At 36.3% G+C, this 136290-nt stretch overlaps 1 protein-coding gene across 1 annotated transcript; it reads left to right on the top strand.

The window, feature by feature from the left end:
- The first annotated feature begins 27522 nt into the window (after positions 1 to 27522).
- Positions 27523 to 123272, top strand: brinp1 (bone morphogenetic protein/retinoic acid inducible neural-specific 1). Its single transcript, XM_043240766.1, has 7 exons — positions 27523 to 27787; positions 66229 to 66419; positions 73908 to 74077; positions 82805 to 82910; positions 103777 to 104013; positions 109952 to 110174; positions 120010 to 123272. Exons 1-7 carry the CDS (start codon positions 27570 to 27572, stop codon positions 121148 to 121150), a joined length of 2286 nt encoding a protein of 761 aa, XP_043096701.1. The 5' UTR covers positions 27523 to 27569; the 3' UTR covers positions 121151 to 123272.
- Positions 123273 to 136290: the final 13018 nt, after the last annotated feature.

The following is a 136290-nucleotide window of genomic DNA, read 5'->3' as shown; positions in this document are numbered from 1 at the left end:
AAGGCTGGGATGCATCCGTCAGATCAAACTGCTGTCTAGTATTTATGTTTATATGAGCTGAGGTCATGGGCAAGAGACTTAAATGTTGAAATTAAGATTTATTACTCGTAAATAAACATAGATTTATCATCCAAGTTGGGTGCATAGGACGCAGAAGAGGTCAGGCTAGTTGGTCTAACTTTGTTACATACGGTTTACATACTTGGAATCATTTCTACATATTGTCTTAAAAAAGTGTAATAATAATAATAATTCACACTTATCAAATGTGTCTTATTTAGAGACATGTTAGCAAAGTAAGATATACTAATATAAATTCAATTTCATAATAACTTGACACGCATTTTCTGAAAGTCATCATCCAACTATTGTAAAGTTAAATATATTAAAATTATTATTAATTATTATTATTGCTTTGAGAGAATTTACGCATGAATGATCAGTGTGATTTTTCTATCTTATACACATACACACACATAGTTGGCTGGCTACACACACACACACACAAAGGAACAGCGTGATAATGTTTTAAATGTTAACAACATGATTCATAGGAAGTGATGCTTTGGAATACTGGTTGTTACTATGTATCTATGTGAAAAAAATAGGTGATGATGAGTTCATAGATACCCAATAAATCACACAAATTAAGCATCACATAAAAAAATTGAGATTGCACTGAAGCTAGCATTGTCATTGTCCAGCAAAAAGCACAGTTAACACACTTTTGACTCTGATCACGGGGCATGTTGTCACACTATATAGGAGTCAGCCTGTTACGGAAATTCACCAAAAATGAAATGGCATCATTATATAATTCCCATAAAAGATATTATTGAAGAACATTTGTAAAGCCAAACGGATTTGCGGTACAATGCATCGTTCTAAAGGAACATTTTTGAAAACATCTTGTGTTCCACAGAAAAAAAAGTAAATCATAGATGTTTGGAACGATGCGTGAATGAGCGTGAACCATGCCTTCAATCGTTTATTTTAGAATTTAAAATCATAATTTAAGCAATCTAAATCTAAACACACTAAGATGCGAATATGTACATTAGCTTTATCATTATTACCTGAAGTCATGCTCTTTTTCTGCAAAGAATGTCCTGACTTCAGCCTCAGCGCGCACACGTCATTTACAGCATCACAGAGGCGACAAATGTCTCTGGTGTTCTGATTAATTCAAGACTTCATAGCAGATAATACCAGCACTTCTCTCTCTGGGATATGCGTAATTGGCGGGCTGTAAAGTCGATCTCTGGGTTTCAGCAGTCTGAGTAATTTCAGAACACCTTGTGTGTATAGAAATTAGCTAGCTTTGCTAAACATTCTTCGCTGATAATGGATCCTTCTATGCTAACATGAAATCGGCATGAGTGAATGAATATCGCTAGATCAATTGATCCAGCTCGCGGAAATCAGCCTCGCAGCGTTAATATAGACACCCAAATCAAACATTTGGCGGTCAAATATTACAGAGAGGTTCTCCAGCGACGCGAACCCGCATCGTTATCCGACGCCTTGGCAGGATTCTATACACCGCTGTAGAAGAACTCCATCGTTATGTTTCATCATTGACGTTTTGAATGGTTATTGCATGTACTGTAGTTACAGTACTTAAGCCTTTAATGTCATATGATCGAAGCTCAGCATAAATGCATGTCAAATTGATTGACTTCATGGGTATAAGAGTACTGTAGAGCTGCATTCAGAAATCCAGTGCAGTGCCTTGCTATCTAATGCCTTCACAGGGGAATTCAAAGAAACACAGCCTAATAACAACGGGCGCGAGCTGCAAACACATTTTATTTGGTGGCTATCTTGGGATTCCTGTCATTTCAGTTATGCGAGAGTAAAATCTCCATGGTAAATTAAACAAACACATGAGTCTTTTTTTTTTTTTTAAATAAAGAACAGGCATTAAACACGACTAGTGTTGTTTAATTCACTCAATCCACGTAAAATGCGCTTTTTATTTATACCCGCTTGCATGTGTATCTTTTAACATCATTTATACGCTTGAACAGCGCTGTCACATTTCTTAATATGAAAGTGAAAATCTAATATGCAGAATTATTCGAAAATACGGTTTTATTCTGTTCATAGCGCATTCCTGGTACAGTCATTAGATTGGGCATGGTTACGATTTTACATTAGAAATTTTGCATTCGTATTGTAATTATGTTTGCTTTTCACAATTCCAATTCCTTTTCAGCTAGCAGAAATGTTTACCTTTATTTATTTTTTTATAACCAAACCATTTTTACAATGCCCTCATAATTTCTTAGACAACACAGCGCATTCTCACTGGTAAGGTGTCCCACTGGCTGATTGCATTCGCTGTAAACGTTCCTCGTGACATTGTGAAGAATAATTTTATCTAAAATGTATCAGTTTATATTTCAACCTGGCTGTGAGAATTGTAATCTAGATTGTTCTGGGCATAGGGAGTTTTTGATTAGGCTATTAAGTATATTAGCTGTTATGAAAGTGCCCGATCCTCATCGTACTGACGCCCTCTGTCTTCTACTCCATATCATTTAATAAATGTCTGTGAAATGGCTCCCATCTGTGGCTGAAGGAAATATGTGTGCTGCTTCTTTGAAGAGATGATCTGATTTGCAAATTACGAGGCAAACAACAGTATAGGATAAAGTATAGACTACAGACTGAAAACTAGAGGCCAGTGTTATAAGAAAGTGAGGACAAAACAGCTGATAATGCAGATCACATGATACGTAAAAGTTTTTTCTTTGACATTTGAGAATGCCCACTAACATATCATTGTGGAGTTCTTATATACCAGGAGTTAGCATGGTGAGTTAACTCGGGTGAAGAAACTGTTACGTTGACATAAAAAAACATCTTTCCTCATTGACAGCCATTCAAAAATAGACAAAAGTGGCTTTTTCTTACATGCAGCGTATACACTCTACCGCTCAAATGTTAGAGTTCAGTACTTATTTTTAATAATTTAATACTTTTATTAATGAAGCATGGATTCAGTTGATCAGATCTGACAGACACGATGTTAAAAAACTTTCTACTTCAAATAAATGCTGTTATTTTGAACGTTCTATTCTTCTGTGAAACATGAAAACATATAAGAACATATTAGAATAATTCATGAAGAAATATGTGACACTAGAGAATGGGGAACCTTTTTATAAATGACATTTAGCTATTTTAAATTGTAATAACGATTTCACAATATTTCAAGTATTTTTTTAAATTAAACGCAGCCCTGTTGAGCAGAAAATATTTTTTTTTCCAAAAGTCTTAAAGGCTCTAAAGCTTTAAATGGTTGTAAATATATTGCAGCAGATATAACTCTGGGATGCCAGAAAGAAGCTGTAAACACGATACATTTAAATTAAAGATAGTTGGACGCCAACCACACTGTTATTTTAATTGAAATATCTATTCATGTGTGCTATATTGATCCGTTTTGGCTTCTCGTGGAACTGTTTTTGTTGCCAGAGCAAATGTCAACCAAATAGCTGGGTATATCGTATCTGAAAGGCAATTTGTCTTTTTAAACCATTATAAAATTCATGCTGTTCTGTTGAATATTAGCAAAGTTACTCTAGCCCGTGTTTTTATTACTGCAATATCTAGTAAATGCATATGGCATTTTAATCTTTTAGACTCGTATACATGTGTAGGTAACTTCAGGTTTTTTTCAGTATAACTAGGTATAAGCTAATCTAATTATTAAAGAGAAAATAAGTGATGAAATGTTTGTTTGGAGCATTTGTTTGCAAAGAGACATTTGTTAAAAGATACATGAGTCTGACAACATCTACATCGCAGTGGAAAAGTAATGGTAAGACTTTATTAAGCTTTTACTGGATGTGAGGTTGCAATGCATTGTGTGAATATCCATAACTAACTAATTTAAAATGCATTGATGTGTATTTCCAGAATTCTTGTTATATCTGTACTTGGTTGTTTGTCATGTGCTTTAATGCATTATACTTTCTAAAGGTGTAATAAATGAACGGATGAGTATCATGCTGTTTTATAACTGTGGTCAGATCATATATAATACATTATAAAGTGCATTACAAAAGCTACAATTATGTATTCAAAATGCTATTATAATGCATAAAGTCCATTAGCAACAATTATATAATGGATTATACTTTAAAAAATAACATAAAAACACTTACTCACGTTGGAAAAATATATATCAAATTCTCATATAATGACTAGACAGCCAAACGGTGGCTTTGAATACTTATAATGCGATTAAATGAGTATATCCTCAGAAACAATCTAATTTGCGCTGGATTTTAGAGCTAGGGTAGGAAATAACCATTCGTGTGACTATATGACTGTGTTTAATAACATTATAGGTTAACGTCCTCAAGGAAGATATTAAAAAGAATCCATGTCAAGACCCCTTTAAACGCTGATTACATGGTTCTGAGAAAGGAAATGCTTGGTCTTCATGGCCGACCGGGTGCCCGGCGACTGTTTTTGCCTGATCTTCATAAATTATTAAAAGCCGCGGTCATTTGCGGCGATTAACCTCCATAATTCATGGGCAATTATGTAATGAAAGGGCTTGAATGAAAGGTTGCGCTGCTGCCCCCGACTAGCTTAGGCAGTGGGGAAACACTCGTGACAGAGAAACCTCGCGCTCGAGCTCAACTGAGGCCCACCAGCTGCTTCCAACCTCGCCGCTGCCAACAGAGACCGCTGGGATTATTAATAAACAATGGCAACCTGTAGGGGAGTAAAGAGGTAGATGTGTTTTGTCAGCTGGCCAGACTTCACCTCGGCGTCAATGCATTTCCCCAACTGGAGTGGCGAACGGCCGCCAGCGAGCTGGAGAACGAAAGGGGCACGAGGAGACTTCGTGACGCATGTGTTTTTGCTACAGTATTTGCTCGTAGAATTAACGCATGATTAGCGAACGCGAGATGTTTGAACCGAGCTTAATCGCTAAGCCTTCCTCCATCTTTGGCGAGGCGAAACGTGAAGTTCTCTCGTCCTTGTTTCTCATCTGAAGGTTTAGAGCACGTGATCGATGCAGCTATCCAGAGGAAGAGAGAGATCTGATCACTTGTGCTAAAAACCTTTAGGATTGTATAGGCAAAATTATATATAGGCAAGAAAGGCAGAAACTGAATACAGAAAAGAGCAAACAATGGAATTACAAATGTGTTTTGTATTGTACAACTTCACCACACAAAAAAGCTGTTAAGAAATAAGAGATGACAAAATTTTACAGATAAGAAGTTTTGGTTGCACATATGATCTAATAATTAATTTAGACATGAGAATAGATATAAAACAAAAATGTTAATATTGAAAAAATGTTACCATATATATATATATATATATATATATATATATATATATATATATATATATATATATATATATATATATATAATTACTTTAACTTTTAAACATTGAACATTGATTTCATGTTATTTGCAATGAAGGAATTATAGATTTCTTTTGCTTTTGGAGTAGGACATCTTTATAATGTTAATTTCATGATTACTTGTTGTTTTGGAAATAATGTTCTAAATGCAAAATGTATGACAAATCGCTAAAATATACTTCAACGTAATTATTATTGAAATGCATTTAAATATATTTTAAATGACATACTGATGTTTTTCTCTAACATTGTCTTGTGTCCTATCTTGCAAACAGCGTGGAAATAATTGTCAGTTGTCCTATACTCAGGTGACCAGCACTCAAAAGTTTAACTCAATACCACTTTGATAGCTTGCAATCAGGAATCTCTACATCTAAATGTTAATCGCTTCTCTCGGCTCTATTATTTTCTCTCTGCCGAGCCGTGTTGGAGACGGTTTAATGTACCAGTGGGAGAACAGTCGTGACTCAGCATAATAAAGCAGCGCCAAGTATCCTCTCCAGAAAAAGTCCCAGATCCGCTTGTTACCTACAATTACTCTGTGACTGACAGGACCTTCTCGACGGAGATTTACATTTTGCTTTAAAGCGAAGCGAGACTTATAATTGAGTCTTAATGAGTAGCTGTTCTTAGACTGGCTGAGGTCACCGAGAGGCTTAACTGTTATCGGAAACCACTCAAGAAGAGAGAACAGATAAAAAATAATAAAGCGCTCATTGTGGGGTTTTGGCTCACACCAGCGCCAAGCAGTGTCCTCATGTTTTCTTCAATTTCTTTTAGAGAGAGATGCTTTAGAGATACTCACCCAAAGAACGAACACTGACATGTAATCTTTGTCACAGTCTTTAATTGATTGAATTCACTCAAAAATGATAATTCCATCACTATTTACTTAAGATGAAAGACAAAAGGGGATATTCAGCAGAGTGTGTGAAGGCACACAACAACATAGGCTTTTTAGAAATACGTTAGTCTGCCTAACATTATTTGCAGGACGGCACACTTTTTATACAAAATTATGATTGTAAGAAAGATTGTTGATTAATGAAACTTATTTTAATGCAGTTTATTGCACAAAGCTTAAAACACTTTTACCACAATGCATGATTTGTAAATAATACGTGCTCAATATGTACATTGTAATAATATTAATAATAATTATTATTATTATAATTATTAATGAAACATAGTTTTTCCAAAAATGTAAAAATACAAAAAAACACCAACTGTACATTTTACAGTATAAAACTTTAATTAATAACATTTAAATGTAAACCAGTAAATTCAGCAAACATACATTGCTAAAAATGCTTAAATAATGCTGTAAACATTCATTAAACAACAGAAGATGGAGAAACAACATTATTTCACTTTTGCTTTTGCTAACACTCTTGTTTAAGTTTTAGTGTATGGTTTAGGCCTGTGCATTCTGCTTTTCAAGCAATGATTTCACCACACATTTAATTTCTGAACTGCTGTATTATATACTGTAAACAAATCCAATGCAATACAATGCCATTCCCTGTTCATCTGTTTCAAATAAAACTGAACACTTTTTAGTGCCTCTTACTGGTTTCATAAAATATGCAAAAGCAGCATAATATCATTTATATAAAGTCATCAGAGGTTTCATTGCTATCGTATATAGTCTTGGCTGGCAAACACCATTGCAAATGCAAATCTCTCTGATTGGTTGTTTTAAAAATTACAAATTGTTTGACTTTTTCAGTAACACTTTAAAATAGGGAGGCATTTATTCTCTATTAACTATGACTTTTCCCTCAATAAATTCACTTAATGTGCTGCTTATTAATATTTAGCAAGGTAGTTGTTAGGTTTAGGTATTGGGTAGGATTAGGCAATGTAGCATGAGGTCTATGTAGAATAGTGCATTAATATATGTTTAATTACTGATAATAAATGGCTAATATTCTGGTAATATGCATGCTATAAACGATTAGATGAGAGGCCTTACAAGAACGTTGCAAGCACAATTTTTCTTTTCCACAACAAGCGGCTATCAGAGACAGGAAGTTCAACACTCTTATTTAATTATTTTACATTTGGCAGAATGATTTGAGGAATTCATACAGTCTAAAAATACGTTTCGATGCAATTCCTTATAAAATCACCAGCTTCTCATGTACTTTCTCATGAGATTAATATTGAAAGTTGCATAGCAGTGCTTCAACCATACCTACTGTGACTTTTCATATTCATTCAGCCTGGTTGATGGAAAATAAGCTAACATGCATTGTAAAAATCCGAACAGTTTGCATAATAAGATATCAATAATTGAAAAACCTACAATGCATGGCCTTTTCTGGAACATACCATATTACGGAATGCTTTAGTGTGATAGTCTGACCCTGGAATGGAAAACAGAAGCAGAAACAGAAGCCTAGAGTTTGTGAATGCGCATTTCTAGGTGATCTATTCCTCGACATGCCTCTAAGACATATCTGGAAATAATGAAGGGTCGCAAAAACTGTGGTTTTGTAAAGTTTCCTCATATAATATATTGCCTTGCCCTCAGGCTAGTTAATATTCTCTCTTCATCTGGCCTTTGGATGAGCTCCTCGATATCGCCTCCATTGTAGTTCGCCGCTTTTAGCTGTTCACAGACAAGCTTCAAAGTGGAGGAGGCCAAGCTTCAGAGAATGTTGTTAGTCTGTTTTTCTAAACTAAAGTGCAATATCAGCTCGGAAAGAGAGAACAGAGGCAGAGAGAGAAGTAAAAAGCTTTCGATTTGATCCTCTGGGACCAAGCGGTGACGCGAGCCCGGCTGAGCTGCGACTGCGGCAGTGTGCTTGATTTCCCCACAATTACCCGGAGTATTTTTGCCCTCTGTTTCTGCCCCTGCCTCCGTCCGAATAGAGCAGCTATTCTTTAATCTTGTCACTTCGCGACTATGGAAGTGGGCTTTGAAGTACCTTATTAGAGGAAGGAAATTGCACAGGGCTCTCCCTTTGGCCCTTCCGGATGGTTTGAGAAATGAAGAAAGAGAGGGTCATGGGAGAGAAGGAGTGCTGGACTAAAAGCGCGAGAGACTCAGAACGGCCTGAGGACGCCGTACGCCAAATGCATATTCGGAGAAGATTGGAGGCGATACGGTGAAAGGAAAGAGAGAGCAGCACAGATAAACACACAAAAAAAACGTAAAACAGATTTTTCTGTAAAAATTTGGTTTCAATCTAAACATCTTCAAAACATGATCCTTCAATTTAGAAATCAAACTGTGCAAGATAAGAAGACTTGTTAGAGAATATATAATTCATTTTCTTTCCCTTTGCAATTTCCATTCATTTATCTATTATCTATATTACATTTTATAAGACTTATGCTTAAAAAAATGCAATTCATATACTTTTCCAATGTAATTATCTTAGATTTACTGGAACAGAAGGGAAAATGCTGTTTACTGGCCTTAATAAAAATGTCAAAATACATGCATTCATTCATTTAGCAGTGGATATAGATTGTACATTAAATCAATGTAGAGTGCAAGTCAAAATGTATGATTTTTGTGTAAAAGTATTTAAAATGCATTATTTATTTAATTGTTTGTTTGCTTATTTATTTATTTATAGCAGTAAATGTAGAGTACATGTCAAAGTTCTGTCATGAAACTCTGGGTTTCCGATTTAAATTGTTGGTTTCTCTGAAACCCTTCACCTTCCCCAGCTCCACCTGTATAGATCTGTTACAGGTTACGCACTATTTGTGCAGCACCAGTGTGTCTTAAATACTCACAGCACTTTAGCAGCTTATGCAGTTCATGTACTTGCTTGCAGCCGCAGCAATAATCTACAGCTACAGCAATAATCAGCAACAGCATAGCAGATCTATTCCTCCAAGACCAAATACATTAGCATCGTCATATAGATTTTTTTTTTTGTATAGTGTGCTTCAAAACACTTTTTGTAGTAAATATAGAGTGTCAAAATCCTTTTTGAAAGAGAACAACAACAAAAACAACACGACCTGTTTAGAGACCACATGAATCAAGTGGACCTTTATATGAGGATAGAGTGTGAGTGATAATTTATGAGATAATATGGGACTTATAGACATGCTCACTTGACACTTTATATACGTTGTTGAGCCAAAGCCACTGTGCCAAGTCTTCAGTGCTTTACAAGCTGTGTATTAGCTAGTGAGCCAGCAGGAGCTTTATAGAGACACTATACTAGCTTTATTATGGGCATCTTAAAGACAACATGAAGCATATGTTGCTGCTGAAATTCCTACCACATTGAGGTGTACCTAGGAATTAAAAACAAAGATTATGACTTAATTTAAACTATTGTTTGCTTATTGGATTGTAAAGCATTGCTAAGCATTGCATATTGTTTAACTGTTTAATAAAAAAAAATATTAGTGCTAATTAAACACATATTAATGTCTACATACCTAACTTAGCAACTTAACAACTACCCTACTAACTATTAATAAGCAGCAAATTAATAATTTATTGAGGAAAGTCATAGTTAGTTAACAACTGTTAGTTAACAACTGTTACCTATTCTAAAGTTATACCCAGAATTAATATTTACATTAGTGGCAAACAGTTGTAAGTTTGCACTATGTTAGTAGTTGAGGTAGTGAAAGAGTCTAGACAAAGTGAAAATACCGCAATGGTCCTAAAAACAGGCTTAATTCATTATTTAGGCAAAATGTAATTTTTGCTTTGATTTTGGGAGGAATCTCATTCCTTTGAGATTCAACAAAGCAGGCAGTTATCAACAAATGACTCCAGAGTATGCTGTTAAAACGAGGAAAAAAAATCCTTTCATCATCTCTAATACTGAATTATGAAGTCATTACGAAGTTTTAATTCAATTTATATTTTTAAAACTGGGTTAGTGTGCTTGCTTTAGGGTTGGAAGTGTGAATTGGGTGGCTTTGCTGTGTGACAGTGTATCTGGGCACGAGGTCTGGCCTGTTTGTGCTTTGGCCCACTGTTGGCAAACATCAGCGTGCGGTTCACATACTTCACGCGATCCGACATTCAAGACAGGCGTGTTTCTGTGCCGTGTTTGATAAGCACGAGCCTGCTGATTCAGCTTCACATGTGCACACACACACACACACACACACACACACACAGATTGCTGCAGGCGGATCATAAACTATCACATCAGTGCGGTGTTTTTGTGCCGGTAATGATTCGGTGAGCTCAGCGGAGGGTAACACCGACTTTACCGCAGTCAACATGAAGCTAAAAAAATTTATTTCAGCCCACAGACCAGAACCAAAACCTGTTATTCAGCTTGAATTGTCGACCTTACAGGTTTTTTTATTTATTTATTTATTTATTTTTTTACATGCAAACAGCATAAGAACACTGAATCCTTTAACTGTAAATTGCCTGGAAATGCAAGTGTTGTGTAAATCTAGTTATGGCCCTTAAGCGCAAAACGGTTTAATTTTGAGATGCTTAGCATTATGTCAGAAACTCATTACCGCCTCTGGCCTCAAATTGATAATCTGTGTGTTTTCTAAGCAGTAATATTTAAGAATTCGGCTTTTAGTTTCACACCAGAAGTGTGTTAATTTAAATAAAGCTGTTGATCGCAACCCATTGGTTTAGGGGCAATGCATGAGCATTTGTTATAGCTGATAAATGCTTATATATTAAATGTGGCTCTTGTTGCATTTGCGTTGAGTTTACAATATCGCACTCCTGCAGTGTTTTAATATTGCAGCGCTTTTTCCTTTCGGTATCTATTAGACATCACGGGTGAACCTCCAGGCATTAAATGTGTCCTGAGATGAGCAGCGTTACTGATATCTCCGTCGCGAGGACTGATTGCACGGCTCTTTAAATTAGTGTGTCTTTGATTCTCTCTTCAGGGCTTTATGAAGATGATTAGGCTCCGGGGAGTGTGTGGAGACTCAGTGTTCAGCGGTGCAGGGGTCATGCGCTCTATTTTAGGCTGTAATGGAGCGAAACTTTAAAGTATGTCAATGCGAGCGGTGTGATTTGAATCAATGCCAGAGAAATCAAAACTGCAATCATAGTGCTCTCAGCTGTACCAAACGCAGGTAATGAGCTTTATGTATAAGTTTATATAATGTTTTTATGTAATGTTATGGTGACACTTTAGAATGAACTATGGTTTAGTTTTTTCCCTCAATAAATTCATAATTTACTGCTTATTAATAGTTAGTGAGGTAGTTGTTAAGTTTAGGTATTGTCTAGGATTAGGGATGTAGAATAAGCTCATGCATTAATATGTGTTTAATTGCAACTAATAAATGGCTAATGTTCTAGCAACACACATTTTATTAAACAACTAGTTAAAGGAACTAGTTAAAGTTTATTACTCTCAGTAAATGTTTCTGAGTAATAACAATTAACATAGTTATATGTTATTATTAGGATTAGGGTTTGGTTGCTTGTGACTATGCATAATTTTCTCTTGTTAATAAAGTGGTACATGCAAGAAAAGATAAAATAGAACTTTACATAATTTAAATTTAATACAAATAATTATAAATATACAATTAATCTATGTGTAAGCAAAACAAAATATATCTTTGTAGTTTTCTTATATTCATTCTATCAATATATTCATGTCTTTATTCAAACACTTGTAAACCTTTGTATTCTTTTGAGGCCAACAAAGCTAGTTTCAGGAATCTGAGCAGGAACTTACGACATAAATTCGCCGCAATGTGACTAAATGGTTGACTGGAAGTGTATCTGATTTTTCACCCAGAGAACAGATATTAAAATGACCCTTTACATCTTCCTTGTAATTGACTGGAGCCTCCTGTGACATGATTTAGATTGGATGCCGCTCACATGCTGTATATTGTTACACATGGCCACATGACACCCGATCTGAAAGATGCAGGCCTGATACATTTACAGTTGAGCAATCAGCATGTGGGATCTAGTGGTGTAAGTGTGGGCCGGTGGAGCATGAAATACTTACTTCATTTAGTAAATCCGCTTCTTCTGTCGAGTCTAGCGGAGTCAACCTTTATCACTCAGCTATTGACCTTGTCAAAGCTGAGAGGACTCTTTGCCGTTTCTGTTCCTTTTATTGGCGGTTAGTGTTTACATCTGCCATGAAGCCAAGCCGAGCTGTCTTCATAATCATATTTGTCCTCATTTGAAGAAGAGATGATTATTATTACCATGGGAGTTCTTGACACCAGGGTAATCGCTGCGCTGAACTGCTTCCAGCACTCTGAAACGCTTCCAGATGCTCCGGAAGAGTGAAAAAATGCAGGAATTACTGTAAGGTATTTAATTATGATGAACCTGGACAAACAACACAATCAATAACAGATAAATTCAATGAATTTATTGCTACCGGAGATTCCCGGGCTTGCAAAGAAACTGAATATTACGTTGCAACGTTCAAGATTCAAAGATCAGCTCTTTTCAATGCATTTATGGCGTAAACGATAATTACCAGAGAAAATTATTCTGAAACTGTTACAGTTTATGTCTATGGGCCAGAGTTTCAGAGGGGAGAAATGAGACGCTTGTATTGTTGTTAAAACACATTAATTAAAAGTCATTCCTAATTTCTAAACTGCCTTTTAGGGAAAGCGTGAATTTGTGGTTATATATCATTGATGTAATTCATTCGGCTGAATTTAACTCCATGTGAACAATCCTTTTCAGGAAATTACCAGCATTTTATGACAGGAGAGTTGACAGTATTATTCATCATTCATTTTAAGCACATAAAGAATAAGTGAGAATTTATTAAATTCTCTCAATAAAATGTGCTCTTTAAGACAATTAAAGCTGGCTTGTCTTTGTTTTAAAGTACATATAAGCGTATACTAATTAGATCATTCAATGATTCATACAAATCACCGCACACAAGTGGATCAGAGGGAATGCTTTTGTAAATGTTTCTATTTTCTTGCATTCTGGCGCAAATATTTTGCTATGTTCTTTTATTTTACTTTTTTACTCGTAAAAGACAATTAATGGTATTGGATTTTTAATGCTAAGGAATTATAAACGCTGTGCATTGTAAGCTCATATTATTTGAGACACTGCACTAAATATATGTACTTTTACAGTTCACTATTCAAAACACATGATCATTTAAAATAAACTAGGGTGCCACTTTATATTAGGTAGCCTTAACTACAATGTACAATGAATAATTGCAACAATGTACTTTATTGTGTACATACATGTACTTCTATTTTTAAAAATACCTATATGTAATTACAAGGATGTGCACAATAAGTGCATTGTATGAAATTATTCATTTAAAAGTAAGCACTTTTTAAAATAACTTTTTAATACATAAGAAAAAAAACAGCTGTCATACTAGACTCATCAAGATGTCAGGAGCACATAAAATCTTTGAGATTAAGGCTGACTGTAGTCTTCAAATTGAGCTGCTAATGCTTATATAACTCCAACATATGCTTTTTCCGTCACTTTCATGCAGATTTGGAAGTGCGAGCTAAATTAAATCAAACCACTGGCTTACTTCATGTATATTCATGAAATCTGCCAGCGCGTAGTGTGTGGCATATTTCACCTAAAGGTGTAGATCTACGGTGAGTGGCTTGAGCTTACGCTACCATCTGCCTGGTGTCCCAGAGGAGCTCTGATTTATGGAGCGCTGTTTCGCTTTCATCCGCTCGTTTCTCAAAATCATGCTTAAATAAGAACAATGGGCCGGCTGAGCGTATATTAAAGGTCCGGTTTAAGCGGGAGGGATTGAGCCACACGCGGGGCCGTCTGAGCTCGGGAGGAAGCGAAATGAAGGATAAACAGCATGCCGTGTGGAAATTAGGTCAGAAAAAGTCGGGCTGAAAATAAAGTAGCAGCCGGATCGAAGCTTCTCGTCATGACGCACAGAGGCCCCGTCCCGCGAGATCTACATCTGTTCACCGCCCGCCGCTAACAACAAACACGCTCACAGACAGCGCAAACTTCGGTCGTGGAAGGTCGAGGCCGCGCGGCGTCTCTTCGATGAGGAGTAAAAAGTGCTGGCCAAACATTTTCTCCAGTCAGTATTTTTGAGGCCACCGCCGTGATACACGGCAGAGCAGGACGGTCCACGAAACAAATGTCAGCTTGTGAAATTCCAGCGCGTTACACGGCGAGTGGAGATGACAGCGCTGCTCTTTCTGGCTTGAAAGCGGAGTTTTATAGGGCAGGAGTAAACGACTCATCCATCTCAGACTCTGATAAGCAGGGCAATTTCCAGCCAATATTTGCAGTGATAAACTATGCCCTGCTGGTTCAATTTAAAAGCCAGCGAGCGCACGACTGCCTGGTTACACTAACTAGTCTAGCAGGGCTACCCTGACCCTGCAGAGAGCAGTGCAATGCATAATGCGCCTTTGCTGGAGATGCTAAACGTGATGCTTTGATTTGAAATCACGCTGTTGAATAGTCTATTTCTTTTTGCATGCTGGGCTCCTGTTTAAAGGTTAAAGGTGAAGTTATTTTAGTTGCACCAAAATAAATTGAGTGCAAGCCTGTGGCTGGGAACTGTTTTTGTTCAAATGTGTAAAAGGGACCATCAAAACAAAGCGAAACCTTAGGGTGTTACTAGCTGTTGCTAGGCTGTGATATTGTATTTAGGGAATTGAAGTGGGTTGCTAGGGTGTTGTGAGTGTTTTCCGTTTGGTGTAAACTCACGTCTGCAGCACAGTACCTTGTGAAAGAAGTACAATTTAGCATACTCATTAAGGACACACATTACAGAAATAACAACCTGTGAAAGAATATACTTTAGTGTGAACTGAATTATGCGTAATGTAATATAATTAATGTAATTTAAATACAAAGATGTAATATCAAATAATATATTACAGATGTATATATATATATATATATATATATAATAGATGTGACATGTATGTTACATGTTTGTTAGTAAATTAATTAATTAATTTCTTTTAAGTTTTCTTAAGTGGCCTTTTATGTCACTAATATTATTTTATAAAAAATATCAATGTACATATTTAACACAGTTTAGCACGCTTCCCCTTTTCAAATGGGGTGTAATGATAACAGCTAGGGCTTAATAGTGAAACCCTCTGTAGACACTTAAGTAGACATGCTCAAGCAAACAGATAAAAATTATTTTTTTTTTTTTAAATGCATGCGCTTTTACATTCACACCAACACTAGTGCCTATATTTATGTGAGTAACCCGGCCTCGTGTCCGAACTGTCACAGATGTTCATGTTGACTTAACCTCCACATCTCCGCATCTCTGATCCAGTCAGAGGATCGGTTGGCGTCTTCTGACATTCACACGTGAACGGCCTCATCGGAGCTGCCTTATTTCCATCCTCGGTGATCTCTTGCTGTTTTTCAGGGTCCGGCTGGGCGAAGATCACACATGACGCGCAGCAGAAGCCAGCGTGTGTTCACTGCTGCAGCCTTTCAGCACACATCACGCCTCACAAACGCACTGCAGAAAAACCAACCGCTCTCCTGGAACAACACAAATAACAGATAACTGTAAACGTACATATATAACTGAAATCATAAAGCAGTCCGGTTCAATCCAGAACAGTCTGACACCGACTCTGCGCAATTTCTATTTGTGTTGTGACAGTCGTGGGTTTGAGTCCGAGTTGCGAGGTGTTCGGTCAAACCGGAGGAAACATGTAAAGTTGGTCACGTGTCTTTTGGTGCGGTAAACAGCCCGTGAGCTGCGTTTCGAGAAGCGCCTGATTCTCCTCCACAGGGCGAGTGGGTGGAATGTTAAGTGCCTCGTCCCAGTATGAGCTTACAAATGACCGCAGGAGTCGAGCGATTAGCATATCTGTTTAAACATGCTGACAAAAGAGACACACGGTGTTCACCATCGGCAAGGAATGGAGAAAATCCCTGTCCTTCCTCCATCAGCCATTTGTTTTCATGAAACTTCCATTTGCTTGATGAAAACGGAAAGGAAAACAAAGCAATTGCACAAACGCGGGTTCAGCCATCCATAAAACACAGCATCATTTACTGTCACATTTACCCAGAACGCTTTCACATAACCAGCCCTTCGACTGACGCCACAGTCTGCTAACTCCATTGCAGCTTGTGGTGGGAAATGCTGAAAGTTGAATGAAATATATATATTCAACTGAACAGTACTGTTGTATTTTCTACATGCAACTGTATATATGTATATAAAATCATTTCGCTGCATGTTTATGTTTTTTTGCAGACATGACAATCTGCTAAATCAGGATTTAAAGAAATTCCAAAGTTTCCCACTTCTACTAATTCTCACTAAAACTAATTTGCTGCTTAATAATAGTTAGTGGGTAGATATTAAGTTAAGGATTAAGGGATATAAAATATGGTCAAACAGAATAAGGCATTATTGTGTGCTTTACTTATTGTGCATTTTAAAGTTTTAAAGGAAGGTCTATTCAAAATATATGACATAATAATACATGAATTACAACCCCAACAACCACTTCCGGTAAAAACATATAACTTGTGAGAATCTGAAGAGTGATTACGGTTGAATTATCTTTGGTTTAATTGAATTCGCTACAAGCCTAGCATGGCTAATTTATCTGGAACAAACTCCCCAACACCTTGACCGGCCAAGCTGTCGGTCTGAGAGCGCATTACTTGGCTTTAAGACAGCGGCCGTCCCGCTCAGAAGCGCCGAGCCAAATGACCCGTTCCACAGGCAGCGGTTCCGCTCGCAGGCGCTTCTATCTCTCCATCGATCGCCCTGGTCTCCACCCCTCTCCGATCGCAGGCCCATAATTCACTGGCCAGGTAAATTGGAACAATAAGTCAGACCATTAGTGAATTAGTTTGTTTTGAAAATCGTGCATTGATCTGGACTCTGCTGATTGGGTTGAGGCAGGCGTGGGCATTTAATTATCCTGCCGAGAGTGCTGAGCTCAGATTCCTGAAGGTCAGGCTTCTGCGAGAGCCGCGTGAACGCGCTGCGAGGGCTGCGCGTCCGTTCTTTCGGCGGCCGACGGCTGTAATTGGCAGCGCGTTTGTGTGGCCGTCCGCAGAGGTGCGCGCAGCCTGGAGCGCTTTCATAATTGTGACGCCTCGTAATCTGAAAGCGACAAATTGCACTACACTCACTTTACCCTCCCCCGATTAGCTCTCCCCCGCAGTGAAATGTGCGACATGAATGCAAATGATATATAAAATCATATAAAACAAGAGCGCGGTCAGAGTCCTGTTGGTCAGCCGGCGGTTCCTCGAGGGGATTGAGTTTCGTGGCAGATCGCCCAGCATCTGGCAGCCCTGCCACGCTACAAAATCATTTTATAGTCCACCGTTTGCTCAAAATGCCAGAGAATCACAATTCCGGTCTTCATTATCCTGAATTCTGCATTCAAAATGTAGAAAATGTAGGCCTACAGTAATTCGACATTAAAATGAACAATAACTACATGAATTAAAAAGTGCTTTAAATGTAACATTTTGAAACATAATGGTGTTTTATTTCTTTATTTTTAACAGTCCATTGTTATTTTATGTATGCAACTAAATAGGCCTACTGCATGCGATGTAAAATACAGATGATATACACGATACATTACAGTAAATAATGTAGTAAAATAATGTATTGCTTAATTTCATATTTTGAAACACAAGTTTGATTTTTTTAAACAGAATTTTTGTCCATTGTTAGTTTATGTAACTTTATAATGCAACTAACTGATATATACTGTATATACACATAATATATATATATATATATATATATATATATATATATATATATATATATATATATATATATATATATATATATATATATAAAAGCAATAATTAAATAATAATCACATTTGTGTAATTTTAGTATTTTTTTAAGGTGGAAATATATCCCGAACTTAGCCCATTTTATGTCACCATAAAAAGCATATTTTTCCTACATTAGATTTCTTAAATGTGTCTTTTCTTATTACTTATCTTTTAACGTTTTATCTTGACAGGCGTAGCATGGTCCACTTTTATATTATGAACCTGCAGAATAATTAAACATTTGACAGAAAACATAGAAATCTACTACCGTTTTAGTCAAGACATCCATTTCATAAAACTCTGCTATAACGTTTTCTGTTGAAACATGTATAAAATAAAAAAGCTGTTCTACTTCATAGCTGTCATTATTCCACACATTTTAGTGTAATGTAGTATCTAGGACTGTAACTATAAAAGGGTAGTTGATGGATGAACGTGTACTATAGTGTGATGTAAAACTGTAAAAAAAAAAAAAGCTAATAATAAGAATAAATAAATAAATTAATTAAATGACCTCTAACATTGAAGGAAAGCCATTCTCATGCTATTAGTATAAGTAAGATACATTATTATTTTATTTTTTTCTTCATTTGTTACACCATAGTACTCCAATTTTTATTTGTCAACTATCCAAACGCAGATTAAGAGACTAGTAAGTACTAACAGTAAATCTTAATATTATTACATTAATCTGGATTTAACTCAAAAGCTGCTTTTTCAAAAGGACTGGTGTATGCACAGATAACACAGATCCAGGTTTAGATGGATGTTAGCTATGTACATCAGGTTTAGAGGTCTAGGCACTGGGGTTTTGAAAACACTCTGAAAGCAAATATCCAGCGCAGCGTTGACAGAGGCAGTATGTGGTCTACATCGAGTGGACAGGGACTCTAGAACAAACCCAAACCCTCCACTTCCTCTCAGAGGAGTTTGTAGGCGGAAACTGTTTGATACGTCCTCACAAAGCAGAATCTCTCTCGGTTCAATCCAGCAGCTCCTGGGACCTGGAATACAAATAGGGACAAGCCTCCATCCCTGTGAACTGTCAGGAACAAAGCGGAGCTCAGCCCCTATGAAGGGAAACAGCAATTGATTGAGTCCACACAAGACTTGCATTAGAAATGAGATTTCTGAATAAAGCACTGAAGACAGGAAGCTCTCTGAGTGAATGAGACCATTTACAGACTCAAAGAAAAAAAAAGGGGGTGGCGAGAGGAACACGAAGTAACCCAAAAGGCTGCAGGAGCAACAACAACAATTCAGCACAAGACCAGTTTTTGTTGTAATCTCATAATTATATTACAATTTTGTAATTATGAGTTGTGCTATGTCCTTGGTTGAGGACTCATTTTCTTTAAAAAAAAAAGGACTTGAAAGAACATGAATAGGAAAAAACAACTGCTTTTTTAACCAAAATATATATACAAATTCACTTAAATATACTGTCTTTATATGAGGATGCAGGGTCTTAAGAGGTTAATGCTAAAATGTTGGATACATGCTAGAAATGTGCTAGCATTGAAAAATACACATGTTAGAAATATGATGAAACATGCTAGGAACATGTTAGCAACATGCAAAATGATGTTATTAACATGATAAAACATGGCGGTAATATGCTAAAACATGTTAACAACAGCAAACAGCAGTCTAAATCATGTGAGAACTGTTCTAACACATTAGAGACATGCTAAATTAGGTTAGCGATCTGTTAAAACATGCTAGTATTATGGAAAGCATGGTAATATAAGGGCAAAAATATTAGCAATATGCTAGCAATTCCAGCTAGCAGTGAGTTAGAAAAGCTTACAACACGTTAAATACTAGAATCATGCTATCAACGTGTTAAAACATGCTGACAACAAGCTAGGTATAAACACATGAAGGACAAAGCTATGGCATAGTTTTTATGTGTGCATATGTCCTTTGATTCTTTTTGCACCAATTACTTCGTCCACAAGGTGGCAACACTGGCTCAGACCGGGGAAGACATTAAAAGGAAATCAGAAAACATGGCTGGAGTCCTGAGTGGCCTGACATGGCACAAGTGGTTTGGACAAATGGATGCATGCAAAATACTACAAACATTATAATTTGATGCATGGAGTCATAAGCGTATTTGTTTGGTCTCAAAACATCCATCAATATATTAATTCACACCGACAAAACCCAAGGTCCTTCAGGCAGTCGAGAGAAAATGGTGGGAGATTTGTAAACAGCATGTGTCTTTCTCAGAGGGAGACGACTAAAGCACAAGAGCGGATAATAGTATGAGTGTTTAATATGAAATATCTTGTCATACAGTGTATCAGCAGGGGAATATTCATCTCTGAGACCCTCTTCTGAAGACTTGAGAAAGCTGACTGAGGTTCATTGATTTTGTAGCGCAAAGAACTCATTGTAATAAATCCGTGATGTGGAAATCCAGTGCATTTACCCACTTAAGTTATTTAGCAAACACATTTTACTCTGGGTGATACAGGGACAGACACCCTGGGTGGTGCTTTGCATTCACAACCTATTTTACTTCCATAATGTGAAACAAGATATTCAACAAGAAAAAGACACGTATAGGCTGTAACTTGATGTTATCCATGGGGAATTGATTGATGGAGCAACGTGGGCGTTTCTTACCAGAATGGAATCAGAGTCAATGTGAGCTTGCAACGCCTAAATAGCTGTTTGACTGATTATCCCAAAAGGCCTGTAGATGATGTCAGCCGCAAGAGATGTGTAGGGTGCTTTTGATATATAGTATACACTCAAAATGAAGCAAAACTAGTTTGGTTCAAATGAGCTATTGAGAAGATTGTAAAGATCTGAAATAATCTGATCAACAGATCCGTTAATACAATGATTTATTCAGTTGGATTTATTGATACCATGCAAAGTGCTGTGATATATATGTTAAACCATGTTAAATTATGTTAGCATATGCAATACGGGTAACAAAATAATAACACATTTCAGCAAAATACATAGACCTTAACGGACAAAAATAGATGATATGACTGCTTGCTATTTGGTTACAAACCTGTTAAACCAGGAACGTGTTAATATGCTAGCAATGTGTAATACAAGGCAGCAAGATGCTAAATTAAAGATGCTAAATCGACAGATGCCCTGTTGGAAAAAAATCAGCATATGCTGGTTAGGTATGTTTTGATGCTGAGATCTGGGCAAAAGACCAGCATAAACCAGCAAAGGACCAGCATAAACCAGCTTCAAAACATACCTAAAACATAGAAACTCATGAGCGCTCTGAATATGATAAAACATAAGAGCACGCTAATTTTAATGTTATTACATATCAGGAACACGTTAAACATGCTAGTGTGAGTCTAAACTAATTCAGACAAAGTAGACAAAGCCTTGATGACTCTAGATATTTAGTTTGATTTCACTGAAAAGTCAGAAAACATGATTGAAAGTCCTCACTGACCCGACATGGACAAATGGATGCATGGAAAACACTGCAAATATTATAATTTTCCACACTGAGTCATAAGCACTTTTATTTGGTCTAAAAAGCTCTTCTGCCATAAATGTCAGCTATCATCAAGACTAAAATGCCAATTATACTAACAGAAGTTCCGTTATGTAGTCCAAGGTCTTCTCCTTATTCTGATGCTCTCGCATGTTCTGAAGTTTTGTTTAGAAGGCATGCAGTCCTTGTGTAACTAAATAAATGCAACTTTTAGGGTTCACATAAACAGAAAGTTTAGAATAGGTATTGTGACAGCCTTGTGTAAAGAGGCAGAACAAGTTATTACATCTTGAAACCTTTTTTTTATTTCTTTGGAATAACCTACACTGATGAATCATGCACAACAAGACCGAAGACATTTATTTAGAAAGCAAATTGGTCAGTTTTAGTTTTATGTGGACCTTAACCAGGTCTGGCAAGGTGGTTGTGTTCATTTTAAACAGCACAATAAACCATGGCATTGGAAGTATTCTGTTGCCCTGCTGTCCCTGCGATGTTTTCCGTAATGCACATGCAATTTTCCCGATTAGATAGTAAGAGGTACATTACTTAAAGTGAGAGGATGAATAAATGATGACCCTGTTGCCCCCACAGACAATGTGGCTGTCGTATGCAATAAATATAAATCATGGTGCAAATTGCATTATTTTGCAAGATATCTAAACAGTTCCCTGCTCATGTTGTCAGTGTAAGTCACAGTATTGCACTCAGTGCAGTATAAATGTGCACAGATTAATTATTATATGTTTGTGCATTTCCGTAAGCCTGCGGTGGGTTTGGCTCCGTGCCTCGGCCGCTTACTGAGCACCGCAAGAAATATCAATATCAGACGGCATTCGTCATGGTCAGTCCTTCAGATGCCGGCATCGCTTTCCGCTTGATGCATGTGCTTCTCTTCGGTTAAAAGACGATTTGCATCAATTCTCGTGCACTTTTAAACAACAACAGCAACAAACTATGCAGGCCCATATGTTTGTACACTTTAGCATACTTATGAAAAAAAAAAAAATAATAATGACAAATTAAAATGCTTAAGTGAACTGAGTATAGTGTTTTCAGACACCTGTTATTTACACTTAAATAAAAAGTGTTATAATTAAAATGTTATTGTTTGTGATTAAAATATATGTAATATACTCTTACTTATTGCTTAAAATACTAATTATAATGAAAATCAATAATCAATAAAGGATACGTTGGGAAGTGCGTATGCAGGTAAAGTGGTTGTAATCTTTGTAATCATTTAAAAGGTAACACATTATCCCCTTTCAACGATATATAAGTCCCCAGGATGTAACGGTGAAGTTTCAGCTCAAAATATCCCAAAGATCAATTATTATTTTATTTTTAAAATCCCTATTTTGAGTAAAAGCGTAAATGTGCTGTATTAGAGCACGTCTCTTTAAATGTAAATGAGCTGCTGCTCCCCGCCCCCTTTTTCAGAACAGAGCTAAAGCAGACAGGCTAAGTCAGTACTAAAGTTCATGTGAGTTCTCATTCACACAAGTTTACATTAAAAATCTTGTATAAGATACAAAAGCAGCTGGTTTAACAGGATTTTTTATTTTAGGGTGAACCATTTACACAACAACGTTTTCAGCCCAAAACAGGAAACTTTTTTATGCATTTTGCTTATTCGTTTACACGACATAAAGGTGTGTGGATTTACTTCACCGATATTACAACCAATATTGCATGTAAACATAGACTCAGGTGTTTTTGCTCATAGCAAATGGCATTACAACAAGTTCAGTTACACAGCAAGCATCCAATAACCAGCGATGAACTAAAAAAAACAATTGCACAAAAGATAATCAGTCTGCCATAAATCATTCTGGTGGTGTTCCTCAAACACTCCAGCTCTGGCGGACACCATGATGGCCATGTGTCAGAGAGCCAGTTGAGTGTTGGAGAGCTGTGGGATTGTATTGAGAATCTGAATGTCATTAGAATAACTGCCATTGATCAAATAACATCCAGCTGTTACTGCTAAGCTTCTTTAGAGGAGCCATGCCATTCAGATGTGATACTTACTCGTTACAGGAGCAGATTAGCCAAACGTGGGCATTTGGTGTAATAGAAAATACTCTAGTATTCCCTAAAGAGTACAAAACAACAACAACATGGGCATGAGAGTTTTTTTTTTTTTTTTTTCATTTGTGAAAATTGATTTAATATTTTCTGGAATGCTATTTTGAAACTTTGAATATATGATTTGAATATGTAATTTGTTATGCGTTTTGTTATTTTTCATTAGTGTATTTAATATGTGTCTGACATTTATTATTATTATTATTTAGTATTATTAGTTTTTTTAGTACAAGCTTAACTAAAATGAAAATCGGTGGCTGAAATTTTTTGTTATATTTTAACATAAATTTAGCCTAAAACCAAAATGTTATTTGCATATTGAACACCCTCTATATACGGATCGTTTTAGTTCTCTATAACACCATAATATCAAAAAAGCTAAAGCTAATTTCTCCCTATTTGCCTTATGAATTACATTAACTTTTCCGGTTCACCTTGAGTTTGTAAATACATTTATTATTAATTGTTTTCTCTCAGAGACCTTTGGAAAATCCATCCAGGTAAAGGCTACTGAACCTTTTCTTGTGAAGATTTAACAGGGTTAACGCGTCTTTCTCCATGTTTGCAATTTCAGTGAAATGATGCATTGTTACCTTCTGACAGGCAACCTCAAATTAGTCTGAACTAATTAGTTAAAGGAGCCCTCATTAGACGCTCAGCTGCATATTTGTCACTGCAGGTGACGCCAGTAGCAGAAGCCTGTGTGACTGCGAGATCTTCATTCATTAAAGACTGTAAACAGCCGTACAGAAAGAGGGAAGAAATTATTTCATTGACAATTAGATAATTGCATAGAAAAGAGAATATTAATTTGCATTCAGATGCCTGGAGCTCGTAGCATATACATCTCTTAATTATGTATATACTATGTGAAGACAACTATAAGATGAGAAGGTTATTTGTGGTAATATCCATAAATTAGCATCGACCATAGCCAGTTTTTGCATTGTCAGACACATTATTAATGCAATCTTTTGCCTGCAGAATGTTAATTATGGGAGTATGCATACATGATGTGTGCATGATATTACTCATTAATGATTCATAATCCTTTTTTGATTAAAGGGTGGGCAAGGTCATATTTCCATTAACAGTCAAAACACACGCATGTCATAATTAAATTCTCAAAGCACAAGCTATTTAACTCATAATTTACAGCCATGATTAAAATGTTTACAGCATATGTTAAAAAAAGTAGATACATTGAAGCTATGTGTGATGACTAAATCTGAATAAATGATCAGATATGTATTATTTCCAAGAAAATGTAGTTGTGTATTTGTTCTGAATTTGTCATTTTAAAATGTAGCACATCAAGTGGAGTTTTATGTCTACTAATATTAATTTGATTTAACAAAAGTAATAGAAATAAATAAATAAAAGCAAAACACTAAGTGTACACACAATAAAACTGCATACACCATTTATTTCAGCCAATCTCGATGCCAGTAGCTCTTTAAGTATGTCTTAGGTACAGACAGCAACAGAGTGTTTGATGACCTTAAAGGTCTATTGGTCTCATAATGGGAGAGAAGATCAGATAAGTAGTTTAGTGCCAGTAAGTAGCTAAAGTAGTCCATTCTAGATGAGATGAATTCATGGAAAATGCTGATTTGACCACTGGGTTAAAAATAACTTTCAAACTTCTTGCATAAGTACCTATAGTGTTAGTCAAGGACATTTAATTGAAATAAGTTATCTGCCATCCAACTTTTAACTTCACTCAAACAATCAAGTAATGTCTAGAGAGATGTATTCTCATTAGACGTAACTGGGAGATAAAGCTGTATGTTATCTGCATAAAAATGGTATGAAATCTGATGCTCACGGAAAATATTTGCTAATTAAAGGACAATGGAGAAAAAACTAAACAGAAGAAAACAAAATAGGGCCTAAAACAGATCCCTGTGGGACATCGCATGTAAAAGCAGCAGAGGAGGAAGTGAAGTTACAGAAAGCGTTCTGCCGTCAAGATCAATCTGTTTAAAGCTGCTCATCTAATGCTGATATATTGTTCAAGACGTTTCAGCAAAATAGAGTGATTAATGGTGTGAAAGTCTGCACTTAAATCCAAGTGAACCAAAACAACACATTTTCCACAATAAAGAGTCAACAGCACTTCTCTGTGCTGAACTCTGAGCATGGGCTGGAATCTAATATATCATTATTCTTTAAAAACTAAGAAAGGTGATGAAAAACAGTCTTCTCCAGTGCCTTTGAAAGGACAGAAAGCTTAGAAATAGGACAGTGATTAGTTAACCTAAAATAGCCTTTTAAAGCACAGGCTGTTCAAAACATGATTGGACATAGCCACTAGTAAGACTATTGTAGCTAGAAAGACTACTATTACACCTGTTATTAAAACTAAGATATATTATATCTGGATACACAGCCCAAAAGTGTTCAATACTTCCATTAAGGTAAAAAGGTAATAAGATCCAACAAACCAGAATATAGTATAGCATATAGGGAATATAGTGTTGAAGTTATGGTGTTAAGCAGTATTAGACTCAGTCACAGGTGCTGAGTCACATCACATGCTGTCTGATAGAGTATATGTCGTCTTTTAGTAGCTCAGGATTTGGGGTATAATGCTGGAAGGCAAGATCTGGAGCATCATTACAATTTAAAATGGCTCTTATCACAACATAAAAACATGTTGTCGGATAGACAGTCATGAAGAGCACTGCTGACATATTCTGTGATATGGAAATTCAGCTCATTTTAATAACATACACAGGCTGGCCGTGGAAAGCTCACATATCATTTTATTTAAGATTCTGCATGAGACACCGAGACTTGTTTTTTTGAAGTTTTACGTTACTTCCTTCAAAAGGATCTTGCAAAAACACAAAAATATCCCCCAGAAATTAAATTCAGTAAAACGCTTAAGGCGTAATATTAACCAAGCACCAAATATGAGTAAATATCAGCATTCGTGAGTTCATAAAATAGTGTCACTCATCAGTTGGTCTGTATAATTAATGAAAATTCAAAATGATCCAGCACAGTTAATAAATCACAAAGACAGTGTTGTAATTATATAATATGTAATCCGATGAACTGTGTTTTGGAACTGTGATCATTTTTAACAGTTCACAGTAAATGCTGCTCTTATTAATTAATTTTGAGCTGTTTAATTCATTTTTTTATTTCACTTAGTGTTTAATTTATTTTAGTGCATCAAGTTAAACTGTATTTATTATCAACTAACATTTACTTTATTTAAAGCCACATGATCAACTAGCATTTATTTTAGTTCAAGACACATTTTGTATTTACAGTCTATATATTTATTCATTACTTTTTGGTGAAAAACTGCATGTACAGTTTTAATGGCTGGTAAAACTGAATGAATTAATTTTAACAATGTTATTATTATTATTATTATTATCATTATACACAGGATATTAGCATGCACAGCTTAACTGCATAAATGAGGCTAATGCAATAAATTCATGTGCGGACTAGCGCCGCTGTTAATTAGCCAGTGGAGATGCACCGCCATCCTCCTCCACAAACCAACCCCATGTCACAACATATCATAAAGATGACACTCACCCCGTCTGAACTTATCATGCCACCAATTAGTCTGAATAAAGTGAAGGCTGTACTTCCTGTTTGTAATTCATTCTCATCGGTGAAAAGGCCAGTGAGTCATGTTAGCGCAGCGCTCCCAAACCAGCTGCTAATAAAATAAACTATCGGGGTGATGACAAGAGGATTCGATTTCTTTTGCACATTCTGTGGTGTCAGGGTTTAGAGACCGATGTTCAGATGTTGTCTTGTGCTTTTTGTATCCTGCAGGTCTCCACAGAATGGAGCGAGAATGAGCAGAGTGCGGTCGAGAGTGAAGCATGAACTGGAGGCTCATTGAAGTCACTTACTTCCTGTTTATATGGAACCATATAACAGTTCAGTCTTCCCGCCAAGAGCCCTCGGCCAACGAGCAGCATGTTACCAAGCAGTTTGACTGGCTCATCTCTGACCGTGGGCCTTTCCACCACTCGAAGGGGTACCTATCCTTCATGGAAAGATTTCGCCAAGGATTCACGACCCGGTATAAAATTTATAGGTGAGTGATCGACACCATGCTACGCACTGTGTATGGCCTTTGCTCATGGCCGTGTATGAGTTTCTGCTGAGTTCTCCTAAAAGTGGGCGAATTATGACGAACTGTCCCCGGTGTGAACCTGTTTTATCGTCTTATAGAAGTTCAAAGCATCCCAAGCATTCGTTTCCAGCCATTCAGAGAGGATATGCATGCAATCTGATCAGCGCCGCATTATTGTGCTTTCAGGGTTCCCACGCTCATGATAAAGCTGAAATTTTTAAAATAGTGCTTTCCAGGCTTGGAAGACATTATAAGCATTTATAATTTTTCTTTTCTTTTCTAGCTCTGAAATAATGCATTGGCAAGAAAATTGTGATAACACTTTATTTTCAGGACCAATTCTCACTATTACATAGCATGCATATTACCAGCATATTGACTGTTTATAAGTGCTTATTAAGTAAATATCAATACCTTACTCTTCACAAATATATTTTAGATCCTTTAATCCTTAAACTCCATATACCTAAGCTTAACAGCTACCTTACTACCTATTAATAAGCAATTAACTATATTAATAAATAAGCAGCAAAGTAGGAGTTTACTAGGACGGCCATTTTGCAGGCCATAACCCTTGCGGCCATTTTTGTGTACTTCTGAAATATTATCAAATTGCTCATTGAGACTGAGTGAAATCTCAGTAAAGTGATTTTTAAAACTCGCTATATAAAGTAATAGCGAACAAGTGGAAAAATCATTGAAATGCATTAGTTTTGAGGACTGCATTGTGTGCACAATTAAGTTGGCTGTTATTCTTCTGGAGCAGCTCTTTCACTTGTTCAGGTACTCTGAAAATATTTTTAAAAACATTAGGCAGCACTTTACATTAAATGAGGTCGCATTTGTTAAGATTAGTTAATGCATAGAGCTAACCTTTTTCCGCATTTCTTATTCTTTGCTAAGTAATAAAAAGGTTCATGAGGTTGCTCAGGTTCAAGTTCACAGTGCATTAAAATGTATTGCTAATAGCATCAAGATCAATGCATGCATTGCGAGTTTTGTTCATGTTTACTAATTAACAAATGCAACCTCATTGTAAAATGTTTCCAATAGAGACGTTTGATTGAGGTTCAGGATTATCGTTAATGCTTTAGGTGTCATGATCATTATTAGTTCACGTTGCCTAATTAGCAAATTGAAATGTACTGTAAATGCTGTGAGGTTGCTTTTTCATCATTCAGGAGACTCTGATTCTGACATCGTAGCGAATGTAGACATTTTTCGGGATGTTGTTGGCGAAACATCTGGAAAGCAAGAAGAGATTTCATTTATTTATTTTTCTCTTTAGGTTTAGATAAAGGATCTCCGGCTTCATTATTGGCCAATTATCAGCTTCAAGAGAATAGGAATCAGCGGCACATGTTTGAGCATGGGTCATTAAAATAACGATACGCGCCCTCCAGGAGAGTTTAACCCTCTTACGTGTTTTTATTCAGCAGAAGTCCTCAGATCTTTAAGATGCCATTATTATATCAGTCTATGAAGTAACCTTCCTTTTGATTTATTATTAAGTCACTTGAAATAATTACATATCCCTTCCTACATCAAAAACTCTTTTATTTATAAAATTCACTACTCGATGGTATAACAAGTCAATCCACGTTTGGTTCTTGAAGTGTTTTTCCCATTCATTTTCTCCATAGGGATTTCAAAAACGTCTTCAATACAGAGTTTTAACTCATCAACCAAAGCAACCTGTTCCCTGAAGAATACATCTTCAAACTTTGATTTGAGACCAAAACGTACATTAAATTTTGAAAAAAAAGTAGAAAACTGTGTACTTAACATCTTTTACTTATAATTTACTGTATATGTGCATCAGTGTTGACGTGTCTGTATTTTTCTCTTTTTTTTATGTCCATGGGTTGAAGTGTCTTTCAGCATCAATTTCTCTAAAAAATTAATAGGGAGTGAAAAAGACAATTAGAGAGATAAGGAAATGCATCAGTGTGTTTTTTTTCAGTGTCGTCCTATTTATAAAAACAACACGGCACTTTATAATAGCATCCAGCCCAGAGTTACTATGTATATAGTATGTGTTTATATCTACAAAAATGGCTAATCAAAAGAAGAAAACGCCTCACATCTTTTCAGTAGTCCATCAAAACCTGCAGCGCTCTCGTTGACATGGAATCCCTGTAGACATAGAGTAGACATACAAAGCTTTTTGAAGCTCTGAAAAAATTGCTCTGTTAAGTATTACAGTTTATTACAGTCCTGTTCACGCCATGGATAATATATAGTTCCAAAAACGTGTTTACAATATAAAAGAATAGCAGAGTACAGCTATAACAGTAAAGGCACAGATAAACAATATTACTGGGATCACTCCGATCAGACTGTTTTTTTTCCCAGCTGACGAACGACACAAACACTGACAGCCAATCAAACCTGAGCTTGACATTTTAAAGCGACAGGCGCATGCGTGCTTAGAATTAACAAACTATATCATAATTGTTGTGCATGCTAATATCGTTGTCTTTATAGTTATCCATCTTGGAGTTAATGGGGCTTTAGGATTGGAAACAAAGTGGTGTAAATGCAATGAAAATGCATCATGCAAAACATGTTGAAAATCAACTGCATTTTTTAAATGAATGTCTAATGTCTAAGGTCCTGTAAAATGCGTTCTTTATTAATTTGTAGTCCTTGTTTTGTATCATTAGTCAGGTTTTGGCAATTTAGGTCAATTAAAAGTATCCCTCTTCTATTTGTGTTACAGACCCATACGAGTATCAAAATTAATTGAATTAGTTAAAAATAAACTGGCCCAATATCAGTTAAAACCATTAGACACCTGTTACGGTAAAATGTTGAAAATATTTTGAAAGTGAGCTTCAAAATGGTATCGCGTAACAAAACCTTGCTTTCTGAAATCATGTGACTTGCAAAATGCTACGCAATCTCTAAACCGCCCGATTCGAAAAAAAAATTGCAGCAGATTCAAAGCTTCGTGAATTTGTGCTTCTAGTTTGCATCCCTGCCGCTGTGTTAAAATAAGCCCTGCTGAGAAATAATTACAGTATGAATTGGATCTATATGGTCAAGATGCTAATGGACATTGCATGTACTTCTACAAGCTCTCACAGCACAACTGCTGTTCTTTTCTCAAGAATGCTTCCATTTGGCGTGCAGTGACTTTTAAAATAAGCTTTCAAGATAATAAAAAGTCACTGCAGAGGACACATACAATAGGTCTCTATATCTTCAGTGCATTAAAGGATAAAGCCGCGTTCGGGCATGTGGTTGCTCTAATGGTCTTAAAATCTGCACTGGAGCGCGAGAGATGGTTGTGTTTTCACCTTGATGCACCGGTTCAACTCAGGCTTTGTGATCATGTAGCCTTCATCTCGCTCTCTGTGCCTTGAAATGCAGTTGTTTCACTATTTTAGATGTCATATATTAAAATGGCACATTCTAATCATTATTGCAGGGATGTAATTAAAAGCTGCTGTTATACACAGTGTGAAAAATGTCCTGCAGTGTTTGTCATCAAGAGATATTGCAAACAAGCAATGACAGTGCTGTAATGAGCCCTTAATACTGTAAGCATATTAGAGCTGTGTGAACAAAAAGTATGTTAATGGGCAAAAACAATTGTAAATTTGGAGGGATCACTAAACGGTTTTTGGTGCAAAAAAGAAGTAACACTTTTATGCACACTAATGCAAGGCTACAGTATGTTTTTAGAATACAGTCGACTATTTTTTTCATGTTATGACCCTTTAAATGTATTGTAAAGCGGAAAAGAGTCAGTCTAGGTGAATGGGAGGCGATAGATACGGAAGTGAGAATGAAACAGTCTGCAGTTTATAGTGTTTTTTGAGTTTGAGCTTGGATACAGAGAAAACGAAATACTGGCATTGGCATTTATTCTTTCCTGATATAATATCCTTCCGACGCCATGAAAACGTACCTGTCAGTATCAGTGACACTTACATAAATCACCCCACACTCTGAATGTGTTATGTTTGAGCGAGGATTTTACTTCTTAGAAGCTAAATGAACACTACTGCAGTGTTGTAGAGGTGAGGAACACTTAAAAAGTGCATTTGCTACTTGTTAAAATCTAGTTTTTATGATGTATGCAATAGTGTCTCTAGTGACTTAAATGTACCTTTTTGGCTCTGCTCTAAAACAAGCAGAAAGCTTCAGAAGTAGACAGCATTTTAAAACTTTATTATTATTATTAATTAATAACAATGCAAATGGCATCAAGTGCTTCTTGATGGAGTAGACAGTCCTGGAAAGCATTGGAATAAGATTGATCCTATGGTAAAAGATACTAACACCTGCCGTTTTAGTCTCTTTAAACAACTGATTTTTGTGGGGAGGCTCTATGGATGGGTATTTGTATATATGGGCTTTTTCTGATCTTTTTTTGTGAAATAAGGTCATGCATTATACTTATGAGCATAAATGAGACAACGGAAAGATTATATGGAGAGCAGCAGCTTTTGTTTCTGCTCTGATAGCTGCAAAGCTATGCAGAAGTCTTTGGGTTTGCATTGGAACACTGTTTTATTTTTTTATTTTTTTGCATTCAAACTAAATTTGCTATTTTAGACGTCAAGGTTTAAACTAAATCCAGCTTGCGCACTTCAATAACACGTCCCCTAAGAATTATATCAGTAGGCAGAAAGGAGCTTGTCTTTAGCGGCTTACACAATGAAAGTAATCTGGACGAATGAGGTGCTTGAAAGTGGACATACTCAAAACACTGCAGACCCATTTACGCCTCTATTTAACATTGTCCACTTATGATTGGACTTGCAAAACAAATGAAAAACATTTAATACCAGTTTGAGAACGAACTTTGGAATGAACCTTAAATATGGCGCCTTTGAACGTTCTCACTTCGAAGTGTTCTTCGTAGGTAGATTTATCCAAAAACAGAGTCCCCTGGTTTGTTTGTGAATACTTCAGCCATTTAAACTATTCTTTTCATTAAGACACCAAGTTTCAAATCATTTAATTGAAAATTATTTTATCTTATTGAATTATTTATGCATTATGCAATTGAAATTGCAATGTAAACTAAGAACACTAAATGTCAAGACGCTGCTTCTGTCATCTCTGTAAAAAAAAAAAAAGAAACAAATAAATACTAATACATTAGTCTCAAAAAGAACAATCTGCATATTGAAACATTTCCTAGGGTTTATGAAGAAAAATTGATGTGTGCTATTTGATCTGTCCTGCATTGGATTTTTATTATAATGGGATTCAAAGCTTGTCAGTAAGCGTCATCGAAATTAAAGTAAAAAAAAAATTGACACTGAAGCGTGCAGCATACACTACAAAAGTAAATTGCTTACAGCAGGACTTGCTTGTGTTGTTGTCGCAGCTGCTTCAAAAGGAATTGGACTCATGTGCTCTCACTCACGCACGCGCACACATACACACACATGCACATACACACAAGCAATGTTCACGCATGACCTCCTTATAAAATAATTTTCCTCTCAATTCCCAACCCATCAGCTGCCATTCCAAGCAAACTTTTAAGAGAGATGCTGGTGCAGAGTCAGCCAGCCGCCTCACGTCCATATGTCTGCACTCGCCGTCCTATTTTACGATTAATGTCAAGAAGTCTGCCGTTTGTGCATTTTCCCATTCCCGACACTGTCATCCAGTGGCTTTAACGTGTCTGGAAAGGCTCAGAACGAGCGTCCTAGAAGAGACAGACAGCTGAGATATGATCTGACGGAACACAATTCCTAATATTACTCCTATATCCTCCAGTCTCTTTGCATAGTAAAGCTCCACATATTTGACTGACACGCTACTGCAAATAAAGAACGCAGAAGTTGCGCTCTCAGCTTTCACAAGAGCACACTTTGATCCCTCCGTTTCCTGTGAGCGAAGAATTGTGCGATAGATTTCATCTGGGTCGCGTGTTTGATATTCTAATGGAAGATTTAGGCCGTTTTCCTTTGCTCTGTCTTTGCTTTCATTTCCACGTCTCTGCTGTTGTCTGTATTTGCTTTCTCTCGTCTCTTTTCCCCTCCGTCCTCCCCATCTCGTCCCGTTCAGCGTTCGACTCCTCTCTTCTTTTATCTTTCCTTCACCCTGTCTCCATGTTTTCTCTTCACTGTATCTCTTCCCTCTCATGTCAGATGTAGTTCACCCTCAACATCTCTCTCTCTCTCTCTCTGCGATTCCAGTAAGTTTTAGTGTTTTCGTGGACCCTAAGGGCTGGGAAAGTGAGGGTGTTTTTTGTACGTCACATACTGAAGGTGTCATCTTTTGTCGGAAGGCTTGACTGACTGTATTTGAGTTGTTTGGTGAGACAGTCGCTGCTCCCTTTTCTCCTGTGTGACCTATTTATGTGTGCTTACATTTTCAGTTCCTCAAACTACTACTTTAAGTCACAAGAAAATGGATTATAAGAAAAAATAAAACTAATCAAACGTCAGAAAAAAATATTCACAAGTTGAATGTGCATGAACATTACCACAAAGTCAAAATTATGAGTGGGAATGCTAAAATAATGAAATGATTGTATTATACCAAGTTATTAAGACTGTAATATTAATCATTGCATTATATATATATATATATATATATATATATATATATATATATATATATATATATATATATATATATATATATATATATATATATATATATATATATATATATATATATATATATATTATGTGTGCAAAAAAACACCCAATGCACATTCTTTGCTCATAATTTTGTGTATGAAAAAAAGTGCATTAAAATATTGTTGAATTAAAGGTTAAAAAAAGTTCATGGCCATTTTTATGCAACCAAAGTGATTTGGACTTCATTACATAACACCCATCATGTATATTCCAACTTTTCTGCAGGATTTGAATGCACCAAAATAAACATATACATTTATGGACATTATAGATCTTATTATGATTAATTAATTTAGAAAACACATAAATGTGTAGTTTCGTTAATGCAATTAAACTCAGCAGTGAAGCTAAGAATGGTCGTTCTACACTATATGCAAATTAAAACATGCAAAAAAAGTAAAAATTTAGTTACAAATTTAGTTTTTCAGTTTTGCCATTTAAACAATTGAAATGAATAATTTTGACTTGGGAATTAAGTTACATATAGTTAGACAGCTATGATGGATTTTCCTTTGTTGCCACTGGTTTACCATAAGTGTTTGCAAGCGGTGGCCTTATCCACCAGGGGTTCAGCCAGGATGCGCTTCAGGTGCATGCTCTCGACTCAAAGTGCGGAAAACGGAAATACATTATGCATTTGGCAGGGACATCGCCTCTGGCATGGCGACACGGTGGCGGCACGGAGAGATCGTGTCTCCCTGTGTTCCCCTGTCTCCTCCAACAGAAGGAAGCATCAAATTCAGCCGTCAATGCAGGATATCGGCTTGCTTGTGACAAGACAATTAAATCGTGCATCAATACTGAGTGGAATTCAGTGCGCTTCTCATTAAAAATTTAATCAAAAAATCTGCAATCACATCTGTCTGACATCTGCACTGCTGTCACATGAACTGGGAAGGCTCATCCATCAAACGTCGGTAATCTGAACAAAAGTTTCGTTTCTCCGTTTCTGGAGCGAATGTCAGAGCCGATGATGTGTGTCTTCGGGCCTTTCAGTCGCTCAGGCTGCCGCTTCCTCTTATGTGGTGAATTGGGTCATCGCGTCTAATTCTGGTCTCACTTCTAGCCAGCAGAAGTTACGTAATGCCAAATAAATGCTGTCTAGTCATGTTTTGTCCCACAATGCAGTGAGCTCTGATTGGGTCTAGCTGCTATTATACAACAATCAGAAGCAGCCCCCGAAGGGCCGTCTCCTCATGTTCAGCTTCACCTAGTGTTGATTTCATAAATACACTTCTTGCTCTGACTGGTAAAGTATGTAACAGTGGCTGACCCAGATGGACTTTTAGTGGCTGGTGATAAGCAGACCAATTTGACTGATGGAGGAAACCCATTTAATTATAGCAACTGAGAAGAAGCAAACTTAATGAATTGCATGGCGTATTATAAACAGAGTGCAAAGTGCAAATAGCCTGCCCTGTGAGATTTGAGATTTGCTAGTCAACATTATAAAAGACGGTCAACTGTTGTCAGCTCTCACGGTGCAGATTGTAAAACATTTTAAAAAACATTTTGAAGTGATCGACCCCGTCAGCTAAGATTAAAATTCACACTCAATAAGATATTAAAATCATTAAATTACATTAAATAAACTGAAACACCACAATTTATATAATTACTTTCCCCTAAAGATCAATATGTTGTAATTGCAAGTTGCCTGAGGTGTAATAATAATTTTAATAATAATCTGAATGTGAACGTCCATATCGATAAAAAAAGTATGACTCCTGATAACACTAAATTATTTTTAATTATCACTCTGATGTGAATGCACTTTCAAATAAATAACTAAATGCACAAAGAATTAGTATTCAGTGTAGTATTCCAACCATACAGTTAAAGGTTTCCATCTGTATGCAATTTACAGAGCGTGCCAAGTATTTCAGCCTCACTGAACCAGTTATCTTACATATGAACCTTCATTCATCTAAATCACTGATGAGTTCTGAATATTAGATTCACATCATCTCTTTGCTAATTCTACAGAAATTGTGTTCTAATACTGAGAAATTATTCATGCATTCATTATATCTTGTAATTGACCTGTACCTGATGAGCAAATTAAATCGAAATGGGCAAATTTTACTGGTGCATTGATTTTCCTTCGACTGAATGGTACGATTTAATGTTGTGTAAAGGCCACTGTACGGCAGTCGCTACCCAAACACAGGTTGCGGCGGACTTCTGAAAGCGATTGATTAATTGACTGATTGTAAATTCACGGTACATGTTCCTGGATTGCAATTTTTAATCGAACTGATTACGTGATGTGGCGATTAATTCGAAACAAATTTGGCTGAAAATGACTCCCAAAAGACCATTTAAAGTCGTTGCTGTGTAAAGTATCAAACAGACATTGCAAAATGTAGCTTCAGCAAGACACGTTTTGTTTGATTCAGCAAAAAATGTAATATATATGGTCTTTCACTCAACTATGCACTACTTCGTGAAACCAAGCAGCACAGACACTTTCATTGTTACTACAAGCAGTTGTTCATTTGGACACCTGTGTCACACAGCATAATGTTTATTTTTTTACAGTCAATTATTTTACATTCAGAATTTTCGAGAAGGCAACAGATGCCTCGATTCCTTGGAGAAAATGCTCCCGGCCAAGCACAAATGCCCTATAGCCTTGATTATTCAACAGCCCTTTTCTTAATAGTCATTTTGCTTGTTGCCTGGGAACACGCGCGGCTCAAATACGATGGTTTGTAGCGAGCGGAACGTAATAACAATAGACGTGTCCCTGGAGCTCCGTAGGGCGTGCTGTGTTCAGAATCAGATTGCTCTCCGAGTGAACCTCTCCCTGGGCGCGTCTTTATAAAGCCAGATTAAACGACATCTTAATGCTGGACAATGGCAGCCCCGATCAGCAACAAGCGAACCTCCGCTCCTCTAATGACCTGGACGCACCGCCTTAGCCTGCGATTTCACATGCTGCTGCCGTAGCGCTCGGCTCAGCCGGAAAGGTCACGATCACTTTGAGGAAGATGAAGAATCGCCGATCTACGATTACTGACCCGAAGGCGTGTTGCTGGAGAATAATTAAATGGCTTTCGATCAGTAATCTGTTGTGACACGTCATTGCTGACTGCTCACTTGCGTTAAACTCGTCCCGTGAGGAGCAGGAGTGTTCGGCGTGTTTGGCGGCGAGGAGAAAAAGAGAGTTTACAAACGCTGCGAAACCATCATAGATCATTATGCGAAGTTCAGACCACTTAGAAACTAGTTTATAAATGACCTGGTACCCTTTACCCGCCACTGACTGAATCTTTCGTCACCACTGACAGATTTTTCACTGATTTTTGACTGTTAGGAGGTGCTGTTCCACATCTTCAGAAAGAGCGATGAATATCTAGATCAAAACAAGGCGAAGAAACAAGCGGTTGCGTATGTAAGCGGATACACAATATCACCATCATCAAACATTAAACAGCATTAAAAAAAATCAAAGCTGCCTAACGTTAATAAATTAAATTTAAAGCGAAGGAGCGGTTTAGAACCCGGGAAGCTTGGGGGGTGTTGATGGAAATAATCAGCTCCATCTATGCTTTGATCATCAATCTGAATCCCAGTCGAGTTTTTGACAAAAAAAATTTCAGCATGTTGTTCCAAATGTTGTCTTTTTCATGAAACTTTCCCACATTCATACGTTGATTAAAATAAAAACGTATGAAGCTAGAATAAAACTTCTTGTTTAAAAAACTCCCCAAAAACTACAATAAAATGCTCTTTTAATTCCAATGTCATTTTTAATTAAAGTAATTTCAGTGTCGTTTTTTGTTTTTCTTTAGTATGTGGATCTTCTGAAATCATACTGCAGAATAATCATCAGGTTTTGTTCATGCAGCCTCACTGTAATATATTTAGCAGGTCAACATTTAAACGTTTTATGATGATCGTTGTACTGAAAATGTTAATTTGGTTCAACTAAAGAGCCAACATTAAAAGACATTCAGTTTGCATAATTTAAATGAGTCAACTGAACAACTGAACCGAGTTTTGACCTCCAAATTTTTTTTACAGTGCAGTTCTGCTGAGACGTTCCTGTCACTTAAATAGTTAGACTGATAATACAATTTGATTTAAATGCAAATAAAAATAATAAATAAATAATGAATAGAAGCATGGTCTCAGACTTTTGGACCCCACTGTGACTGTTTTCCAGTATTTGGCTGCAAGGCAGGATTTCAATAAACCAACTGTGATTCTGTTACTATTAATCTTCCTTTTCCAGGAATCACTCTCAACCTAACACTGCATGAGCTGGATTTACCAGAACACTTTATATTAAACTTTTTTGACAACAAGGAACATTAAAGGAATATTCTGCGTAAAAAAAAACAACAACAACAGCAAAAAAAAAAAGTTAAGCTCCGTTGAGCTCTGCAACATGCTGTGAGTCACCACAGAAAATCATTTGGATTTGTCCCTCAAACAAAAGCGAAAACATGTCTCCCTTGCAGTGGAAGTCAAATATGCAACCATTACCATGTTATGTCAGCATGAACAGAACAGCAGAGATTTGTTTAACAACATTTTCTGTACAAAATTATATCCAACCTTGCGGTGCACAACAGATTGAGAGTTTAATTGCATTGCTGTAAAGGTGTTTGTGTTTAATTTCTAAGGTTTAAAGGTTAATGACAGGGAACTTAACATTGGCCAGAACCTTAAACATGAACATTTATCTTGATGCAACTACGCTAGGAAGTCCAAAAAAATCGAAAACAATCATTATGAAATTCAGGAATTATATCCTATTACATGAGGATATAGCTGTGATGGAGCCAATGGTATTACAATCAAATGGGAGAAAGGGAGAACAACCCAATATGACGCCTCTAATTAAATAAGGCCTACCTTGCAAATGAAAGGAACGCTTAATACAAATTAAATGAAATGTTGTGAAAATGTAAAAGTTAATGTCGGTTTGAAACGCTGATTTTCTGTGACCTGTTTTGAATTGGTAATTATCTTTGGTTAATAAGCTAACTTTACATATGTTAATTATAATGACTCAGAGCAGCTGATTTACTTAAAGCCAGTTGCTTCATCCAATCATTTTTATATTTCTATCTACATGAACACAGGTTTATTCTTGACTTCGAATCAGTTCATCGGGGCATGCCGCTAACCATGGATGTCGCTAACCCTTTACCCTCCCCAGCACCACCTGCCAATTTGCTTGGGGGGGTTCATTTTACTATGATTTATTAATTTAAATTCAATTCAAAAAGTTGAACTCGAGACCCAGCCAGTTAAAAACAGACACTGCAAAAAGGACAGAATTTGAAGCTAACTGAAACATGGGATTTTAAAATGCATTCCCTTAACGGGAATGCTCCTTCCTCAAATTCCAGGTCCTCCGATGGTCCAGGGTTTGTGCAATCGGCCCGATCGGTCATCATTGTTCTCGGACTGCAGCTTGTGTCGATGGCAAATCCAATATAAATGCAAATCTCTCTATTAATGCACTTTTAAAGTCTAACGTAATCAAAGGAGCAATGACCATTTTTATGTGGAATTTAAATATTTATGAGCGTGGCATGTTGATCAGGTTATTGTGTAGCGTTATAAAAGGTGTGAGAGTGGCTTTGTTGGACTGTTGACATTGACTCGGGATTGAATGGAGTTTAATAAATGAGGTGATCATCCAGTGTTTACTGTATTTTACTTGTGTGGTATTGGCATATGAGAAAAGCTACTCATCTGATTTATGTTACGAAAAAATAATACATTTTGCAGAAATGTCAAAAAAAAAAATTTTGCTTATGCGGCAACATGACTTCTAAACTCGGGTAAAAATTGCAGCTTTCTCTTTTTTCTTCTTAACCTCGACACATAACAGATGTCAAGCTGTATTTCCACAAGTGCCAATTTTGCAGAAGTCCTTTTACCTACCTCGACAACTTTTGCTCTTGAAGATTAGCACTTTTCGGCAGAAGCTTCTATTTTAGGTTATTTGTCTTTGTCTGGAGCCGGCGACGAATCTTCAGTCTTCTCACAATTCAAATACACACAGATGTATTTACTTCACGGAGCAATAAAGGAGCTCTTCTTCAAATGAAATATCCATCTGTCATCCCCAGCTGAGCCCTATGTATACAATTACTGGAGCGCATGCTGCATTTATAGGAAAATGAATGGAACAAATGTTAAGGGTCAATACATTAGCTCGAAAGTTAATTTACCTTAGAATTCCCATTTTTATCATGCTATTTGAGCAAAATAATCTACATTTTTTCAGATTATTATAACAAAAACTTCAATTTTGAACCTGCTTTGACAGTTTTGACCATTGCATCTTATGCTGTTTGCTTGACCTTAAAAGATTGAAGTAGTGTCTCTTTACAAAAGTATTAAGTATATTTTATCTATCTATCTATCTATCTATGTATAAATTATATATATATATATATATATATATATATATATATATATATATATATATATATATATATATATTTAGTGTAACGATACATGAATATAAGTTGCGCACTTAAAAACCAAAGCCCACTAGGCAGTAACCATGTGCTGATTCTGAAAAAATTGTATACTTTAACGGCTTGCAAACTCAGCTGTTTGCAAAATTGAGCTTTGTGCTCATGTATCCTATCTCTCTCGTCACAAGTCCAAATATCCCATAATATTTCCATAACATATCTGAATACTGAACTAATATTTATTATGTAAATTAAGCTTTGCACTTCAGTCACTTTTCAATGGTGACGGAGGCAGGCGTGCTGATGTTTGGTTCACTGTAATTTATTTTGATGAAATACCGACTGTGCTGACAAGTTAGCAATGCTGTAATTGATATGTTTTGTGTGTGTGTGTGTGTGTGCGTGTGTGCCAACGCGTTCACTTTAACTGTTTCGTTATACTAGCAGAATCAACTTTAAACACTTTTTAGTAATGCATCACTATATAAATGTCTGCTTTTATTGGTGTATACATACAATGAAAGCAAAACATTGTGTATTTATAAAATGTAAAAATAAATAAAAAAATGGGACGTCGCTTTCTGCCATTTGAGTTAAATTTTTTAAACAAACTGTATTGTAAAATTGTAAAATCTAGTTGGAAAAAATATATATAATTTGTACTATTATCTGTTCAGCATTGTATATTTGTTTTTTCCTCGTTGCACCAAAATAATTTCCTTTTCTTTAACTTAAATTGAGACACTACTATTAAATTAAACTAAAGTGGCATCTAGTGGCAAACAATGAATTTGCATTCTCGTTTAGACCAATGCTAAAATCTGGCTCAACAAGTCGGCAGGCAATATACTAATGTTTGACCCTGTCCTCCAACAAAAAAACCCCAAAAAACGACTCTTTAGGTAATTTGTGCAATCACCTTATTATCACCTATATTTCTGTTTTAAAGTTAAACGCCCTTGAGCTGACATAAAATAATGACAGTGCTGTGTTGCGTCTGTTGTCATGAAATGATGTATGACATACATCATAACCAATCAAAATGCATGTTTGTTTAAATGTCATGTGTAGACTTTTTACACCGATCTCACCGCATATATTATATTACACGTAATTCATACGAAATATCACATCTAACCCATTCCTAAACCTACTCCTACAGAAACAGTGCAAAATCATGATTTCAACATTAAACACATTTAAACAGTGCATACAAATTTTACAAGCACAGGCATTCTCTGGGACTAAACCCATAATTGCATGAGCACATGTTATCATATAACGCAATGCACTACCAACTAAGCTACACGAAACCCAAAATATGAAAAGAAATAATGTAAAAGAGTAAAAAAACTTGTTGCAGATGGGACGCCATTGTAGTATACGTTCTGATGGGTCGCATTTCAGGGATTTAGATAAACAAGCTACAGTATATGGGCCTATTGGTTGGAGGACAGGTTGTAATGTTTCAATTTGACGTCAACATGAAACAGCTCTGGACTTGTTTTTAAAAACATCTCATTTCAATGATTCTGAGTCAACTCTTTCTTTTGACACATTACAATACATTAAAACTTTGCAGGGTGTTTTCATTCACTTAGAGCTGTGTTACACACCGAAAGGTCATTTTTAAATATCCATAATAGGGGCACTTTAAGGTCCCCTGAATCTTTTTTTTTTTTTTAGTGTTGGAAAGTTCAACTGTCAAATTATCAAGTCAACTTATGGTTGTTCTTGATAACATTAATTAGTACGCTGGGTAGACATACTGAGAAATCCGATGCCGAGAATTAATTGCAGGTTATCTACAATATCAACAGCAATGGGAAAGTAGAGTTAGTTAATTATTAAAATGGGTCTTTATGAGCGAGAGAGATCTCATGTTACCCACGTCCCCACTTGCCCTCTGAGAGGAAGTGGCATGGATCAGTATAAGATGTTCAGGTGCTGCTTCACCTTACTTTTCTGATGAAATAACTGCTTCCGAAAATAAACTTGAACCAAATGCACCCTGGTTAGAGGTGCAAGAGTGCTAATTTCCACCTGTCAAGCTGTCACTTGACTTGCTCCACCAGAGCAGCATATAATAACACGTTAACTAATTATTATGGTCATGGCATGTTTTTCATGCATAACTCACTGACGTGGAGTGGTTGACTTATGATCAGCATCTGCAAGTGCACTTTACAGTGATTTATCAATATCTTCATGCTAGCGAGTTTACAATGCCATTTTTTTTTTCACAAAAAACAGGTGAAAATAGGTGTCAATCAATTGACATATTTTTGACACTAATATGAATATATAAATGCATTGGTAATGTAAATATTTTAATACCTAATGGTACCAGATTTATTATTATTATTTCTTCATTTATTTATTTGGGGTGCAAAACTATATTAAATACACAATACTACTACTACTACTACTACTACTACTAATAATAATAATAATAATAATAATGATAATAATGTGTGCCTGAGGGTCTTAAAGCATTTAAATATATGTTGTTTCCTAACTACAATAAAAAAACTACAAAAAAAAGTTGATTATATTGAAGGCATTATGCACATTGAATTTATGAGAATTTTTAATCCAAAATCCTTTATTTATTATATTATGCTTCTGTGTTACACAGAACAAAAAAAAAAAAAAGCATGAGAGCAAATGATGAAAAAATTTTCATTTTTGGGTGAACCGTACCTTTAAATAAATAAGTTGGCCTACATTTTTAGCTGTTTTTGCTCTCAGTCCCCGTGTCGTGCGCTTGTGAAACCCAATATTCTGCAGGACTAAATGAAAACGTCCAGATATCGATCTTGTGCAGGACACAATGCCTTGGCGTGACAGGCCGAGTGGCCTCATATATTCAGAGTGTGTGTGAATGCCACGGTGGAGGGCGGCCCACTATCTCAGCCTTTTGTTTTAAGCCAGAGACAAATCCTTTGTCCAAGTCGGCCTGGCTGAATGAGTTTGCTTGATCCTGCAGTAATTAGATGGAGCAGAGGTGGCTGATTTAGATGCAGAACGCAGATACTCAGGAAGTGAGGGGAATGTGTAATGCATGGACACATTTTCAGACGAACGGGGTGAAAGGGAGTTAACAGGAAGAGAGAGAGAGACTAAAAGGTCACATTCAAGGTGAGAAATAATCAGAGACACTTGCTGTCCATCTAATACACAGAAAGCATGACAAGTGCCCTAATCAGTGTGTTGCCTATTACCAGTCTACCTTGCGGCCTTTTGCTTTTCATATGAAACATGTCAAGAATATGTCATGTTATGGAGCATTGTGATTTTTATTTTTTTTATTTTTGGTGCTTTACCTGATGGTTGAAACATTGCAATACAATTTTGGAGCAGTTATATCACGTGCTGGCATTTTGTGTTTTGCTTCAGTTTGTCCTTTTTGCACTGCACCTGAGCCCTATTTGGGTTTTTGGCATGTGTGGCCTTTTTTTTTTTTTTTTTAATTATTAATTTTTTCTAAGTCTGTTGCTGCAAATTTTTACATATAGTAATTAAAGCCTTATTCGTGTTGTTATATACAGCCTTCAAGCCACATGCATTGTAAAAAAAAAAAAAAAAAAAAACATTCTATGTATTAAAAATATATAAATTAGGCAATGCAATACAATTTACGTGAGTAGATATTTTTTCTCTTTGCATTTGTACCATTCTCATTAAGTGCGATCATTTTAAAACTACAATAACTGTAAAATAATGCAAGATTATTGAATATCATTTCGTTTATATTATCTTTAATTCCTTTATTTACAGACATTTTAGAGATAATAATCCTAGCAGTGGTATAATTTCATTTTTAATAGTTTATTCATTTATTTAAGCCAACATCTTATAAGACAGAACTCGTATGTGTGTATTGATTTGATAAAATTGAATGTTTTAATGTCATTACAAAATGTACACTTCACATTGACAGTTTTATTCGGATCTGTCTAATTCTAAAAGTAATAAAAAATGCTCACACACACACACACACACACACACACACACACGCTTGATTGATGTATTAATGTCACACCGCCACGTCAACTTACATTCACTCGTTGATCCTTGATTATTAAGTTTAAAGAGTGCAAATGACTTTTATCATTTTTCATTTGAATTGAAAACAGGTTTTTTCAAGTTGAAAGTGACAGATGTGCGAACTCATACTGAGGCCGTGGAAAGAGTTTATCAGAAGTCAAGCTGGAATACACAGAATTACTCGTCACACAATTTCTGAAAGCTGACACTTAAACACCAGAAGCACACACCAAATCCCCAAAACCAATACACTAGTTCTCGGCCTTTGACTCAAGTTTTCATAAAACTTTTTTTTTCAAAACACAACACACAATCTTCCGTAACACACACGCACTGCACATTATGTTACAGCAAAGGTGCTTTATTTTTCAAGAGACGAATGTAATTGGCATTTTGTGTATGCAAAAGTTTTGAAAATGTAGATTTGCTATTATTTTTATTCAGTATGAGCTGCTATGACTTGTGAAGTATGTCTTGCCATAAGTGCCTGTGATGAGTTTGATTCCTGTTTTGATGGAAGACGTCTTCAAACGAGTTACTGAAATAGCATCTGTTTGTCGGTAGATATATGGATTGTAAATATCACCGGATCAGAGAGTGTTCGGATAAGAGACATAAAACAATCAACTGCTTACTTCAGCCAAAAATATTAATTCTGTCATCGTTTGCTCACATTTTTGGAGTGACACGATGGCAAGACATTCTGTCTCGCAAAGAACATAAAAGAAGATATTTTGAATTCTGCGAATCAAACACCATCGGAGATGCTGCCAATATGTTGATAATGTATTTTTCCGGTCCTTGAAATACTTCCGTAATGAGAGAGACTTTTTTTTTTGCAGAAATGACTATTAAAACCATTTAAAACCCATTATTTTAAGCCGAAATAGGCTTCGTTTTCATTAAGCGGAATGTAATTTTTTATGTTTGCTCTGACCCGGACCTTCGCCCTGTTTCTAGCTCTCACGCTGCCGATAAAATGACTAACGTTAATGAGCGGAATGCAAGCGAACGTTTTGCGTAGCCGTTTTTTTCACGCAGCCCTAACCGCAGCCTCTCTGTGAAAATCAACAACATCTGAATTGGGGAGGATGATGTCGCATCGCTCTCGAACCCCAGATAATCATCCGCCACGATGGGATTAGTTAATTACCGGCAGGAAGAGCTGGCAATTAGCAGAGAAATGGAGCTGGAAGACATGTCAGGGTTAAGCACTGCCTAAACCATCGAGTGGGCTGAAAGCGTGTCTCCGGGGAGTTTATTCACACCACTCCGGGAAAGAAAGCGCGTTTCGATGCAAGGTTGCCGGCCATGTTTGTTCGAAACCATTTTAATCACTGAACGTGGAATGCTGGGTTTTCGGAATTAATGAAAAAAACACGGCGTTGAAGATATTACTCCCACGATACTTTCGTCACTACTAGTAGTGCTGTTTGTTAAGTCGAGCATCACTGTTAGGGATTTGAACAAACCCCTGAATGTCTTTTGTGCGCACTGACTTTAATATGTTTTGCACTGACCCACTTCCCTGCATGGAGTTTCTTCTCTAACTTCATGTCTCTGGTGACTGAACCATGCTCCTGTGAGAGTAAAGCCCCCCCTCCACCCCCTTTTGTATATATTAGGGTTATCAGCGTTAATTAAATCTACAAAAAAATGTAAAAATAATAATAAAATAAAAATAATAATAAAATAATGTCCTGAAATGCAATGCACCTGCAATAAAACCTGAAATGAAATGGAAAAAAAAAAAAAAAAAACATTTAAAAAATAAAGTTGAACTACGAATATATAATTAATGTTATTAATGTAATAGTCATCAATGTGTGTGTGTGTGTCTCAAAGTAAATTCCACCTACAGCATTTGACCTTAAAATCTTAAATTCAGTTGTTTCCATAATTTTTAATTTTAAGGTATGATCAAAGAAAAAAAGAAAATCAAACACTAACAAATAAATAAATGTTTTTCTGTGCATTACAGGATTTTTAAATGCTCTCTCTCACTCTCTCTCTCTCTCTAGATAGATAGATGAATGACACTGATGTACAAGCAACAAACACTGATTTTAAGCCTAAACTTCAGAAAAACTATAAAATGGTTCTTCAAATCTGATTGGTTAATCACAATGATCCAGGGTCAACAGAGATGTTGATCCAGGAGCATGTTGAACTCTGCCGGTATATGTTCTGCTGGTATATACAGAACAAATATCAACAAACTCAGACTTTTTTATAGAAAATGGAAGTGTAATTTTTACAGCTGGCAGTGCTGTACACATTGTATTTGGATCAGGAGGCAGAATCATAAATCAACTTTGCTAAAATTGATGTGGATCTATGAAGCACCTTCCATAAACTAGTTCATTTACTCTCACGCAGGCATTTTATGCAGATCAGCAGAATGTGCATATTTAGTTAAACATTGGGTTTGGCTGGCAATTATGTGTTTCAAGAGTCTAGGTATTGGTGTTACAGTGCTTGTCGTTCAACACCAAGTTCATCATTAGCTTTAGAGGAAACATCCCTAGTCACTAGCTGACGAATTGATGCCAGAATGAATGTAGAATGACATTAAGTCTCCATAATGCATAAAAGTAAGATGAACCGTTCATTTTGAATGCTTAATTATTTTAATAAAGCTTTGCTTTGAATTGATTTGTAGCTTTATTAATTTATTTATGTATTAAAGCAGCAGTGTGCATATAGAAATAAAAAAAATAATAATTGAAACTTGACAGAAACCCCTTTTCAGAAACCTTTTCAAACTGTATTTTTACTTAGAATATATTTAAGCTGCATTATAATTATTGTCTTTTCCAGACTTGTTGCATCTGCTTTCTCTCTCTCTCTCTCTCTCTCTCTCTCTCTCTCTCTGTGTGTGTGTGTGTGTGAGTGTGCATGAGTCAGTTATGCATTAACACACAAACAGCTCTTATAAAGCAGATCAGATAAGCCCTATTAGAGGCCTTATAACAGCTCATATGCAATTCATTAATGCAACTTTACCACTGCGGCTTATCTTCATATGTCCATCCTAACATCTCCAGCTGTCTTACAGCCGTTCTTTACAACCAGGGAGCCCAGGGCTCAAAAGTGACGTCGGGATAAAGCTATTTATATTTAGAAATTAGTACGACTATATTAAAACAAACTCATTTCCAAATAAAAATACATAAAATCTATTTAGTTGTTCTCTTTTAATAATTCCAATAGATACTGTTCTTAAAGAAAAAAAAAGGCTCAGTAGTTTTTATGCATAATTGCAGTAAAAAAAAAAAGAGAGAGAGAGAGAGAGAGAAAAAGACTATTTAGGCATGTTCCAAATTTGGTAACCTCATATAAAATAGATGATAGCTTTCACTGACCATAAGCTAAAAGGCACACATATATGGGTCATTCTATAATTTAAGGTATGTTTCATATTTTCTAAGCATTTTTGTCAGAAATGTCATATTTTATCCATAAGGGATATTTATACTGCATTTTGTGCCCCCTGTTTTTCAGTTTGCTTGCAATGGGGACTTGATATGTCCCTTAAACTATAATTTTAGCGAAGCCCGCTTGTTGAATTGATGAGCCTTGAATTCAAAATATCGAATAAAAAATGTTACCGTCCAAATGATCTATATCTACATGAAATGCATTAATTAGAGTTTAGCATATAATCAAGAACAATCAAGGCCTGCTATTGAATTTGTGAGTCCAAATGGTGAAATTGTCAATTATGTTACCTGTCAACCCATACATTTTTGGGTTTTTTTTTCATTACTTCGCTGACCAATGCACCATCATCAGGAAAAACTTATTTTTTTCTTTGTACCATCAAAGTGATGTTTAATGATCAAGTAGCCTAATCCTAATCCTAGCCAATACCTCTAGCTTGCTATATTAATAAGCAGCAAATTAAGAGTTTATTAAGGCAAAAGTTAGTAAATTAGTAAATGTTAGTAAGTTAGTTTTTTAATAGCAAGAATTGGACCAAAGTGTGATCAAATATGTCAACTGAGACAAATAGCTGCTTCGCTGAGAATCAGATGCTGCTGCATTTCATGCGACACTTTTCCCATGAATTATGATACAGATTGGTTTGCCGGTCCTTTGGGTCAGATTGCTTTCTAACCGCCAGCTAGCCACTTCACAGTGGGTTTTCAATCTTGTTCAGGTGATCTCTGACTGATTATTTTGGTGGTAAGTGATTAACGACCAAATTTTTATTTTGGAGTGGAGTAACTCTTTAAATGCTCTTGAACTGACAGACAAATCTGGACAACAACAACAAAAAAAAACCCTCAAAACCAGAGATGTGTTTCCTTCAGACTTGAGTGATAGAGGTATTATATTCACAGCTCCATTAGTTGTTACACATCTACTGTTTCATGCAGTTCGTCTCTCATCCCGTGAAAGGCAATACCCTTCAAATTCTCATCGCGTACATTTTCACTCTTTGCCAAAGTTTTACTTTCAACACACTCCTTCGGTCCAGAAAAGAGAGCAGATAAAGTTCCGCTAATAGAAAGCAAACTAGAGGATAATCGTGAGAAATAGCTGATAAAGTGAAAGTCTTGAGCTCATGTCTAACTTATTGTAACAAAAGGCTGGTGCTAGGGTGCCAGTGCACCTCGACTCCCGATTTACAGGGTTTTTACATCAGCAGAAAACTTTTCCATAAACGTCACACCTGTATTTATGTCAAACTTCACAGATGACTTGAGTAATCATTAGAGTCGCTGCTAGGCTTGTCATTCGGTGCAGGAAAGTGGAGCGTTTTGTGAATGTTCAAATCAGAGTCCGACAAGTAGCTGTTTCCTGTGAAAAGCTGTCAGGTCTGTTTTATTCTGTCTCCTGTCCTTCCAAATTAAGGCCGTGCAGGTGACAGCTAATGTCACTCCATAAAGCGAACCTTAGTCACGAACGTGACATCCCCTTTGCAATGGAAATGTACGATTTTCTTTCTTTCTGTCACTGAGTGAATGGCAGGCTCTGTGTGGACAGACGGACGCTGCGGGACAGTCACCCGCCGTCTGCTGTCACATATTGGCGAGTGTTGTGCTGTGAACGACACATACGGGTGAGGAAAGTAACTATTAATATTGAAAGGCCTGATTCCGCAGCTAAAAACGCAGAGGAGGGTTGGTGAGCAGACATTAAGTCGTATTTGCATCATTGCAAATTGCACGGGGACACGTGGAAAGAAACTACACATAATATTAGACTTTAAAAGAATATACTCTCTAAAAACTATTAAAAACCACGCAGCTTGGGTTATTTGGCAACCCAGTCCTGGGTGAATATCAGACAGAACACATGCTGGGTTATTTTGACCGAGCTGACTGGTTTAATTGTTTTTGCTGGGTTGTTTTATTTAAGTCAGATATTGTTTAAAAATGATCAGTTAAGTAACACTGATTTAGTCAATAAAATATATATATAAAATTTCACTGTTAATTCATTCCATCGATAAAAAACAACAACAAAGCAAAAAACAACTTTATTTATAGTCATGCTTTGTGGTTGTTAGTGCTTTAAGAACATTGCAATAGGTTACTATGGTGTTGCTAGGTGTATCTGGGGCTGGTTGCATAAATTCTTTAGACTAGTCTTAAAAAGTTAGTTATCTTTTCTCTCTCTCTCTCAAAATCAACTTTTAAAATTCAGTTATGAAAAGGTAGATTGGTCTTATTTCTATTACAAAAGTAAGTTACCCCTTGGCAACTGCTAGTCGGTTAAACTAGTTGTTAAGTCAGAGTCTTATTAAGTCTGAGTCTGTTCTAATTTTTTACCTGGGTGGTTAAATTTTGACCTGGGCGGTTACTAAGATTTGTCCTCCTTGTCTATGAGTAACACATTGACGTTTAAGGGTTTGCTTAAATCAGTAGCCCCAAAAGATTAACTTCAAGTACTGCTAATGAGCACTTACCAGCCCAGATGTGCTAAAGTACAAATTAACAGTGATCCAGACGAGAACATTGAGTTTCTCCAGCAAACAAACAGAGCATTGTGTTGGTCTCCATAGTGACCATCATTAGATGGGCTTGATTGCAAATGAGCCTGAACAGTGTTGCAGTGTGTGCTGAAGGAATTAAATATATATCAGGAAATAACAGCTTCAAAAGAACAGAGCAGAGGTTATTCTTTTCTTATTGTTCTGCTTTATGCTATATTACCTCATGAATGCTGAGTTAATGGAAGACACTTTAGAATGAAGAAACATCGAGTGCTGTCTTCTAAATTAGAATAAAAAAATATATATTTTTTAAATGCATGTTATGTTTCTCTTTTTTGGCATAATGTTTAATTATTATTATTCTTATTATTTTATTTTAATTTATTCAGTTTCATTACATTACATCGCATTACCCACCTTGTAATACTTCTGGAGTTAATAATAAAAAAAAAATTATTAGGCTATATTTTATTACTAATATCAGATCCAAGTAGACAAAAATATTTAATCCAAGATTTAACCATAATGTAGCGTTGATAGGAGATTTACAAAACATTTTAAAGATCAGTTAAGTAAAGGATTTTCAGCGTATCACAAGATTATTCAAAATGTGAAATTACATACTTCTCTCTGATAATTTATGCACTATTTCTCCCCCTAATCAATCAGATTAAGCCCCACCCCTTCAAGCTCTCATTCATTTGCATACACTTTTTATTGCCACACCCACATATCAACAGCCAATCAACAACTGATGCATAAAATAAATTCCCACCCTACACAAGGGTATTTTGTCTCTGTCAGATGTAATGGCAGCCAAGAACTGAAAAGAAAGACATTTAATTGCCTTTCTATCACACGTTCACCTTTATGTTGTGCCTGACATAGTTTATATGGATTTTAAAAGAGGCTGGTGTGGTTTCATTTCCATTAAGCCACTATAAAACAAACCCTGCGCACTTCGACTGCCTTTTTCACACTTTTCCAGGTTCCAGGCTGCATTTAACCATTGTGAGCGGAATGAAAATGAGGCCAGGCCGCATAAGGAACATGCAACGGAAATGAAATGCATTGATTTTCAAACCTACTTTCACAGGGCCTGTATATTTAAGGGCAGTGGATTGTATAGTCTGGTTGTATTTGTGCTGCGGTGATTTATGGGTTTGGTTTGACCAGGCTGACGATTATGAAAAGCTGCATTGTGCAGCTCTTCCAGCTTCCACTTTAAGACGAAGTTTTATGGGGAACTAAGAAAGAGACACAGACAAGGGACCTGTGAATGAACAAGAGATGTGTGAGACGGGAGACATCAGCGCCTTTCTCTGCTGATAATTGCTCATCAGTCACAAAATGATTGATTAGTAAAATGATGACTGTCATTTAAAACCTTTCATTATATTTTCATAGGACCTTTTATTTCATTGACAAGGCTTTTTTTTGCATCTGTAACTCAACCGTTTCTCAAAACTGGTTAAAGTCTTTTTAATGTGAAATAAGTACCATTGGCCAATCAGGTGGCTAAACAGGTAGTGATCTGTAAATATGGGCAATCGTAATTGGTAACACTAACCATCTGATTCATATTGCAAAAAAATGTCAAACAAAGATGATTCTTGTTTACATTGTAACGGGTTTGGAGAAAGAACTAGTCACTGGAATTGTGACAGAATTCCTAAACAGAATGTTCAAAACTAATTTGATAGGCCGATGAATCAGAAGTTGTTAATGTGATGTGGTTTTGATTTATTTCGAAGGTCTCTTTAACACATTCTGTTGTTATGTTACGCCTACATGTCTACCAAGGCTGATGGAACACTTGGCAACTTTTTGATCAATTTTGCCGGGAACTTTTTTTTATAGTAATGCTCGAGCACTTTTCGAATGAGAATGCATAACAAGCTCCTATCTGGATCATTAAGATAAGTCCTGGGCCCTGTGTCTCACCTAGTTGACTGTTCATGGCAACATTTCTCAAAAAGTGTATCATCAGCCTAACTCTCATTACAGTGTTAGTAAAGTATTCGTTGACTGGTAGGGTTATGGTTAGAATAAGCTGACATGTACTTGCAAAGTTACTTTAGTAATGAAAGAGCTGCAATAAAGGGCTAGCAGATATTAAGCAGACAGTCTAATGAGAGTCAACATAAAATCCAAAAGAGATCATCAAAATAAAGTGTTTCCTGTTTTATTAACTAATGCAAGTTACTGTATTTTTACATAATATATCGAGCCGTAAAATCTGATTTATAATATACTATTTTTCTAAGTATGAACTCATCCTTCAGTAATAACTGATTTATGAGCATATATTTTGTCTGCGTGAATCAGTCAGCGGCTGAACACAATTTTTGTCTTTTTAAACAATGGATACATGGAGGTGAACACCGATTGGATTCGCATCCATGTTTATCCGAACTTCCGTTGACAGAAACGTCGTTTCCAAGGCGCCGTTAGCGGTCATTCATTTGAAAAAACTCAGGAAAAATTGCTCCCTCGCGTCTTTTACGGACTGAAAGATGGTGCTGTCAGGAGCGTCCGTTCAGAGAAACCATTCCGCATGCTGGATTATCCTCACGTTCCCTCTTTTAATGTCAGCCATTTTTAGAGAAAAATGAATTTTCCTGTGAAATTGTTTTGTGGATGGGGTGGAGTACATGCAGCATGGATGTTTGTGCACTTTATCAGTGGACAGATTGTGATTAGATGCCGTTAGGAGTTTCCATACGCCGCTATACGGCTGATCCTTTGTAATCTGCAGAAAGGTCAAGAGTGCATTGTTCCCCAACTAACCTACAAAAGGTATTTCTAAATCCATGATATTATTAATTCGCATGCCTACCGCGATTCACGGCTTCTTAAAAATATCCATCTCATTTATTATAGCTCATTAGCATAAAAGAAGCAGCAATGTGACAAATATGCTGAGAAATTCGAGAACAAGGTCTTGCCTTGATCTAATTAGACATGCTCAGTTTATGCCACTGTTAGTGGATTTAACCAGCTGAACTCCCATGGAACGGCAAATTAAATCGCCCAATTAAAAATTCTCACTGGATCACTAATAGCTCTAGATCATTCTGCTAATATCCAGCAGGCTTTGTTTTAATGTCCAGATCATACATTAAATATTACATCCATTTTAAAGATGGTCATAGTAGAACACTTTTACTAGTTTAGGTGGATGCTCGTTATTTATTATTTATTTATTTTTACGTTTTCTTAAATTTTTTTTGTTTTGGAATATTGTTTTAATTTAGAATCAGTATTCTTACTCTTAGTCTTTTGTTAAACATTTTTAACTAACAAAAGGCAAGCAAAAAAAAAAAAAAAAACATAACAAAAAAAGTTAAAAAATCATCCAGAAAATGACATAATTTTGCATAAAAAACCCAAATTGGCACAAACATCAGTAAGTGATGGATCTGATGAATCTTGTCATGTTTTGCAGTTTTTGTAGTTTTGCGTGACTCTAAAACATTTCTGTTTGATCAAACCATGTAAAAAAAGTTTAATTTCAAAATATGAAAACTTCCAAATGACTGTAAAGATAACTGTCAGTCTCTCGCTGAGCGTTGCCTAATGTTAATTTAATCCAGTTCTGTAAATAATCAATTTTTAATCATGTTTAACAGCTTAAATATTAAAATGTGTGTCCTGTAATTTAAGGAATATGGAAGAAATTTGTTCTCAGGGTTGCCAGGTCCCAAAGAAACTTGAGACTTCTCGTTGTGAATGTTTATTACTTATTTATTCATTTTTACCATATCATGTTTTTACCATTCATCTTGAATGAAATGATATGTCGATAAAATAGTGGACAAATATAAACTGTCCATTCACTTTCCTGTGATTTTTTTGAATATGCATTTTTTACACTAACGAAGACCATCAATAGCAGACATTACTACATTGCATACTCTTGCTTTGTCTGCACAAAAGCGTAAATGCCAAAGACTCAATTAACCTGCCTTAAAATTCCAGATGCGGGTAACACTCGTGCGAATTCTAGTTTGTCATGAAATGCATGAAATGCTTCCTTCACAGCATCTCTCCTTCACTGGTTCTTTCAGCAGTCATTTGGATCGATGAACTTCAGTACACCGCGGTACAATATAAAAGAAAACCTCCTCCCACCCGTGACACTGTCTGCTCTGCTCAAACTTAGAGTTCAGATAGTACTGCATTATAAAAATGATCCAGCCAATGATTGCGCCCAGTACATTATGTCACATATTTAATCTCTGCCTTTCAAAGAAAGTGGATAAATGCCTTCAATGGTTAAATCAGTTTCTGTGAACTGCTAACTGTGGTACATATATATATGTGCTCAGCAGACACTTTCCTGCCAAAGTGAACAGAGTGTTGCAGGAATGAGTCTGAGAACACCACAAACGAGTGAGCATTTTTGCTAGATTTATGGTCCTAAAGTTACTGGAAAGGGTTTTTTATTCAAATGCTTGAAATAGGTTCTGCGGTGAAGCTCAAGATGTTGTCATTTTATATTCTATGGCATAAAATACATCAGCAATTTTCCCTTCTGAATTTTCACTTGTCTTGAAGCATAGCTGAAGTGGATTACAGAGGTTGTTGGGAACATCAACGAACCGGTTAACTCTAGTCTACTCTAGTCACAGCCTCACGTCGTTTGCAATTGTGCTTGTGTAAACTCTTCTAATTCGAAAGTTTAAGGAAAATGCTTTTAAATAAAGGCTGAGCTTTGGGAAGCTTGAGCATGGCATTGAAGTCACGCCAAGCTTCGGGCAATTTCACTCAGTCTTCATAATTCATAAACATGAATGTGTTTATTTATAACAGTTATGTTAATACAAAAATGTGTAAAAATCGTTAACTTTTGCTGGTCGCGGAGCTGATTTCCTGCAAACGTACTAACACCAAAGGAAAACTTTGCAATTTATTTTAAGGTAAAATGTTCGCTTTTAACAAACCATTAAAAATGTTTAAAAAAAATTCCTGATTAATAATTGGAGTTGTTAAGTTTAAGTATACGGATATGCAAAATATGTGCTGCTTAAAAACTAATTAGCAGCCAATATGTTGTATGCATGCTAATAAGCAGCTGATTAATAGTAAGAAACAGTATCGATTGTTACAGATTTTTTTTTTTATTAACACTTTCGAGTGGGTTAGGATTGGGCCAGGTGTAGATTATATTTCCAACCTGACAGAGCATTAACTTTTAGTGACACTCCTCGAATATTTGAATTATGAACCACCGCAATACTCACCTGAAGCAACGTGATAAAAACACAGCAATGCGCAGCTACATCAGCGTAACAAATACGAGCCAGGGAAACATATTGAACTCGAGTTTTAGTGCCACTCAGTAGATGTTTCACTTTGAAACTGCAGTAAGGTATCTAATAACAGTGTATCCAGAGGCAAGCGTTTCCAAGAAGCCTGAGCTGGTGATGCCGGAGCAACAGTTTAAAAGGATGCTTAAACCATTGACAGCTACCTCGATGATATCCCACTAGAAATGTGTTTGATAGAAATATGCAGGAAATGTGTTCACTCCCAGAAAGAGGTTTGCCAAAGTAACAGAAGAACGCATGTTAACATCAATATGAAATGGCGTCCGCAGCTAATTATGCTTTTACTTTATTGTGATGTATTCATGAGCGAGAAGGGATACTCAACACGAAAAACCTAAAGGGTCAGACATGATTTTAATCGTTAGGAATTAATTGGATTGTGAATAGTGTCTCTCTGTTATATCTAAGCTTTGCTGTGTTCGGGTCGTAAAATACGACTGGCTTGCTAGCCAAGCATCAGATGCGATCATTAGGCGAAGCAGAGCCTGGTGGGATTTGTCCTCTACTCAGATGAGCGATTGTCTTTGATTACGCTGCTGTCTGTCTGAACGCTCTGATGGGGCAAAACAGACGGGGTCCTGCTATAAATGTTCAGAGCCGTTCCCTCAGAAGAGCGCGCTGGGGAATTAGCTTGTGACAGGACGCCGTGAGTTCAGTGTGATTTGTGCAGGATATATTTACACAGAAACAAATATGTGTTGTGTTTTTGCTGTCTGTACTGAAGATCTCTCTGTAAAAGACGAGGTTTTCTGTGATGCGTTTTGTTGTGTGTCTGAGGAGCGAACCGATGCATGCCGAGGGCACATATAGACGTCAGAATATTGTTCAGTTGTCATATTTTACACAGATGTAGTTTTTGTCCTAGTTTTTTTAGGCAAGGCATGCTCAGATTTAGACTTAGTATATCGTCTGACTTAGACCGAATTCTCGGCCAGGCCTAAAAACCTGCAAAACGTATAGCAGAGAAATGCTGACTCTGTCACGTTGCTCGACATTGCTGTGTATTTCTATATATATACATATATGAACCGTGCACGAGAGGAAGAGACCCACGTGTGAGATGCAGTGAGTCAGCGGCTTCAATTTCAAAATCTCTCCAGCAAGGACAGAAGAACGCACGGGCAGTTTACATGAGAGTTGCCGGGGCTGGATTCACTCCAGATACTGTGAAATGAAAGCATTGTAATGCCTGTAATGTGTGTGTTTACAGTGGTAATAGTCAGGGAAACAACATAGCAACATAACGCCATTATTAGCTTCTCAAATCTGTGGAAAAATGCATCCGGTTTACGTCATAAGGTGCAATAAATCCATCCATCCATCCATCCATCCATCCAATTATTGTGATTTAATACGCATTTATCATCAAGATTGATAAACAAATAAAAATAATAAGTTTAATTTACAACATAACTGTAAATAAAAATATTTATTTAGTTATTATTTGAAAATATTTATTTATTTAGAGTGATAAAATATGGAGGAAAATATCTTGATATTACTTAAAAATAAAAGCTATTATTGTATTATATATTAATAATGTTTTATGTATTTTTAAATACATTTGAGTATAATAGTAATATATTTCTTCAGGGCAAACCAAACTAACAATGGGTTTCATTTAATCCAGCATTTTCAGAGTGTATATTTGAATCTCAGTGTATATTTAATTGCAGTTTTTCTCAAATTAAATGGAAAGATCCCATTTTCATTCATCAGATTATTGAGTGTATTATCGTTATCGACGTCAATTTTATCCCGGACTTGATACACAGTTTAATTCTCAACTCTAATTAAAAGTCATTCTTAAAAACTGGAAAAGTCATGTAAATAGTTTGGTGAGAGTGGGAAACTTGAAAAATATTCATAGCTTTAAACTTCTGAAATCCTGCGCTTTCATTTACAGAAGCTTTGAGTGCCAGGCTTTTAAATATTGATGTGAACAGTGGAGGTCTTGCAGTCAAAAAGCTTAAGATCCACTGCCTTAATACCTACAGCAATGAGTTTTGTGGACAAACACTCACAGTGTATTCAGAAAAAAGTACAGGTCTATTTCTGAGGCGTTTCCTTTGTTATACCGACTAGTCATTTAAGTGATATCTCAACTGATTAACGCTATTAACCAACTCTCCAAACACAGGTTTCCTCAGTCTTGAGCGACGAACCCGCAGTGGCTCATTCTAATGGCTTTGTCGTGTGATAATCACTCCTGTCCTGCGCGCTCAGCCTCTGCTGGCGTGGGCTATTTGTTATCACAGGAGTTCCTCAGAGAGGTCATTAAATCTGCCGTTGAGCTGAGAAATAATGCAGTGAATCATATCGCAACTCCCATCCAACAGCTTCTGCTAATCTGAGCGTATGGGCCTAAGTACATATGGCTCTCACATATGGCTCCTCGGTAATGGCCAAAGCCGAGAGGAGTTTAACTGATGTGTGATTGAGATTTTACACTTGATGCTGAACTGATAATCTCTGGCTATGCTCATTGGCTTTGGTTGCTTCCAGAATGCTGCTTCATTTCGTATCACAGCAGAGAGATGCAACGATAGCATGTACAGTATCAACAAATGTAAGACTGGTTATTTGTAAGAATTACAGCACATTATAATTGACTAATTGGCATGCTTGATAGTGTTTTTCTCCAAATTGTATTATTAGTAGCTTATGTACTGACTACCTAAAATTGAACAACTCTAAATTATAAATGTAGATTATAGCTTGGCAAGCGAGAGTTTAAAACATTTTGACACCTTGGGGTTGAACATTTTGCATAAATCTCACTTGCGTCCGCTCAAATAAATTAATGTAAAAATAAATAAAACCTAAATTCTTCAGTATATGTGAAAAAAATATGTATTAAGCACCCTGGTAATCGGATTGATGGCTCAGTTGGATTGAAACAGCTCATGCAAACAGCTCAATATAATTACATTTCAATTGAAAGGGGCAGTATATGGCTGAAATAATCTAATCAACAGGGGGTTGGGGGGTAAATACTTGAAAATGACTTATCACGGTCAAAAATAACATATGGTGTCATGCATTTATTTATGTCTACTGTGTTTGGAACTCATTGGTGGGGGTGACCAAATACTTACTAAATGTGTGCTAAAAAGATCTTCAGACATTAAAAATAAAATCTTCTTATCTTCTTTCCTTTTAATACGTCATTAAGAGTAGATCTGGAAGTTCCAATAAAATTATTGCACTGCTATACGCACTATGGTGCACTTTGTGATATATAAACTGTTTCACAAAACTATAAGTAAATAAATAAATAATAATAAGGGAGAAACAAGACTATTTTTTATGTAGTCTATATTCAATATTATTTGCATATTGAATGCTACACACGCAATTTGAAGAATAGGAAAGCATGATTAGTGATGCTATTTTGATGGAAACAGTTCAAATTCTAGCTACGAAATTACTTTTTATTTATCTAAATTCACACATCGCTTTCATTTGGACTTGTTTCTGCTACTCCATGAACTGAGGTATTTGCATAGATGCTATTTTTAAATAAACAGATTTTCTGTAAAGAGCTACCAATTTTTTCAAAAGATTTACTTTAGCACAAAGCCAAGCGTGTATGCACGTAGGGACACAAACGCATCCCACAAAACCTTTGCAGTCAGAAGATATAGCACCTTAAACTTTCTCTTGAGCAACAACGCACCAGCGATTCTTGAGCTTCGGCAGTGGATGACTTTACCGTTGATGTCTGTGAATTTGGACACAGTCCAGAGACGAGAGAGGGGAAAGAAAGCGCTCTGACCCTAATAGCCTGCGAACAAGCACAGGAGAACGGAGGCGCGCTGAAGCCATGCAGCTGGAGATTGAAACGCGCTGATCGGCTCGGAGAGAATTGGAGCTAAGTAATAGGTCAATTTGAAGGCCCACGGAGCCTTTCACGGTGAAATCACTGGAACGCACACTCGCAATTCAAGAAGTGGAAGGAAAAAACGTCAGAATATCCAGAGCTGTTGTTTTCGACATGTGTACAGCCTCCCCGTTTTTGTCGCTTCTGGTTTCTAAAATGAAAGCATAAAAAATTGCATAATCGCCAACCAACAGAGCACATGTTGGACATACTGTATGCTGGCGAGGTGCCTCCAAACTAGAAAACTACTTGACAAAATAATATGATATTCTATCAACCTTTTAAGAAACACTTATTATACAATAGTGTATTAATGTATTTACACTCATGTTCAAAGATATTCACCACGAAACAAAGTAGTGCAAAAATTAAGCATTAGGAATCAGCAATATTTATGGTGATAAAAAATAGCAATGTGCTGATATGAATTATTATATAAATAACTTGTGTGACTTAGGCTTTTTTTGGCCTCTATTTCTTTTCTATTTTTAAATGTTGTAAGTTTTTAGCCTTTAATTTTTTTTTGTCCATTCTCACAAAATTGTATTCATAACAATTATTATTATTGTTTAATTTAATTAAATTTTATTGTTGTTATTTAAACTGTCATATTTACTATTTTGCATTTCTTCATTGTTAGTGAAGAAATATTGTCATGTTTTTGCAACTCTGTATAATTCAGTTATTGGCTATTAAAGGGTTACTCCACCCCAAAATGAAAATTCATTAATCACTTGTCATTCAAAAACCTGTACAAAACTTCTTTGTTAAGTGGCAAGTAATAAACACTGGAAGACTACTCTGGACGAACAAACTTTTGGTTTGGAACAACTTGGGGGTAAGTGATTAATGATAAAATGTTCATTTTGGGATGGAGTAACCCTTTAATAAACCATTAAGTCATTCAAAAATACTCTTACAGCATGTGTACTTAAAAGTCATTTTTAACCAAAAATGTGCACACATTTCCTGATGTTCATTTAACTTCCTGTTAATCTTTTTTTCTACTTCACTTGAACTGTATCCATTTTTGTAGGAATATTCAGTCATAAAGTGCATACCATTAATTTCTGAACTTTCTACCATCTGGTACTGGAAATGTAATTACTAGTTAATATGTCCCTCAGTAAAATTTACTCACATCTGTGAACTGGATATTGCTCAGGACGCGCAGTGCATGTAAGTTTGGACTGAACCGGTTCCAGACTAAATCACTGGCACTTTCAGAGTGAATTCTGAAAACTCTAGCATTTCTGATTGGCCATTGTGTTGAAGAATACGATAAGTATGTGATTGGCTGCATTGCTCAATACAGAAGGAAAAAAAAAACTAATTGGATAGTTTACCAGATCTTTAATTGCTTAAGCAATTTCATTTGAGGGTATTTAGCTCTGCGTAGTACTAGGGATGGGGGAGGGGGTAGTATAAGTTAGGTTTAGGGGTAGATTCAGAGTTAGCAAATAGTTATTACCTAGTTATTATAGATTATGTAATATGTACATAGTATGTACACATGGATAACATGCACTGTATAATAACTGCAATTCCAATTTGGTAAAATGTTCTATATAACAAATAAGTTTTTTTTTTTATATTAGTAATCAGAATAAACAGTTCTTCCATCAACTAATAATTTCAGATCTGTGTGTTTACATTCGACACAGGTGCACATTTACTCTGACGCTATCAAAATTCTCAGTTGTAACTATTTATAAGAGTGCAGTGTTGATGGTGTAGTCTGGTCTGGCATTGAACTCATCAGTATTCCGGTCTCTAGTTGTGTTCTCATCTTCATTCTTCACTCTCCCGTCTCTCTTCCTCCCTTCTGTCGCTGCTTCCTATTCCTCAGCTTCCTCGTCTCGTTTTCTTCCCATCTACTCAAGCATCCGAACACGTGTGTGCGGCCGACACACCTTATATCCTCCTCCTGAGTGATTTCATGTGGAGTCTTAATACGCCTCATTATCTGCACTACTTTACCTTGAGATTTGTTGATGCAAAAGCAGACACAATGCAATTTGCATATATTTGTTCCCGTTCCCTTGAAGAGCAGTAATTACGAAGCTCTTAGAATGATTTCCAAAGGCGTAACGCTTCAACTTTCCTCAAGGAGAGGGGGGCTGCCCAAACCCAGCGTATAAGTGAATTATCATCATATTTTGCAGAGGACTCCTTATATTTTTATTCTCAAGACAGACCTGCTGATCGCAGTTTGTGAAGTGTCTGAATAAGAGGGTGTCAATCCAGAATTGTTATGGCACCCGCGGCGCAGCGAGGGTCGGCTTCACGCAGGTAGATTTAATTGTACGCGCTTGCCCAGAGCTCTTAGCCGCCTGGTGATATTTTTATTACAGTACCGACCCCAAAAGCCCTCCAAACCGCCAACATTTGTAGAACACAATCAGTTCCGCTCGATTCACAATTTGTCTTGGTAAAAAATTTCCAGACGAGGTGCACCGAAGAGTAGCTGTAGACCAAAGGTAGTCAAACTTGACTGCAGTACATCACCAAATAATGTCAGCCCACGACCCCCTTTCAACGCTATTTAATTATGATCTCTCATTTTTAAAATTGGATTTAGATATTTTTGTTTCTCACACATTGCATGCTCAACAGCGAATGTCCCAGACTTGGGAAAACCTCTGCTGTGGTTAATGAATACCAATTAGCATGTTACTGCGTCCGGGGTTCCTGGATTTGAAAAGTGCAAGAACACTTGCAGATAAGCCCGTATAGCTGTGTTAATTGACTTTTCATTTACAAATCTTGGAAAGGTGGATCAATATCTTTACAGGTTTAGTCTATTAACCATTTTCGAGGCCTCTTTATCGCACAACCTGTAAGGTCAGTGAAGTCGCCCAGCTTTCAGGATGTTGCTCCAATGGATTCCATTCAGCAGCTTTCTTCTGTCTGATCTCAAGACAGTAGCTAGCAACACAACGGGTAGCACAAAGATTTTTCCACTGACTCATTTCTGACATTTGAATATTTAGAGCCCTTTCACACTAGAGCTGTTTGTAGAGACACATGTTTGCTCGGTGTCAAAGCAGCTAAGTCGCACCTAATATCAGCGCTAGCTTTCTACATCAAAACTGCAGAACTAATATAGATGATGTTGAATTTGTTGGCATGTGCCCAATGATTAAATAATAATATATTTCTCCTACTGTGTTCTATACATATACCATGGCTGACAGAGGTGAAATCAAAATCTGCTTCGGCCCGAACAATTAAACCAAATTTGAAAACACTGTAAACATCTTTGTGTTCATTAAAGGCCTCAGTTAAATGGTACCATATTATAAAATCTGTGTATTAGTGTTCAGTTCAGTTAATTTGTATACTAATCGTTGCAAAGAAGCGTCACAAAAAAGAAAAAGAAAGTAGTTTTGTATTATGTTGTTTGAGGGTTGGCATTATCTGAGGTCCTCTGATGAGTTGGCATTATCTCTTCTCAAGTGTCCGGTGATCTCAGATCCTCTTAAAGGTTGGATCCAGAATGATGATCGTGTAATGCCCATCTGATGGCAGAAACAGAGAAGCAAATAGAGAAAAAATTGTGTAGCTCCAACCAGTTCCAATTAAGCAAAAAATTATACGTTCAACCCAAGCAAAGGAATGTTAATGTGCATTCGATCAGTCATAACTGAAGTGCAAGATAATAATGAGGTAAATAATGTGCATTCTTGGCTGAATAGATGTGTCTTTCATCTAGATTGAAACAAATAGCGTCTAACACAGGGGGGGCTAATTGTGCTCCTGGTGATCGACTGTACTCCAAAGTTCAGCTCCAGCTCTGAAGCAACTAATTAAGGTCAGATTGCTTGAAAACTAAAGGCAGGTGTGTTTGATTAGAGTTGGAGCTCAACTTTGCAGGACAGTCAATCTTCAAGAGAATGATTGGGAACCCCGGATCTAACGTAATCATCTCCCATCCATCCATCTGTCCGTTTGTCCATCCAGCTATCCATCAATCATCTGTCCATTCATCCATTGGTCATATGGATACTATATTAAGACTATCATCTATCTCTCCATTCATCTAGTTCATCTAGTTACAAAATTTACAAATAAGGACACATTTTGGACAAATAACTTGTCTGTAGCTGAATATTCTAAATAATAACAGTGTGGTTATTATTATATAAAAGCAAAATCAGTAAAGGTGTTGATCTGAAATTGTGCTCTGTGTGTTTTGGCTATATCCTGAGTTAAATGTGTTCATGTGATATTGCCCAACTTCTTTATAATTAATAAAGTCCCTTTGTTTCTATCTTGGGTTGCACTTTATGTTAAGTGGTCTTAAATACTGTGAAACTAATCAATTAATAGAATGCATTTAATATGTAAAAATAACTTTGCAAGTCAGCTTATTCTAAACCTAACTCATATTACATATTACATATTACACTTAATGGCACATAGTACATATTAAGGCTACCTAATGTAAAGTGGTACCCTATCTTCCATTTCCAAAACACCACAGTAAATGTGAACTCTACACAACAATCTATGAAGCAAATGTGAATGTCAGGGAGATAACCTGACAGAAGGTTCCTCCAGCTCCTGATCTGAACGTCCAGCCTCCTTCAAACAGAGTGGCAGGTGTTAGCAGGAGTTCAGCAGTGATTGCTGCTGTGGCGCTTTTCCAGTGTTAACACATTTAAGACTTTAGACAGGTGCTGAATGGACATTTCCAGTGTCCAACTCTAAACTCAGCATTTATGAAAATAGATGCTTTCTTTAAAAAGTAGTTTCGACTGTTGAGCCTCATCCTAATTGAAGAGCATTTCATTTGATTATTATCAAATCGTTGGGTGAATGCATTTCATGTCTCAAGGATTTTCAATTTTCACTTCATTACAGGAACTAGATGCATGCGATTCGCTGCCAAATGAGATGCTAATCGAACCAATTGTGAGATTAGTGAGACCAAAATCTGGCCAATGGCAAATCAGGACTGATGCTCGTGGCTTCGCTACGACAACAGCAGTCGCCATCTGCAGCTGGCAGTCATGCTGATTAGATAACATTGTGAAAGCCTTGATTTAAATGTAATATCAACATGTTTTTGCTTTTGTTTTTCCCTCTATCACACTGGGCAGAAGTGATTGCCACGTGATTGTTGGTGCTTGTTGAGCTTTTGCAGTTTGCCAATGCATTTGAAATTGTAGTTTGTAAAAAGCGCCAAAGAAAAAAAACGATTCTGATGGCACAAAAGAAACGTATTTTCTTTGACGGATTAATTCAATTGAATTATATTAATGGAATAGTTAAAAATAGCCCCAAATCTACCATTTTTATTGACCTTCATGTTATTACAATTTGTGTATTCATTCATTATTCACACACACACACAAACACACACACACAGTATTTGCTATTAACTATGACTTTTCCCTCAATAAATTTATTTTTAGGTATTGGGTAGGATTATGACTGTAGAATAAGGTAATGTAGAATAAGGCGTTGATATGTGCTTAATTACTGCTAATAGATGGATAATATTATAAGTAATCTGCATATTAATAGGTCATTAAATGGTAACACTAAAATAAAGTATTACCATATATTGCATTATATATTTTCATAAATGATTGTAGCCAAAGTCAAAATGCATTGCAATTATATGCATATAATTGCTCGTGCATTAGATTATAAAATGCATTTCAAGGCATAATATAATGTATTTTACAATGCATTATAAAGGTTTTAAGTAAAACATTTCCAAGGTGTTTTTTTTTGCACATATTAGCACAATCAGCCAAGCATCAATTCAATTAAAGTTTCTTGTATAATAAAACACTGTTTTGTAATTATGTATTTGTGATATGGTAATAAATTGATAATTACAATATTTATGTTTTGTCAATGTTCTGTCTAATAATGATGCTAATAAAAAGTACTTGAGCAGCCTCTGTTGCTATGGTTACATCCTCTAGAGAAAGCAATTTATGCATGCCATAGTGTGTGTTTACCAGAGAGAAAAAGCACACTATGACTGCTGTTTAAATAAATTTTTGTGGTTACTGTAAGTGTGTCTGAAAGAACTGCCGAAACTCGTGTGCATATGCAAGAACAAATAACCGACCCTCACAGTCTGCTCTGCTCTGCTTCGCTCCGCAGGGAGTTTGCACGTTGGAAGGTGAGGAACACGGCCATCGAGAGGCGGGATCTGATCCGGAATCCTCTGCCCTTGATGCCAGAGTTTCAGCGCAGCATGCGGATGCTCGGACGACGGCCGTCCACGCAACAGTTCATCGACACCATCATCAAGAAATATGGGACGCACATCTTGATCTCGGCCACGCTGGGAGGTGAGCGTCGCCGTCACATTATGCATTCATACTGAATGCAAATTCAACCTGATTCAGACCGAAGAGGAAAAATGACACATAGTAATAAGGCACATTCTATCCAAACAGTAAACCAACTTGCACCTTAATGCTACCTGGCTTTAAGGCACTACAGGTGAATATGGTAAAAACCTCTTGTTTAAATGTCCAACTGAGATTAGAGCTGTCTCATTAAATATGCATGCAAATGTGCATAATTTTACAGAAAATAAATCTTAAAATTGCATAAAGCTAGATGATATATAAAATACAAGATTATTAAAATTATTATTATTTTTACCCCTCAATTCCGAAAATGTCAACAGACAGAAAAAAAATGTTTTTGGGCAATAAAATATTGTACTGTAAAATAGTGCAAATTATTAATGCACAAATCCCGCTATAAAAACCTTCAGAATATCAATAGGCATGTAACTTTAGTTTTTGCATGTGTAAGTGTTACTAAATTCAAGAAAATATAAACAAACAAACAAATTAAGAAAGCAGCCATTAAAATATGTATTGTAAATTAATCTACAGACAGATGCACATAGTTAAAAAGCATTATAATACAGTTTAGTGAATCCCTCAGAATATAGATATGAATAGAAGTGTTGTTTGTTGTTGTTCATTAAAAATAATAATGTATTGTAATTGAAATCTAGAGATGCAAACGATAAAAAAAGATTTATTTTGAGTATTTTATTTCTATTCTTCTGAAATTTTTGGAAGCAAAAAAAGAAAAGAAAAGAAAAAGTCTTACACTTGAGCGGTGCATGAACAATCAATGTTTTCCTGTAATGTCTTGCCTTAAGAATTGATGTCTATTTTCCTATCCTATCTATGGTCAATTTTCCGGTTGCTAAAGCTGTTTTTGTGGTTCCTGACATTTACTGTTGTGAAACATTGAAGAACAAATCATTCTGTTAATGGATTGTGTCTGTGATGCCAATTCATAATCCCATTTTGTGTGTTCGCGCAGAACTGAACTGAGCCCGATACCCTTTTTGTCCTTTAAGATCTCAGTTTCATATAGATTCGCAGCTGTCAAGAGTAATTGCTCTGATATGCTGTCATTTGGCTTTCATGGGGAGTTTGTATTCAGGGATTGGAATATTATATCAGTTCTGGCTTAGTGGTTAAACTTGATGCTCTAATTATGGCATGGAGAAACCGGATAGCAGGAGGGAATATGATGCTGGAGTGTGAGAACAGTATAAAACCAGCTCATAGAGGTCCTTAGTCTTTCATGCTCTCTCATAGTTATGTGTGACTCTGTGTTATCTTAGTTTCATTCATATTTTCATATTCACATTTCATGTTTTATGTCTAATATATAATATATTTTGCTCATTTATTGTTGTTTTAATATATATATATATAAAGAGTGCTTTCGCTATCTATTAAAAAAGATTTTAAAAAATTCATATTTAATCAAAATCTATTAACATACAATCTATCTATCTATCTATCTATCTATCTATCTATCTATCTATCTGTTTGTCTGTCTGTCTGTCATTTATTGGTATTATTATTATTATTTGTTTTTAAAAGAAACGTATACTGCTCACAGCGAAGCACAGTAATATGAACTAATAAATTATGCGGCGTGACACAATGATATTTACTAGATAAATCTCTTTTTGCACTGACCTTCAGCCCTGCATCTCTCTCTTTTTATGTCGATGCTTTGGTCCTGAGGGAGATTTTAATGCACAGCTTTCTGAGAATGAGCCACGCAGCTCCATTCATGGTTTCTCTGTCTCTCATCATGATCATCATGTCTCAGTGTGTCAGTAGGCTGCGTTTGCTCTAGGGGTCATAAGACATGATAACAGGCCTGATGTCAGCGCTCTCAGTGTCAGTCGCGTGTTTTACAGTGTGTCATTATGTTGGCAGATAAACATGAGCGGAGAGCAGGCGCACACAAACACACACACACACACACACACTCTGAGAGGATGATGCTGTCTGATCCACATTAAAGCCAGCGTGTGTCAAGCATCTGTGGGCTTTTGTGAAAGTCTCCGAACGCTCTGTCAATCCCAACAGGACCAATGTCACAGAGTGCTAAAAATACATAAACACGTCATCAACTAGGGAAACAGTAGAGATTTAGAGAAAAAAAAACATTCATTTCATAATAATATTTACCCAATTTTAATTATTATCCAGTGAAAGGTTAGATTTTTGTGATTTAAAAATAAATAAATAAATAAATATCAAAAGGATTAATTTTTCACAGCCTTCTTTGATTGTATTTGCCAAGGGTGCTAATATTTTTGGCCATGACTGTGTGTACATACATAAAAGAAAGCTGTGCGTATTAATCTGCGTTTTTAATCCTTTCGATATTTTTTTTTTTTTTCATTCTCAAAAGGTCTTATAATAGCGAAACAACCAAAACTCGCAATGACACAAATAATTATAATAAATAAATATAATAATCAGTACGATAAATCATCACCATCTCGGGTGTGCATTATTTTTCTAATAATTCAAAAGGACCGTCGTTGATTATTCCTTACATAATTTTTCACAAAGCTACATTTATAAAATAGCATGAATAAATAACTAAAACAAATTAAACATGTATAATTAATCACTTTATCACTTATTTGCAGTTTCGCATGTATTAGCAGCAACAGTCAAAGAAGCTTTCGCTTTTCAACATTGATTTCACCTGAAGGATATATAATAATCTTTGAAATTACAAATGTATCGCCTTTAAGTGTTGAGCAGGTCAGCAGCTGTGCTGTTGGTCATTACAGCATTTATTGGTCATTATAACCGTATAGAGTTTATTGCAAAGCAAAGAAATATGAAATGGCAACTCGAATTTCATTACATTTCAGTCGCAGTGTTCGAGGGAATCCATGGACACGAAAGCCCTTACACTCCGTCACCTACACGATACGACCATAAAACCCAATGGAAAATCGATAGAAGCAATATGCCTGTTCCACTCCAGAGTACCACAATAAATCACAAAGCGCTGTATAATCCAGAGAAACGGGAGGCTAATACCTGAGCGCGCCTCATAATATGTGTGATTACAAACGGTACGAGACGCCGGGGTTCGGATATCAGCGCCGGAGGAAGCGGCCGCTTTATTGTGGACAGACGGAGAGCTTGTAATTATACCGCAGCTCAAGGTCAAATTAAGGTTCATTGTTCTTTGTCCGCTGTAGGCGTCCTTACATTGATTAATCGGTTGATTAACAGGAAATCTGATTTATTAATGCTGCCTTTAAAGGTTACTCACATTAGCGTCAGGGTTTTCCGTCCGCCCTTGTTGTAGCACGTTTCTCTCGGTTGAGATTGAACGGTATAGACACAGCCGAAAATAAAGGTCACGAGAATTGAAAGGTTGACGCTAGCAGGTTAATCGACAGTCACGGATGTGCACATAACATTAACATGCCTGCAGGAATATGAGGGCCAAACAGATAGAAGACATCGGCCGTGACTGTGGTCTAAGGTTTCCCGAACGTATGTGACACGTAATCCGTTACAAAACCTGGTGATTTGTCTTCATACGCAGCCCCTGCGGCTTCTGAAATGTGTGTGGCATGTTGCGTAACATAAAACCTCAGGTTACGGTCGATGAGTGTGGTCATGTGCACACGTGCGGTATGTTGATACGTACTGATTTCAGAAAGCAAGAACTCTCGAAAAACAAAAAGCAGCCAGAATGCCAGTAAATGCGTTTGAATTAAGGCACTAGTTGGTTTTCACTTTAACAATTTATGATGACACGTGACCTTTAGATGACCTTATATTGGGATATTAATCATAAGTAGAGACTAGAGGTGTCCTTGTATGGGGCAGAGAGAACTCAATGCATTGCAAGTGAAAAAAGAAAAAGAAAAAAAAGCTTGTTCTGAAAAGTGAGGTGTGCTCTGATTGGCCAAGCTATCAAGTGCGTTGTGATTGGTCAAATACCTCAAGAGTGTGAGGCAAATAGTTACGCCTTAGTTATTAAGCCGACGGAATACAAAGCTATTGTTACTGAAAAACAAAATTTCAATTTGCATTTTTTTTATTTGCATTTCAAATTATTATGCATTGTTTTGTTGTGCTTTAAAGAAGTGCACTCATTTAGTACATTTGAAATATATTATATGTTGAATAACACACTAAAGCACATGCAGAAGTATATGAAATGTGCAATTACAAATACATTTAAATACACTGCATTTATTTTAGTTTAGTTCATCATAATTGTTTGCACTACAGTCACCAGTTGGCTACTTTAAACATATTTCAAAAACATATTACATATAATGATGTACTTAAATCCTATTTAATAAATAAAGCACTGTAAAGTTAGAATTGCAATTAATACAAATGTAATATACATTTCCTATAAATATAAACTTAAATACAATATATACATTTAAACTATACTATATATAAACTATATATTTAAACTATTCCTGTTTTTATATGCTGGCCTTTCTCACAAATGAACCAAACTAGTCAATTTTTACACCAACAGTATTTTGTTCAGAGTTTCTTTTTCTGTTTTACTGTTGTTGAAGTAGCCCGAAGCTCACAGCTAGTGAAGCTCTTGCAACGATATGCTGATTCAACACTTCTATTTCTAGTCGTATACAGCATAAGACTGTGCAAAGCGAATGGATAGGCTCAACAGAATTCATTATTCAATATGTTACACATTTCAAATAGTTTTAAGCTACATTTTTGTGCTAAACTTTATTTAAGGTGCCTTTCGAATGGTGTAATTGTACAATGAAGCACTGAGTGATATTAATTAACAAGATGTACTAAATATAGGGTTGGGTTTAGAGTTAGCTTCTTCTAATTATGCATAATTATGTTCTTACTCTACTAAATACATGTAACAAGGACGCTGTACAGTGAAGTGTTACCCATTTTTGTCACGTGATCTCATTACTATGCCCAAGTATCATCTCAGAAATGCAAATTGTTCATTTGCATTTTTTTTTTACATTAAATCTCATTTTAAAAAGTACTGATGTTAAAAATAGAAGGTCAAGTCAATCACATTGTCTTGTAGAATACAGTATCACACAAACACACACACTGTGCTCTGGTTTACAGCGCAGTTTACCGGCTCTGATATATAGGTCATCCATGCATACTGTTTTGCATACTATCCACAGCATACACATGCCATACTGTGTGCTAGTTGTGCTGTTTCATAGCTTTGTGCCTTGCCTTTTGCATCCTCAATTTGCATTCACAGCTTCTTTATTATTGTTGACGGTTCATCCATTCCACAAAAGCTGCTTTAAAAAGCTTCTTTAGATTTCAGAATTAGGTTCTTCTGTTCACCTGACCTGCTGACATTATGGCTGACCAAACCATTTATGCTGAGAGCTTGTCATATTATCACAAATATTCATTGTTTTTGACCATATAATGGTTATTTTAGGTTTCATACCATTAAATACTAGCAATACGTGCATTTAACGTTGGTAAAATACCCACTTAATTCTATAGAAACTGCAATAATGATCCTTACTAATATAATCTGCCGACGTTTTATTATAGCATATACAGATTGTGTAGGTAACTACAAAGTTTACTCTGCTCTTCATACACTTCATACACTTCATACCCGGAGACTTACTTTAACATGTTTTAGAGAGAAGAGAATAAATTTATAAATCCCAGAGTTATGATTTAGCGTGACTAACATGGTGGCGCCCATCTCCGGACATAGACCAACTAACACAGTCATTATAAAAGTATTTAAATTACCAAATACATTTACTTATTTCAGAATCGCAATATAAAATAGTTCTAATAAAGTGAGTACGTTTGTGTAAATAAAAAACGAATCAAAAACAGTCCATGTTTTACCCAGCGCTATTGTGACCGCGGTGCATCAGATGACAACTATGACGCGTCGCCATGGAAACAATAAGGCTATACGTTCTAAAATAACAGACTTACGCTGGGGGCTCAGCTAGTATATTTTAAACTCACGTGTGGAAGGTATAATAGTACGAGTTTGTAGCTGTGGAGTGATTAGTTCTAAACATAGTATGAAAAGGGAAAGAGCTGATGCATAGAGGGAAAAATATAAAGAAAGTTTTGCTCCCTGTGTATGTCTGCGTCGACCCATAGCTGGTGGTTTTTTTTGCCAGCTGGATTTTACGGCTACTGTCTGAGCAGATATCCCTCTGGTGTCCCAGTGAATGAGTTATTTAGGAAAAGGTCAGCGGCGCTTTGCAAAAATCAATCATAGCTGCTTTTCCCGCTCGACTCCAGCGGAGAAGAAATCTTTGCCATCGAGTAGGGTGACTGAAAGCGAGAGAGACTCGGGTCATGTCAGTTTGACACTGTAAGCAAAATTTTCTCTGTGACAGTGTGTGAAGTGAGTCACCGATGCACGCTGAGTCTCCATCATGTCAGTGTGTTTGGCACTTCTTACACGCTAGGAAGTCCACGCTGAAGAAACATGTTGATAAAATGACATGTTGGCTGCATGAACCACAGCGCTCAAAATGATGCCCGTATGAATGCTGGCAAGCTCAATGGGACGACTTTATACACCATGACAACAAGTCTTGAAATGCGCTGTTGCTGTGGCATCTTAGTTTCGTTTCCTGTAAACCAATAGTGGAAATCATTTAGTCATCCTCATGTGATTCCAGACCTGAATGGCGACAGGACAACCTGGGGGCACTTTTTAGCGAGACACTAAATACATACCAACAAGCGCATATCAGTGCAGTTTCCAAAAAAAATGAACACTAGAGACGTTAAAACTCTAACGCCTTTTATTCCATTACACAAATGTACAGAGTTTTGAATAATTAAACATACTTTTGAACAATACTATACTTGCAGAAGATCCTATTATGACTTCAAAACTATATTAACATTCTGGGATATTTAGAAACTCGTTCTTTTGAATGTTAGCATTGCAGATATCCAGCTTCATATCCATGGGTTTTCAAGGATAGTAGGCATGTTTCAGTAGCTCAGGGAGTACAGAGATACATGTAAAAAAATAATATAAAAGCTGATGAAGTGGACAGACAAACAATGAAATTGAAATCTATGGACATAAATGGATAAAGTGCGATACTTAAAATATGAACAACCCCCTGAGTGAAACCCTTCAAAACATATATATGAAAAAAACAGATAATAGACTAGTTTCTGTTTACTAGTTTGATCGGATACACACTATGGAAGACTAAATTGCTAAATTGACCAGTGCATGAAAAAAGTAGGGTCTCGTCTTAAACCATTATTTGGAGAAAAACGTCCATAGGTTTTGCCAGTGGCAATTAGCTCAATTAGAATTTAAAGAGACGAAAGAGAGTCTGACAAGAGAGTGAGAAAATGACGGCAGCGTCATTCTTTAAAGTGAATGGACGTTTGAGAGTGTGATATTTTAACTCTTGGCATCTGAAAGACAGGAAGTGAAGTCTTGCGTTAACTGACCATATTGCTCTGTGCCATTAGGTGAGGAAGCTCTCACCATGTACATGGCCAAGAACAAGCTGGACCGGAAGATGGTCAACGCCACCCAAGGAGTCGAGGCACTGCACCAGCTCGCCTCCTCATACTTCATCGACCGAGATGGCACCATGCGCAAACTCCACGAAATACAGATCTCCAGCAACGCCATCAAGGTAAGAAAAAAAAAAAGAGACACAAAGGAATAAACTCAGAAAGAAAGAAACATCCTCTTCCTCCTCCGTTATCCACCCACCGTCCATCTGTCCGTGGAGCTTTTTCTTGTTGGAGTTGACAGGCCGCTGAAGAGCTCCTGGCAGACAGGGCTCGAGGTAGCAGGAAGTCAAGCATGACAAAATTAAACGGAATTGACAATAGCTGCTGAGTCAGGACGACAGTAAGCAGCAGACGCAGCACTTGTGCTGCACTTAAATACAGACACGGGGCCTAAGAAAGACTGACCTGACAAACTAGTGCAAGTCTCATGTGCGTTTACGCTCGCCGATATTTCTTCAGCGTGCTTTGTCTACGTTTATGTGTATCTATTAAAGTGGTATCCCTTGTGAAAAAAAAAAGAGTTACGTCATTGGTGTATATTTATAGCAATAGACAAAATTAATTTGTAAGTATATATAAAAATTAATTCTTTAACATTTTTTGGATTAGTAATATGCATTTCTAAGAACTTAAGAAAGTAATTTCATACCGTTTAGATTTTTTTTATTATTTTTTTTTTTTTCTCAGCCAAATATTGTCCTATCCTAAAAAAACCATACATCAATGGAAAGCTTATTTATTCAGATTTTAAATGATTAATACAGATGACTGTGGTCCAGGGACACAAAAATCATTTTAAAAAGTGCCCTTTAAAATTTACATTAAATATTAAATATTAAAAATTAAAACTTAACTTTAGTGTGTTATTTAAAGTTGATATTTTTTACATGTGCAATTAAAAATGTATATAAATCCATGAAAAACAAAATGAAACTGAGATTAAAGTAAGATAATATAATAGTAAGAGAAATAAGAAAAAAGTAAGATAAGATAATAGAATTATGACATCAATATAAGTCAATATATGACAATGCAATATAAGTCAAACCTAAAAAACAAATCAACTGCATTTAATATACATTTAAACATATGGTACATTTAGTACATTTTCTATTTCAGTTTGTACTTTCTTGTAAAGTTTATTATTTCCATATATAGTACCCTTTTTAAAAGTACGCTAAAGAGTAAACCATTTTTTAAAGGGACGCTACTGCTAAATTATGTGCAGTTTTAAAAAGAATGTGCATACTGAGGAATCCAGGGACATCGCAAAGAACAATGCATCTATTTATAGAAAACAATTCATATTATACATCAATATCGAAAACATGTATATTTATTATGAATGTGTGTGTATATGTAGCTGTATCCAAAACAATAGAAGTATGCGATATGTCCTCATTTAGATAAATGTGTGTCTTTCTCTCTGTGTGTGTGTGTGTGTGTGTGTGTGTGTGTGTGTGTGAGAATCACATTGCAGACAGGAAACCATTCCTGCATTCAGGAAGAGACAGAAGATGACACACACACACACCCACACACACAGTGAGAGAGACCTGTGCTAACAATATCGATTGAGTTTTGTACAGCCTTGGAAGCTGACGCACATACAGACAGAATGAAAGTGTTGATATGGCAGCATGTTTTCTCTGTGAATCGTACAGACCGGTGCTCAGTGTGTTATTGGCATACAGAAATATGTCTTAATATGTCTGTACTACACTACATGCTAATTAAAGCTGCGTAAATGAATGACATTTCAGTTGAGATTAAATGACAATAGAAGTAATTAAGAAATTACATACAGTTCAAGAAGTGTTAATATACAGTTATAGTTCACTAAAATTATAATGTAAAAAAATCCGTTAATTGAACTGGAATAAATGTTGTCATATATATGAATTAATAATTTATTATTAATAATTATTAATTCATATACATATATTACATACACACACAGAGAGATTATATTAAGCTTGTTTTAGCCAACAAATAAATAAATATTTTCCAATTACAATAAAAATAATGCATTTATTTTATTTACATGTTCTTTGTTTGTTTGCAAGCATTATGAAAATGTCATTGACCTACACGGAAAACAATAAATAAATATGTGATTTATTTTAGGAATTTATTATTATTTTATTCTATTATTATTATTATTATTATTATTATTTTATTCTATTATAGGAAACTATTTTATTTCATCTTTGACGACATCCCCCGAAGCCAGGTTTCTATCGGTTCTGAGGACACTTTGTGCCCAAATACCACTAAATAAAGCCACACGCTTTTCAAACACACACATTATGACAGCACGGCGTCAGGCTTCACTCTCTGGAGGCATGGAATGCATGACGTCTGTCAGCTAGCCTCTCTCTTACTCCGTCCTGCCGGGAGGGGACGTGCCCTAGACACTTCAGTATGTATTTAGGGGCTTGCAGCAGACAAATGAACAGTGAGAGGAGTAGAAAATGGCCTCCCAGCACCGCCTCTGCTATATTTATCAGTGTCTCCTGTAGTCTGAGCGCAGCTGAAAAGATCTGGAGCACTTAAATCACAGAGAAGACGCTCTGTCACTGCGTGTTTCAGACGGGCTGTGATATTTTAACTCTCTCCCCACTGGATGAACGTTCTTTGGAATGATGTCATTAACTTACCCCAACAAAGTTTCAAGTCCATGTATTTGTCATCTTTGGAATTCAAAATGAGAGATTTTGAAGAATGTCGCTGCTGCTCTTTTTCGTATAATGAAAGCAGACTGTGAGCGGGAACTTTCTTTTGCTTGAAAGCTACTAAAACACCAAAACAGCTTGTATGGCAAGCTGAATTAATCTCTTTCTGTTAACAACTACGATTAGAAGTCTTTCTATATCAGTCCTAGTAAACAGTAACAATTACAATTAGAGAACCCTGTATTTAAATTATTGTAATAATTATGATTAGACAGCTTTTTAATTCAGTTCACACTAGTATTTTCCCCATATTCTACTGAAATAAATACAGATGAATGTTTTAATTAAATTTTTATTTGTAATAGTTATAATAAGAGAGCTTTTTTTCAGTCATTACTTGTAACTATTTGCGTGAATTAGTTATTTCTTGTTTTTTTAAGTTCTTTTTTGCAGCTAGAGAGCTTTCTAATTCTTGTAATAATTTTGATTAGACAGCTTTACAATTCAAATCTATAATCATTATAGAGAGCTTAATTCTTACTTGAAATATCTACAGTGTTGAATCATCGTAACAATTGTAATAAGACAGCTTTTGAATTCAATTATTACTGTTAACCTTTAAATAAAATAGCTTTTAATTTTCAATTGCAATAATTACAATATAGTTTATATATATATATATATATATATATATATATATATATATATATATATATATATATATATGCGATTCTTGTAATTATTACAGAGCTTTCTAACTCTTCACCAACTGCTAATAATTACAATTAGATAGCTTTCTAATTAAGTTATTAAACTAACTACAATTAGGGAATTTCTAATTCCCGTTCTTGTAATAATTATACTTTTATCGTTTTTTGTTTTTTTTTTTATTCTTATTAATAACATTCTCCTAAACATCTGCTTGTGTGCTCCACGGAAAATAAGGCTGTGATTTGCAGACTGATTTTTTTTTTTTTTCTTTTAGAGAATTTTATTTGTAAAATTACATGCAAAACCAATTATAAAACGGGAACCTTACAGATGATCATACGGTTAATCCAGTATTCTTTTTATATATTGCCTATTAGAGCTGGAAAACAATACTGTCTGAAGTAAATGTTCTGTAGGTTTTTACTGAAAGAAACCAAACTCATTAAAGACACATAGCGGCACCGAAAAGCAGCAAACACAAAGAAATCACGTAGAGAGCAACACAAAGAGCTCATTAGATGCAATGACCCAAAGAGATCACCGGCAGAACAATCAAATCTCTGCTTCTTATATTTATATTTTTTTATGCATGTGCAGTTTTGTGTGTTTTATGCGATTCATTTCACTGAACTTGCATATTCATATACACATAAAATGAGAAGGAAGTGGGTAACACATTATTTTGATAGTCCACTTTGGTCACTCCATTAACAGTACTAACTTTGTATCTAAATGCCAACTACACTCAACACTTATTAAGTTCAAATTCATTCAAGTTTTATGTTTTTTTAATTGCATATACAATTTCCATCTGTTTTGATTACTTATTTTTTATCTAAATAAACTAATAAGCTTTATGTGGTGGAACATTATGTAAATGAAACACGATTTTTGTAATAGTACCAATGAATCCAATAAATCCAATTTGTTATGTGTATTATATCATTAGATAATAAACCCAATGTACTTAGAAATGCATCACACTTCCACATTTCTTTTCAATAAACCCAGCGTTTTTCATATTTTATCCTAAATAAAAAAACACACTTCAAACTTAAACACACATGAAGAACAGCATATCAGTTTAGTCAACATGTAGTTAACATTTACTTACTAAATCTCTATTTAGCAGAATGTCTGAAGTGCAATACCAAAATAAAGTGTAACCATGAAGTGGATGGGATTCGGTCACGTTTTTACAATCAGCTTCACATCCCACAGAGAAGCAGAATCATCCTGACAAATGTTTCACGTTTTTTCCCTGTTGGGAACTGTTTAAGAATAAAATTAAGATCTCGCCTAAGAGATCGCTTTAATAAAAGGCGCGCTTTTATGATTGGGGTGTTTTGGACTGACAAAGACTTAGACTGATGCCGTGAGAGAGAGAGAGAGAGCTGTGTGACAGTTGCCCCTCAAGGTCATGTCTTCCTCTCTCAAATGCTTTCAGCTGATTTAGTTTTAAACTCCGTATGCAAATTTATGATGATGCGGCGAGCGTTTCAGAGGACATCTATTTAAAAATCTATTGGCTGGCCGGGATCCAATTTTAGTCGCCGTCCAGCAGCGCATTCCCAAAACAGGTGCCGTTAAAATGGATTTTTTATAATTTTTTTTACCTGCACAAAGAGCATCAGCTGTGTGATTAAGCAGAAGAGCTGCGTGACGTCACTCATACGTGTGCAGTGTAACGTGTCTCTGACATGTTGCTGTAGCAGAGCAGTGAAAACAATGCAGAAAAGATGGTAATATAGTCGCATAACTTAAAGTTATGTAGATTTCCCTACATTGTACCTAAAGTAGCGAGACTATATTTATATTGCCTATTAATGCAAGGCGGTGGAGCAGCTCAACTGCCACGTGACAATAATAACATGACTGATTCTATACATTACGTATGCATATATGTATAATATTCACAAAGTGTATTCCTTTAATTACTGCGATTTTGGACACACCATGTGACTCCAAAAGTGCCTTAAACATTAGAGAAGGAAACATTTATAAATTAAATGTTAACATATTTTCACATAGAAAAGAGTTATTTCTTCACAGCATACTATTCCACGATATTACTATAATAATACGTTATTTTTAAGTAAATGCAGCATTAGCACTTATTTCAATCATTTCAATACAATGCTAAACAAACCGAACTCTATTTGTTTTATTTACAGGCGCTGCACTCTAAACCCACCGGAACATTTGAGAAAATATGAGTTATTTCGGCAGTAAGTCCCGAATAAATACTCTGCACGTGAACGGCATCGCATCTTGAGAATGACTCCAGTAAAGCCCAGTGAGCTCCTTGTCAGGCTTACGACAGCTGTGAGATCTCGGCTAAAGCTATGGCGTACCGCGAGACATCAGCTTTCTTTTATGTCAGATGCTGTGATATGCATCTTTGGCTTTTATTCACAATTGACGTTGATAACCGGCTGCTTTACGACATCAGCCGCGTCACATTCGGACGTTGCGGTAATGTTCGAGAAGCAAAGGCGCTCATTTTTCAGAGTGAATAGACAAGTAGTTTTTACTAAAAATCCGACTTATATCTTTAGTTTGCCCTGTGTGTGTTTGCCAGAAAGTAAAAACAGCGAATAATACAATGAAGACATCATTGGGCTCTGGTGGCTGAGGTTCACTTCCCTTTGCTATCGGAAGCTCAAAATAGAACTTCATTATAGGGCTGACAGGTGACAGATGTAATAAGAAACAGGCACAGTTGTCGTCCCATGATGCCCTGCCTCATCACAGATTTCTCTGGATACAGTTTGTTCTTTAACGCTACGAGAGCTTCTAATCTCCCCATAAGACGAAACAGTCCCGGCTTTGATAGGAGCTCGGAGCTGTCGCCGTCTTCACATGAATAAGTGATTAAAGCAGAAACGACATCAACACAAACGCATCCGGACAGACGGCCCTTTCCTAAACGCCCAACATGTGCGGCAGGTGGAATCAAAGCTCGGAGATTTACAGTCTTTTAAGTCAAATGTTTACATGCGTGTTATTGTGTTTATCTGTGTGAGCTTGAATGAGCATCAAGTCATGCAGCTTTTCAGCGTTTGTGCGTAATCCCACAAATCTCCGTCTTCATTAGATGAGGGCTTCGGTTTTGTTTTATACTCTGGCAATCTATGTCTTAATCCGCTGATTATTTGTGCGTGTGTTTGTGTGTGTGAGTGAGTCCTGAAGCTTTTAGACTCCAGAGATTATTCCCTTTTCATGCCAACTGAAGTGTTTTATGGAGCGTCATAAAGGGATTTTCAAGAAATACTTTTCTGAAACATGAAAAATCAATCATTTAGTCTGAATTATTAGTCGTTCTTTTCCATCCCGCAGTAAAGCAGATATTTTTCTGGATGGTCATGCTGCTCTGTTACATTCAGCCGAGCTCATATAATAACTTGTGAGAATCGGATCCATATTTAATTCAGCATGTGCAGAAAATCTTTATTGCAGCTCTCAAAGCATCGTGAAATACACTAGCATATTTCTGCAAAACCTAAGTAATGTTTTCAAACACTTAATTGCTTATTGACCACAATACAATTAAATTGCATTATAGAAGTTTGAATGTTGAGTGTTTTTGACCCACTTAAGTAGGACTGAAGTACATCTTTATATCTAATTTCATAACTAAAGCTTTACTTTAACATATACTTTTAAAAGAGCCTATGTATAATATTTCTCCTGCTAAAAAAGAACACTTTGATGCGTTGATTAAAATACTCGAGTGTGTTATGTTAAATATATTTATACTATACGATTATAATATTTCATTATTTATAAATGTGCAATTACAGATATATTTAAATACATGACATACAAATTTCAATAAAAATAACATTAAAGAACATACCCTGAATGTTTGTCAGTACTTTCAGAAGTAACACTTTAACCGTATTTCAAAGACAATATTAGTTATTTGACATTAGTGCAGCATGCTGAAAAATGTAAGTGACACTTTTAAGTGCACTAAAGAGGTTTTTTACTTCATTAATATTATATGATCTGTGTACAGTTTTCTTTTTTTCACTTACTTTAATGATTCAAAATGCATTACAAGCGCACGATCAATAAAATGAAGTGCACTCCTTTTTTTGCACGAAGGACGTTTTTAAAATATGTTCAAGAAGCTTTTGTATTCGTACAGCGTTACGAAATATATGGCTGTTGTCTTCCAAGTGAGGCAGATGATCGTATGACACAAGGATAACTCATTGAATTTTTACCTCAATTATTCTTAAAACAGAGTGATTTCTCGTTCTCAGTTGGCTGGTGTTTTGATAACAGGGACTGGCAAACAGCTCGTAGGTTTCAGGTGTGTTATTGTGATTCGCTCCGACGTGTCGCCTGTGTTCACCTGCCCACAGGCACTAAAGGTCAGACCCGTGCCGCAGTTCTGCTATTGTTGTCATTGCAATTAAAGTGACCCTGAGAGTGTTCAAAAGTAACACTATCTGCGGAACAAAAGACTGTATTTAGGTCAAAGGCTGCTGTAAATCAGACTCTGGAGGCTGCATTAAGATGACAGTGTAACGGTGAAGAAAGAACTAGTTCCGAGTTTAAAGTAGAATCCAAAAAAACCTGAGAAAAAAAAAAAAAAGAAAGAACTCATCAGCATACGAGTAATACAAGACTAGAGGAACGCAAGGTCTATAAATACACAGGGAGGTAAATGAACAAACACCTGGAAAAAATCAAGAAGACCTCGGAAAACAATGCTGCCTCGAATGCACCTGGGAAACTCAAACCTCTGAGTCAGGCGTTCGCTGTTTCACACACAAAACAATTTAAGATAATATAGCTAGATGCATTTACTGCACACCTTTTTAATTCACGTTGTACCTAACGACATTTCGTTTTCACATAGCAAGCCATGAAAGATAACCAATTGCGCGTTTTAAAGGATTCGTCCACCCGCAAATGAAAATGTGCTCAAGATGTAGATGCGTTTGTTTCTTGTACGTAGCTTTCTATCACTTGCTCACCGATGGATCATCTGCAGGGAATGGGTGCCGTCAGAACGAGTGTCCAAACAGCTGATAACATCACGGTAATCCACATGACTAAAGTCGCTAAAGTTTTTACTCGGGTTAATGTCACTATTTATCTCCAAAACTTAAGCACACGAGTCATCCCACTGGCTTTGTTCTACAGATAGACCGAGGATTGAGGAATGATTCTTTAAATAATGCAGAGAGGCGTGCTATTACTTTTCTAAGCAACAGGGCTTTACGATTTTCGCCCAGGGCCATTACAAGAACATATCAATTGAGTTTTCTTGGAGGCATGGTTGCGTGCACGCTTTATGATCTGACACGGCAAGGCAGCTGCATACTACATGAAGCAATAGCATCTCCAACATAGGCCGCAAACACAAACACAACGTGGGCTGCGAATAATATAGTGACAGTTAGAGTGAAAAAATAATAATCTCGCATCTTAATCTGTCTTCAGGTGACGGAGACGCGGACGGGTCCACTCGGCTGCAGCACGTACGATAATCTCGACTCTGTCAGTTCTGTTCTTCTTCAGAGCCCGGAGAGCAAACTCCATCTGCAAGGTATGTGACTCATGCATTTCACGGTGGTTTTATTTGGTTGTTTGCAACGCAGCCGGTTCAAAGTTTGCGTCGCCTGACTGTCTGCGCCGACGTTCTGCTACAAGCTCATTTGAGTTAGTAACACCAACAAATCAAACGAGGATTGAGAATCGCTAATGTGCCTACTAACGAACGATATAGTAAACTTGAACTGGCGCGATTCAGAATGAAATAAGCTTAGATGTCATCCGAAAAAAAACCACGGCGGCGCGTGCACGCGAACTGAGCTCACAGAATCGCAGACGTTTAAGGGCGCTGACAGCTGAGTTTATCACAGAGACTTAAAGGGAGTCTGAGATGAAAGACAGCCGACCGAAACCCCCCTAAACGGGGTCTAGCAACACCTAGGATTTGCATAAATGACTTTTTGAATCCATCATCAATCCAGCTGCTCGCGTGTCAAATTAAAAGCAGACAGAAAAAAAAAGTGCACACGTTTTCCTTTCAACATTTACATATGAAAAGCATCATTATGTCTTTATAGTTCTTGTCTATCAGAAAACTTTTTTTTTAGATTTTACTGTGTGCACATCTGCTGTATTGACACATGCTTTAGAAGAGAGAAACACAGTTGCACAGCTGCGACGAGATGCGCCTGCAGGGAAAATAAATGCCTATGAATCTGTCTGGCTGATAATACTAGAGGTTACACAAGATGTGCTCACTAGGGATGGAAACGGCAAGAAATGTAACCAGTTCTGTTCTTTACGATTTACAGTACTGCTAAGATGAAAACAATAGTGTTCTATTTATTTAGAATTAAATATTGAGTTGTTAAAAAAAGTATATTTTTTCTTAAAATGCTATAGTTTATTTTATTTTGTCATGCATTGCATTGTGCTCTGCATTTGAAAAAAAAAAAATGATTTGATTTTCAAATGTATAAATCTCAATAAATTGCATATTGCATCGCGTGAGTATATTTTGTCCGTTATATTATTATACTTGTTTTATTTAATTGTATTTATTCATTTATAATATTTAATATTAATTTAATTAATATTTCAGTAATTTATCATTTATTAATATTTTGTTGTATATTTAATATTCATGTAATTATTTCCCTAAAGTATGAATGGATTATGAATTAGACAGATCAGTTTGTCTTTGATTTATTAAATCCCACAAGAGTCATTTGTTCATGAATCATGCCATCGCAAGCAACCAGCAACGACACCGAAAATTTATTTTTAAAGTTGCATTATTTCATTCATTTCAGGATGCGAACTCATAACACATAAAGCATTTTTTTTTCTTTGCCGTGGCGTTGAAGATTCAGCAGTGGCTCTAGAAACGCTGTCACAGTGTTTTATTACAGATGGGTCTTCACCGGTGGATGAATTCACATGCAAAAAACCATCCTCCATTCACCGCCCTCACGCTCACAGTTAAGCGGATGTGGTGATCAGCTTTGAATCAATCGGTTCTAGTGCGAAGTTAGATATCTAACCAGATACAAGCGTCACACTCGTGTCTAATTGCGTGTGTCGTGATTCACGCTTTAACTCTGCTAATAGTCTAGTTAGCAGAAGCACTCTGCTGCCTTTCGTATCTTCTCTTTCGGTTAGCTAACATTTTTTTGTCATAATCTGAAATATGAATGCTTGTTAGAAGTATCTCTAACACATTCGGGGTGTGTAATGAAAGGAATCTGTCGGAGCCGCGAGCAGCTCAACTTTATCCATCTTTTATCTGGCCGTCTTATTTTGAATATTCTCTGTGAAAGCTCTCAGTAGGTAACGGGCTTTGATGTTGCACGTCATTACGCTGCATAAAACATCCCATCGCGATGACAGTATGTCAGGTCGTGGCGGAGAGCGGTCATCCGTGCCGTCTTGATCTGGATAAAAGTCTTGTGCCGTTGGTCTGCTATCTGGTTGTTGTCTTTGAGACGTTTGGACAAGATGGGTTTGATGGCTGTTGATGGAGATATCTTCTGATGAAACAGTCTCACGTACCGTTGTCGTAGGAAAATAGATTTCTGCTTATGCCATAAAACTAAAAAATATGCCTTTGTAGGCAATAATTATGAGATAAAGTCAAATTATGAGCTACAAAATCACGACTTTTTGTGATATTACTTGAAATACTAAGTCACAATTACGAGATAAAACGTAAAAACTGAGATACAAAAAAATATGACATACGCAACAGAAATATGAACTACTACGTCTTATTATGAAAAAAAAAACAAAATAGTAGATCAAAAGTATGAGCTAAAATGTAAAAACAGTGAGACTATGACAAACACATCATTAGAAATATGAAATGTTTTGATCAAATGTAAAAACTTTTATAATATGAAATAATAAGACAAAATTATGGGATAAAATGTAAAAACTATATAAAAAAAGTAAAAACTCATATCACACAAAGTTTAAAATAAGACACACAAAGTCAGATTATGAGAAAACTTGAATTTATGACCGTTATAATTATTAAAAAAAAAAAAAAAATCACAATATTATGTCATGATTATGAATTTTCATAATTATGGATTTTATATCGTTTTGTCTTTTTATCTTATCATTTCAGCTTTTGTGTCACAACTGTCAATTGTTTAACATTTAGTTTTCTTATTTATTTATCATCTCACAATTTTTCCAATCTTTTCAGTTTTGGCTTTTAATTGCACGAATATTAAACTGTATCATTATCATAAGCCTTTCAAAAAGGTGTATATGCACACTGTACGCCACAGTTTTAACACTTTATGCCAGTCAGAGCTGTCAAAACACAGAAGAAATCAGAGGAAAATACTTTATTTCCTTCCATCCATAGCAAAACTGCTAGATGATGCGGATTGAACGGTTTTATGTTTTTATTTTATTGCACGGCGTAATTTTAACGAGCTCTTGGTTCGATACACAATAAAACAGGGACACGTAACACATCGGTCTAAAACATCCGAACGATGATATACACCGCAGGCGGATGCAGAACAATCCGTGTGCTTCTCAGAATCATCTATTTCGTCATACACGACATTTATTTAGTCACTGTGCTGTAATGCAGGTTTAAATATAAATTACCCGCTCTACACATTTTTGGAAGGTCAGAACGAAACCGCAAGTTTTGTTTTCACTTCATTTTTTTTCTTTCCCCCACCAGAGACAAAACAGAGAACTTGAGAGAACAGCTGTAGAAACTGATTATGAAGCGTTTCTGAGAACGTTTCATTCTGCAAACTTTTAGTTTCTCAAAAGTGCAACGTCATTGCTCATTTCCGTTTCGGATGTGCGTTTCAGCACGACCCTTTGCCGACTGACGCTCCGTTTGTATTCAGAACTGTGTATTTATACAAGTTTTCACAATCATGCCGGAAATGGAAAAACAAGATGAGCGCATTGCATTGTGGGAAATAGAGTTACGCGTCCTGTATTGTATGCTACGTTACCTATGTCGGTAAATGCAACGGGTTATTATTCTTATACTGTTTACAGAAAACGTGCTAGTTGCTGAAGAAAGTGTAAGAGGATCATGACACTATTTTTATGTTTAGTATCTTTGTTTTGCTTTCCATCGAGTAGATTAAAAAGAAAAATAAAACTCGTTTTTTTGATCTTGAATTCATTTTGAGCATTTATCTTGCATTTATTTTTTTCTCACCTAGTTGTTGTTTTGTTTTTGTTTTTAAGCAAAACATCAAATATAATTGAGCAAGTTTTATGCAAATAGAGTAATAAAAATAAACAAGTCTTATCTTACGCAGTTTTGTTTTGCGAGTAAATGCATCTTGTTTTAATGACGCTTTTACTGCAGAATAAAACAACATTTATTTATTTATTCATTCATTCTAAATGACATACAACGACAGTAAACAAAAAAAAAAATCAAGTTGTTATCAAAAAGGTAGATTGGCTCTTTCATGTCAAGACGGAATATAAAAGAACGACACTGTCGTCGCTAAATACAGACGCTTGACGTCGTGTCTCTCCGTCGGGCTGAAGTGTGGAGTGAAGATACGGCACGTGATTGACACGGACTGAGATTTAACACACTTACACGAGCGATCATGGGACCACCGCGGCATCTGTCTCCTCCCATTAGAGCCGGCTCCCGCGTCTGCATCTCTTAATGAATTAGGAAAGGTCACTTTGAAGGAATTGTTGTTGCCATTAATAAAATTGCCTCGCGATACTCTCTGACTGCAGTCGATTGCAAGTAATAATCCTGATGGGAATATGGAAGGAGGGGAGGATCAGCTGTTAACAGAAATCTGTAAACAAGGTGGAGATGTAGTGCCTGGTCAATTGCCTAAATGACTTCATTTCACGAAGCGCCTTTAATGAGAAGCTGGTCATCGTTTACTTACCTTTACGTTTCACACAGTCTACATATGATGTATAAGATGAGTCATGTTTGTTCGTTAGATCTTTCTGAGTTTTATTTTATGGGCAATATATGTAATACACACACAATCATTTGGATTTCATAAAACACAAAGCTTGCTGCCGCTCACATAAAAGAGCAGCGCGGACATTCTGCTAGACATCTGCTTTTGTGCTCCACAGAACAAAGTAAGTCATAAGAGGTTGGAACGACAGGGTCATTAAAAGTTGACAGATTTTTCACGTTTGGCTGAACGAACCTTTTAAAGGGATGTTTTTGAAGGTCTGAAGATGAAGGTCTTTACAGGTCAGTGGAGTTTAGAGGACTCTCTGTCTCTCTCTGTACGTCCTGCTTCAGAATAATGAGCTGGTGGCTATTTTCAAAGTTCAGCATTACAGTGTTTCAGGAACTGCCTTTAAGGGTCGAGCTTGAAATTTGACATTTTCCGTTTTGACACGCAGGCCATCTGACATCTTTGTCACGATTGTAAAGCGAGCGATTTTGTCATTTTAATCCGTTGCCGTTGTTAATGTATTTGCTCAAACGTGTTTCTCTGTTTTTCGAGCGGATTTATGCGACTGCTCCTCTAATTGGATTGGATAAGCAGCGATCAGCACTGGAGCGTTTCACAGTTTGTGGTCTGTGTCCACTGCTGTTTTGGAACTATTTCTGTTGCAGCAGAAATCCTCAATATCTGGCCATATCTTGTTTGAAATGTCACTTACTCAATATTAGGCCTGGGTATCAGCAACTCCCTCATCGCAATCCAACGCTGTGACGCATCAAAATCCCCATCTGAAACTGCGGCACATTTTTCTTTCACAGTTTGATCAGCGTTTGTCTGGTTTCATAAAAGCAGCTGCGACCTCATTAAAAAGCCATTTTGAAAATATTTTATAAATGGAACTCCACTGTCAAATATGAAAGAAGCATCTATGCTCATAATTGATTTGATCAAAAGTACGGGAATATTGTGAAATATTATTACAATTTCAAATACACATTTTCTATGTAAATGTATGTTCAAATATAATTTATTGCTGTGGTCAAAGCTTATGTTTTAGCAGCATTACTCCATTTTTCAGTGTCACATGATCCTTTAGATTATTTTCCCCCTAATATTCTGATTTGCTGCTCAATATAACAATTTATTTTTCAGGATTCTTTAGTGAATACAAAGCTCAGAATAGCATTTATTTGAAATAGAAATGTATTGTAACATAACATAACATAACATAACATAACATAACATGTCTTTACTGTTACATTTGGATCAGTTTAATGCATTCTGTAAAAAAATAAATAAATAAATATATATACATATTATAATTTATATTATATTTATACTAATTATATATATATATATATATATATATATATATATATATATATATATATATATATATATATATATATATATATATATATATACACACTAAACTTGTTTTTTTTTTACTTAATAAATAAATATTAGTTAAAATATTATTGATTAATTTATTTATAGCTTATTTCTTTTTGTCTTGTTTTTGTATTCTGTTTTTCTGATGTCGAGTATGATGATCAATCACAGCCGTGCTGATATTTATCATAACGGCGCAGCAGGCGTATGCAATATTGCTTAAATATTTACACAGCTTCCAAATGCTTTACAGAACAAGCGGTTTTTCTTGTAGTTTTTGTTCCCTTCCATCTTGTTCTCATTCAGAGAAAGACACGAGTCGAGTGACTTTGCCTCGGGATATCTGACGGAGCGTGATAATGACATGCTGTTACATTTCCAAACGCAATAAAATCAACTTTGCCATCGTGTCGACATCACAGACGCACACTAATCAGCCGCTCTCGTCTGTTCCTGCAAGATCTTTGATTTTCTGATTTGGAAATAACTGTTAGATCTCTGCGCTGAAGTGTGCGAGGAAAATCGCAGCGTTCCTCCTTGGCCACATTTCGCCCATCCTGTGACGTCTCCACCAAATTAAACTGTAATTGTGCCCTGGAACCGAGTCAGAGCACACTGACCTTCAGACCACAATGCCAACGGCGCATCTTCGTTTTGTTGCTAAAGCCTGAGTTTCACTGGTGTGACGTTTGAACAGACGCTAATAGAACGAGCTACAGCTCACAATGAAAAAGACACAACATTCACACTTTCATTTGCAAAACCTACTGCAGATAAAGATACGATGAACATCCGCTCAGCTAAACAGTCCAACAAAAAAAAATAGTTGGCTTTTGAGGGTCAGAAACTCATAATAGGGGCAAAAATGCTCATTAACAGTCCTTTAAAATCAGTCGTTTTCTTGTATTGTGACAATGTAACGTTTGCAAGCAACATGGACAGTTAAGAAATTAGTAATGATTTATGCATTTACTCACACAAAAATATTCAACAACACAACGTCTTGCAGCAAATTAGCATGTTAGAATTATTTTTGAAGGATTGTGTGACATTGAAAAACGGAGTAATGGCGCTTTAAATTCAGCTTTGAAATACAATAAGATATATTTTCACGTATATGAAAATGCGTATAAATTGTACGGCCAATAGAAATGAAAACTTGTGGTATCGATACCCAAAATCGACTTTGCCGTATATATGTCATGCATGTGTTTGGTGTACGTATGATACAAAATTTGTCGGTGTACATATGATAAGCAGTTTTTGCGTACATATGATACAACCATAATCCGTCACGTAGCACATACACGGCAAATTTAATTTTTTACGTATCATTAAAACGGGTTTAATTTTTATGTGGCGTACTATTTATGCGTATGTTCATGAGATCATGTACAATATTTTTCACATAATACAGATATTTGAAATTGCAATAATGTATTATTTTACAGTATTTTTGATCAAATGACTGTAAAATTCCCAAAAAGCTCCTTCCTACTTTGAATAGTTTTTATTATAGTTGGTTTTACTTTTTTTCTTTGTTAATGTAGCATTACATGAATAATTGTGGGTCTATATTACTTACCTCAACATACAGTACAGTTCTAACATATATAAGATTTTACAATGAGTTAATCATTATAATGTATTATTGTCCCTATATGAATGTGTGGCCTAAGATGCTGTTGTACAAAAATATTTTAAAAATTTAAATCCAATTAGTTATCCTATTAAAGGCCGAATTCATGCATCCCTAAGACATGCTTAGAAATCCTGGGCTGATTGAATATAGCAGACATGTTTACTGCCGTCTGGCTGGGAATGCTAATGTTTCACCTGAGAAGCATGACGTATTGATTCAACAATCCAGCCGTTCATGTCAGACTAGCCGGGTCATTTTTTTCCAAGCCATGTTCTTCCGCACTCTCTATTCATCTGACATTATGTGGCTCGTGTTAGCGCTATCCCAGCATGCCTCGGTCAGTGATAAGAGTATGGCCTGGGGAACAGGCTATTCAAGCAGGCGTCCGGTGAATGGAGAGGCCAGAGGGGCAACGGCTGGTCAGAGAGATCATTCCTGCCCCGAAGACAGCCAGATGCAGACCGGCACAGAGTCCCAGCGTTGGAGACCCGGTCCAGACCCGCCAGGGTTTCCAGGCCTGGAGACGGATCGCTGCTCAGGCCTGGTCTGAGGTCAGGGGATAGAATTCGATTTCCAAAGAGTGACGGAGAACAGCTGTTGCTATGGAGATGCTGAAAAGATTTTGGTTGCGAATTGGAAATCCATTGGTGCCCAATGTATTTTAATGAGACATATTTAAATCTTAAAACAGAAGGAACTCATGCTTTCATGAGCTTTGGAAGTATTACAGTATGATAAGGAATATATTTCCTTAGTTTGCTTGAACATGCCATCTCAGTAATAAGCTAAACAAGCACAAACTGCTAGATGCTATTTAGCTGAATATAACAATATATAAAATATAAGTGGCATTTTTGGTGTGGGAATTATTGGAAATTTTATTTTGTTTCATTGTTTTTTACTACTACTACTACTACTACTACTACTACTACTACTTTTAAACACACACACACACAAAATGGAGACCAGAAATACAGGATCATGCGAAGAAGTTTCAAATTTCACTGCATTCAGACATATGACCAAAGAGGAGATAGATACATCACAGCGTGAGCTCTTTGCTTATATATCCACCAGTGGATCCTCTGTGTTGAATGGGTGCCATCAGAATGAGCCAACGAAAATACCACCACAATCCATAAGTAATCCAGATGACCATATGACATGCACATGTTTGGCGTGCAGTTTTTGCATGCATATGATGCAAAATTTATCCTGGCTCTTTCAAGCTTAGTAATGCTGGTGGATAGTGGCCATTATTTCGAAGCTCCATAAATCACATTTATCTGCTGTAAAGCTAACCTGTATCCCTCCGAGGGGTTAAGCCATGTCTTCTATAGCAGAACGCTTTATCATTATAAGAACGAATGCAGATATGTGTTATTTACGGAGCTTCAAAATAATGGCCACTATCCAACACCATTACCAAGCTTGGAAGAGCCAGGATACATTTTTAAAAAACTCAGACTGGTGTTCGTCTGAAAGAAGAAAGGTCTTGGGGGTGAGCCTATTAGGGGGTAATTTTCATTTTTGGGTGAACTATTCCTTTGACAAATCATTCCTAAAAAAATTCATAATCCATAATAATGTTTTACGGTTTGAAGTTAGAAGTCATTGTGATAGATGCGTTTCTTATAAACATGCAGCTTTTGGCTTCACAAGACGCATTTTGATAGACTCGAGTTATTGCAATGTTTTTTATCATACTCATTTCCCATTAACACTGTTAAAGCATATTGAATCTGTTCTTCTGGATATTTTGCTCGTAAATGTGATGTGGCAGTTAAAGCAGAAGCAGATTTTCCTACACCTGCTGCCAGTGGCCACAGATGCAAATAAAAAAGAAATACCACACTGCAGAGGCTTTTAAAATGCATTATTTTTAAAATATTGATATATTGATTTTTTTCCCTCTCTTTTTCTCCTGTAAAAAGTTTCAAGATGAACGGAAGCTTTATGACTTTGTTCCACAGAAGTTATTTGTAGGATATTATAGTGGAGGGGATATGCAGTAGTTTTTGGTCCTATTGCGTAACGCTTGATACTTCAGCATCCCTTTGTCCTTTACCTAGAATCACTGTTTTCAGCAAATCTCTGTGAGTTTACACCTAAAAACTAAAAATATAGTTCACCGAGGCAGTAAATCACACTAAAAGAGGCAAACTCCGCTTCACCTTCAAACTATTTCATCTCTTCTTTCTGTAATCAAGATATAAACCTAGTCTAATGCCTGTCCAACAAGCTAGATCTCTTGCTTGATAACTTGAAAATATTAGACAAGGATAATGTTGGGCATAAAATAAATAAAAATGGCAAAACATAAAAGAACAATGCTTAAACATACACTTTAAAAAAAAAAAAAAAAGCTGTCTTAGCTTGAAATAACTTATTAATTCGTCATTTTTTAGTTGAGTCAACTTAAATTTTTAAGTTACTTAAGTGACAACTAAAATATTGTAGTTAGCTAAACTAAAGAATATTATGCAATGGGGTCACAAGTAATTTATTATTATTTCTTTTTTTTTTACAGTGTAAAATCAACATATCATTACCTGAACATCATGTAAACATGAACAGAGGGAAAATATTTTTGCAAAAGTATTCCTGTATGGAAATACCTAGATTCAAGAAGAAAATAACGTGAAACAGTTGACGAGAAGGCTAATGGTTAATGCTTCAGTCTGCACAGTACGATACGGTTCCCTCGCTCGATTTAGACTAAATAAATGAAGGGAAATCAACTATCAAAGCAATAGCAAGTCTGTTCATTTATTTATTTATTTATTTATTTATTAAGCGCAGCTCAAATTACGCTTTTCAAAAGCAATAGATAATCTAGCAAGAACGTAATGCATGTGTTTTATTTATTTATGACAGCAGCAGTTAAACACATTTCACAGCACAGCGTGATTGTTCTCAGGAAAAATAAATAAGCAAACCACGAGCAAAATAAATGTTTATGTTCGTGAAGACGGGTAAAATCAGCCATACAACATACATATGCAGCGCCCTGCTAAGGGGTAATATAACTGATACGGATGTGATTTGTAACGTCTTACATCACCAGAGACATGAACGCCGCGTGTGAGGCTCAACTCGCCACTGATTTGTTGTGTAACGCAACAGATGGTTGTGTTTGCATATTCCAGCATTACTAATTAAAAGTTGGAAAAAGTTCTCCAGTCTCTTTGGGGGAAGCTTACAAAATTTTACACAAAGAAATCGAAGCCTATTTTTAGGACCATTAATGTTTTTTTTTTGCTTTTTTTTTTCTAATGACATCCACAACAACCGGTGCCGCTTTTAATTTATGCTGATATAAACAAATAGAAAAGCAAATTGCATTAAAATAATGAGACTCGTGATTAAGTATAATCACAATTAGGAAAAGAGCAACAAAAACTCGAATGTAAACTGAATCGCAGCTATTTCAATTTGGCCGTAATGGTCCTTAAAACAGATTATTATTATTATTTATTTATTTATTTTTGTGTGGAATTGACCTGTTCGCTTATTATTCTCCTAGTATTCTCAACTGGTAACTGTATCGATTTGGATAAAGACACGCCATTTGAGACCAATAAATGACCTGAGATCAAGGAGAAGGCATTTTCAAGCGGTTGTAGTTAAAACGAGCCGTTTATTGGTTAATTCACACCATGTTTTCTCTGATAGACACAGGGCTCTTAAGAGGCTTCTGACAGCACATTGTAACGAATCCGAGAGCAGAGAGAGGAAAGAAAGTTGCTTTTTGTTCCCGCTTGTTTTGTTTCTCTCTTTCATACGCACCCGTTGTGTTCTTGCCGGAGCCATAAGCCCATCCTGGAAGATTTATGAATACGTTAGAATAGCCTGAGCCAACAGTTTTCAAAGAAGTGGAGTGAAAATAAATTAAATAGCCCCACAGGCAATTCATCTGCTGCTTGATGGATTACATACTCATCTTCATACTCTCTCTCTCTCTCTCTGCCGCTCTTGCTTTCTTCAGAAGATTGGCAAACATTTGGCAAACAAATGAATAAACACGAAACAACTCAATTAGGACATATGTGCAATGAAGTCTGTCAGTGATGAATTGTGGATGGAAAATATGTCTGGGTTTGAAGAGACAACGTGATGAAAAACGATTCATCTTTTCGAGGTGACCGGATCGATATTTTTCAGGAAAAGACTGACGGAAATGACATGGCCATAAATTCTGAGAAACATGGTGTCTTATTTTATATCAGGATTTACAATCATTCATTTGAATGATTGTTTGATTGATTGATTGATTGATTGATTGATTGATTGATTGAATGACTATGTAAAAAAAAAAAAAAAAAAAGTTCAAACTACTGCATTGTTTTGATTACAAATGCAGTAAAACAAATATTATTATAATAATTTAAACTAATTGTTTTCTTTTTGACTATATTGTAAACCATATTTTATTTCTGTGATTAAATTTTCTGCATCATTATTCCAGTCTTCAGTGTCACATGATACTTCAGAAGTCATCGTAACATGCTGATGGATAGATAGATAGATAGATAGATAGATAGATAGATAGATAGATAGATAGATAGATAGTACCAAAAAATTTTCAAAACTGATAAAGACCATTATTAATACCTGAGCAGCAACAATATTGGAGCAGCAAATCCAAATTAGCTTTGAAGAATTACGTGACGCTGTAATGATTCTGAAAAATTTAGATTAAATCGCAGGGGAATAAATAAATAAATAGCATTTTAAGATATACACGCATAATACATATTTTAAGTTGTAATAATATCACAGTAGTACTTATTTTTACTGCATTTTTGATTAAATAATTTGATTTATTTTTTTAACCAATGGAAATCTGGTCGTGTCCACTTTAAAATATTTCAGAAGGAGCCACTTTGCAGATTTGTTTCAATAAGCGGTTTTGCTTCAGGAGGGAAGTGGAGCTTCCGTCTAAATGCTCTTGAGCACCGTACATGCGAACGGACGGATGGAGGAGCTCCGCGCTGCGCAATAATCAGAGGCTCTGTTGTTCGGTTTGTTAAGCCGTACAGATCGAAACACAATCAGCGCAGTATGACGGACAATCCAATCACGTTTAACTGCGGCGGCGAGAGAGTCAGACTGATGTGGCACAGTTGCTGAAGATCATTCCCCTTATAAAAAGGCACAGGCGCTGGGCATAGCTCTTCTGTAATGGTACATCATTTAAAAGATTGATGCCACTATCCTTATATTCGGCTCTCCGGGTTGCCAGGCATCCAGCGGGCTGATGAAATCCTTCCTGGCTGACCCTGAGGTCAACTCTCAATCTGAGGTGGTCAATCAAGAGTGAGTTTCTATTTGGACTAGTGGGGCAGATAAATCAGCCATTTCCCTCCTCCTTGAGACCGCCTCTGACAGTAAATATATTTTCTTAGCCCTCATCCTCCAAAGCAATTTCGCGACGTTCTGTTTTTATATTGATTCGGTTTTAGTTTTCTGATGCTTGTGACAGCTTGATATTACCGTGCTTTTAACTCTGCGTTTATTTACAATGCAACTCTAACAGTCCCCGGAGCTGACATAAAGGTGCATTGATTTGCGTTTTAAAACGCTTTCTAGGTTTCTAAAAGTAGTTCTCGGATAGTTTCTTTGACTTCACACCGGCTGGGTAACGACTGCAACAATTATGCAATGTTGCATCTGGATATCGTTAGCGGGTCTCATGAAGAATTTCAGCACGCTTGTGACATTTTAGCATCTTAAATATAGTATAGACAATCCAAAAATGTCATTTTTACAAGAGATTTTCAGAATTATGCAGCAAGTCTGCATAAACGAAAAAGCTCTGTTTAAACCCCAGAGAATTCCCCCCCCAACCAGGATTTTTAACTTTTATAAAATGTTGCCAGTGTGACTATGCTGCCTTCCAAGATACGTTATTGAGCCAAATTTACATCTTTCAGAACCGGGCAGTTGTGATAAAGAAAACTTCATTCAAGTCATGCAGAATGTCAGCTATGAATGCATATTACGCAATACTGAAAGGTTTAAATACAAATTTGTGTTGCACCATGTAGACACAATTTGCTTTGAATAATTCTCTGATTGGTTGAGATTATCTGCAGAATTATGAGTACTGCATTTTCTTACCAGGACTATCACTGTTAAACATGATTAAAACAAAACAAAAAACGACAACAACAACAACAACAACAACAACAACAAATTAAATCACCAATTAACATTCTATAAAGTGGAATAGTCAAATTCCAGAAATAAGTTCTGTTTGCACAAAAAACAACAACAACCAAACAAATAAAAGAATTAGACCTGCTGTTTTTGTTGAAGTTATCTGTTCACATTAGCTCAACCTTTAATAATAATAATAATAATAATAATAATAATAATAATAATAATAAATAATAATAATAATAATAATAATATCTATGTGATCAGAATTCCTGGTGAACTATATTACCCACATTTTTCATTTTGAATCACTTTCTTACTTTGATCACTTACTCTCAGTACTTAAAATATGTGTTCATAATATGTATGTTTTTGTAATAAATGTTAAATACATTGTTTCTATAAACATCTTAATTATTTTAAATTTGATTATAATTTGCACATTAAATTGTATCTGTCTTTAAATCATCATTATTATTATTCATTATCATCAGTATTATTATTATTATTATTATTATTATTATTATTATTATTATTATTATTATTATTATTATTATAGAACCAAAGCTGGGACTCCAACTCTTTATGGAACATAACTATTTCAGCACATTTTTAGAGCAAGGCTATTATGCTTACTGTGCATACACACATAGAACTTGATGTTTTTTATTGTGAAATCTGCCTCCTATTGCAAGCAGATAAATAAGTAACCTGTGGTTAGAACTGACCAGAGATCAGCATGTAATTCTAGTGTTTGGCTGTCCTCGGTGTTTCAGCGTGTTTTCAGTGTTTCACTTTCATGCGTCAGCCATCAATTTTGGTGCACAGTGAAATTTCTGAGAGTAGGTTGTTACCTTCTCTCTCTCCGTCTGTCTCTCTCTCTCTCTCTCTCTCTCTCTCTCTCTCTCTCTCTTTTTTTTTTTTTACTTTCTTTTGTCTGTGTAGAATGACACTTTGTTGTCTATTTCTATTAGTCCTTTTTAAACCTTGTGCAATATCCTCATGTCATTCTTTGATGGAGTTTATGCCAATTGAGTAATGTTTTAATCATACATGCTGATAGCAGCTTGAAGATACTAGTTGTATTAAGTCGTTGTATTTTTACTCATTTTCTATTGTGACATTTTCCAGTGATGGAAATAACGGTGCTATAAATAAACAACGTTACTAATGGCGTAATTTTTTTTCCAGTAACGATTAAACAAATTACTGTTTGCTCATTTACAATGCTCTTACCGTTACTGATAATAAAATGTGGCGTTTCCATAAATTATTATATGCTAATATTATTAAGCCTGCAATTTGATTTTTCTCTTCATCTGAATAGACAACCACCCAAACTACCAAAAAAATGCTCCTGCTAAATAACGTCGTCACCAAAAGCAGGGACTCGCCACTTCTGAGCAGCCACGTGGTTTTATGTTGCTTCTGCAAGTCTTTGAACTTTTTCACTGTTACTTGTATTTGACCGGAGTGATGTGCAGTGCTATACCGGGTGCTCTACAGAGCAAGTTTACTTAACTAGAAAAGCTATATACGTATGGAGCTGGTTATGTGATTCAAACATCGAAAATGCACTGTGCAAGGTAACACATAAACGTACGTCTTTATCATTCAATAATATGCCCCTTTATCATAGTTTGCGTGCAAATTAATACAAAGTGTTTTACTGCCTGAAGTGTTGTTTGGGAATTGTGAATTATGTGTATAGCTACATTTTTAAAGTGCTGATGTTTTTCTAATGAGCTTAAGTTGGAAGTTAATGTACTGAGAAGCTGGTTTACGTTTCCTATCAAACTTCTAGAGCGGCTCATTGGCATTTTAACAGCACAGATGAGCAATGAATACTCAAGAAACCAGTGGCACAAAATAAAAAAAAATCCAAATGTCAGTGTAAAAGCTGTAGTTGACGGCACTGGTTAATAAACATTTATTTTAATGGTGTCAGGGTAGGACAAAGAATCATAGTCACTGATTCGATCTCCGTTGCTGATTTTCAGAGTAACGTTACTGTCGCTGGAGCCAAAGTCATATGTGGAGCATTTTATTTTACGGCATTAAAAGAGCGGGCTGCTTTTCTTTACAAAGTGCAGTGCACTGTTATAAAGCTATGACCCTTTAAATGAGCCAGCCATAGCATCCACTCAGTGTGATTACACAGTCGAGGGAAGGGCGGTTCGTAAGGTCTTCATTTTTTTAATGTGATTTTTAACAGGAACTGAGCCATAATTTAACACCTTATTGAAGTAAATGCCTCTCACTCCATCAGTGCATTAGGTAATGATTATTTTGTGAATTTGGGGGCATACAATGCTCAATTAATCTTTGATGAAACCCTTGCTTATGAGGCAGACCGTGGCATCACAATCCGCGCCGTTGCCAAGAGCCTGTGAACTCTGGAATCGGTCCCGATTTACACACCGTAAAAATAGCAGAGCAGTCAAGGCCAAGTCCCATGGACGAAGTTTAACATTTAGATAACATACTTCTCACCTGAATAAAGGGCACATGCAAGAGCTGATCAATAGTTCAGACCTTAAGAGGAAATGCATTTATTGGTTGATATTTAGGAGGTATACAGGAGTCAAGACGAGACCTGGACCGAAAGGGATCGTGATAAAGATATTACCTGCGAATATAAACGCAATGGCACAGAATGTACAAGCGCAACAAAGATAAGTTTAAATGGATGTTGAGTTTATGATGAAATCCAGGGCAGAAAGACTAATAATTTGCACCCGACATCATCTTACTGCTGAATGATATATGGGATGCAATTAAATAAACTAGACCTGCAATTTAGGTGCTCAGCCACAGGGAGAACGACTGGTTTTTGGGTTGAAATGCAAGACTGAACTGATAAAGCCTGCCCTGTTTTATCTGAAGTTTTAGCCCATTAAACTCCGTCACAGTCTGCCATCATTCATGTTTGATGACTTTGGTTGTGGACACAGTCTGAGAATACGTGTGACGGTCTGATGAAAGCTGCCTCTCTCAGCATCCGCAGGCTCTCATTAGTATTTTTTACACCTGATTGTTCATCACACACTATAGCTGTATGGCACGGGGACTGTTTTTCACATCAGCTGAATGAAGTGAGATTTTGCAATCATCCTGCAGTGTTTACGAGAATAAAAGCGTGACAAATTAAGTGATAGAGGTGAATCCCACAAACAAGAGAAGCTCAGCAGTGAAGCATAAAAATCACTAAAAACATAGGACACATATACACACATATATATATATATATATATATATATATATATATATATATATATATGTATGTGTATATGTATATGTGTGTATGTATGTATGTATGTATGTATATATATATATATATATATATATATATATATATATATATATATATATATATACATACATATACACACACACACACACACACATTCATATATATATATATATTTATTTTTTCCAATGTTTGTAGGTGTACAGGTACAGAAAATAATTAAAAGTAATTAATTAAAATAATCAAATCTAAAATAGCACTGCATAATCTTCACTGCAACAGTTATTTATACAGTCAAACCAAACATTATTTGGACACTTTCACCGTTTCTCACATTATCGCAGTTTATTTGCCATAGTTTAGAAAATGGTAATAAGACATGACAAGCCCTCAGAGTTAAACTGTGTCAGAACAAACTCATCTTGCGTGTAATGGAATGCAATGAACCAAAAATTCTGTTAGCATGACAATATAAACAACTATCGATACTTTGTTGAACAATTACCAAGCGATGCTTCTTTTGTTCAGTCTTTAAAAAGGTTGCATTAGCAATTAAAAAATAAATAAATAAATAAAAAAAACACACTGCGGATTAAAACTACAAAGTAATTCAGTCAAGAGCAGTGAGTGATTTCTTTCTTTGATTTTCTTGGATTAACGTTAAGGAACACGACAGTTGCAAGTAAATTAGCCGCTGTCACTTTAATAAACAATCATCCGATATAATGTTGTACATATCTCCTCGGAATTCGCTGTGGTACTTCTTGGAGAAAAATTTGCTTAATTCATTCACCTACACAGAAATATTCAAATAGGCTCAATGAAAGAAGCTGCAAATTTAGGCATGAATGAAACTAACTTTTTGATAAAATGATAATAGGGGAGAGAGAAAGGCACTGGAATCCTTCTCTTGCCGCTGCAGTGTTTCTGTAATGGAGACAGGGATTTTGTGTGTGTGTGTGTGTGTGTGTGTGTGTGTGTGTGTGTGTGTGTGTGTGTTGCGTCGGGGCTGTTATTGTGAACCCTGGGCTGTTGGCACTGCCAGTGTCGTCGAGCTGCACCCATCCATGAACCCACCATCTGGATTCTCCCACAAATCACATTAAAGTTGCAGGAGCAGGAATACATCAAGCTAAATGAATATTGGCTCAGGGTTCCACAGTCAGTCTGATGGAGAGAGAGACAGTGTGATGATCAGTCCTGCACTCTGATGGCAGCTTATGTCTGTCACATTGACTGTTCGGCAGTGCTGAGACTCAGAGATGCTGGGAATCGGAACGGCCAGCCCAGCCCCGCTCACTTCCGGGAAAATGACAAATGCATTTTCTGCACTGGCCTATGCAGAACTGACATGATGCCAGGATGCAGATTTAGGGTTAGTTCAATGTATTGCTAGGTGTTTTCCAGCGTGCTATTGGTCATTGCTGAATGTTCACTTATTTTTTTCACCCGGTCTAAGTACTGCCCTTATGAAAAAGAAGTGTACTTTTTAAATTTTTTATTTTTACCAATATAATAACATTTTGTATTTAAAGTTAAAAAAATAGATACTCTCATATTAATTACTGGCAAAATTAAAAAAAAATCACTTTATATCAAATTATTATTATCACTTTACGTGAATGCTTTAGTATGTGAAATCACCATATACACAACACAAAAAATTTGATTTAAGCTTTTCTTTCTTTGAAGTGACATTTGTAATATAAGATTATTGCAATTATGAAAATAATAAATTAGAGAAATAAAATGCTTTCTCTTTAAGCACAATTGGAATTCTTAAATATTATACTTTAAAAATATATATATATATATATATATATGTGACATCTAAAGTACACTATAAGTGCACCTTTATTGTAATCAAGTGCACTTCTTTTTCACGAGTGTGATCACAGTTTACAGCCTACCTCTCTTCAACAAGAGAGACGATTTGCCATTTGTGTCTTTAGCATAAACAGAGCACTGCGAAGTTTAATACAGCAGAGATAGAGGTTTGTTTAAATCCATCGGTATGAACATTAATAAATATCAGTAAGTGTTTTATGAAGGTTGCCGTCTGCTGCATCAGATGAATTGATGTGCCATTTTGAAATGGCCTTTCAAATGTACTCGTTCAGGATTGGTCGTTGTGAGACCTGTTATTTGTGTGATAACAAATTATTTATGCACATTTTCATTTATTAATTTATTTACTTTAATTTATTTTATTTTACTTTTTTAAATTATTATCATCATTATTTTAAATAGGAATTAATTTTATGTTTTAATAGGTGTGCAATGTTTTCTGTAAAGGTAAATAAAGGCAACATAACCTACAACACAATCCCTCACAGAGAGAATGTGTAATTATTATGAAGCAATTATCCGTATGCACGCTGCACATTTCCTTCCATTAGAAATTGATACGCTGTATTATATCAGGGCTAGCTTCCATTACCATGTTTTATGTCGATGCTTGAGGTATGATTTATTATTTATTTAAGAGAATGATACGTTCTCTTTCACGAAAGCCCCCAATGTAACTCAATAGCCCTTTCTTTAGGGCTTTTTGATTTATTTATTTTTGAATCATGTGGGATATATTGTGTCGCCTGATGTGCTGTAGTTACGTTGCACAAATCGTAAAAATAAAATTTTTTTAAAAATTTGTCCTTCAGGAATGTCTAGCGCGTTTCCCTTACTGAGGTTTACAGAAAATACGGTACGAGTTTTTGTCTTGTGCCAAATTTACACTGCAAATGTGCTTCTGAAGTGGCATTTAGGTGTCTTTACAGACTGTTAAAAGCTGCTCAGAGGTGGCCTAAATGCATTTACACAGCAATTTGTTGATCTGAGGGCTGAGGTAGGTGAGAGCAGAAACAGTCTGGCATTGTATTTTTACACTGAGGCAAAGAGCAGCCTGAGCTCAGCTAAGACAGCTTTACACATAATGTTACTTCAGATGCAGTTTGCGTGCCGCTTGCTCATATTTGATTGGTAACAAATCTAAAGCTTCTTATTATTGTAATGGAAATGACTGATTATGTGAAAATCTGATGTAAAATCATGCGTGCAACTAATACGGTAATAAACAAAAGGTAAAAATCCCCTTCAAAACAATTTGAGGTGACAAATATCAGTGTTTAATCAAAATGTTAATATAGTATAGTCTTTTTCTAATGTTTGATTAAACAAATAAATGCATTAACCATATAACCAGTCATAAGTGTGCATTTTTCACAATTGAGATTTATTGTAAGCTTTCAATTGATGCATTTTTTTTAGTATAGGACAGGACAATATTTGGCCTATATACTATAACTATAATATAACTATTTCATCTATTAAAGTTTGAATATATTTGCGGTAGGAAATGTACAAAATATCTTCACGGAGCACGATCTTTATTTAACATCCTAATGATTTTTTGGCATAAAAGAAAAAATCAATCATTTTAAAATACATAAATACATCTGTGCTTCTTAAGGTTTTGTGGTCCATGGTAACATTTAAAGAATCATTCACACAGGTTTATTATGTGGTGTAGTGTTGCTATTGCGCGTGTTCAGACCCCTACTCAAACACACACACACACACACACACACACACACGCACACAGTGGAGGATATTATGACAGCCCTGGTAAATAAGCCGAAGCCGATCGCGACAGAATACATCAATCACTCCTCCGTTTTATTCCATTATGTAAAGTCCTCCCACTCCGAGGGGACAGTTCAAAGTCAAGTGGACCTCTGGCAAAACTTTCACAACAAACTCGCTGCTCTCCGACAGCATGATTCACTGTCACTGTCGGCGGAATATCCTGAGCTCATTTACTGCAGCTGGACTGTAAGCGCTCTACGCGGGGTCCGTACTGTACGCGGGTCCTTATCAGATGCTCGTATCCAGAGGGGGCTGATGCGTGGCTTAATGCGAAATCAAGAAAGTTCTGTCATCGGCTATCCGCAGCACTTTCTGCCTGTTGCTCGCTGATGTGAAATCAATAATATCTTTGGATCTCTGTAATGACTTTAACATTGATTCTCTTTACCGTTTTCAGGTTTGCAGGTCATTTTCCCCGAGTACCTGCAGGAGAAGTTCGTCCAGTCAGCTCTCAGCTACATCATGTGCAACGGCGAGGGAGAATACGTCTGCCGGAACAGTCAGTGCATCTGTCAGTGCGCCGACGAGTTCCCACAATGCAACTGTCCCACCACTGACCTCCAGATCATGGAGAACACGCTCATCGGCATGGCAGAGACTTGGGAGGCGTCTTACAATGACTTTGAGAACTCAGGTAACACTAAAGCGGCCATTTCCGCAACACCAAATTTCTGAGATAAAATGAGGATGATTAATAATGATATAATTATTCAATAAATGCAGTTAGAATGAGAAGAGGCTATGAGGTTGTTTTCAATCGAAGTAAATCGATGTGTTTTAAATGTAATTAATTGTAATAACATGCTCTACAAATACAAATTAATAGTGAAATATCAAATTATATAAAAAAAGAAGAAATAAAAAAAACAATACTCTAAATGTAAAACTAAAAGCGCTAGTAGGTGGCGCCAAATCCCCTTCTTAATGAATGAATCATTCAGTCGTTCATTCTACTGATTTGTTCAAATGGCTGATTTAATCAAAAACGAAGCAAGTGACTGCCTTTATAAACACCTCGTTTAATTTTGTTTAATCTACTTTATAAATTAAAGTTTTGACATCCATCATGCGGATCAACCCCCCCCCCCACACACACACCCTGGAAATAGACCAAAATAATCCATACTGTAAATAAATTAAGTTAAACTCAACATTAACTTTTTTAACATGTACAACTGCAAAGTATAAAAATAGCGTTCTTTAAAAAAGGAGAACAAATGAGTGTCCGACTCAAGCCTATGCTGATATACGGACATTTATTTGAAACTTTTCTGTATATAATTGTTCAGCGGAAGCGTCGTTTCAAAACCCTAGTGGTAAATTGAGTCTTCTCGCAGAACGCCGACACGATGATCTGACAGCATTAGCCAGCGAGTTCGCTTGTCAGGTCTGTCAGCAAGTCTGGTCTAGAGCCAATTTTACGATCCATTGTCAAATTTGACAGTTTCACCATGCCACACATCATGACTAATAAGTAGACGTGGCGACAGTGAGCATCGAGTCAGGTGTTGTAATCCCATTCGCGGATCGATTTCGACAGTGCTCTCACCGCCGCACACTTCCACGGCTGCGCTAATTGGGCTAAGTGACGTTTGAAGTCATCTTCATTGATTTTGCTTGAATTAAACAGAAGATGTCTGTTTGCTCATTCAGTAGAGGAGCTGCTCTCGGCTCTTCTCTAGGCATATACTCAGCGCTCATTATATGGCAGCCGTCTACACTTGCCTTTTCACTCGTTTTTGCAGAAAGAACATCATTTTATTATTTGCATTCAGTCAGCGAATCAGAAAATATAAGGAGGTTGACTCCATGTGGACAAATAAGGCATCGATTATACCGTTAACTAAAAAGATTTAAATATCTATCTTTTTTGGACAAAAAAATTAAATGCTTTAGTTATACACAAATGCATGACTTCATGCGTTACCATTAGTTAGTTTAAGGGCTTTCAATCTGTGCATCATACAATATTTAAATAGATTAATATTATAGCCATTATAGCAATGCATAGCAGGGGTCCACTAAAATTGCATGCCACAGCTAAATTTATTTGATCAAAAATGCATATAAAACAGTAATATTGTGAAATATTAAAGCAAATTAGAATAACTGCTTACTATGTGAATATATAGTAAAATGAATATATAGCTGAATTTTCAGCCTCATTGCTTCAGTCTTCAGTCTCACACTGTCACGGTGTGGTTCAAGAAGATAAGAATATAACTTTCAATAGCTTTAAAATTCCACAAAAGAGCAAATAAACAGACAGACTACAACCACACACATTAATAGACGAGAACGGACAACCTGACATGAAGCAAACAGGAACTTATAAGCACAAAGTAAATGACATAATTAACTGAACACACCTGAATACAATAAGACAATTAACAGAAAGTAGGGCACACAGAGCACATGGGACAAGAAAAACACCAATACGTGACACACACAATCCATCAGAAATCATCATGGTATACTGGTTCGCTGTTCAAGAAATATTATTCTCAGTGTTGAAAACAGTTGTGCTGCGGAACATTTTTGCGAAAAAAAAGTTATGCTTTTTCATTTTTTTTCACGATTTGATTAATAAAAGAAAAACCATTTATTTGCAATAACCTTTTGTAACATTTTAAATGCAGTTCCTGTCACTTTCGACAGAATGAATTAAACGAACGCTGATAGTCAAAAATCAAGGTAATGCAAAAGGCTAACCAATGAATGCATATTTAAGCAAGAAAACGTACTGAATCTAGGTCGTCCTTGACCGGTCAACTATAAACATTAAATGCTATTAATCACCTGCTTATATGCTGAGTCTGTTGTTGATTTCTGTGAGCCGCCTTGTACCGAGAACTCTGCATAGGACTTGCATGCTAACTTCTCTCTTTGAGCCAATCTGCAATAAAGCAAGCATGAATAATTCAGCTCCCCACAATGCTTTCTCTGGGAGAAGAGGCACTTCTTGCGGTTTATTGTAACAGTCAATTTCACCCCACTGCCTGAACTCAAAACGTACGCCACGGGCGAAAGCTCTGCTCCATTCCCGCTCCCAAAAGATAGATTTGCAGAAAAGCAGGTTTATGAATGAATCTTATATTCCTACCAACTATTTCTCTGATATCAGAACCATACTGCATTGCAAACATGACAGAATGCGTATCCCATTTAGTTTTTATCTGTCAGTTTAAGAGAACAAACAAACAAAAAAAAACTGTTCTGCTAACATCAGTGTATGGTTCTCAATTGGTTGGTTTTTTTTTTTGCGTGTGTAACCGAATTTAATCACTGAAGGTTGTTGGGTACATACAGTAACAATATGTATGCATGCAGTACACTTTCGACATGGCACTTGTGTGAAGCAAGCAGTATATGCTGTTATCAAAAAAGGAAAAAAATAACATGCATGCATTGATTTATATAGTGCTTATATATTTAAATAATGTCTGACCTACCATTAAAGGAAGATTGTCATGTTTCTGGTCTGTTAATGGCACTTCTACAGCATCTTCTTGATCCGCAAGGAATAAATTGCATTTCTGAAGTACTTAAGGTTAAACTAATTGGAAATACTGCTGTGGGACCTATAGCTCAGATAATAATAATAATAATAATAATAATAATAATAATAATAATAATAATAATAATAATAATAATGTTATTATATTTTTTAATATTTAGATTTGTTTTATTACTATTGTTCTATTTTGTTTTAATTTTGTGTTTATGCTATTATTTATTTATTATTATATATTTACTATTAATATTAGTTATTATAATTTTTTTGCCTTCAAAAAATATGTATTTAATATTTTTGGTTTTCAGTTTTAATTGTTAAAATGAGAAACGTTGCATTGGTAAGCTTAAATACACACACACACACACACACACACATATATATATATATATATATATATATATATATATATATATAATTTTATTTATTTATTTATTTATTTATTTTTTTCAATAAACGTTTTCTTTTTTTCACATGGTTTTAGTTTCAGTTAACTGTATCTCTGAGTAAGCCGCATGTATTTTCTGGTTAAAGGTCTGTGTAGCTTTCACGCTTAACCCTGGTTTAACATGTTCAGTCATGGAAGTTCAGTTAATAACATTCATCTGATGAAAACTATTATATAACATTGCAAAATGGTTGTGGAAAGGTTCTCTGAATGCCGTTGACCTTAAAGGGCTATCCTGTGTAGATCGCATTTAATGCAGCTCACACACCGACAGACATTTTTCACCTCGCTGATCAAATATTTCTGAACAAAAAACATAAAGCAGAAATAGGTTACTCCCCAAGGTGATTGCTCAATATCCACCTTATGAGCACGCTAGCTTATATATTATTAACAGGTAATAAAAGGTCCAAATAAAACCAGACACTGCGATATATTTATATAGAGCAGAGGACACTCAAATTGAGTCTGTGAACCTCAAGGTCGTCGCAATATTCCTCTGGACCGACCCAAGGAGAAAACGCTCCAGCACGAACAGATGAATCTTCTGAAATGTCAAGCTGATCAATTAGGGAAGTAATCATTGTGTTAATAAATTCTTAATGTAATGCCGATAAGTTCCTAAATCATCACCCAACCCATCATTTAGATGTGTTACTGAATTGTCGCCGTTATCAGATATAAACTGTCTGGATGATTCCAGTCATAACAGGGTGGAAAATTAGGAAGCCTCTGGGGTTTTTAGTGCAAATATTTAGTGTCCTAATCGTTGCGAGTAGCTGCACAAATGAAGACCCAGATGCTCCTGTCATCAAGTGTGAAAACATTATTATTATACTTAATTAATAATATTTTACCATTTTCTGTGACCTGTTCTAAAGTGAGAACGATTCATTCCATATTACCAAATGACAGTTCTTTCACTATGAGTTAATTACACAATTATAATTGTGTTAATTACAGTAATAATGAATAAAGAATTTGCTATTTGGATAGAGTCTGTTAATGTATTAACTACAGTTTATAAACTATAAATGAAGTATAAACTAATAGTTTGTTAATTTTGCTGTTAGTACTATTACTGTATATATATATATATATATATATATATATATATATATATATATATATATATATATATATATATATATATATTATTTAAAGTGTCACCAATGATTGTAACATTTTATAACACTTATATAACACTTATAACACAAATATATACAGTACCAATCAAAAGTATGCATTTATTTAGTGTATATAGGATGCTCAGAATTTAGCACACAATTGCAAAAAGCATTTAAAAAGTAAATAAATAAATAGGGAACTCAGTTTTAATAAAAGTGATTTGCAAAAACAGGAAATGCAAAACATTTTTTATATAACTTTTAAATATCATGTGCTTATAAAAGAAACTGGCCAGAGTTAACCCCTAGTTTCCACTAGCTATATACAGTAAAATATATTTAAAATGCTGTATGTATGTATGTATTTATATATATATATATATATATATATATATATATATATATATTTTTAAGTATTAATAAGTATTATTGCCAATAGTGAAAATGGAGCAGAGCATTTCTGTTAAGCTTTAAATGGCATTTAAAGGGCATAAAAAAAAAAAAAAAAGTAGGAGAAAGACAGCTTGCTACCTGTCAGTGTTTGTATCATTACAGAGCCACTGTGCATGTATATGTGTGTGCATGTTCTCGGTTCCTTCTTGCTCTTGACACATAATTTTCATCAAGAAACACACCAGTAAACACAGACACTCTGTAGACAGTCATGTGTCATTGCGTCAAGGCCTGCGGCGCTTCCTGGATTCAGATGCCGTACTGTGTCATTTTAATAGCATATCAAACACATCAAAGGAAACAAGCAGGTGGAGTTGTTAAACACCATGAGTGCATGTTTAGACCATTATATTGACATTCCCAATATGACCATGCTGCAGATATTTAAATGGACCATCAACCAACCTTGACTGCACTCAAACAGACACGTTTCTCGTATGTGCCGCAGGCTACAGGGACGTTCATAGTTAGAGCTCATCTGACTGCTGCCTGACACGACTGTGTCATCGGATTCCCATATGAAATGTGACATATCTTTCATTTAAAGCAGTGGTGTTCAGTATGGTAGAGCCGAGGCTAAACTCCACCAAAGCATGGTTTAAAGTCAACGTGAAAAGTTTAATCCGTGTTTAAGGCTACTGTTTAAGCTGTTATAGGTTGGTAAGACAGCCTATAGCTAATAACTGTTGTACGTAGGTCTTGGAAATTACATTATGTAAATAAAATGGATTGCATATGGCTTTTCACGTTGACTTCAAGAGACATTGAAATATTAAATGGTGAACGATATGAGATGGAAATCATTTTAACTTTGTACATTGAACTCTGAAGGTTCTCTACATAATATCATTGACACGGTGTTTGTGGTTAAAATCAATCCATGTCCGTAAAAAAATCAATACTTTTCTTCGTCACTCTTAACAGGGTTCTCCCACAATGGATTCCAAGTATCAATATGTGGTTTATGTGGACATGCTTCTGCCCTTCGACGTATGAACATCTTTCTCTCTTTCTCTTTTTCTAACATTAGATGAGTTTAAGTCATTTCTGAAACGTCTGCCCGCAACACACTTCCTGCCGGTGAGCAGCGTGCACCTGCTGTGGGGCAGTGACTGGGACCTTCAGAACCGCTACCGGCTCTTGCAGAGTTCACTGGAGGCCCAAAGACTGAAGATCCAGCGCACGGCCCGGAAACTCTTCGGTCTGAGCATTCGCTGCCACCACAACCCCAACCACCAGATGCCCAGGGAGAGGTGAGAGCTGATGTTCTCTTACAGAGTAATACAGTAATACAGGAAACTAGGTAGACCTGCTCATAATAGAGCTCAATGGGACACTCTTAAAAAAGGGGAAATGAAAGAATTTTTGATTCCTGAAAGGACTCAAAAGGTTCAGTGGATGTTAACACCGATGTACGTAGAATTGAGTTAGTGGTTGAACTACGTATTGCAGTCCAAAGGTATTTTTTCACCCCGGCCCCTGACTTGATGCACATGCAGGTTGCCAGATTGATGGGACCAACAGGAACCAGTGCACGTGACGATGAATGAAATGAAATAGGCTGTGTTTTCCGCCAACTAGCAACCCAGATGAATCACAACATTTTAACATTTGATTCCCAGCTAATAATTATTTTAGAAAACAAGGAAAGGCAAAGGGTGCTTAATGCATTTATGAGGGAAGAAACTCTTCATCCCATGATTCCCTAGGATGATGTACACCGTGATATTTACTTTACTTTTGTTTGACCATACGATACAACACTCAAACATTATGAAGGTATCTAACTAATGAGCTAACGATTTCTAACAAAGGTTATCTAAATGTTTGTTTCAGTTATTTATAAAACCCCAACATTAGATAACTAACTGAAAACCAGTCTACACGATACACAAACAAAAGGCTCCATTAGTCTGTGAAAACTCATAAACCAGCTGGCATTTCCATGATGTCAGTGATTTCTCTAATTGGTTGATGTTTCTTCATGATTGCACATGGTGCGATACTTCAATGGGAATTTGACTATGAAAAGTTTTTGTTAAAATTAAGTTAGAAATATTTTTGTCAAATTAAAATATCATTGTTTATCAATTTTGGAGAACCCTGCTGGGAGACAGAGAGATAGAAAGAAGAAAGAGAGAGAGGTGACTATCAGTCCCATTTGAGTTAGTGGATTTTGGCCTGAATGAGAAACCAGATATCATGCTAATAAATTGGGGTTTAAAATATTTATCTGTATTGATATTATTGGACAAAAAGTTTAAACTAAATTCAGCTGAATAATAACACTGCTGTCTTTGGTCTTTGGTAGAGATGCTCTGAACGTATTTAAAGATTTTGGCATCGTTATTGAACTGAACTGAATCATAATGTAGTTGATTGATTAATGACACTATTATCTTCTGTATTTTCAAAATATAATAATAATAATAATGATGATACAGCCCAGCGTACCGTTCTTTACAGCTAAAGTCTGTTTATAATGAATGATTTTTACAATAACACTGTTATTTCCTTGTTAATTAATGAAAAGCAACCTTGAAACAACGTGTATTGTATAAAGTGCTATATAAACAAATGTGACTCGACTCGACAGTCAAAGTCATGAGATGAGCCTTTCAAGGTTTATACGTGATCGCTAATGAAGATAAAATCGATAAACGAAAGAGCAATCTTTTCGACTGTAGTGAAATTAAAGAGTGCAGTGATCTTTTAAAAAAGCGTCAAAATCAGCGCCCGAAACGTAAACGAATGAAGTTATCTGTCCACTAGGAAACCTGATTTATCAAACAGGGAATAATATGCACACTCAGGAAATGCAAATACATCGAGCTCTAAAATAAACGACAAAAAAAAAAAAAAAAACTGTTTATACGGTTAAGGAGTTGGAGAGCATCAACTGTCACTAATGTGGAAGTGGCTCACCCACGCTCCAATGGCGGCTTTGACAAGGTCTGTGCCGAAGCGTTATCAAAGCCGAGCAGAGCAGAGTCACAGCTCTGTGGGGCTCACATCAAGGACGTTTGATGGCAATAGCACAGAGAGAGAGAGAGAGAGCAATACAGAACGCAATGGACTATTTTAATTCCAGGTAAGCACGGGAATGTTATCTGTTCAGCGTTTGTGCGGGAAATAGGAAAGTTGCCTGTGATTGTCGGGGCTAATTCGTTAAACACTGGACTTCAAAGTAAAGTGTTGTTTCGCTGAGGGTGAGAGAGTCTATTTCTGTTTATGTGCAACATACTAGATTCATACTTCAAAGTCAGAGTGGCTAGTTTAGCTAACTGATAACAGTGCACCAAATTAGCATCTTATTTGAATAAACTAAGCAGCAAGGGGAACGATTCGTCATGGTAAACAATCTCTAGGGGAAAACGTCGAGTTTGAACACAGTTCCCATGCTTATACACCTCAACTTCAATTTATGCTACTTTTGCAATTCCACTGAACATACTTAATGCATACATTATGTCAAATATCGGTACTCAATTATACTTGGGAAGAAGTATCGCATTAAACCAGATGTTATTTGTTTGTTTGTTTTCTTTGATAACATGAAATTAAAATACGAAACAAAAATAATTACATTACATATTAGTTATCAAAAATGTAAATTAAAATCGATTTAACAAAAGTTTATTCAAAATTTAAAAACAATTACTTTTTTTTACAGCCCTATGAAACCACATGATTGAACATTTGCATTCATGTTTGCGTCATATGCGTATCATTATCATATATGAGGTTGCAAAGGGGTCCTCTTACCTCACGCGCGGTAAAAGCCTCACCAGCATGAGCCAATCGGCAAACAGCATTGTTACAATAAAAGTTAACACGTTCGAAACAATCACTTTTGTACTATGTTCAGCAACAAATGCGCTGCTTATTTTAATAAAAAAGATAATTTATTTTTGTTTGATAAAAACCGAATTACCCTAATGTCAAATATTCTTTCTTTATTAAAAAAAAAACTGTTGCTGTAATTTTTATTAGTAGTATTATTAGTGTTAATTAAGCACATATTGATGCCTTATTCCACATGACCTTTTTCAACATTCCTAATCCTACCCAATACCTAAACTTAATAACTACCTTGCTTAACTATTAATAAACTACAAATTCTACATTTATTGAGGGAAAATCATATTTAATAGTTATCTATACTAAAGTGTTACAGCAATAATTTTAGATATTCTTATTTGCTATTTAAATCTACAACATAAAAAAAAAAGTATTGTATGAAATTAGCACAGAATCAGCTTTTTGACAGTGCTTTGACAGCGACTGTGTCAAGCATCAGCCAAATTTGCACGTGCATCTTGAAAAGTGGAGTGCTATGTTTTTGTGCTGTCCCACTTCACATTGTGTCACTAATACCTATGAACTTACATGGTAACTAGATGTGTACGTAGTTTGTAACCACGGTTTAAGTACATAGTAACACTTCATAATGTAACAACTGTAACACTTCATAATGGTTTATGTAGGTACTAATGCGTAACACGACAATGGTAACAGTACTTTTTTAACTTTACTAAGTACTCGTATAACAGGAATTGCATACATAAATGGGTAGGTTTAGTGGTGGAAATGGAAAGATAGAGTTCCTATTCTATCCAAATAATGCAAACTTCTCTAGCAGTGATCACTACAAACTTTTTAGCTCAAAAATACTTTTTAAGCACCAAAAAAAGTTTGCATCTGTTACTTTAGGCTGAAAACTTGTTGGGAAGGTTGTTACTGTTATTGCTGCCAAACGTCGGTTTGCTGAAAGACACGTCATTATATTCAACACAGCTATATGACAACCCAAGAAACATAAGCATTCGAAATACGAAACCTGTGACGAATTCTGAATACAGTCAATTCACTACAGATATCAAAAATCGGAGCCATTTGAATGCACATACGCACCCAAAATCTGTAACTATAATGTACAAGTTCATTACCATAGCTTACCGTATTGATATAGAATTTATCTGATGTAATTTACTCATCTAATCAGAACTGAAAGTATTTGTTTTATATGCATCTGAGCTCAGATCAGCCCTAAATAACAACATATATCAGAGATGTTGTTGTGCTAGCTGTGCTGTCACTCAGGATGTCCATACTGTCTCTGCTGACCTGCACTTTGGCCCGAAGGCCCTGATGAAGAAAGATGGCTGCTCGCTTGAGGAAGAGTTTCCTGCTGACACCGAGCAGCTTCCCGTTGCTCATTATTAGCAGCAAACTGCCTCTATCCGCCCCATAGACTCTAGAGATAGAAGCTAACTAACTCCATTCTGCAGACACGCTGCTTCCAGTTTGATGGCACACCAATTATCTAGAGGAAGAAAACTTCATTTGGCTCCAAACTTTGGTTACTTGTGATTACTGCCAAGTCTTCTTGGGAAGTTCTTACTTAGGAGTTCGGAAGTCATAATTGTGAGACTTAATGTGCATTTAAGTGACCGGTTTCTCTCGTGTTTCGTTTTTTTTTTTTTTTTCCTTGTCAGATGCAGACTCTTTTATGCTGCTGCATACAAATGAAGAGGAGATGCGAGCTACGTTTAAAACCGATCTGGTTATTCATTCTCATGCGACAATGAGGAAAGATAGGAGATAGTCTAAGTACTAAAGTAGTTTTGCATCTTATAAAACATTGCTTTAAGTGCGTTTTATTGTTTATTAACAGTACATAGTAACTTGCACACATTTTTGTGACTCTTGCATTGACAAAAATTGCTCAAATAAAATGCATATTTTCCCACCGGTGGTCACGCCGGCATGGTTTAAGAGCAGCGAGTTTCTCCTCTATGATAAGTAGATTACTCTGCTGTTTCTATATTAAGGGCAGATCCTCTGTATATATACCGTGATATAGCGAGATATTCCCTCTCGTCCGTTCTTGATGCAATAGTGCAGACACGCAAGGTCTGTCTGTAGACACGGGCAGAGGAACCAGAGCTCAGCTTTAACCTCGTCTTTGCTCAATTATTGGCCTTTTGCAAATTGTGCAGTTTCTACTTTTAGGGAAGCGCCTCAAAGTCAGCTGTTGTTTATTCCTGGCTGAGAAAAAGCTGATGCAAGTTTTACATGAATATTTTGCCTTTATTGTTTTTTCTCTTTGAGTAGAGTCCAAAATCGGGGTAACCTTAAAAAATGTCCCGTTGGCTAAAATCGCCAATAAGATATCTTTTAAGGCCGTTTCCACACTCGGTTCAATTGCTTGTTCGATATCCAGCCTCGTGCTCCCATACGTCTCTTTCCACGAGGTCTGAAATCATCATTGATGTCAGTACCAGCATCAACTGTTTACCACTGCAATAACTCTGAAGGGATGTTGCCGGTTTCTCTATGTTATTAAACTGTTTGTCCTTTTCGATTTACTTCCAAATCTCCACACTCATATAACAGCACTTGTCTTTAGGATGTGTCACATGAGGAAAAAAAATGTGAGCCTTGCTTCGAAGGCAGTTTATTTCGAGACAAGCAGCTATGAGCAATATACTATAAAAAAAGTGTTATCGGGAGCATGAAAATGTGCAAATTATATGTCGTTACTCATGGCAGCTTGCTTTCAATTCCAGTCATACTGGAGTTCACATGAACCAGGGCTTGACATTTACTTTCTTTTCCAAACGGCACATGAGCTCCTAATTTAAAAAGTTTGGGAACAAATATGGACTATAGGAGCACAATAAAAAAATCATCAAATTACTATTTTGATAACACTTTAGAATATGTAACTATGTAAACTATTAGCTACAACTTTTCCCTTGATACATTTGCTGTATATTAATAGTTAATAAGGTAGTTGTTAAGTTTAGGCAGGATTAATTATGTAGAATAAGGTATAAATATGTGCCTAATTAGACACTAATAAATGACTAATATTATAGTAATAGGCATGCTAATAAGCAAATAATAGGTGTAACCGTAAAAATAAAATGTTACTATTATTTTACTTTTGCTTAAGAAAATTCCAAATTTGCATCTTATTAATAGTATGATTATTAATAGTGCAGAATATGTGCTTTATAATTATTATTATAAATAATTGTTAATAATAGGCATGCTAATAAGCAACTAGTTAATAGTGAGAATTGCTCCCTATAGCGTTACTATTACTTTTTTTTCCTTAAGGACACATTTACAAGCAATGCTTAAATACAAAAAGCACACTGGGTTATTTATACACAATTACATATATCTATATGTAATATCTATTATATCTAATATCTATTTGATGAAATGCCAGATACAGTTTATTGTTAATCAAAATGCCAACAATAGGACAAATAAATAAGAAAATAAATATACCAGCTACTCCATAATGCGAGATTTTTTATTATAAACAAGTTATCAGTTTATTATCAGTTTTCATTTGAAACCTGCAGCACTTAAATATGAATTACATTAAGTCATAGCCAAGTTTAATAGTCATAAGCCATATTGCAAATTCTGTTTTCTTTAATTAAATATCACACTGACTTTTGCTACTTTTTTCCCTCTAAATTCAAGACCTCAGGTATTGCGATAACATATTATAATATTTAACATATTTATGATGCATGAAGGAAAATACATATATAAATTTACTACTACTTTATATTTTTTATTTTATTTTACTACTACTACTACTGCTACTACTAGCTCTGTTTTTAGTCACGTATGACATGATACCTCACACTGTCAAGCCCCGTTAACCCCAAACTGCATTTATACAAATCAAATCAACTGAACTCTGATGCCAAACAGTCCAAAGACATCAAAAGGCTCTTGTGTGAAGCATAAGTTTGAATCCCATACCGTATTTATGTAGATGTAAACACCCTTTGATGCCGAGCCTGATAAATTGCTCTGACCAGAGCAAAAGCACAGTGACAGATAGATCCACGCCTCAGGGATTACTCTGCCATTTGACTACTGGATGCATCGCAAAAAAGTCAGTGTGATATTTAATCAAATCAAACGATGCAATTAAACGGGTAAGCACACCGTGCTGGTCATTTCAGTTTATGCAAAACCCTAGCATTACAGTACTGGCTGTTTGTAATTAATGGATGCTTGTTGTTTGCTCCGAGCTCTCAATGATAAACCTGTGATGATGTGCATTCTGAGGATAGAGAAAGACCCTTGATTACACCCACGCGATGGTTACTTATGTGCTTTTAACATTTATGTACATATACACTTTGCATAAACTGAAAATTTGCACATGTCAGGCTTTAAAGGAGGGCATCTGCAGTTGATTTTTACCTAATTCGTGTTATGTTTTATTATGCTGTTAACTTAACAATTTTCAGCAGCTCTACAGAGGACACTGGTGTCATTATTCAAGTCAAATCAATTCAGTCTGGTTTCCTTTTTATTTGTAACAATAGCTATGTTTATATAAACATAATCTTACATCCACTTCTCTCCTATATATATATATATATATATATATATATATATATATATATATATATATATATATATATTTTTTTTTTTCAAAATGTAGTTTGTTATTTTAAATGTTTAGCATATTTTTGTTATGTGCATATTACTTTATGCATTTGTATTGTCTTCTAGAAGTGAAAATACATAATTATCTTAGAGGAATTTTTTTTGTCTTTATTATTTCTTTTTTTTATACATTTTAATTTCAAATTTAGATTTTTTTTAGTTTAGTTTAGTTTAGTAATGTATTTATTTTGCAACTAGATGAATTAAAATAAGTTTAAGGTTTTGTAAAATATTTTTTTTTTAAGTTTTGTATGTAACATGTATTGTTGGTCTTTAAATATTACAACTTTTTTTTGGCTTTAGATTATGTTTATTATAATAACCCTTACAGAGATGCTTCTAAGTTCTCTTTCTGTCTGTCTGACTCACATGCCCCTGTTTACAGGGTCTAGTGCCGACACAGAGACAGCTGAAACACACACACTGTGTTTCAGTGATATCTGACAGGTTGCAGTATCACTTGCAGCATCTTTAATTTAATAAAAGAAATGAACCCTACATACAGGCCTCCTCCTCACGTCGTATGGCTTACATCTACAGTCTGCTCTCTGTCCTCTCCTCCATTATCCATTAGGAGAGAAATTGAATTGGTGTACGTCACACAGTCTGTGCAGCAGAGCGCTCTGATGCACTATTATAAACATGCGGATGTGAAAACAAACAGCATTCTTCCTTCGTCTTCTCCATCTCATCCCCCACGGCAAACCCAAGTCAGCCACTTGTTTCAGCAAAACAAATAATTGTGCAAAAATAAAACCAGCAAGCCACTTTAAAATCCATATTGAGGAAAGCAGTTAGAGACTATAACACATGGGAGTCAGACCACATAAAGCTTGCTTATTGCAAATAAATATGAAAAAATATAATATTATATGCCAGAAGCGAGTCGACTGCGAATGGTTTCAAATCCAAAGGACTAATCTTAAGCTTTTTATTAGTCAGGTAATCTGGAGTGAACTGAAAATCCAATAACATTTGGCTAGGAATGTTTCTGTATTTATATAGACTGAATGCCATGTGCAATTCTATTATGAGAGATGCTTATAAGTTTACAGTTTCATTCCACTATTGATAATTTGTGGAAATTGCATATAGTCTGTGGTAACTGACTAGTGAAGGAATGCTCATATTTGTTGCTTTTCCATTGCACGTCTCATTTCAGAAATGTGTTTTATTTCAAATAGGATAACTTTGATATGATTAGTTAGGGTTTGATGAATCTCACTTACACTGGATAGCTCAGGTTCTGTGGTTTGTGCAGGGATATGTCATTTGCATTGACTGGCTAATGTGGTTGAACGTTATAACATGGTAGACTAAGAGTATTTCGGTTCAGTCTGAGAGATTCTTTACTGATCACAGTTTAAATTTGATTCAACATTTAAAATGGTTTATTTCTCAATTCAGTTCTTCGGTATCATATTATATTAATCAATCAATATCAGAAGAGGAAAAAGGTTCATTAAATGAGTCCTTTATTCATTTAAAATGTTAAATTAATAGTTTAAACTTTGGTAATTTTCACTTTTATTTTATTTGCTTCAACACTAGCTATGTTTCCATCCAAACACAGAAAATTCCAATATTGCAAATAAAGCAGTTTTTTAAATGTATTTTTTATTATTGACTAATTTGTTTGGTTTACTTACTTTACTCTTTACGTTTTTTTTGTGATATCTGATAATTCAAAATAAATAATTAAAATTAAAAGTATGTGTATAGAAATATAGCTACTGTATTGTTACAAACTGATTATTTGTAATTAATAATAATAATAATAATAATTTGTAATTATTCCACACTCAACTATTTTGAGCTGAATAATGATGCTATTGTCTTTTTAGTGCTGCATTTTTTTACAACAATAATTTTAGTCATTAACAGGATATTATTATCATTATTATTATTATTATTATTATCATTATTATTATTATTATTATTAATAATAATGTGACTTAAGAGTATCTAGCCCATTACTGATGATAGTATCAGCGCTAGTGCATCCCTAATAAACATTCACTTTAATGCAAATAATATACAACTATACATTAAATTTCATATAGTACATAACAAAACAACGCAAATGATACTTTGTTTACAATTACACATCCGCCAAAAAAATGCTAGCACTGCATAACATCATGGTCTGCCCTCCAAATCTTTGTCGGGCATTCTAAGAACTGCACAGATAACTGCAGCATTGTCTTTTTGTGTCTCTAACATCAAATGGAAGACTGTGATATCAAGTAGGAATATCCCACATCTGACTCTGTTACACTCTGGGTTCATTAGCATGTCATCGTAACCTTTAGCACTTTGTCTCTCAGAAATCAAAATTCAGGCATTCAGTTCTCCCCTCTTGCAGCAGAGAAGCTCCAAAGGCTTTCAGAATGACAAGGCAAAATGCCTGCGGGGAGAGAAAAGACGAGGTGTGCATTGGGAAAATTTGACAGAATACATTATCCATTTTAGTGATTAGACTGTAACAAACGTCAGGCTGAGGCGCTAGCTTTGTGCCTTTGGACTTAGAGCTGCATTATTAATGGTTCCTTCTACCCACCCGCCTTGACTGAATTGTTATCTGTCTGCTTTCAGATCGGTGCTACAGTGGCTGAACCGCGTGCAGTCGTTCCTCTACTGCAATGAGAACGGCTTCTGGGGAACCTTCCTGGAGAGCCAGCGCACTTGCGTGTGCCACACAGGGGCCACCCTTTGCCAGCGTCCCATCCCTTGTGTGATCGGCGGCAACAACAGCTGCGCCATGTGCAGCCTGGCCAACATCTCGCAATGCGGCTCCTGCAACAAGGGCTACAAGCTGTACCGCGGGCGCTGCGAGCCGCAGAACGTGGACTCAGAGCGCAGCGAGCAGTTCATCAGCTTCGAGACCGACCTGGACTTCCAGGACCTGGAGCTCAAGTACCTGCTGCAGAAGATGGACTCGCGGCTGCACATCCACACCACCTTCATCAGCAACGAGGTGCGCCTGGAGACCTTCTTTGACCCGCGGTGGCGCAAGCGCATGTCGCTGACGCTCAAGAGCAACAAAAACCGCATGGACTACCTGCACATGATCGTAGGCCTGTCCATGAAGATCTGCCAGATGCGCAACAGCAGCGTGGACCCCATGTTCTTCGTTTACGTCAACCCGTTCAGCGGCAGCCACTCGGAGGGTTGGAGCATGCCGTTCGGAGAGCATGGATACCCACGCTGGGAGAAGGTGCGACTGCAGAACTCGCAATGCTTTAACTGGACACTGCTGTTGGGAAACCGCTGGAAGACCTTCTTCGAGACGGTGCACATCTACCTGCGAAGTCGCGCTAAGGTGCCCACCGTCCTGCGAAATGACACGGGCCAGGGCCCGGTGGACTTATCCGATCCCAACAAGCGGCAGATCTACATCAAGATCTCCGACATACAAGTGTTCGGCTACAGCCTGCGATTCAATGCCGACCTGCTGAGGAGCGCCGTGCAGCAGGTCAATCAGTCGTACACACAGGGGACCCAGTTCTACTCGTCCTCGTCCATCATGCTCCTGCTGCTGGACATACGGGAGAGAATTAACCGCCTGGCCCCTCCGGTGGCCCCTGGGAAGCCCCAGCTGGACCTGTTCTCCTGTATGCTGAAACATCGGCTCAAGCTCAACAACAGTGAGATGATTCGCGTGAATCACGCCTTGGACATGTACAACACAGAAATCTTGAAACAATCAGACCACCTGACTACCAAACTTTGCTGAAAACACAATTGGAAAGAAGAAACCGTTGTATTGAGGACAAAGAATAAAACAAAAGGGAGCGAGAGAAAGAGAGATAATCCGTTTTATTTTCTTTCTCCGTTTGATTTGGAACCTTTTGGTTTGCTTTTTTGATGTATTATTAACAACTTTGTAAGTGTAATTGTTAAACGGAAACTAAAAATACAAAGAGAAATCATTTTAGTTCACTAAAGGAAAAGAAAACAAAAAACAACAACAAAAAATACTGTATCATATTTGTCGAAGCATGTCTGTCATTTCCTAAAAAAAAAAAAAAAAAAAAGAAGAATATGAGAAAAGATCACAATTACTATTAAATTCAACATCCAGTGACACAGAGGCCTTGATTTTACTTTGAGGGAACAAAGGTACATCTTAAACTGCCATTCTTTACTGGTTAACACATTTTTAGAGATGTAAAGACAACTACGTAAGGGCAGAACCAAAATACAGTCATTCATTTGAGGCAGTACCATGTTGTTATCACGCATCTTTTAGATGAGGTTTATACAACGTAAGGATTCATTGACTGTACCGTGTCTTGTCCTTTCATACGACACCCTCTGAGAGAGCTTGGCATTGAGTTCAGTACAGATGTCCACCCTTTCTTGCTGGACATCCAGTTTTCTTGATTGCCGTTTATTGCAGCTCGCCAGGTGAACTGAATCCTGCGTGGGCTCCCTCTGTTGTATTTTCAGATTTGCGCTCTTGTTCTTCAGCGAGGTCAAGTCGCCTCGGTGCCTGAGTGCAGTATCTATGGTTGAACATAATCAATTCATGCTATTTCGTACTGCTTCGCATAATGTACACGTTGTGATTGCTGATGTGTCAAGCTTTTTTGCAGCACCGTGAACAAAATTTGATCATTTTTCTTTAAGGGTCAGCATAAAGCCATACATTTCTCAGAGGGATGAAGGAAAAAAAAAAAAAAAAAAAAAAAAAAAAAAAAGAGAAGCTGGGCACATTTTGTGAGAAATGTCCTATAAATTGCTTTTGTATTTTTGTTTTTCAGTCTTTTTCTAATGAAATATAGCACAGTGGTCTGAAAAAAAAAAGAAAAGAAAATTATATATATGTACCGCGGGATTATGGCATGACATTGTAAAGCCATTGCATTTTCATTAACAAGAGTGAATCCACAAGAACAGTATATTAAAGCTTCAAATATCTATGATGGTTTTAATCTCAAAATCTGCTTGTATACCAAATGTACACTTTACTTTTATAAGATTTCATTTGGGTTTTATATTCCTTGATGCAATTCAGGTTTAACTTTTTGACATGTCGACTGATTAATCTCTCTACTCTAAAATCTTGGGACGGGGGATTTTTATTTTTTTATTTTAATTTATTTTTTTGTGCAAAAGAACCCTAGACAACTAGAGCAATTTCTTGCATAGGGAGAATGCCATTATTATTAGCGTTTATTATTTTATTGCCATTATTATTATTCAATCTTATTAAGTGCCTGTTAGCTATCCCTTTAATGCTTTTTTCTTTTTTTTCTTTTCTTTTTTTGTGTTTAACAGGAAGATACCATCTTAATCTAAACACATGCCATTTGACTCATGGGAACAGGGCCAAAAGCTTTCTTGCTGTACTCTGCATGAATTGAAAATAACCTTTTGAGAGGAGACTTAACTTGGTTAATGAATTAGAGTTAAATGTGTATTATAAGTGTAAATACCTATTTTGTCTTGATATAGCCATGGATTCAAAAGCTTTTCTTAGATAACTGCAAATGAACCACAGCCCATTAAACACAAAGCAAACTCCCCTTGAGCACAAGTTCTGTAAATATCGCAGGTCCCCCACAAAAAGCATTCGCCCTCATCTGGAGAAACATCACCAGCTGAAATTGATCTTGTCCAAGCTAAATCTGTTAATGATCTACACGAGCACATGCTTACAGCCTTCCATACACTTCTGTTGAAACCATGTACGACACACTTTCTGATAGAGCGTTCAGTGGGTTGAGAAACTGCTTTCAAGTACTTTATGTAATTTCTGCTGTTCTGTTGAAATAACTATATCGGCTTTCTTCAAAATGAATGTTTCAAATAATAATCTATTTCTCATTAAAATGCTATATTTAATAAGAAGACCAATGCTTGTTTGTACCACACAAAGTCAGCAGCAATCACACAGAAAACAAGGGATTTATGGTTTCACGTCATTTCAGTTACAGTATTTTCTAATATCAGCTGGTTTGGTGTAAGAATGGCTGCAGACTCATTTTTGAGACTAACAGGTAAGGATGCAACAGAAACATGCTGCCGTTGCACCTGAGGGAGCATGGGTTAAGTGTCTTGCTCAAGGACATACTGGTTCACAGAGGCATTCAAGTATATAGACTTCAAGGATGAAAGTAACATTTCTAGAGTCAGAACTCTAACACAATACACCTTGATGCAACTGAATAAGTCTGGTTAGACAAAAGAGTTTCTGCCACTGTTTCACACCACAGGGCAAATTTAATATTGTTTTCCCATAATTCCTATCATGATGGATCAAATCACAGCTCTGAAAAATTGTAGAAAATGTTTAGAAAAGGCAAATTGTTAACATGTTTTTTTTTTTCCTCCTAACTGAAGCCTTGTTTTTCCAATCACACAAAAAACGAATTAATGGCTCAGCAGTGGTGCTGCACAAACTTATGGCTGTGGTTCCTACCAAAGTGGGCGGGCCGTATTATATAAGCCAAAGGGATTCAGGTTACTTTAACTGAAGTGACCTATAAGTCGTGCAGCTGGGGAGTTTCGGGAGTAACCAACGCGTTCCCTGTCAACACTTCACTGCGTCTGCTTAGGACATTATGGGAACACAGTCCAATCACACCATGCTAATAATAGAATGACGATCAAATAAGTGAAGACGAGCCCAGGTAGTCATAAGCCGGGGAAACATAATCTCACATCTAAAGCAGGGGATAAGCTCCATAAGGTTGTGCTGCACTTAGAAGATAGTCACACAGAGCTTTCTCTGTCATCTATTATTTAAGGACGTGCAAATCAGGTCCGACGCTTTGGGTGTTGCTATTCTCAAAAAGGCATATCGAACTACACAGTAGTAAAACCATTAATCACAGAGAATTAAACCCGTCCAGATTATAAAAACCTGATGAATGTGGAAGGTGAGGACCAGCTGGCCGTCTCACAAATTACTGCTAGACCACTCCCATGATGAGGTGATGCCTCTAGTTGAATCGGCTTTTACTCCAATGGGGCAATGTTAGAAAGCCTTTGCTTTGTGACCAGTAGCCCTCTGGAATACAAACAAATCAAAAAGCTGATTCGTCTTCCTCTGCAGGTGGTAGTTCTGATAAAGACACCACTTGAGCTCTGAAGGTGTGGAGAGCACCTTAGTCACGTTTGCCCACTGACTGTCCTGCAAGATTATGTGAGGCCGCTAAGGCTGTTACATAGATCTTAAGAGTGGAAGGGGAGTGTCTCCTGTCCAGCAGCTCCTGGAGGAATGATGTATGAAGTTGGGCATGAAGTAGGGTTTTCATTTTTGATATCACACCAAGTAGAAAACATGAGGCTCTAGCTTGGGAAATGGTGTCTAAGATGTGTTCGGGGAAGGAACACAGGCTCCTGTCGAATGGCAATACACGACAAGCTCAAAGTTGGCGCTGTGGGTGCCGTATTGTGCACTTGGCCTGAGAAAGAAGATCTTGTCTCAGGGAGATCGCCTATCTATTGTTGGTTCTAACAAAAAGGGGCTACCAGTAGGACTTTGTGGCATTCTTCTATGATTCATTTGATGACCTGGGGGATCAGAGCGGTTTTGGGAAAAAGCATAAAGGAGAAAGCTGGTCCATTCTTGGGACAGCACATCCAGAAAAAGGCAGGGCAGCAAGTATTGCTGTCCAAGGCAAAGAAACTGCCCTCCCAAACATTATCCAGATCTTTTGAGTCATCTGGGGATGGAGAGTCCATTCGTCTTATGACAGCATACCACAGGCCCGTGGCAATTGCACCCTCACACAGAGCACCCCAATAGAGGCATCTGTTAAGATCACCTTGCTCCTGCTGACCACCCCAAGAGGGAATCCGCATTTCAACCATTGAGTGTTATTTTCAGGGGGACGGGGCTGATTCACAGACTCTGTTCACTCTGATAAGAATGCATCCACTTAAAGCAGAACTTGTGCTTTCAGCCAGTATTGAAGAGGGTGCACACGAAGAAGACCAAGCTTTGGTGCTGAGGAGGCTGCTGCCATTAGACCCAGCAGCCTATGAAATGCTTTCAGAGGGCGAGAGACTATGATCTTGAATGAGAATGAGTACCAAATGAGGGACAAGGTGCATTTCATTGAGATCCATGCTCTCCTTTGTGTAAAGTCTAAGAACGTCCCCAGGAACTTTATACGTTGGCAGTATGCTCTTGGGAAAATTTTCAAATTGACTCTGAGCCCAAAGCATTTAAAATGAGTAGCAGATCTCTGTGTAACTGAGTGTCCTTTTCTGATCTGACTAAAACGAGCCAGTCATCAAGATAATTGAGGATGCAAATTCCCATTCCCAGGAGAGCGTCCATACAATTTGGAAAAATGCAAGGAGGCATGGAGAGCCTGAAGGGCAGAACCGCCTGTTGATAGGCTATCCCCTATGCCATAATGGCCTGTGATGGGAAGCTATCTAAATGTTAAAGTATGCATCTTTTAGGTCCAGAGAAAAAAGCCAGTCCCCTGGCTGCTATTTGTAATAGGATCAGCTTTTCTGAATGACCGTTTCTTGAGGGCAAGACTCAAACATCTTAGATCGAGAATTGGTCTCATTGGTCTCGACTGTAAAATCCCTTTTCACTCTCTGCCAGAGAAACTATTTGAATAGCTCCCTTTAACAGCAGGGTTTGTACTTCAGCATGCAGAACGTGTGCAGTGCTGCTTTTCACTGAAGTAGGGACCACACCTTGCAAACTGAAGTGCATAACTGAACTTTAATATTCCCATTACCCACCCTGACACCCCAGGGATAGCTTGCCACAATTATGTCCGGCGGGACAGAGGATGTATGAACTCTGTTTGAGGACACATAGATCATAAGGGAATGAAGAATTTGTGGATGTGCTATTACAGCTGCAGTGAGACTTTTCCCGACCCCTTGTTTGTGCTCAGATCAGGATGACACTTGAGGCAGTGTATCCAACACTATCATGGACAGGGTCCTTGCCTTTTCGGGAAGAAAAAGCACCTCCCAGCCGAACAAGAGTGACTTCTTTGTGGCTTTGGCTTTGCCTGCTGAAGCTGAGTCGGTGCAGGTGCTGGCTTTGGCTGCTGATGCAAAGCTGGCTTGGGGCGGCTGGCAGAAGGTGATGCAGGAGTGCATTTTGGCAGGAAGTGTTGTATGGCTTGGACCACCTTCTGTGCCCTCCACCGAAGGAACGAACAGCCCGCTCGAAGAGATCCGTGCATTGAGAAAGGGGATTTTGTTAACATCTTTCATCTCTGTGAGATTGAGCCAAAAGTGGTGCTCCAGTGCAACAAGGCTTGCCATCAAGTGACCGATCTGCTGGGCAGTCATCTTTGTGGTTCTCAAGTCAGGACAGTTACACTTCTCAACTCTCTGAGCATTGCAGCATCCGGGCCAGACTTTTGCTTAAAAACAGTTTTGCTTTAAAACCATCGAACTGAGTGGCTCTTCCAGGAGGGGTAAGTTAATTTTGTATGGCTTGGATGGGTGGGCGGGATTTGCCTTCTAGCAAATCGGACCAGGGAGGCGGAGATGTGCGGTCACTGACTCATCCAATGGTGGCAGCGATTTATAGCCTTTTTCTTCAGCATTGTCGATGAAGCTATGGAACAGCTCCTCTGGGGGAGAGCAATCCAATCCCAGTACACTGACTGCTCTAGAGAGCTTGCTTCGTCAAGCTAGGCTGGGATAGTGGACGGGGGGTAGCGTCTCCTGAGCCAGACAGCTCCTCTGTGTCTGAAGCTACTAGAAACATGCTGTTTTCTTTCAGCTCATCGTCACTCCTTCTAAATGATATGAGGTCCAGAACTTGGCAGAACCACTGCCAAGCAATTGGTTAGTTTTTTACCACTGCACAAACCAATGGCCATGCATGAAAAAAAAAACTGGCTTCAGTTAAGATGAAAAAAGAAGTTTTCCTATAGTGTATTAAGCAGACACAATATGAGTGAAGGGTTGACAGTGAACTAAGCATTTGTGTGTTTATTATCATCTTTTGGATAGTCTTAAATGTCTTGATCAAACTGGTTTATTAAAAAGAAAACCTGAAAAGATTTCGGCAGTGTTGTGATTTGGACATGATTACACCAACCTTGTTTAAATGTGCCTTAGTTACATGGACACTATGAAAAACTCAGTTTTGAGTATTAATTAATAAAGACTTTTAAGAATCTACTAAAGATTTTAATACAGTTTTTTGCACAATACTATGTTATGAGCTTACAACACTTTGCAATCTAATAATTGTTGATGCTTGTATCGCATAACCAACTCCATATTTTCTGGTACAGCAAACTTGCTCAGTAGGGCACCCGGTACAGCACAGCACTATTTATTTTATTTTATTCATTTATTTATTTATTTTTTTTAAGTTAGTAAAGCTGTTCTGACGTAAATCCTATCATCAAAGATGATTACCAATTAGAATACAGTTTGGATTGATGGTTTTGTTCTGGGCAAGATCTCCCTGTGCATCCATGTAGCCTAGCATGTACAAAAAACAGGGAAAGCAGTGATAACCCCCCAGGGTAAACAGAACAGAACCAAGGAATATATTGCTGATGGTTAAAGTTCAATGATTTTATTATACATTTTAAAATGACACTGATTCAAGGAGAATCAGAAGGCTGGATCCCAACTGACAGATGAGGAGCTGGGGATGGGGAAGGTTAATTAGATAAATATATGAAGGAACTTATATATGGATGCTTAGATAGGTGTCATATTCCTATTGATAGATAGGGATCAGCTGAGCTTCATCTGATGTGAACTTGACTAACGTGACCTGCTTCCTTTATGGATTCATGAGTTTGTATTTTCAGTTTTTTTTTTTTTTTTTACGTAGCTGAGAGTTGGCAGATACTAAACTGACAAATCATCCTACTTGTACAACAAAAGAGTTAATATTGTTGTTTAATGCATTTTTTGTACTCTTCAAAACAAGATAGTAGTAATAGGTGGCCCTGGATATTCTTAATCATAGCAAATGCCAAAGCAAATACCGTACTATAGCATCTCAGATGGAAAAACACTGTGCCACCAAAGTGTTCTCAAACGCCACCAGCTGGCCATTTTCAGACGAGCACCTGTTTTTTTTAGCTGGCTAAAAAGGCTTTGAAGGACATGTACATTTAATATTTATTGTTAGGAATATGTCCTGGAACATGGTGTTTTTTTTTTTTTTTTTATGCAATGTAGTGGACCTAAACCTGAGAAAGTAGACTGGAATATTCCACTGCATTCCTGGTGCCTCATTTATAAAATTTTAAAAACATATTATTTTTAAAATTTTATTTTATTGATTTATTTTTATTCATTTGATTAATAGAATAAACAGAACACCTCTCTTTCAGATCTGAAATCTATGATTTGCACATAAACTTGAATCAAGCTGAAATTGATGTTTATAGTTTTCTGCCTTGTAAACCACCTCTAATTAATTTTATTAACAAATAGAATATCACTAATTATCATCATTTAGAACAGCGAGCTGCAAGAAAAGCTTACATTTTTAAAAAAATCTGTATTAATCCAACAATAAAAAGTGTGTAAGTCTGCTCAGTTTTTATAAATATGATTTAAGCATACACACACTCTATGATCAAATCTGTGTATACACACACTTTATAAATGAGGCCCCTGGACACACAATTTGTGTAGCTGTCATTCATAGCTGGGGATTATGCTAATTAGGCTAATTCATTAAAAACTTCTTCAAATCTCTCTGAAAAATTATTTACTGCAAAAATGTCAAAAGCAGTACTTAAAGTAACCCAAATAACAATCTTTTGCAGCCACAGTCCTTTCTGGTGGAATATAGTAGGTTTGTGTAAGGTGCAGAGCAGAATTTATATTGTTAGTCGCTGAAAATATTATCTAAATTATTTTTATGCAGGCGAGACTCAACGAGCGTTCGAGTATCCTGCCGTAAAACCTTTTGTGACCCATGGCAAGTAAATTAGACATTAAACGACAAGTAAATATTAAACTATTGCAGAAATGTTATTTATTTTTAAGGTTTAAAATTAAGTCTTATTTAACATCGTGAAGGCCTATTTTTGGACGAGCTGGCAGCAGAAATCGCACTATTATTTTATACTAATAAACGGTGAGGCAGTTGCAAACAAGTTGTTGATAAGACAACTAAAAACAACAAAAATAATACAGTTAATTCTGCAATTTCAGTATTCATAAGGATCCACTTTTAGATGTAGACAATTTAAGTTTTACAGAACCACATTTTACATAAAATGTATACGAATTATCATGAGATCACGTTGGCAGACATGTAGTCGTGAGTTAATGAGAATCGGTTAGATAAAGTGGACTATCAAAATAAAGTGTTATTTAGATTATACTTAACAAAAAGTGATTAACTTTACTAATAAATAGCTTAAAGTTGTCTTCGATTTTGAAATTGCTTTAGTCAAGGTTCAACACAATGGGATTGGTGTTTCACACTCACACTCACTTAACCTGACGAACATATACATTTTGCTACTATGATGCATATAAAGGCATTTATTAACTATTTTATGGTATGGTGAATTGGTGGCTAATTTGTATGAATTCGTACACACATGTTCACGAAATTTACTAATGCCACAGGTTATGGTTAGCATTGAACTCTCATGCTTTGGATAGCATTGGAATCATGAATCACTAAGATCAATAGTATTAGTGGTCACCTCAGCAACTGCCACTAATTAGAAGGTGCTCCTTAACTTGTCGAGTCTTTTAAGTATTGCACAGTGAACTCATAAGACACAAAGAAATGGACGCACGTGAGTACTCAAAACATGTCAATGTCAATTACATTTTCCCCACATAACCGAAAAGCCTCTCAACCCACCAAGGTCAAGTAAACCACCCTCTTTCCCTGCCAAGCCTAGTATCGATGTGTGGTCGGTAAACTGCAGACGTTGCGGTATTGTCCTTCCAGTGGCATCCCATTACGTGAAATGCTGATTAATGCTGTAGCATGCAGCAGCTAATGAGGCGAATGAGTCTTTGTGTGCGAGCTAGCCCACTGCTACACCCCCACCCAAACCACAAATACTCTGCCAGGATATAATTACAATGTCCTAATAAATCACCATGCTTTGTGCTTAATGTATCGTAAGCTCATTGCTAAGATTGCGTGAGCAATTGATATGGAGATCCAACCGACCGTCAACGCCAATTGACTTGTTCAAAGGGTACAGGAACTTCAAGCTATGGTAACTGTCCTACTTAATAGCACTTTTATGTGTAAAAGTAAATTAACTACAATGACTTTTGGTGCAGTGTTATACTTCTGAGGAATTTAGGAATTCTCACTCCCTTTAAAAAAAAAAAAAAATTAAAAAGACTGCATATTTGCTGACCATGAAATCAGACTGTAATATATCTATTATATATATATATATATATATATATATATATATATATATATATATAAAACATTCTGTAACAATGTACTGTAACCGATAATATTGTTAATATAACCGTTTAAAGCATTGGTCAACATATTTCAATAAATTGTTGTGTAAACTGCTCCAGATGACCCATAAAGATACAATTTTTGTCATACTAAACTAGACCCTGTAGCATTAGACACAATTTTTTAAAAGTCTAAATATCTTTAAAGTTTGTCCAAAAATGTAGCATTTCATTAAATGTACAAGTTTACATGGTAATTTGTTCAGGATGATGCACTCTTAAGCTATCACTGGGGCTGCACCTTAGTACACATTTGTACCTAAATGGTCTATATTGACAAATTAAATGTACATATTAGTACCTAAAAGGTTTCAGAGTGTATCTCTGAAAAGGTACCGCCACAGTGACAGCTTTTGTACTTTTTTGTTTTTTTATGTCTAAGGGTGCACTGACCGAATGACGGTATCCAAATTCTAAGACAGGTATTTTGTGTTTGTAGTTTAATGGTGGTCTAGACCAAAGGTCACCAATTAGCGTAGTCCAGATCCTGACCCCTTGACAGGCTTCACACGGGCTGGGAATAATTTTTCATAATGCTGATTATCATGACAACAGAGACACAGTGTCTGCAATGGAGTTGAATGCTTTGACATGACAAAACTATATCGCTTCTATTAAAAAAATAGAGCTGTCTAAGCTGCAAGCACCCACTTCATATGACAGATGGCCTGTTTCTGTTTTTGATGCACTGCACAGCTACTCAGACATTTTTGTTTGCCCATCTGACTTTTAATGAAATCATTTAATTTCAGAGTTGCATATAGTTCTTTTTATATTTAAATCCAGATTTATATATATATATATATATATATATATATATATATATATATATATATATATATATATATATATATATATATATATATATTAAATTACTAATTACAACTATCCTTTGGTTATACGTGTAGGCCAATTTTTTAACAGCTTTGTAAAGCTATACTCTTTTGACTGTTTAAGTATTGCTAAAATGCACATGGCTTCTTGCATGTCTATACAAGCCACAAACTGTGTCCAGATTGAAATGCTGGGACGCTCAGAGAGACTTTCGGTGGAAATGAATTTACACAGGCCAAGGTAATGACAACAGATAAATTGGTAGACCAGCATGCTATTCCATAGCAATGCAGTTGAAACACTATGATTCAGTACAGAATCGCTGCATGAATGTGAAGCCGCTAATAATACCCTGCCTTCAGGTTATTGTACATCTAGCCTTGGGTTTCTGAGAACATTCAAAGGAAATGGCCCAGGTATAGGGCTGCATCGATTCAAGGTTTTCCCCTTTTGTTGCAGCAAAGCCGACTGGATGAGATTTAAATGAGGATCTTGAAAAATGTTCCTTGCTTTTCTATCCACGGGTACTCCCAAGTCCAAGAGACAATATTCACTGCCAATCAAAGAAGCTTTACATTAGGGAAGTTTTCAAGAATGTGAAATATGAAGCATGCTGATGCTTTTGAAACAGTCCCAAAAGAATCGCTTTGCCATCATTTTACTTCGAATAAATTTAGTTAGCTTTGAAACACAACAAAGCAGTGATGTTTGATGCAGACATGGTAGTTCTGTATCAGATTCTGTATGAGACATCTCAACAAATTGTTTCTGGCAAAGACAGTCCGATGATTAGAACAAATTCCTCATTTTGTCACCTAACTGAGGAAAAAAAACATCCTTTTTTAAGATGCATGCATTTGTAAATATGCTGTGGCAACTATATAAAAACAGGTTCCTAATTTGCAGAAAAACACAACAGTCATGAAACGCCATAAATCTTCATTCCCAGCTTTAGCTCTGAGAAAATGTGCCATGAGGCAGAAGAAAGCAATAAGGACAAAGATTTATCATCTCTATCAGCATCTTCAATCACAGAGGAGCAGAGCGAGATTTGAGCTTTGCTCTTTGAGAGGAATAACACTAAACATCAACAATATGTCATGAATATCCCCTGTGCTCCATCAGACGGCAGGACTAACCTGGGATAGATCGATCGTACCCTTAAACCTCCAACCCTGTAGGGTTTTGTGTCAGATTTGGACACAAGATAAGAACGTTATTATCAAGGGCCGTGAGCCCAATGTGCATCTGTTGGTGTTCTTGCTATGCTGTTTCTTTGGTCTGCCAGCCTGCAGCAGCCCTAAAACCATACTGTGAACAAAATAATGAAATTCGATGCATTGACTGGGATGGGTCTGAGAGCCCTTTAACTGAGTCCCTAGTTTTGACTTTTTCTCCTACTAACTCTTTTTCAGGGAACATTCTGTGTTTTCTTCTGATTTCTAAGCTCATGGTGAGTGAATTCATTGTTTTGACTTTCCACCTACCAGATTGAACTGACCACCATCAAAATGTTTTTGGATTGATTTTTTAAGAACTGGAAGTCAAGCTGTTTCTTGCCAGTGCTTTATTCTGTCAAATTCAAAATTATGATATCATTGCTTGAAACTACGGTAATGTGTTCTTAGTTCCTTCATAGACAGATTGCCTGTCCACATTTGTAAACTCTTTTTCCGTCATTTACATCATTTTACAGCTTGTGTGTTTTTTTTCTGATTTAGGAGTCACTATTAAACATCTTCAGAAAGAGTACTCAATCTCTGGGTCAAAACATGGTGAAAAAAAGCAAACAAACAAAAAAAGCGATTGTTGGTGAAGTTATTTTAAGTGCAAGCCATTGTGTCACACCATTGGTTTTGACCCAGTGATTAAAATATATCTGACTAAGTTCACGATGGTGCCATCCAGTGCTTTAAAAAAAATAGCAGTGCTATATATTGTTAAACAGAATGAATGGATGAAGTGCTGGATGCATGATGTAATGGATGGTTGGACAAATTAATGTTTTTGTGATATAATATTTTATAACGATAACATTAGCATTTTGTCGACAAACAGGTTGCATCCTAATTTTTGCAGCGCGAGAAAAGAAAAATGCAGAAACACCTAATAGTGGTTAGTGGTCACATGTCTAAAATATTTACAGTAACACTTTTGTAGGGTATCAGAGAGAATAAGACACTTTAAGATTTGATTTGAACATTGTGACATGAGGATTCCACAAAGAGGCCCAAAACAGGATGTAATAAATGTGTCCAGGGCTGAAGAAATCTTAGTCAGGTCTTTCACAGGACAGCTTGCAACGTTAACACAAAACAAAACTTATTGATAATCCCAACTCAGAAAGGAGATTGTCAACAAGATTAATAGTCAAAGACCCTGTACATCAAGAGCATCACATGGGTGCAATGATTTAAAGACTTTCAGGACTCGGACCACACTGAAATTCCTGATGAGATCTTTTAACCTCTGGTCTTCACAGAACTGCCATTACATTTGCAAACTGGCACAGAAACTGCTCTTTTCATATAAAGGATAATCTTAACAGGACAAAACTGCATATTATATGTAACTCACACATTTAACTATTACTAATCACTCATTGTGCAATTAATTTGAATAACTATGGCCATGTTTTGTATGCGTTTTGTATGAGTTTTAATTTCTTTGCTTGAAACATTTGTTACAAATACATTTTTTAGTCATGTGTATTTTTATTTGTGTTATAGAAATCATGTACAAATTATATTATAGTGGGAAAATTCAGACTATGCAACTGATTCAAAATTTATGATCTGGGTGGAGAAACCTCACACCACCCTGAGCTACAACAGTATCCATTGGTTAAAATATGAATTTGGGTTGTGTCCAAAGCTTAAAATTTAAAACTCCAAAAAATTGCTCTTAACCTGGCTTTCTAGTTATGCTGTTAGCCGTGATTTTAACATCCAGCTCTTAGCCTATGCTCTTAGTATACTTTTAGTATGCTTTTAGTCAAGTTGCGCTCTTAACCTGGTATTTCAACTATGCTCTTTGCCATCACTTTTTTGCGTTCTTTGAGAGCCTTTCCAGCGTGCTCCATCCTCTGCTGCCACTTAGCCATGATGAGAATAGAACCCATCTAGTCTTGTTACTTCTATTTCTTTACTATAGTTTTTTTATTTCCATGAGAGTTTGTGTACGTTAAGTTTAGCACACCATGTCTCCAACTCTCCGACTGCACTGCATCAGAACTTCAACCAGAACTCAGCACCTCCAGCCAACGTCCCCAATCATCAGCCGCCCAAGACTACAACAACTACTGAACTTCCAAACAATCAGCAAACTGTGGAAACCCCTTTCAGATGACCGTAAATTGAATCCCGTAACACAAAGGCAAACGCAAGTACAAACCTCCAGATTCGGGCCAAACTGGTGAATCGAATGCACATTTTAACCTCATAGACAAACTCTCGAGGGTAAATAAAGTGATTGATGGTTGCTCAGGTATATGCAATATATTGCTGTAAACTTTGGATTTCACAATTTCATTCTTTTGAACCTATTCTTTCCTGACTTTCTCTCTTCCTGCAACTTGTGTGTTTGTGTTAGTTAGTTCATGTGGCATAGGTTTATCCAATAAAGCCATATTTATATTGAAAAGAGAATTATCTTGTGTTTTGTGCTTATGAGTTAATTCCTTAAACTGACGGTTTTGTTACTGTGATAATTATTAGAGTTTTCGCTATATTTTGGATTTTAATAGTCAGCGCAGAGTTGATGTTACACTGCTCGTTCGTTTTTTAGGTATTAGGTGATAACTGATAAGTTTAGGTATTAGGTAGGATTAGGGATATAGAATATGGTCATGTAGAATAAGGCATTAATATGTGCTTTACTACTAATAAACGGCTAATATAGTTATATGCATGCTATTAAACAACTAGTTACTCGAAAAAATTGTTGTCCTTAGTAGTATCTTCTTTTTTTCTAGAATGCCAATAAAAAAAAATAAAAAAACCCTTCTGACTAGTAAGAAATTATTTGTAACTCAGAGGGCTAAAAGTGTATGAAGTTCCACTTGTGTGGTCAAAGTGAAGATCATGGGTCACTGAGTTTAGAGGATTGGGCAGTTTAATATCATCACTGAAAAAATGCATGAAAAATCTTTTTCAGATCTCCTTCTGTGACACTCTTTGTCTGTCCTTAATCAGCCGATGACATCAGAAAGGCTGGCGGCGGCCCCTGTGGCCCAGCAGAATTGGAGCACAACGGGCTGAGCCGGTATAATAGGATTACTGGGAAAGCATTTCACCGAGGAACTACAACCCCCAGTAATCCTGTTCTCCTCATTGTCCTCTTCCTGTTTCCGTTTAGGCAGCATCAAATCGGCCACTTACTGAATAGCTGAAGATCTGACCTTGATAGAAGTCTTCCGAGAAAACACTGTGATATGAAGAGGGACACAAGTGTACTCATAGAGAAGCACTTCTCAGATGACCGCTTCAGAAAACGGAAAAAAACCCAGCAAACCAGTTGCTGATGAGAAAGCAAACATACGCATGCAAATCCAAACATGCACTATTTACTAACAAAAATTAGGTTGTTCAGCTGCATTTCTATTGATATAAA

The sequence above is a fragment of the Puntigrus tetrazona genome, chromosome 5 (genome assembly GCF_018831695.1).
Source record: "Puntigrus tetrazona isolate hp1 chromosome 5, ASM1883169v1, whole genome shotgun sequence".
Taxonomy (NCBI): Eukaryota; Metazoa; Chordata; class Actinopteri; order Cypriniformes; family Cyprinidae; genus Puntigrus; species Puntigrus tetrazona.
The sequence above is the reverse complement of the archived record's forward strand: the minus strand, read 5'-3'. Positions and strand labels throughout refer to the sequence as shown.

Excerpts from the sequence above, each read along its gene's own strand:
- brinp1 (XM_043240766.1), top strand. The coding sequence starts at position 27,570 with ATGAACTGGAGGCTCATTGAAGTCACTTACTTCCTGTTTATATGGAAC. Across the intron at positions 27,788-66,228 it reads ACCCGGTATAAAATTTATAG|GGAGTTTGCACGTTGGAAGG; the intron begins GTGAGTGATCGA and ends TTCGCTCCGCAG. Across the intron at positions 66,420-73,907 it reads GATCTCGGCCACGCTGGGAG|GTGAGGAAGCTCTCACCATG; the intron begins GTGAGCGTCGCC and ends CTGTGCCATTAG.